Raw genomic sequence first — 144179 nt, 5'->3', positions numbered from 1 at the left:
TGCAAATGTGTGTGTTTTGCAAACTCCATATGAAATAGATGAATGTGTTTATTTTTTCTTGGGGTAAATACAGAGTGTTGTGTTTGAAGATCTGCAATTGACCCATAAACTGGCCACCATGTGTACATTTTCATTTAACTCCCTCCACATCATCACTACGCCTTGGTTCTTTGTTTTCTGAGAACAGCTGCTGCTGGAAACACTGGAGATGGAAGTGGAATTTTGCTTTTCTGTGGATTTGTCAGTATAAATGACACTTTTTATGTTACAAATATCAGGAGTTGTTCTGTGTGGGGCCCAGGTTAGCGATGTAGTCACGGTGGTTTAGGTTGTCACGGGGTTTGGGTCTGAGGACGGAACCGAGTCACTGCGGGTCCTCACAAGTATAGTACTGCAAACTTACTGGTGTGTTAGTGTGTATTCCCTCAAGCCACTGTTGTGTATATCGGTGTGCGCTGCTGCTGCTGCTGGTGTGTGTGTGTGTGTGTGTGTGTGTGTGTGCAGGTAAAGAGGCTCCCTAAGGGTTTGTATGTGCTCTGGTCTTTCATGTTTGGCACATTTGTCATCCCATTCCAAATACGGAATTCTCACACACACACACACACACACACACACACACACACACAAACTGAGAGACTCAAACTGAGGAAGCTTGTTATTCCTCTGCTCTCTTACTCCCAATACACCAGTAATGCAACCCTCTCCTCCCTTCTACATCTCTCCCTGCTCCCTTAAGGTATCACTCTGTTTCTCTTCTTCCTCCTGCACCTCCCCCCCCTCCTCCTCCTCCCTCGCCTCCACCCCGCTCCTCTCCCTCGGTCCCACTGCACAACAAGCCTTCACCTTCTCCCACGCTTTCCTATCCAGTCCCGAAACTCGCTGATTCTCTTTTTCCTCCCGTCTCCAGCTCGCTTCCACTGCGCAGCACCGACACCTCTAACCTCAACAGCATCCCTCTCCCGTGGTCTCTCCATCCCTCCTGCATGCTGTGGGCCTCCCTTCATTCCTTTCACCCTTTCACCATCTCCGTCTCCACTTCACGCTCACTCCTTTCGCAAAAAAAAGCACAAGTTTGGGGTTTTAAAATGTACAAATGCATTCACAGTGCACGTGTTGGTGTGCACAGCTCTCGCATTTGCTTTGGGTCAATCCCTCAGGAAACATAGTGTGTGAGTGAGAACAACATGTTCCCCAAAACACATGTGTACTGTGCAGCGCGTGTATGTACACGTCGTGCTTTTTGCCTCACACGTTTGGAGCTTGAGGAAGCGGCTTGTCTCAAAACGGCCAGCAAATAGTTGAAGTTGCTTCTTATTTCAGATTTTAAAAAGGTATTCACGTCCAGTTGTTGCACCTTCTCTTCTCTCTCTACTGATGGATGAATGTCTATTTCTCCATTGCATATTACTAACTCTGCTTCCTCCCTGGAGACCTTGTGACTTCACATCTCATAGGATCCATTTGAACCTGACTGGGTCTGATGCCATGGTCCTGCTGATGCCCCGCCCACTCCTCCTTTCTACCTCTATCTGCCTGATGAATCATGGAGGTCTGGATCCATGCCTACTACCAACTATTCATACACTCTGTCATACTCATTGAATGTGTTGTTAGTCTGTAATGATTCCTTCTGGTCACATGACATATATTCTTCTGTCCATCCTGGAGAGGGGTCCTCCTCTGTTGCTCTCCTGAAGGTTTCTTCACTTTTTCTATTTCTTGGGAGTTTCCCAGCTGATCCGATGTGAGGTCCTGGGTCAGGGATGTTATATGTAAAGCCCTCTGAGGAAAATTATTTGATGTTGGGCTATATACAAAAAACTGAATTTAATTGAAATTGAATTGTTCCAGATTTGGCGCTGAATTAAAATATATATATATTTGCAAGAATGCCTTTTTTCCACCATCGGAAGGCGGCGATCACTTCTGTTGTCCTCTACATCCTCTGAACTCCTTACAGGTCTCTACGCTCACCTGCACAGGACCGCTTGCTTCTCGCCTCTCACTGCATCTGAGTACAATGGAGCGATTGCATGTCTGTAAAGGGCAGACTCGTGGGTATTATTAGTCACATGTGTTGAGGTCAGAGGTTCAGGGACCCCCGTTTTGTACGGCCGTGCCAGTTTTTCCCGTGACAATTTATTTTGCATTATTTAGCCCCCCCAAAGATGGTGCTAATGCCTGCTTAGGTCATCTACTTTCATATGATACTTTCTTCATTCTGGATTTAAGACTGAGCCTCTCAAAGACAGTAATGGTGGTCGTGGGTCTCAGAAGGTTTTTGAAGACTTATTTGCTATGTTTTTTTAAAGGTCATTCTTGAACAGAAGTTGACAAAACAATCGCGAGGCCCTGGTACTTCCCTTTGTATACAAGTCTTCATCTGCAGGTCAGGTTTGCAGTTGTTACAGTCAAAGCTCCACAACGGGGGAGTAAGTGGACCTGCAGTCGAGATTGTTCTGTCAGTGGATGTTTCCAAGGTCAAGGTGGAACTCCATGTTGTTTGTTCGCTGGACAAATCTTGTAACTAATATATTCCAGGCCTTTCAATGCTTTTCCAAATTTACTGAGGAAAAGAAAAAATAACTTTGAGTGTGAAAAATCAAACACAAAGGTGAATGGAAAGTAAATACTACAACATATATGTCACACATTGTCCAATAAGGGTTCTGAAAAGGTTCAACGCTGTAGGCTAAACATTAAAATATATATATTTTTAATGGTCAGGGAATTGGTTTTCTCAAATATTTGACGTTGAGAAATGTGTCCGTCTTACTAATGAGGTGCAAACAAAACTTTCTATTTCCGTTAACAAACAGTTAATTACATATAGTGCTGCACCTCTTTGTGTGAGTACTGGTCAGCAGTGGGCTGTCTTGGCTTGAGCCTTTAGGTGTCGTTACTGACTTAATACACGACTGCATTGTCTTTTCAATATGGGATTTTTATTTTCTTGTCACGCCCGGTCATGGATGGTGATCAAACTAATTTAGGTGTTTTGGTGCATTTTGAGACTGGATGTATGTGTTTTATTTTTTTCTGAAACCAGTGGAACAACATCCTGTAAGAATATAGGACATTTGAAGTAATTCATGTCTGTATATAACACTCGAAGAGTAACACTTCATTCTTAACGTACAAGAATGTGTTTCAGAACCAGGAACTGTCCATGTTCCCGACAGGCTGAAGTGATCATCAGCTAACTAAAGCATTCGTTAACAGCTCGCCCTTTATTTTCATTGAACGTTATTCTTTGATTCTAAAGCAACATAACTATAATGCAATATGAACTTGTTTCACAAAGAAAATTAATCACTTGTGAGATCATTTGTTCTGGCAAGCTAATTATTCATAAAGCAAAAGAATAACCGCAGATATCTGCAAAAAATGTCTCAATAATGCTGGACATCCAACTTCAATAACTTTTCTTCTTCTTCTTCTTCTTCTTCTTCTTCTTCTTCTTCTTCTTCCTCCTCTTCCTCTTTTCTCTGTATCGGTACACTCAAAGAAATGACTCATTGGATGAACTCAATTAAATTGTTGGCAGGTTTTCCATCCAATAATTATATGCAACTCCAACTCAAATTTAGCACATCAGTGCAATACAATGTAATTAAGTTAGTCCAACTCATTTGAATCAAATACTTCTAAAATAAAATAACGATATTCATTAAATTAAATTAATTTGTGTTTGTCCAACTCAAAATATAAACTAACTAAGAAAATATGCAAACTCCACACAGAAGGAACGCCCCAACTGGGAATTGAACCCACAGACCTCTGGCTTTGAGGTGACAGTGCTAGCCACTACACCACCGTACAGCCCTGAAAATGTCTTCAACTCATGTAAACAACTGATTTTCAGCTGGCGCATGCGCAAAGGGTAGTCCTCAATGAAACACATTTATTTTGAGTTGATATGCACACCATCTAACCTAAATAAATCTAATAAATGAAAGAATTCATACATTTTGTGTTCCACCCATTAAATATAAATATCTATTTTTGTAATTGATTTATTTAAATGTATCAAACAATATTTAAATGTGTCACCTCGAAGAAGGGCTTGAATCGTTTTTGTGAGTGTAACCTAAATAAATCTAATAAATGAAAGTATTCATACATTTTGTGTTACACCCATTCAAAATAAATATCTTCGTTTTGTAATTGATTTATTTAAATGTATCAAACAATATTTAAATGTGTCACCTCTAAGAAGGGCTTGAATCGTTTTTTTGAGTGTAGTTGCGTGTTGTCAAATCAGTGGTTATGTGTTCTAAATGTGCTTTCTGTTTTGGTGTCACTTTACATGCGGTTTATTAAATGTCATGCGCATTTGGTTCGGGTGGAATAAAACATTGGCGGGAAACAGGAATTGACCAAATACCCGTAAAGTGACAGCAAAGTCGCAAAGCAAAGCAAGACAAGTGTTCGCGAAGCTAACGTTAAATGCTAAAGGTTAGGTTCTTTATCCCCTTGACGAAGGGAGCCTAAAGTTACCCCCCATGACCAGTCGGCCTAAGTCAACTTAACTTGGAGGAAAATCCAACAGAATTGTTTTACTGCGTGCTAACGTTAAGTTAGCTAGCTTACTTTTGAGGCTGACAAGGACTTTGAATAAGTCCGTTAGGTTATTATCAAAAAGCTTTGGTTCATCTTTCATTCACTATCACTATCATTCACCTTTCAAAATCACTATCAACATTGTGTCTTTGCCATCAAGCAATTAAAGCTAGTTTTAAGGTTTAAGCACATTTTTGCTATACAAGGTTTATGCTAGCTAGTTTTCATTTTACGGTTTCGGCTAGTTTTTACTTTAAGGTTGAAGCTAGTTTTTACAGACACATAAATGTTACAATGAAGACAATAAAGTTGCCATTAGTTGATGTACACCTGCACAACACCAATTGTCACTAAGAAAAATGAACTTGATAGCACAACCTTTGTTTGTAAAAAAAACTATTAAACATTTTTTTTTTATTAAAGAAACCTGCATTTAAAAACTGGTAAAATAACTACATGTCTTACTATACACTTTTTGACACAGGTGTGAGAGCTTTTTAATGCATTAAATCTTGGTCAAATTAATTAAATGAGAAAATATATTCCCAAAAATTCCGAAGTGGTATAAACTATGGACTTTTCTGCAGCCATTTTTTTACCTAGACTGATTCACAATATTTTTCACATCCAGTCAACACAGTTCTGCTGTATCAGTGAGTATCTGTATCTGGTTCTATGCTGATACATGAGTGTGTATCATAATACATAACTGCTTAAATATTGATTTTCGGCTAGTATTCCGAATGTGTGACGAATCCTTAAATTACAGGTGTTTCCCTTATTCATGCACATTTCTCCCCTTTTGTTTATTTGTTTAAGGGTGTGGGGTAAATTAATCGCGCTTGATTGGCATTAACATAGCCAAATAAGAATTTGAAATTGCTAATATTAAACGGCCCGAAGGCATCTGTGTCCCAACCCACCAGAGTACTTATCATGCCTTCCTCAACGGCCTGGCAGCATCGCTGCAGAGAGCGGCTTGTTGGTTCTGTAAAACACCAGTGCATAGCGTATGCCATCTGATTTGTTTATGGTTCTAGGGAGGATCCAAACAATGTGCCTCATAAACATGTTTACATAATTGGAGAGGCACAGCATAGGCCCATCCTTAACATCTTATTATTCTGAATGTTTTTTGTGAGTATGAGAATTTATTTGAAGATGTTATTGCTTGAGCATATGAGAAGTCCCCCAATATTCTCCTTTTATAGGGTGGCTGCTGCCTTGTTTAGCTGAACCCCCCCCCCCCCACCCCCCGCTGGCGGAAAATAAATGAATTAGCACCTCTTGTCCGGTAAGAAATGCATCTAATTTATAATCTAATTATGATGATGTCTCAGGGATTAAATTAGCATTCGGTGTGTTTGCATATTTGGGTAAATATGGAAATCATCACGTTGTTATTGGCATTCTCATTCTCAAGAGTGCGCACGAATGTCACCCCTCTTTATGGTTCCGACATGATGATATTGTAAATACTGTCTCCTGTTTGGGAGCGCTGCATCACCAGTAGTGCTCATCACTGAACACATGGCCACAAAACTCCCCTGTTTTTAATACCCATTCATCTTCTGTGCTCTTAATTCTGGTGCTCAGCCAGCCCTGAAGCCTGGGATGGGGGGGGGGGGGGGGGTACAAGTGTTAATTAAAAGTGAGCTATTGCGATCAGCCGGAGATTTCCTTCAAGTTTGCATCCTGCATCTCTTTCAGCTCTCTGAATGATCACAGGCCAAATAATGTGCACTGAACCACGCACGGGGCTTTTTTTTTTAAAGGCACATGTGTGTCTCTCCCATTTGAAATGAATGCACTGCACATGTTCCACAAGCCCCCCCCCCCTCCCCCACCCTCCTCAATTCCCCCTCTCTCTTTCCCTCCTCTTCCCTCCCTCCATCTATACCCGGGCCCGTGGGAAGAACTGACTCTGGGAGCAGACAGTCTGCAGCCCTGAATAAATGTATAAGAGGGAGAAGGGGAAGGGAGGGCAGGCAGAGAGAGAGAGAGAGGGGAAGAGAGAGAGAAAGAGAGAGAGAGAACTATTGAGTGTTGCAGAAGGACATACACGCAGTGTCCAGAGAGCAAGAGATACCCAGACAGAGGGAGAACGAAACACACAAACACACACAGAGAAAGAGAGGGAGATAGAGAAGGAAGAAACCAGTTCAGCTCATAGGGCTGAGAAAGAAGAGAAAGAAGAGAGAGAAAGCATTTTAGCTTCCTTCAACCGTCTCTCCCTCGCCTCCCAGCACAAACACATGCTCTGCACGCTCACAGACTCCCACACACATACACGCACGCACACACACGCACACACACGCACACACAGGCACACTTGCTTTAGGGTATACCAGTCAGCTGTGGCAGTCCTCTCCTTTGTTGTTTTTGCTTGTGGTTGGTCTCAAAGGCGGCGCGTGCCGGTATCGCCGCGGTGGGTGCGTGTGTGTGTATATGTATGTGTGCCGAGTCTGCGAGGCGGCGTGTGAAGGATGCCACTAGCGTTACCGAGGTAAGTCAGTTCCTTCCCTCTGTCCCTTTTTTTTCCTTCCTATCTCTGCCCCTCTCTTTTTATCTATCTTTCTCTGCGCGTTTCTTTCCGTTCCTCCTCTCTGATCTGCTCTCTCTCCATCTCGCCCGGGATGCTCGCCTCCCTCCATGCACACCCGCTATGCACTCTCTATTTCTCTATCACTCCCTCTGTGCGCGCTCTCTCTCTCTCTTTCTCTCTGCCTCAGTGTCTTTCTCGCTCTGCGTTCCAACGTCTCCTCCCGACTGCTCTCGCCATCCCTGCTTCCCTGGCCTGTTTCCACTCTCTCTCTCTCTCTCTCTCCAGGCTGCGCCTCATTGGTGTGTCCTGATTCCCATTTTCCATTAGGCTCGGGGCCCATTGGTCGCCTGCCTTTCCAACCATTATCTCTCCTCCTCCACCCCCCCCCCCCTCTGTCATCCTTTCTCCCTATCGCTCTCCCTCCTTCCCTCATTCCCAGTCATCTCTCTCAAGTCGTAAAAATGATTTGCATGCAGGAGGAGAGCAGAAGTTTGCAGTGAGCACGCAAAGTGAATTGGGAGAGTGTAAGGGAGAGAAGGAAAAGGAAAAGGCTGAAAAAGGACAGGAAGCGCGTTCTGGAGAGCGGAAAGAAAGTTTAAAGAGAAGACTGCAGTTGGTAGGTAACTTCTTCTTGTTTGGGGAATCTGCTGCTTTTGCGTTGGTGAATTTGTTGAATATATATGGTACAATCTACAATTTTGCAAAGAACAAATGTGAGTAGAATGATCAAAATATGTGTAAACTGAGATGGATCAACAACATGTGATTTTTAATTCTACACAGTTTGTTGTCTTATTGTTCAGATAGGTGGAGTCATGGGATGTGGTGTCACTGAGGTGATGTGGTTACCTTGTTGTCCCAGTCCAGTTGCTCTTGGTCTTATATTGCTTTTTAGCTCTCAAGATTGCCACAGGAAATTAACAACGTCTCCACTTTGATTCCACGAAGAGGTAGAAGTGAGAACACATTAAAAAGTTTGCGCTTTAAGTTTTGCGCTGGTGTTTTGTCGATTATGCCGCACTGCAAACTTCAGCTGTGTTGGGGAAGAAGATAGTTTTCTAAAGGCAGTTGTCGTCCATTTATATTTGTATAGACGTCGAAGCAGTGTATTGTTGTTATTTAATATTGTCGTAAAATATTTGTATTTAATTTAGTTGTTCCTGAAGTTCTTCAATCCTTTGCTAAACATCGTTGTGTCTCATGTTGTGTGTTGTGGGTCTGAGCTCTAGGAGGTAGAGAGGAAGAGGCTGTGACTGTGGGAACAAGAGATGGAGACGGGAAGGACTCAGGGAGGGAAGAGAGAGAATTTGAAGTTGGAAGAGAGCTTGAGTTCCCAACTTCAAATACAGTAAACTCTCTGGTGTAGCTGCATGCATACAAACAATCTCTCTCTCTCCCTCTCTCTCTCTCTCTCACACACACACACACAACAGTCCCACCGATCAATATTTAATCTAACGCACTGTATATTTCTTTCTGATTGGCGTGTAAGAAAACAAAATGCAGATGTTGTTGTGCTCCCGTGGGTGGCATATACTGTACACACACACACACACACACACACACACACACACACACACACACACACACACACACACACACACACACACACACAGCAGAAAGCAGATGCGCTGCAACGTGTTTCCTCCCGTCAAGACAAACAAAGCTCTCACACAAAGTGATCTACTTGTGTCTGCTCTCCGTTGCCCAACGCGTGGCACAATGAATGTTTTGCATGTAAACAAACGATGGAGACATTGTTTGGTGACATGTGGGGATACTGTGAGGGGATTGTGCGTTCCCCACGCCAGGAGGAGATTCATTTATTTATTTTTTAGGATAAGAAATCAACCCGCAGGATGCCGGCATGGTAAAAGTATTTTTAGCAAAATATAGATTTCTTAGCATCTGAGTGAGAAGCTGGTGAACACTGCAGCCTCTCACGCTTCCCACCGTGTAGTCAATGTTTAAAAAAACAGTTTTTTCATGAAGCAGTAAAATACTTTTTAATCACTTTTATTGAGGACAGTGTCCTTCTGTGTGTGTGAGTTTTCTGCCACTTTGTTGAGGCCACTCGGCACCAGGTGAATGATGCTCTTTGGGAGTTTCCTTTCACAGGAAGAGCAAGGGAACATCTTGCTTGTTAGGTGGTGAGGGGACTCGTGTGTGTGTGTGTGTGTGTGTGTGTGTGTACCGGCCACCGTGGTGCCTGATGTGCTTTGCTGAGCGAGCCGAGGACAGGGGGACTGAATGTGATTAAATTATAGAGGGAAAGCACGCCACTCGAGGTCTCGCTGCGATCAACATTGCGGGAACCACTCTCTCCCCCCTTCTCTCCTTCTCATCTTTTCTCTCTCGCTCTGTCGCTCTGTTCTCTCTCTCTCTGGTGTGAAAGTAAAAAGAAGCCGACCCCTCGTGAGCACAACGGTCTAGTCGAAGCTGAAGGGGCGAAAGGAAATTGGGTGTTGATGGGATGCTGCATATGGACTGTAATGCCGTAAGACTGGTGGTGTATTTAGTATTTACTGTGATATGTGACAGTTGAGCTCAGTCAGTGAGTCTCCAGTGAGTCCTTGTTGTTACATATTATACATCATTATTGTGTCTAAATCCAGGATTTGAATGTGGCAAAAAACCTGCTAAATCCAGGGGTCTAATGGATGGACTGTGTGTGTGTGTGTGTGTGTGTCTTTACTCCAGCCTTACTGTATGAGCCGCAGAAAGCCTCCTGGGGATCCCCTGGGGTGGGGGTGGGGGTGGGGGCAGCCATGTGCTAATATTAGCCTCCATATTGAGTGGCCGGGTCATGTCAAGCGGTGTGCTGAGCATGTCTGAGCCTGACACTGACATAGCATGACTCAGCATTCACGTTAGACCCGTCTGTGTGCGTCTGCTGCTGTGGTCACTGGTGGAGATACTGGTGCATTGGGGAGAAGCTCCCAGTAGATGGTGCTTCCTCTCGCTCCACCACCCCAGGAGCGCGTCACCCTCGCTCGCTCTCCCCGCGGTGAAGGCGAACAGGACCGCCCTCTCACATCACCTGCCCTTGACGCCCTAGACTGTGGCGCACACCCACAGTATATTTGCCCACGCCGTGGAGGCCGTCTGCTCCTTCTTCTTACTATGAATCATAGAAAAAAATAGAAACGGAGAAATCATTTTAAGCAGCTGTGGCTGTTTGAAACATTTCTTCTGAAACATTTCTTCCAGAGTTGTACATATCCCCTTTTCTTACGTGTGCCAAGGCCAGACGGGTCGGCCTGCGGCGATGTCGTGAACGTGCATCCTCGGGTTTCGGTGTGAAGACGCCACGCGGGGAATCAATGCGTCCCTCCAATCAGCCTCCCCGTGACGCGGAGAGGGGATTGATCTATTCGGGCAGACACAACGTCAATACTGACGTCTACTCAGTGTAAGATGTAGCTGCTCCATGTGTCCTTCACACAGGCAGCGCTGCTACGGGCCATTTATTATCGCTCATCACTCGGAAAACAAAATTACAGATTTTATATTTTGGAACACCTGTATGTGATGACTTAAATATCTGACTCGACGGGGTGAAACAAGACGAAATACAGAGGGAGACATTGCAGCTTCAAACATTATTACTTCAGCACCTAGGGGAGATGGGGTTAAGATGGAGTTTAAGGACATGCCAGTTTCAATCTCATATGTAGAAGGATGTGCTTGTATAATTGCTTACGTAATTGGTAGCTGTCATGTCACCACTGGATTTTTTTTACTTCCGGCCAAAGCAGTAATATTGCATGTGACAGGTGACCACCCAAGCCTGGTTGTTCACCCCTCTTGTAAGATAGGCTCACAGAGACAATCTCAGTGTGGGTATCCCTCCAGGGATAGCACGGATGCCCCCCACCACACACACTCCCACTCACACGCACACACACACCTGTGTCTTTCCTCGGGGAAAACATGATCTATCTCCTGGCGGGTAGGCCAATTAAAAACCAATCAGCCTGCTCGGAGCGCGCTGGTAATGGGAAAGCCACGGCAATGGAGGAAGTGGGGCTGATTAATGGACATTTTCACCTTGTGGCATAACAGCCTCCCCACAGGCATCCATCACCCCGGGAGACAGCGCTCACCTACGCCTCAGGCCCCCCCACACCTATCCAGCACTGTCGGACGTACTGTGAAAGTTGCAAATGTCCGAGCATATTATGATGATCACAAAGTGCCACGCTGGGTTTTTAGTATTGGCAGGCCTGACCTCAAGGCCACTGGGATCATTTGTTGAAAGGCGTCGTCCTGCCTAGTGTACTTTGCCGTCTATCTTTTCACGGGTAGACATTAGAGGCCATTTCAGATGGAGGATGTGCTGATCAAAATACTCATTTGAATGCTCCTCATAGTAATCATAGCTAAACCTCTGCACGTGCACAGGCGTTTGGAGTGGGTGTTTGCAGCCTCTCATTTTATCATTTTACTATATCATTTATATATATATAATAAAATGCTAATAATTTTATTTTAAATAAATATATTTCATTATAGAATAATAATAATTGTATTATAAAATTATTATTTTATTATTTTATATATATATACAGTACATATAAATATATATATACATATATATATATGTATATAAAATAATGAAATAATAATGTTATTATTATAATTATAATATAGTTATTTAGCTATTATTTAGTTTTTTATATATTAATATATTTAAAATGAAATGAATAAAATAAATAAAATAAATAAAATGAATAAAATAAATAAAATAAATAAAATGAATGAAATAAATAAAATAAATAAAATAAATAAAATAAATAAAATAAATAAAATAAATAAAATAAATAAAATAAATAAAATAAATTAAATAAAACAAAATAAATAAAATTAATGAAATAAATAAATGTGTTTGTTTTGTTCGGCTAAAGCCGGACATTCTCACACGGATGCAGACACGTTTAAAAAAAAAAGGTATAACAGTGGTGTTGAGTCTCGCTAAGGAGGAGTGTGGTGGGGGGGTGGGGGGAGTATGTCTGTCTTCCCCTCAGGTGCCATTGTGAGGCAATGAGCATTCCAAAGAAAAGTATTAAAACAGCGCCAGCGAGATTCGTTCCATTTCAGGAGCCGCCGTGACCTACTTCACACAGCCAGGCAGCGAGCTGTAAATAAGGATTTTCATAACCCGGTTTGGCCTTTTTCCCCATTAGAGGCACAACTGTGCCTTGAAGAATGTCCCCGAAAAGCCCAGAAGCAGCTGTTTGGTTTGCTCCGCCGGCGCTATGATCAAAGCACTGACCTTGAGACTGCTCGTGTTGTTGTCGTCATGCGATTACAATTAGTTTTAGTGCTGCTGCATTTAGTGCAAGCCGAAGGTTGTGCACGCAGAGCGTGACGGGAAGGTGCGCGAGCAGGGAACTCAATCTCTTGTGGCCCAACGTTAAAGCTTTTGTTCTCGACATCCAGACCTCCCCTGACACCCTTCACACACACACACACACACACACACACACACACACACACACACACACACACACACACACACACCGTCCAGGAGGAAGACTTTTCACACACCATCACTCTAGCTAAGTTCAGTAAGCTAAAGCTCACATCCATCGAGCTGCAGCTGAACGCTGACTGAAGCTCAATGATGTGCACAACCCGCCTGATACATTACGATGTGGACATGAGGTATCATTTGATTTCTCTAAGCAAACAGAATTCTGTTGAAATGTGAAAATCATCAATGACTCAAAGTTCAAGAGATATATTTTGTCTGTCACACTTTGATTTAGATATGACTTTAATATGGCCAACTTTCCTTTGTTTTATACGACTGTAAGAAGAAATTCACTTGTTGTCAAGTCAAAAAGGGAGATTTTATTTTCAAGGTCCGCCCGCTCATTTATGTATCACCTCTTTCAATCGAATCAACTGCAAAATTCACACCTGTTGACATTTTCTCCCTCTTAACAATGGCAAAATGAATCAGAAGAACAAAACGTTGCAGTCCCAACAACACCCGCCTCCTCGGTGATGACGCTGAGATACATTGGGTCAAAGAGACAAAGAGTTTGTCACTATGAAAATCTTCCCAGCGCCGTTTCAGAGGACTCCGGCTCATCAAAGACCAGCAGCTAGGAAGAGAGGGAATAACAGAAAGAAAAGGAGAGGAGGTCTACTAAGCCAGTTCAGGGGGAAATGGTGTGATATTGGAAAATGATTACCAAACATGCATCCATTATTCAACAGGGCAATCAGGGAGGGCACAATCTTCTTATTTATGCTAGCTCTGTAAATCAGATTTGTCGCTTTTGATCACTCTAAAAATCTTCCGGTCGCATGCCGGCAATATTGGGGGAATATTACACTGTCTAATGGGTAATTGATGACGGCATGTGACACCGGCCCAGTTGAACGAGCGGGGAGGATTGTGTGTATTGTGTGTAGCGTTGTATTCAGCATGTCTCCTTATGCACGAGCTGCATCCTGGTTCCTGCACGGCATCATGAACTATGCTCTGCAGACTAAAGAGGGCATTTGCTTCTACCTGGGGGCTGTGGCCGACATGTCGGACCTTTCATATTTGACGACAAGGAGATCTTGGCATACTCAGCACTTTATTTTCCTGGACACTTTAACCTGCTGGAAATTCACTTTGGTCACTGCCTTGTGTATATATTTTGTATCCTCTATAGTATTTTAGTATTTGTATTTAGTATTTAGTGTTGTTATTGTGTTTTGTGTTTTATTTGTATCTTTTATTTGTATTAATGCTTTAATGTGCACCTGCTGCTGTGATCCTGAATTGTCCCCACTGTGGGAATAATAAAGGAATATCTAATCTAATCTAAATATCCCGATATTACACGCTCTTCTTGCTAATTTAATAGATGAATATAGTCTATATGTAATAACCACGTGGCCTTTATGATATCTTGACATATGATTTGATCCCAATGTGATTGTGTTGAAGGAACATTCATTGCCTTGATACCTGGCTCCGCTCCATAGACTCTGGTGCAATGGTGGTTTCAGATGTTCTTCAGAATTGGTGGATTTGGAGCTCGTCGTAGTTAATTGTTGTGTAGAGTAAATAGTGATACTTGTTACCTGGAGAGGTTGGACGGAGAAATGCATTCCTCAGAAAACCTGTAGCACATCATAACGTCCGCCTGTCATGCTACGCTACAGGTATGCTGAACATTAATGATCGTAACAGTGAATGAAGAGGAACATTTCATAAATCCTTTGAATGCATAGTGCAGACCCTTCTCTGCTTCGGTCTGAAATGGATTTTTTCTATTGTAGCTTAACCGGAGGAGCAGTAGGGGGCGGGGCTTAACGACGGGTCAATTAAAATGGAAATAAATACAGCTGGTGTGAATGAGGCCAAGCAGAAATCTGTGTGTGTGTGTGTGTGTGTGTGAATAAATGTGTTTCTTTGGTTTGTCTGTACGTGTGTGTGTGTGTGTGTGTGTGTGTGTGTGTGTGTGATGGGCTGATGCCTCGACGTCGCTGTTGGGAGGCAGGCAGGCAGACATGATGTGCTCTGCGAGGGTGGCCTGACCTCTGCCTGCAGCTCCGCTTCACGGGACAGCAGCAAATAAGAGGTGTCATCGGCTGACAGCGGCACAGCCCCTCTTTAGGACTGACGGCTCATCGAGCGCACACAAACACACACACACGCGCACACACACACATAAATGCGTCGATGCGGGCAGGACTAGTGTGCGTTTAAGCAACAGTTTGAATGTAAACAGTCTTGGATGCATCAATATGACACACGCAAACACAGCGCAGATCAATAATTTGAGTTACACGAACATGCAGCTTTTGTTTGGGAAACTATGATTTGGATTCAGATTTGATCAAAAACTCCGATGCAGAAAGTCTGGAGTCAGACAACAATCCGGTGTCAGAATGATGCTTTGAATTGGAGGCCATTTTGGTTGTAGATAATCTGTCTTTCTGTCATGTACATTTTAATCAAATCAATAATTCTTTACAATTTATAGCTTGATGTACGGAAATAAATATGTTGAAACACAGTAAATGAAGCTTTTGATTTCTCTTTAAACTGTTAACTAAGACTATAGGGGGGGGGGGGAGACTATAAGGTGGTGCACAGTTCTCTACAATGAAGTTGCAGGGTGTGTGTGTGTGTGTGTGTGTGTTTGTGTGCGAGTGTGTTAGACGGCGCCCCTCAAACTTGTGAAAATTCACCTGCTATACCTGGAGGCCTCCTCAGACAAGGCCCCCTGAAACCGCTGACAATCACCTCAGGGCCTTTCTACCTCCTAACTCCACCCAACACCCACACACACACACACACACACAGTTGTAGTCGCGCCGTCTCTCCTCATGTAACCTCAGCCTATCTGTCCTTCCTCGCTCTCCCTCTGTCATCCCCTTATCTCCTTACCTAGGCCTGTCCCCCTCCTCCGCCCGTCTGTAGAAGAGACGTTGAAATCAGTCGATGTCAGTTGACACTTCACATTCTCATTCCAGCCCAAAGCGTGACTGTTTGGAGGGAGTGTCAAAAAGTGGTGCTGTGTGCACGGAGGGGTGGATGTACCTGGTTGCAACAGTTCAGATACAAATGGCTGCCGCCCGCTGTGAGGATCCTGCAGCGTTGAATGTCTGTTCTACTTCCCTTCTCTCATCCCCCTGTACCCTCCCTCTACTGTTTCACTCCGGTCCTGACTGCGGTGCAACTCTGTGTCATTGTTCTACCGGCCTCTGGAACAGGATCTCCTCTCCTGGTGGATGATTTGTGCAAATGGATTGGATGCCACATTTGCTGTTAACAAGGAGAAAGCCATAATTTCTTATCCCCACTTTCTCCTCATCAATTGCGCCCCATGCATAATCAGCATCGGCCTACAGAAAAGAGAAAGCCCGGTGCTCTGCGATGGAATGCAGGAGGAATTTGAAGCGGTGCTCTGGTTCTTGCCGTGTTAAGCTCCCCGCATCTTGTTCCTTTTTACTACAAATGTCTGCACCCCCCTTACCCTAAATAAATGTTGCGACACATTTGAGCTCCTCAGTCTTCGCCTCCCCCGAAAAGAAGGCACTGACTGCCCTGCTCTTGTAAATGACCTAATTTCCCTGCTCGGCCCCGGCGTTTTTCTGATGTGCGCTGTTCCAAAATAGCTTGGCTACAGCAAAAAAGTGTGGCAAACTCATTTCCATCTTGCATAACAGGGACCAAACACCCCTCCCCCCCCCCCCCCTCACGCCCCCACCCCCCCCCTTCCTAAGCTCATTGGCGAGATGGCACATACACTCTCTCACGAGCTGAATGTCAGCTTCCCACCTCAAGATTGTGATATTATGCATTTCACTAAATCATTTTGTAACCCAGTTCGTTCTGCACGCGGTTTCTGACTTGATAGATCAAGCTAATAGATATTATAAATATATATATATATATATATATATATATATATATACATACTGTATATGTGCTTAGTCCAGAATACAAAGTATGCGGTTTCTGACTTGATAGATCAAGCTAATATATATTATATATATATAATATACATACATACTGTATATGTGCTTAGTCCAGAATACAAAGTATGCGGTTTCTGACTTGATAGATCAAGCTAATATATATAATATATATATAATATATATACATACTGTATATGTGCTTAGTCCAGAATACAAAGTAAAGGATGGATAACGATACGCGGTTGCACTGCAGAGATGGCAAATCAAAATCAAAAGACTTCTCAAAGGAAAAAGGGCAACTCATTCTGAGGCCTAGCGTGTGATCTATATTTCATATCATAACAATATCAAAATAAGTGTTCATATGTTTTAGAAAGCCCATTACGTATATATATATATACGTAATATATATATATATATATGAAAACTGTAGTGCGATCCTTGAGCGGTTTCTTTTCAGTAAATGGTTGGATGTACAGCAGACATTCACATAGTCACGTGAGTTTGATTTTATTCTACTCCCTGCCACTGAATTGGCTTTGGATGTAGGTAATGAGGACGAGAGGGTGGAGGCAGAGGAATCATTATTTTACCCACGGCCGGGGTCTCTTTTTAATGGGGACTGTAGGGCTCCTTCACACAACTAATGTGGAGAAATGGAAACAGATGGAAGGCATGATTATTTGATCTGCAAAGAGCTCTTGGTGGGCTTTGTAGTAACTGGACGAGACTGTTTAGAGGCGCGAGAGAGAGAGAGTTTGTGTTCTGGGGGAAGTGCGTGAGCGTGCCTGGGTGTGTGGCGGCTGTTGTTTGTTTGCGTGTGGAAGGCCTCGCACGCACGTGTGAGTGCGCTCGTCCATCTGTTGTGGTGCTCGAATGCGTCGCACGCGCCTGCGCGCTCCTCTTACAATCAGATTATTTGTTTCACGGAACAAACATATGGCCTTCTAATTAGGATTGAGCAATGAGCAACGATACAGATAGAAGATGAGTACGTGCAGCGTGTGCAGGCCTCTCGGTTCCGTGTGAGTGCTGCTTTGCTACCCTAGTTGGAGTGTTTCAAAAGTGTGTTGTTGGCGTGTCATATAGTTCAATGATATTGGTGATAAAGCACCAAAACAATGGTAAGTAGAAAAATGTATGTTTGACTTTGGGGCAAGCTGTCCCTTTAATTTGCCGAGCTCTGTACCTGCAGCAGCAACAAGGCTGATGTGTGTGTGAAGAGATCTCATTCTGAAATGTTCATTCACAGAGTGCAGGTCTCATCTACTCCACACAAGCTGTGTCCATATATAATACAGTATATACTGTATGTATATATATACATATATAAATGTATATATACTGTATATATACTGTATATATATATATCTATTCATTTATTCATATAAATATATATTTATATATTTACATCCTTAAATATATATATATATATATGTGTATTCATTCATATACATATATATTTATATATAGATTTATCCTTAAATATATTTATATGTATATAGTTATTCATATATAGAGATTTCTATTTATATATATATCCTTCAATATATTATTTATATGCTGTATATATATATATATATATATATATTTATTCATATATATTTATGTACAGATGTATGCTTATGAATATTTATACATATACATGTATATATATATAGATATATACTGTATGTATACATACATATATATCCATCCATCCATTATCAATACCGCTTTATCCTCATTAGGGTGCTGGAGCCGACCCCAGCTGACATTGGGCGAAGGCAGGGGACACCCTGGACAGGCCGCCAGTCCATCTCAGGGCACATACAGAGACAGACAACCATTCACTCTCACATTCACACCTATGGGCAATTTAGAGATCAATTAACCTGACTGCATGTCTTTGGACTGTGGGAGGAAGCCGGAGAACCCGGAGGGAACCCACGCTGCCACGGGGAGAACATGCAAACTCCACACAGAAGGACCGCCCAGACCCGGAATTGAACCCACAGCCCTCTTGCTGTGAGGCGACAGTGCTAGCCATATATATATATATATATATATATATTCATATACATATATGTATATCCATACATGTACAGTATTTACTGTAGCTGTGCATGTATGTAAAGTGTCTTGTTTTTAGGGTTTTTTACGCAAAAAGAGCACACCAATTGGCAGAAATATGCAAACACAGATCAAACATAGAGAAGCATAATATGCTTTGTGTGTGGGCTGTACAATATATAAGCATATTATGGTTCTATATTGTACAGCCCACACACTGTGGAGGGAGAATCAGGCTCTGTGTTATTCTATTGATCTTACTGCAATGCCGGAGATGTCTCCATGCTCTCTGCACAGTACTCACAGCTGCAGCAGTTCTCACATAGATCAGCCCTGTGTGGCTCGGCCTGACACACCAACATCAAACTACTGTATGTATGCAGATAGAGAGCCACGGACACACACGCTTAGACGGCGCTTAAAACTATACACCAGAACATATTCTGTGAATATCTATGGCCATGGTGTATATTTTCTTACATTGTTTTATATATATATATATTGTATATATATATTGTATGTATATACATATATATATATATTGTCTCAAAAAAGTGTATATTTTATTACATTGTTTTATATATATATATATTGTCATGATGTATATTCTATTACATTGTTTTATATATATATTGTTAATACTTTCTTCTTTTTTGTGTGTGGATATTGTATAGTTTATTCTCATTCTTATTCTTTTTTTAGTCTGCTACTGCTGTCGGGTGTTTTGCACATAAGAATTTCACAAACCGATTATACTTGTATAAAAGGGGATGTGACAATAAAAACTTGAAACTTGAAACTTGAAAAGGGACACACACGCATTCATTCTGACAAAACATACAGCCTCTCACTTTAACCCTACACACACACAGTCACGGAATGGGTTACATTATCAAATGTGGTTCCCTGTCAGGCAGAGGGCTTGCGGGATGTGTGTGTGTGTGTGTGTATGTGTGTGTGTGTGTGTGTGACTGGCGGGCCACACCTGTCAACAGTACTCCATGGGCTGGGTGCTGATGATGTCTGACAGCCTGGCTACCATGGCAGGCTGTGTGTGTGTGTGTGTGTGTGTGTGTTCCGTGACCGTTTGGATGAGTCATTGTTATGCCCCCACTGCTATTTTCCCCCAGAGGACCCTCTAGTGTCTGACTGGTGGTTTTTAGTGTATTTGTTTGTGTGTTTGTGGTTTTTGTCTGGCCGTGAGCTGAGACCCTATTAACAGCTGGCCTCTTACTCACACGGTAAACAAACACGTTGAACCAAACATACACTTTTTAGTGATCTAGTGAAGTGGTGTTTGCACACCCAACACGTTCGTATCTGCTTTAATATTGGAAATACCTTCATTTATTTACCTTTTAAATGGGGCTATACTGCCACTTCACATCGTGTAGAAAGTGACGACTTTCTGGATGGCGACTGGACGCCATTCTTCAATCATGGCCGCCATAGAGCCGGCATTATGAAGCAGCTGTACCCTCCAGTGCCTCTCAGCAGCACATGCATTTTGGCTGAAATATTCATCCCCGGCTCCAAGCCCCGTTACCTTGCATGTATAATTACCGGATGTGCTGCCTGCCGCTGATAACTCTCCCAAACAATGTTTGAAGGGGGAAGGCGGGCGATGAATTCCCAATGAAGTGTGAAAAAGACTGATTAAAATTGCCGTGGTCAAAAGCCAGCGCACCAGTGTGTTCTGCTCTCGCGGACATGGGGAGATGGGGAGACAGGCTCTGCAGGCGAGATAGCTATTTTTTTTTCTCTTCTCTCTATACTGTGCTTGGGATTGGTTTTTGGTTTCTATTTCGGTCCACAGTGGAAATTATATTGGCAGATATTTTTGCGTTTTGGCTGAGCTCGTCGTAATTTAAAACGGTGGTGCGATCCGTGAGCGGTTCCTATTCAGTCAATGGTTGGATGTACAGCAGACATTCACATAGTCACGTGAGTCTGATTTTATTCTTTTAAAAATAACATAAAGGTAAAAAACCCACCTCTGGTGCTAAAATCAAACATTCATTGTTTGGGGGGACAATTTTCCTGCCAACCTTGAATCCCTCTAACACAGGGGTCAGGAACCTTTTTGACTGGGAGAGCCATAAAAACCAAATATTTCTAAATATATTTAATTGAGAGCCATATAGTATTTAACATAGAGACAGAAGTGACATGCTGCTGGTTAGATACGATCAATAACAGACGGCTGTTTAGTTTAATAAAAGAACAAAGACGTGCTCTTTAAGAAAAGGGACCTTAAATTACTTCTGCTGAAATCTGGCGCGATAGAGAATTCTTTTTTTTTTCAACTCAAAATTGTCTGGGAGCCATATGCCGTCACCGGAAGAGCCATATAAAGAGCCAGATATGGCTCGCGAGCCATAGGTTCCCGACCCCTGCTCTAACACAATCGCTTCATGATCCCCAAGAGAAGTGTGACTGTGTGTACAGGCTGCATGTGTGCTGCATGACGTTAGTGTCATTAATGTGAAGTTAGCTTCCGTGCCCCGTCATACAAACCAGAGCTGACCAAGATATCAAGCTTTTTAGATTGTGGATGTCGAAGTTTCTTCCTAGTTTTATTAAGGGCCGCATTACAGTCAAGCCACTGTGCAGCCGTTTTATTATCTCTCTCTACCCATTAAGTCATTACATCCACAATACTGATGATTATTCATTATGAATCCAATTTTGGGAAACATTTCATAAAATCACCACTGATGCGATATTGAAATGTAAAATGTGGCTGTCTTGTATTTCCTCCACAGCGCCCAGCCCTAAAAACGAACTGTACATACTGTATATGTGCGCCGTGTGGCTGTATCCCGGAGCCCAGGCGCCCGGAGCCGATTTGCAGAGGGGAGGGTGGGAGGGATGGCGTCTCTTTTTTTCGAGGCGTGTGGGCGTCGAGCTCAGGGCACTAATTACAGCTCCGGCTCCCACCGCCTGCCTCTGCATCTCCCTCAGCCCCCATGTTTGGGTGCATCTTCCCGAGCAGAGGCAGACGATACGCTGCTCCTGTCTCCGGAGCGCCGGTCTCACGAGGGCTCCACCTCAGCACCGAGCGCGGCTGTGTCTGATTAGCCCGCTTAAATGAGATCCCCAGCTAGCCGGCTATATTGTCATTCTCTTTGTTGACAGTTATGAGATGGGTTGCCAGACAGCCACTCGGCACATTTAGCTTGTTAGCTTGATCAGGAGATTTATGCATCATGTCTTAGGCATATAACAAATCTGAAGGGACCTCATTTGGGCTACTCCAGCTGAGTAAGTAGTTAGCCAGCTAGCTATGCGCCGCAGGGCTAACAAGCCTCCGACTAAAATAAAGAGGGCCTTTTAAAAAAACAGTTCTTCCTTTCTTTTCTTGTACACTGATACAGTTCAATATGGTGGTTATTAGTGAGCTCGCTGAGATTCAAACCCTTTGCTCCCGAGAAAGGACGGCAGTTGTCTTTCATCTCATTTCAGAGGGAGAGCGAGAGAGAGTATAGGAGCAAGAGATGGAGATGGATGCCTATGGTGGGGGGTTGGTATTTTCTTTCTTTTTTGCCAGCAGCAGATGCCAGGCACAGTGGCTTCAACCGGGCACACTTTTAGAAAACACACCGCAGCTGCCTTCTCTGCATCTGGGCAACGAATAGAAAAGAGGGCGGGAGGAGAGAGGAGTGAGAAGCAGAAAAGAACAAGGAAATAAGAATTAGAGAGAGAGAGAGAGGAGAAGACACACAATGTAGGGAGAAGCAGTGGGAACACGAGGGTAGAAGAAGGAGGAGAGAAGGGAAGAAACAAAGGCTGACACAGATAACATCTATCAGCGCAGCAGAAACATGGGCCGGGTTTACCATTATAAATAGAGAGATGCCCCCCCCACCCACACACACACACACCTCATCCCCAGTTTAGTATTCCCTTCCAAAAAACTGGGAACCACTAACTGGGCCAATCCACAACGGGGATTAGCCATCTAGCTGCAGAGGCATTTAAATGTGCTCATAGCAAACTCTGCGCTTTATGTGGGAGTGACTGTAAACACCAACACATACCGAGGTGTCGCAAAGAAGAAAGACACACAGACACACACACAGTGTGTTCTCCTTTGTTTTTACTGCTTTTTAAGGGGTGTCATACAGAATATTGATAATATAAAGAAGACAGGTTACACATTAGTCATGTAATGCGATGGAATGTTCTCGTGAAAACAATCAGGACACTACGCAGAAACAAAGAAAAAAAGAAGAAAAAAAGAATATCAAATAAGCCAAAAGATTTTATTTAAAAAATCACCAAGGGATTTCTTTTGAGGAACAGTTATGAATAAAAAAATGATAAATGTCCAAAGAGATGAATGCTATATATTACACATTAGAAAGGTTGTGGATGTATTCAGTGTAATGACTGTACGGTATACAGCTGTGCATGTGCTCGATGCCCAGGGGACACAGCACAGAGTCGCTCATTTGAAAGCGTCCTATTTAGCTTTGGGGTATGCAAAACAGGGCTAGATTAATATATTCCTCTCTCTCTCTCTCCCTCCCCCCCACCTGTGGACAGTGGTGCAGGGCAGAATTCAGCGTTACAGAAAAAGGGAATTACACACCATTATTATTTGTACAATATGTATAATTTCAAAGACCCTCGCGCCACAGCGTTTCTCTCCACTCTCCCGCTCCCCGTTCCTTTTGTTCTTCCTCTATTAGAGTCACCCTTGACTGCCGAGCGAGCGCGCAGCCTCTCGTCGAGAGGAGCCAGTCAAACGCTCTCTCTTGCTCTCCCGTGGAGACGAGAATGGGAGTGAGACAGACAGAAAGGGTATTGTGAGAAAGAGAGAGGAGAGAGAAATTCAGAAAATGTCTCCTTGGAGCCACAAAACGAGCGCTGGACGAGACGGGAAGGGTGTTAGAGGGGAGTTGGCTGTGGATGACTCAGCGTCTGAAGACGGGGGAGAGCTCTGGGGGCATCTGGTTTGGAAAGACAGAGAATGGAATGGATGGACAAGGAGGACAGCCATTGTGGCGCGTCGTCCCTTGAGATGTGTCCGTGGAAGGATTCCTGTGGTCAAATCTTTTCACTGCTGTTTGTAAAAAACAAAAGATATTTCTTATTTTCCCCTTTCTTTCATCACGTTACTTTTGTGCTTAACTAACGCCACCGTATACGTAAGTTAGCGCAAACCTCCAGTTTGGCTGAGTGAAGATGCGGAAGGGCCGTAGAACTGCTGTCCACCAGGGGGCGACTCCTCTGGTTGTGTAGAAGTCTATGAGAACATGACTCTACTTCTCTCTTGATTTATTCCCTCAGTAAACATTGTGAACATGAGTCTATGGTCCCACTCTCTAGTTTCAAGTCTTCATCTATACAGCATTATGTTCATTTAGTAAATGATGGTCCATTTAGAGTCAAACAGACCATAATACTTAAGGGCGGAGCTACCGTGTGATTTACAGCTCTCTACCAGAGCCGAATACTTCGTCCCTCCTCCACATTACAAATATGGTGACCTCCGAAATCTCCAAACTGGAGGCTTCCGAACGTCACGATGACTACGTCTATGATGAGACCCCATGAAAAACTAATCATTCAGAATGAATACAGGAATAGATCCAGCAAATACTGCAGAAGCTTCTGGTGATAGTGTGGTGCAAGATTAAACATCAAAAACGAATCACCAGCCAACAATTCCTTTGTTAATATGGAGAGATTCATCGTGCCGACTGGGAGACGAGCTGGCCCCCCGACACCTTCGCCTCTCTCTCAAAAGGAACGCAGCGCTGCCTTCTATAGAACCGGGTTCGGGGTTCATGTTCACCGTCTCACAACGCACCTCGGCACAGACGCAGACAGACAAATAAACAGATGAGAGGCAGATGGACAGGCAGACAGGTAAACACTCAGACAGACGGGCAGGCAAACAAGCGAAGACACACACACAGATGACGAATCGACGGGCAGATAGTTGGGCAGATTGGCAGCACGGCTGACAGCCTGGCCGCTTTCCTGCAGAGAGGTACTGGCCAGGAAGAGTGGCTGGCAGGCAGACAGGCAGATGGACAGGCAGGCAGGCAGACAGGCAGATGGACAGGCAGGCAGGCAGACAGGCAGATGGACAGGCAGGCAGCAGACAGACAGGAGGACCGGAGGAAAAATAGACAGAGAGACAGGCACGCAGAAACAGGCGGGCATAGAGGTTGCCAGACAGACATGCACCGTTGGTAGCGGGACAGGCAGTTGGCGAAGGAAAGAGACATGGGGACGGCGAGCGCCTCTGGCAGAGAGGGGGAGCGAGAGAGAGAGAGAGAGAGAGAGAGAGATGGAGGGATGAGGTTAGTGCACGGCTGGCTGGCTGGCTGACTGTTGATCTGAGGCACTGGGCTGGCAGAAGAGGGTCCTCTGGGAGCGAGCAGCGCCACGCAGTCTCCGTTTGCATTCCCCCCCGAGAGCTCCACCCACCGCTCCATCCCTCCACCATCCCACCACCCCCACACCCCCAGCTAGACGGGCCTATGAGGGGACAGACATTCAGTGAACAGTGGCACAGAGAGCTGAACCGAGGCCACATTTGGAGCACAAATGTCATTCAGTAATATTTGGGAGCACGCAATGACATCATCAGGACTTCATGTAGGGGGACATGTAATGTTAATTGTGCCTCCCGTCTAAAGATAATATGGGAATATATAAACAGTTCCTTTGATCATAGTATTTCTTAAATTGCAGAAATGGCCGACTTCTAAAACGAGCTTCCCTCATCCGTGTGTCATATGTGTGTGTGTGTGTGTGTGTGTGTGTGTGTGTGTGTGCGTGTGTACATCATGTTCACGTTTATCATTCTGTTAGTTAAAAGGCTTTTTCCAGAACAACTGATCATCGGCGTTATCAACACGCAGTGCTTTACTATTTTAAAAAGCAGCGTGTCCTCTGAGATATCCTGATCATATTTCCAGCGGTGTGAATGCATAACCGCATACCGTCGGAAAGTCTTCGCTGCCACGGGGAAAGTCTCTGGTTGGCAAAAAAAAAAAAAGCCTGCAGAGGTTTTTCCAGGACGCAGACGAAACGTTAGAGTGTTATGGTTGTCTTGACTTACCCCGTGTTTGGACAGTTGAAATATTGGATCAGCGCGTCGATATGTGATTGTAGGTGCTGAGGATGTTTTTTTATGGCTTTCTCTGGGCTGGAGTTACACAAGGTTACTGTTACAGCCGTGCAGGGGAGTGGGAATCTATATGTGCATGTGTGTGTGTGTGTGTGTGTGTATGTGTGTGTATTTGTGTGTGCGTCTTGCTGCAGGGTGCAAAGCTGCTCTAAATGTCCATCTGCCGAGTTCACAATCCACCTGAGCCCACTCGCGCATGCGCACACACACACACACACACATGCAGTTGCACCCATTCCCCGATACACACATTTGCACCACAGGCACATGCATGAGACATAAACTACCCCAGAACCTCAAACATTCAGTCCATACCTTTTGAGACGGTTGAAATTGGCCCATGGTCACCTGGATCTTTTCCTACCCGCTGCTCTGAAGATGGCAAGGTCGAGTTCTCCAGTGTGACCTGCAGCACACCGGTGGTTCAAGGTCGGCTGTTGGGACACGGTGTCTCTGTGTTGAATTATTATTATATTATGTAATATTCAGTCAAAGGAAGGGTCGCTGTGTGACTCCCGTCATTCAGTGCTGCGAGACAGATGAGGTACTATAGCTTTTTAAAAAATGTCTCATTCATTTTCACATTCAAATATCTGTGTGTTTCTATTTGATTTGTTACCCATGTGTTCCTATAGATTTCTTATGTTCATGCGCAGTCCTTTTGTCTCGGCTCCATTCGGACCCACGCGTCTTAATTCCCGCCTTGCATTTGTATAAAAACATCCCACCTTTCCTCGAGCTGCCACCTTGATGTAGCGACAACGTGCGGCGTGATATCAACATAACAAGTTTTCTGACGAGAATCCACAAAAAATGCACATATTTCACAACAGGTGTCACGAGAAGTACGGGGGGGGGGGGTTGGAAAAGCCCCTGAACACAGTGTATGCCTGTGTGTAGGTTGACATACACACACACACACACACACATAGTTTGTGTGAGCAGATTATTGTTTTTTCCACCTTGTGCTTCAGTGTGGGCAACGTGTGCCTGGCACAGCGAGCGCCAAGATGATCATTATCGAAACAAGCTTATGACTCGAGGTTGCTGGTACGACTCCGGCGCACGAAGCGCATGTTTCACATAGGCACGGTACAATCTTTGAGTTCTCTTGATTGGGATGAAGGTGAGGAGTGTGTGCGCGGTTAAATACATAAATGTCGCCGTGCTCATTTATTCAGAGCCAGCCAATCAGGAGACGTTTCTACAGCAGGTGTGTGACAATGTGCACGTAGATTAAAACCATTTTATTCCCCTTGGATGGTAAGATGTGCTCCTGGAGGTCTGTTGATACACATTATTTACACCTTATGGGACACTTTGACTGGAAGTCTTTGAAAGGCTCACGATGTGACCATTTGAAGTGACTCTTTTAGCGTCGGCCATGAACAGAGCACGTCGAGACTACAGGCAGCGGACATGTTGACTCGGGAGGACACGAGTTCTTCATCACGTCAACACGTTCTGTTCTATTCAAGTTTCCCAGCGTTATGAAGTGTGGCGGTGAGCCAGGACCCTGAAACTGAAGCAGATGAATGGAATTCTGAAATATATTCACATTGTTATTTTAATTCAAAAACACTGTCAGAGTCCAATACGTGTTAAATGGTTTTTTTAGACGGCTTGAGAGGGCAACAGGATCGGGGCACCGGAGTATCAAACTGTGATGCTATCTGGAACCAACCAAACATGTCCATACAGCCCTCAAGGATATTAAAGTGGTGTTGTCCATTCCGAATAAATCTTTGAAGAAGATTGAATCTCTGCATTGAAGAGAGAAAAGTGTTTATTTGCTCTGCAGTTCAATAATTTTGTTGGTCTTCCTCCTGATAATATTTTCACATCTGGGCCTACGAAGCTGACGTGGAATGTCTTCTCAGATTGTGAGCAAACACTGACAACAAAGCATTGTTTGGTATCTGCACCTAAACTCGGGTTCACGTTGGCAAAAGCAAAAGGATGTGATGCCAATACAGGGGAAACAGGAAGTGAGAGAGAAACACAGGAGACAGAAATAAAGGAATTCCCAAACAGATGATCCATTAATGGAACTGTGGCTATAAAGGGGGGACGTGTATTCACATCTGTGCGAGGAGCTGCTCGGAAAGCACACCAAAGCTGTTGTATTTCAGTCCAATGACCGTCAGCTTATGACGCCGCATACTAAACCGCAGCAGGAGACAGTCCTGAATGATAACACATAGGACTGAACCGGGGACTCATTTGTCGGGGCGCGTGGAGCGACTGCCTGAACGCCTCAGACGGGGCAGCGGGTGGAAATGCTCTCATGGCTTTTCGGTGGGGGGGGGGGAGCTGTTTTTGAATTACGGCAGAATTCACTCAATCAGAAACAAATTCTGTCTTGTGTCGTTCCAACGCCTCTGACTCCCCCTCTGGAAATATCGGTTCCGGTTCGGAGACAACGTTCCTATTCGGCCCTATTAGGGTGCTACTGTTGGTGCCACAGGACATGCAGTGACTGTGTAGAGCCTTGTTAGTGACCAATGTGTATGTGTGGGAAACACAACACACACACACACACGATATGCATGTGTGTGTGTTTGAGATGGATGTAATCAGGGGGAGGGGGTATTTAGTGTTTTTATATTACAATCTGTACACATACGACATCCCTGTCCCAGGACCTCACATCGCATCACGAAAAACTCCCGAAAAAATAGAAAAAAACCTTCACAGGGGAAAAAGTGAAGAACCCTTCAGGAGAGCAACAGAGGAGGATCCCTCTCTCCAGGATGGACAGAAGAATAGATGTCATGTGACCGGAAGAACAATAGATGTCATGTGACCAGAACAGCGGCGTTACAGAGTTACATAAACACATTCAATGAGTATGACAGAGTGTATGACTGTGTGTGTTACAGAGAGGGAGAAAGAGAGAGAGACAGAAGTGTACAGTGGAGGGGGGGGTTGTTCTCTCTCTCTTTCTGGCTAGCTCGCCTGCGGTTATTCAATGAGTGTGTGTGTGTGTGTGTGTATATGCCCCCCCATGAGCTTGCCCAAGTGTGTGTATATTTCTGAATGTAAATGTGTGCTGTGCCTTGTGTGTGTGTGTGTGTGTGTGTGTGTGTGTGCACTGAAGTGCCTATGCTGAGATACATCATGCTAAGCTGGGGGTAACTTTGTGTATGTGTGTGCGTGTGTGTGTGTGTGTGTGTGTGTGTGTGTGTGAGTGTGTGTGCCTGCCTGGTGTCATCTCAGGGTAAAGCCTCGGGACATATAGGGTCATGTGACAGACAGCCCTATTTATCTGCAGACTGCATCATTGGTATTCTGGGTAGACACTGGCAGCCAAGCGGGGGGGGGGGGGGGGGGGGGGAGAAGCGTGCGTGTGTGTGTGTGAAAGAGAGAGAGAGGGAGAGAAAGAGGGGGATTTTGTGGAAAGAGAACCAGAGAAGAAAAATGGAGACGAGAACAATAGAGCTCATCAGTGCATTGAGACCTGGGTGCAATCAGCACACACACACACACACACACACACACACACACACACACACACACATACTTGTGTTTTTCTACACTGACCTGTGCACGACTGCACACGCACATCAACCATCATCATTCAGTCTTTTTTTTTACGCACGCATGCACACACACATCCTGTCAACACACACACACACACACACACACACACAGGGCAATGACCTTGCCCATTCAGAAAGGATGATCTGATATGAATAAGGAGAAGGACGATGCCACGAGGACTAAATATTGGAGAATGTCACCCAGCAGCAACACAAAGGAGTGATTTCATTAGCCGAGCGCTGCGAGCAGCTCAGCTCCTCGTAGCTGAGGGTTGAACTCCCATCTGATTTGCTCAAAGGCAGCAAACCTTCAAAGGCACCTCGCTACCCGTTTCACTGCAAAGGCTGTCCAGGCCTTCGCTGTAAATAAGCCGCCAGCCTTCATCTTCGGTATCATTCCACCAATCACACGCCCAGGATCCCAAATCATCCGCCAGCAAAGCAATGTGATTGGTTCATATCATGTTGTTTTGATTGTTCAGTCTGAAGAGTTGTTTATGGACACATGTGCCCCTTGATTAAACATTTCACATGCGCTAACAAAACACATCTCTGGTTCAGTGAATGTGAACTTGCTTTCCAAAGAAATACGATGACCAGCTGTAATACATTCAGGCGATAAGGGGTTAAACCGGCAGAGATCAGGGCGAAAAACATCGAGATGCGCCGCAGCAAGAGAGACTTTATGTCTCCACGTCATTTTGTTGTTTTCTTGATGCGTTTTTAAAATCCCACGAGTGGTAAATACCAAAAGAAAGCGTCTAAGTGAAGTCAAAAGCTCTCCGTTCAACAGAGCGGCGTATTAGATTGAATGTTACAAGTAGGCTACAATTATCTGAACAATACCAACACTCAAGCTTTTGTGGAAGACATTCTGAAACATTTATGTGGCGCCTATAATAAAACCTGCTGCCTCCCACCTATGGGTCTGGATGAATGGTAAGAGCCTACTGGGGGGTCAGGGCCTGATGCCATGCATCAAACCCCAATTATAGGCCAGTAATGTCCCTTCAGCACATTATTTTGGTCACGATTGTTTAATAATCAATAATAAGGCTTCTCAACGAATAATATTCTTGGGATGTGTTTAAGACCTGCAGGTTCATCATCATGTTTAGTATTCAGTATATGTTGGATGCGTCGTGTCTTAAAGTCCCAGCGTTCAGTATTCTGAAGCTCGGCGACTGAGCTGCAGCGGTCATCGCTCGGACGCCACCGGTTTTCCAGTTTGTCTTTTTCTTATTGTCAAAGCTCTGAAAACCTTTTTCCTGCTTCGACAACAAACGTCCAATCTAAATGTGTGTCCCTCCAGACAGCTGCCGCTCGCGCTCTATTGAGCCAAAGAACTCAGACACTTTTTTTTCCTTCATATTCTCTCCCTTATAATTTGTCATCCACACAGACGCAAGAGGAGCGCTCCCACCTCCACGGCCCCGACATGCTGAGAGCTTATATGGAGCGTCTGGGAAGGCGGCTGCCTGTGGCGTCACGGGTGGTGTAGCTTCCTATAGGCGGAGGCTATTTCAGACTGTCTCTCTCCTCAACCTTGATGTTCTATAGCTGCTGGGGATGAGACACTTTTAAGGGCGTAAATCCTCTCTCTCTCTCTCGCTCTCTGCAATGTTGTTTCCTTCACTCGCTATCTGTCTGTGCTGAGAGGTGATTGGAGTCTTCCCAGTCTGATAATGGGCACTCAGACACACACACACACACACACACACACACACACACACACACACACACACACACACACACACACACACACACACACACACACACACACACCTTTTTACAGCCACAGAGCAGAGAGAGAGAGAGGGAGACTCATCAAGTAATTAAGGCCCTGGCCCTCCCTTGGAAATTAAAGGAATGGCCCTTTGCTCTCCCCTCTTTCTCTCCCTCTCGTTCTCTCCATCTTCCTCCTCCCGCTGGGCTGATTGCTGTCTGGCTTCTCTCTCTCCTCACCTGAGTGTTCCAGTCTCACTCCCAGGCAGCCAACCCATATAGTGCATTGTGCCGGTGATTACCCCGCCGTGGGTAATTGCGGCGGTGGTTTTCGCTCAATGTAACCCCCCCCCCCCCCACAGGCACACACACGTCTGTAAAGACTGGGGGGGAGGCCCCTCCCTTGAGAGCGCAAAGAGGCGCGTTGTGTGTGTGCTTTTAGCTTTTTGTGTGTCTTATTGTGGGGGGGGGGGGGGCTCATAATAGTGAACGGTATTGGACGTGTTCATGTGTGCGTTTGCATTTATACTTCTTGCTTTATTTTTCTCGTGCCGTGAGCAGTCCTCTTCTGTGTTTTGTGTCTTGGGAGCCGCGTCCTTGAAGAGGAGGAGACAGCGGGTCAGACGAGGGCTTTTACCTCAGCTCACTCTTCCTCTTATGATGGGAGCAGGAGGGCCGCAATGAGCCGGTCCACCTCGCCGCCGCCGCCGCTCTCACCCGTGGACCTGGGAAAGAATTCTAGACATAACAGGCAGATTATTGGTGTAACAAGAAGCACCCAGCAGCGAGAATGTGATACGTGTTGATTTAATAGAGAGCGCTCTGCGGTCGGCTCCGTGTCCTGCTTTGCCTGAGTCTGCTGGCTGGAGCAGCATCCAGCCTCACAGCATCCAGCCTCACAGCATCCAGCCTCACAGCATCCAGCCCCACAGCATCCAGCCTCACAGCATCCAGCCTCACAGCATCCAGCCTCACAGCATCCAGCCTCACAGCATCCAGCCTCACAGCATCCAGCCCCACAGCATCCAGCCTCACAGCATCCAGCCTCACAGCATCCAGCCTCACAGCATCCAGCCTCACAGCATCCAGCCTCACAGCATCCAGCCTCACAGCATCCAGCCTCACAGCATCCAGCCTCACAGCATCCAGCCTCACAGCATCCAGCCTCACCGCATCCAGCCTCACAGCATCCAGCCTCACTGCATCCAGCCTCACAGCATCCAGCCTCACTGCATCCAGCCTCACAGCATCCAGCCTCACTGCATCCAGCCTCACAGCATCCAGCCTCACAGCATCCAGCCTCACAGCATCCAGCCTCACAGCATCCAGCCTCACCGCATCCAGCCTCACAGCATCCAGCCTCACAGCATCCAGCCTCACAGCATCCAGCCTCACAGCATCCAGCCTCACAGCATCCAGCCTCACAGCATCCAGCCTCACAGCATCCAGCCTCACAGCATCCAGCCTCACAGCATCCAGCCTCACAGCATCCAGCCTCACAGCATCCAGCCTCACAGCATCCAGCCTCACAGCATCCAGCCTCACAGCATCCAGCCTCACCGCATCCAGCCTCACAGCATCCAGCCTCACAGCATCCAGCCTCACAGCATCCAGCCTCACAGCATCCAGCCTCACAGCATCCAGCCTCACAGCATCCAGCCTCACCGCATCCAGCCTCACAGCATCCAGCCTCACAGCATCCAGCCTCACCGCATCCAGCCTCACAGCATCCAGCCTCACAGCATCCAGCCTCACAGCATCCAGCCTCACAGCATCCAGCCTCACAGCATCCAGCCTCACAGCATCCAGCCTCACAGCATCCAGCCTCACAGCATCCAGCCTCACAGCATCCAGCCTCACAGCATCCAGCCTCACAGCATCCAGCCTCACAGCATCCAGCCTCACAGCATCCAGCCTCACAGCATCCAGCCTCACAGCATCCAGCCTCACAGCATCCAGCCTCACAGCATCCAGCCTCACAGCATCCAGCCTCACAGCATCCAGCCTCACAGCATCCAGGCCCACAGCATCCAGCCTCACAGCATCCAGCCTCACCGCATCCAGCCTCACAGCATCCAGCCTCACAGCATCCAGGCTCACAGCATCCAGCCTCACAGCATCCAGCCTCACAGCATCCAGCCTCACAGCATCCAGCCTCACAGCATCCAGCCTCACAGCATCCAGCCTCACAGCATCCAGGCCCACAGCATCCAGCCTCACAGCATCCAGCCTCACAGCATCCAGCCTCACAGCATCCAGCCTCACAGCATCCAGCCTCACAGCATCCAGCCTCACTGCATCCAGCCTCACAGCATCCAGCCTCACAGCATCCAGCCTCACTGCATCCAGCCTCACAGCATCCAGCCTCACAGCATCCAGCCTCACAGCATCCAGCCTCACAGCATCCAGCCTCACTGCATCCAGCCTCACAGCATCCAGCCTCACAGCATCCAGCCTCACAGCATCCAGCCTCACAGCATCCAGCCTCACAGCATCCAGCCTCACCGCATCCAGCCTCACAGCATCCAGCCTCACAGCATCCAGCCTCACCGCATCCAGCCTCACAGCATCCAGCCTCACATCATCCAGCCCCACAGCATCCAGCCTCACAGCATCCAGCCTCACAACATCCAGCCTCACAGCATCCAGCCTCACAGCATCCAGCCTCACAGCATCCAGCCTCACAGCATCCAGCCTCACCGCATCCAGCCTCACAGCATCCAGCCTCACCGCATCCAGCCTCACAGCATCCAGCCTCACAGCATCCAGCCTCACTGCATCCAGCCTCACAGCATCCAGCCTCACAGCATCCAGGCCCACAGCATCCAGCCTCACAGCATCCAGCCTCACAGCATCCAGCCTCACAGCATCCAGCCTCACAGCATCCAGCCTCACAGCATCCAGCCTCAGCATCCAGCCTCAGCATCCAGCCTCACAGCATCCAGCCTCACAGCATCCAGCCTCACAGCATCCAGCCTCACAGCATCCAGCCTCACAGCATCCAGCCTCACAGCATCCAGCCTCACAGCATCCAGCCTCACAGCATCCAGCCTCACAGCATCCAGCCCCACAGCATCCAGCCTCACAGCATCCAGCCTCACAGCATCCAGCCTCACAGCATCCAGCCTCACAGCATCCAGCCTCACAGCATCCAGCCTCACAGCATCCAGCCTCACAGCATCCAGCCTCACAGCATCCAGCCTCACAGCATCCAGCCTCACAGCATCCAGCCTCACAGCATCCAGCCTCACAGCATCCAGGCCCACAGCATCCAGCCTCACAGCATCCAGCCTCACAGCATCCAGCCCCACAGCATCCAGACTCACAGCATCCAGCCTCACAGCATCCAGGCCCACAGCATCCAGCCTCACCGCATCCAGCCCCACAGCATCCAGCCTCACAGCATCCAGCCTCAACGCATCCAGCCTCACAGCATCCAGCCTCACAGCATCCAGCCTCACCGCATCCAGCCTCACAGCATCCAGCCTCACAGCATCCAGCCTCACAGCATCCAGGCCCACAGCATCCAGCCTCACAGCATCCAGCCTCACAGCATCCAGCCTCACCGCATCCAGCCTCACAGCATCCAGCCTCACAGCATCCAGCCTCACCGCATCCAGCCTCACAGCATCCAGCCTCACCGCATCCAGCCTCACAGCATCCAGCCTCACAGCATCCAGGCCCACAGCATCCAGCCCCACAGCATCCAGCCTCACAGCATCCAGCCTCACAGCATCCAGCCTCACAGCATCCAGCCCCACAGCATCCAGCCTCACAGCATCCAGTCCCACAGCATCCAGACTCACAGCATCCAGCCTCACAGCATCCAGGCCCACAGCATCCAGCCTCACCGCATCCAGCCTCACCGCATCCAGCCCCACAGCATCCAGCCTCACAGCATCCAGCCTCACCGCATCCAGCCTCACAGCATCCAGCCCCACAGCATCCAGCCTCACAGCATCCAGCCTCACCGCATCCAGCCTCACAGCATCCAGGCCCACAGCATCCAGCCTCACAGCATCCAGCCTCACAGCATCCAGCCTCACCGCATCCAGCCTCACAGCATCCAGACTCACTGCATCCAGCCTCACAGCATCCAGCCTCACTGCATCCAGCCTCACAGCATCCAGCCTCACAACATCCAGCCTCACAGCATCCAGCCTCACAGCATCTAGCCCCACAGCATCCAGCCCCACATCATCCAGCCTCACTGCATCCAGCCTCACAGCATCCAGCCTCACTGCATCCAGCCTCACAGCATCCAGCCTCACAGCATCCAGCCCCACAGCATCCAGCCCCACAGGCCTCAATGAGATTAGAGGGAATAGAGATGATATCTGGATGACAGTAGACGGTGTGACCAAAACTAAAAGGAAGGAAGGAAGCCCGCCCAGTCCACATGGTCACTGAATTACTTAAGGTTGACATCTGCAAACATAAATAATAACCACACATTGATCTTGAACCTCAAGTTTATTGTTCAGCATATTTAAAATAAGTAGCATCCAGCTTTTCTTTATTTTTGTAATCAATTGTGGAATTGATTGGCTTATTTCCCTCCTAATTTGTTTTATTTTGTATGTTCTTTGGACAGTGACAAGTTTAGTATTCAATGTGTGTGTATATGTACACTCCCGTACCGTTCAAAAGTTTGGGGTCACTTAGAAATGTCTTTATTTTTCAAAGAAAAGCACTGTTTTTTTCAATAAAGATTACATTAATCAAAAATACACACTATACATTGTTAATGTGGTAAATGACTATTCTAGGTGGAAGTGTCTGGTTTCTAATGAAATATCTCCATAGGTGTCTAGAGGCCCATTTCCATCAACTATCACTCCAGTGTTCTAATGGTACATTGTGTTTGCTAATCGCCTTAGAAGACTAATATCTGATTAGAAAACCCTTGTGCAATTATGTTAGCACAGCTGAAAACAGTTATGCTGGTGATATAAGATATACAACTGGCCTTCCTTTGAGCTTGAAGTTTGAAGAACAAAATTAATACTTCAAATATTAATCATTATTTCTAACCTTGTCAATGTCTTGACTATATTTTCTATTCAATTTTCAATTCATTTGATAAATAAAAGTGAGTTTTCATGGAAGACACAAAATTGTCTGGATGACCCCAAACTTTTGAACGGTAGTGTATATATATATACGTATGTATATGTCAAAGCCTTCGCCCAATGTCAGCTGGGATCGCCTCCAGCGCCCCGCGACCCTAATGAGGATAAGCGGTATGGATAATGGAATGGAATGTATATATATATATATATATATATATATGTGTATATATATGTATGTGTTCAACATCAGACAAAGGGGGACTTGATGTACTTGCCTCATAATTTGATGAGCAGATATTTTTTTATGGTGGTATTTAAATCATTTTGGATACAGACGCCACCAATAGACATTGTGTTGAATATTGTGTTGAATATTGAATAAATAAACAAAATATTAACAAATTAACAAATTGATATAAATTAAATAATTTAAATAAATAACTTATTTAAAAATAAGAAGTTTATTTCGGTCAAGATGGCAGTTTCCTTAATTACTTTCTTATTGCACTTTTTTATTGACACCGCTTCTCATGTCAGCGAAGTTGAAATGTGCCAGACGCTGAACACCACTAACCTGCCACGCAAGATGACTTAAACCTCCTAAGAAGCCGTCATTGGACACTGTTTGGCTAAGCGACAGGCTGGAAATCCTGAGCAGGTGATTGGATGAAGCATCCGTCAATCAAATTCTGAACAAAAACACATTTTTAATTGAATAAAAAAGCTGTCTGTGTTGTTCTTAGTTTTCTTTCTGTTATGGGAGCGTCCACGCTCGCCTCTCAAGGAGGAGCCATTGTTGTTCAGAACGAACTAAGCCACGCCCCTAGCTGCCAGCGGCTCGTCGCAGGGTGCTGATTGGTCCGTATTACTTGGAGCACGACGAGATGGATTTTCGTGCGATCTCGTGTTCCTGCAATTCTCTACGTGATCTCGCACGACTCCAGATTTCCAGATTATGAGGTGAAAGTATCAATATAAAGTATTTCCCCTGCTTTCTGTTGTCTTGTTTTCTCTACTCACAAGAGGAGTTGTTGGAGGATAAAAAGAAATCACTGCAATATTAAAGTAGGGTCATGGGATTCCTTCCTCTGGTTTCTGCTTCATCACTGTGTTGACAGTGTGGTCAGTGTGACGCCTCAGTGGGATTTAGAGGGTTAGGGTGGTTTAGTTCAGGGATACAGTGGATCAAGTCTTTTTCTAAACTGAAACCCTTTTGAATGACTCACCTCTGTGCTCTGTGGGTATGAGCAGGACTCTGAGACACTGAGCAGACTGCCAACAGCTAAAATAACAAAACAACATCGTCAAGACGGCTCCAACGGACAACGGAAGACCACTCCCGTCGCATTAGACCGGATTTGGGTCAAAAAGATCTCTTTAAGGAAAAAAGCGGAGCGGTGTGCTGTCTTCTTCTCTGTTATCTTAAGTCTGTGTTTGCAGCGCAGCCCCGCGGAGGCATCGATTCCCACAGAACCGTTCCAGGAGGAATAGATGCTGCTGCCAGCTGGCTTCATAATCACACCAGTCTCCTGTTGTCTGATATCAGGCGAGCTAACGAACACACCGTCAACTCCGCGGTTCCATCACTCCCCTCCTCTCACCTCGACGTTTGTTTTTTCCCTGAAAAGCTGAATTTTGGTTGTAAATATTTCATTTACTTTCATAAAGAATGTGTGGTTTTGTGTGGGTCTTTAAGGTGCTCGTTCCCACCTCGGTCTGACATCCATCAAACACACGGAGCAGCACCGGGGCATCCGGGCCCAGAAATTATAGTCGCTACTTCACCTCCATAGTGTGTGTGTGCCTGTGTGTGTGTGTGTGTGTGTGTGTGTGTGTGTGTGTGTGTGTATGTGTATGTGTGTCCACGAGGCTATGAAGAGACACGGAAAAGAACACAGGATATGGAACAGAGAGAGGGAGAGAGCAATAGAGAGTGAGATTCCATCTCCTCTTTGCCTGTATACATATCGGTTAGAATGTAGGTCAGGCAGCCCCAGTCACTCTCAGAGCCTGGGAGAAAGAGATTGCTCTGTGTGTGTGTGTGTGTGTGTGTGTACACACCACCATGAATAAAGCATGTGTCTTTCTTGTAATATGTGCTCATTTGTGTGTGTCCTTTATCCTCATGCGCCATATGTGTGTGTCGTTCTTTGTGTGTTTTGTGTGCGTGTGTGTGTGTGTGTGAGCCTAAAACACCTGCCAGGACAGTAAGTGTCCTAAAAAGTGTAAGTAAGAATGTCACAGTGGACGTCCCCGCCCGTGTGGCCCCCAGCAGCTGGTCATCCACGGACGCAGGACATGGTCCCCAAAACCATTCTCAAAAGGACTGCCGGAGAGACGAACACGTGGATTGGGATGGGGGAGATATGCAGCTGTGATTGGATCACAGAAATACGATGATTTGCATAACGTGCGTCGGGCCATAAGAAGACTTCCCCCAGGAGAATAAAAATAATCGCCCGCGATCCTCTGAAGTGTGGAAGCATCTTAGACCGAGACCCAACAACGCTCAGTAAACTCTGCCCATCGCAGCACGACCGCAAACGCGCCGACACGTGTGAACGGGAGAAGTGTGTGTGTGTGTGTTCTGATACAGGTGTGGGAAAGATTCCCTGTATGGACGTCACTCTAAACCCGTTACTTAAATGTTTCTTCATCAATACCTGCGCCACTGCTGTCATCATAATCGATGAACTCGTGAAACATTTTGTTAGGTTTGTCAATAAAAACAATAATTGTTGGTATCAGTGCTTCACTGAGAAGACAACTACGAGTCTACGGTTATATATTCTACCTTTTAACAAACGTCGAATATAAAACAGCTTTATAACAGCTTTATAACAGGGGACACTCGTGTCCATGAATCCTGTGAATAAGACTTGAGATTGTATGTGTGTGTGCGTGTGTGTGTGTTTGTGTGTGTGTGTTTGTGTGCGTGTGTCTGTGTGTGCGTGCATGTGTGTGTGTGTGCGAGCATGCGTGTGTGTGTGCGTGCGTGCGTGTGTGAGTGCATGCGTGTGTGTGTTCGTGTGTGCCTTCCTGTGGTTGAAGCCCCGCCTCCTCCCTGCCTGTCACTGTCCTTGGTGCTGAAACCAGCAGACAGCTCCTCTTCTCTCTGGCTGTGACGCTGCATCGTTGGATTGAATCGTCGTCTGTTGTCTAGTTGGACTCGAGCCATCTGTCTTTTTTGGTCTTTCTCTGATACACAAAGATGTGTGTGTGTGTGTGTGTGTGTGTGTGGGGGTGGATGTGGGCTGTGTTCTGATAGAGACTCAGAGCTGTGATTTGTCATCACAGCCTCCACATGAAGGACTTCATCAGTGGACAGATCCATCACTTGATTACAAAGACCAGTTGGTCAGGGAGGTGTGTGTGTCTGTGTGTGTGTGTGTGTCTGTGTGTGTTTGCTGCGTGTGTGAGTGTGATATGGGGTGAAAGCAGATGGAATTGTCACACTTTGCAAGAAAACATCCAACCTAATTGGATTTTTTTGTTAATGCAGTGAGAAATAATGAGTGGGTGCTCCTCTACCACCGGAGACCGGTATACTGTTATTTGATAGTGCAAACTACCTCTTCCCTGAGCACTTTAACTTTGTTTTACTGCCATTTTAATTTATTTATCCTGTATTATAATGCTACAGGGGTTTACCGGCGGCTGTAATCAAATACAAACCGGCTTTCGACGCCGATTTTCAAAGACATAAATGACAGCGGGGCCTCTGCCGTAAAACAAAACAAATACATATAGTTTTGAGTGGCCTGTGTTTGCGCCCTTACAACTCGCCAAGTATGAACTTGGCTCTGCTTCAGAGTCACACTACAAAGGGAGTGGACATAAACAAAAACAAACAAAAAAAGGTGTGTGTGTGGGGGGGGGGGGGGGGATATAGGTGTGTTTGATGAAGGTAAAAAATAATAAATAAAGACTCCCTGTCGGTTCAAAATGAATTCTGCTCGTAACAAGCAGCGCTTCTTTTTTTTTACAACAGGCACTCCCTAGGAGCCTATGGCTGTGTTCTTCCTGAAGGACCAGCGATTGTTTTTGATTTAAGCTGCTTTGATATAGGTGGGGAATAGCTGTGTGTGTGTGTGTGTGTGTGTGTGTGTGTGTGTGTGTGTGTGTGTGTGTGTGTGTGTGTGTGTGTGTGTGCGTGCGTGTTATGGGCCGTCTGCTCGGCTCCCTGTGGGGGCCTTCACTCTTTCTGACGGTCCCTACACACCAGCAGCACCTCATCTGTTCCGTCCCGTACGCTCTCTCAATTAGCAGCAACGACGTACACAGGCAGCGTGTTCATCCACACCTCCGCCTCTCTTCTCTTTCCCATCTCCATCACGTCCCGTGTCTTAGTTATTCATGTGTTTTAGTAGGACGTCGACCCCTGTACTCCCTCCGCTCCCCCCCCCACCCCCTGATCCTCTCCTCCTCCTCTTAACTTGGCAAAGGGTGGAGAGCCGAGGAGAGAAATCATGGAGGCAGGCACGGATCATTAGCTATATTTGTCCCCACTTCCTGCAGAAGATGATGGATCTGGCTAATTACCCCATGTTGCCAAGCCCATCGCGCCCGACAAGCGGCCGCCACCGTGGCGGAAGTCGGTGTGCGCTTGGCGCCAAGCGTAGCCCGATGCTCTGCGCCTCCTCCTTTGTCAAAAGGAGAGGAGAGGCATCTCAGATCTTGTCGTGCGTGCGAGAGTGATTGTTCTGGCAAAAAAAATATTTTCTTAATGACTCACACTTTTCCATCTTCTCTCCTCCTTCTTCTTCTTCTTCTTCCCCTCTACGTAGAGAGATGAGTCTGGAGGAGACGCGGTGAGCTCCCGCTGAGCGTCGGCAGAGCCCCGTGGAAGCAGAGGGCCGGAGCGGAGAGCTGTCTCGACCCCGAACACTTTCAGGTAGCGCAGCGCGCGCCCTTGTTCTGGTCGCGGCGTGTCAGAGACATCCTGTTGCCACATTAAACATTATATGTTCTTTCAATAAACATATTTATACACAGCAACAACAGCAGCGCTGTGAGACGAAAGCTTTGTCCAGCTGTTTACTGACGTCATGTTTAATGAAGAGAGAGAGATACACCAGGCATCTTCTTTGTGTTATATACATGCCGTTTAGACAATTTCGAAAGTATGTTGAAAGTATGTTTATAAATGTCACGAGAATTCACAGCTAGAAAATAGGAGCTAAACTATGCTAACAATGCTAGCTCTCGTGGCAAAGCTATCCTTGTGCCTCATTGCTTTGTGTTATCTCTTTGTTTGGTCTGTTCCAGTCTTACAACGATCAATCTTGTCGAAAACAGACAACACGGCTCAGCTAAAATAGTTTAAATTTACAGTAAAGTAACAACATAAGTGATTCAAACGATAGTTTCTAGTCTTCTTCACTTTCAATAACACATTTTCGCTGCTCCTGAATTTCCTCTTGGGTGTTGATGTCTGTCAATATCGCTTATTTTGAAAATACGGATCCGTATCAGACCAGCGAGGAGGGCAATACGTGGCTGGCATGACCTTCCATAAGCCAATCAGGCGAGGACAGCTTCACTAGTGTATTGCTGCTTATGCTTCAACTCTGTCACAAAACATTTTTGGCAATGGGTGCCCTTTTTTTTGGGTTTGAGCACCTGCCCCTCAAAATGTCTGTGCACGTGCCTGATGTGCCTGATATGCTGCAACAGAATATTAGAATTGAAACAGGACAGAATGTTTGAAGAAGAAGTTTTCAATCAAGAAGCCTCTTTCCCACTGGACAGAAACTCTACTAACACCCGCTTTGGTGGGAAAGCTTACAATCTGCATTCATTCCCCCAAATGACAAATGACAAGTGGCCAGAGTCACACAGCCATGGACGGAAACACGACACACAGGTGGACGATCCCTTCTCCGGCACAGCGCTATGTGATCCACTTTGAAGTGAATATTTATTCACTGAAATTAACGTGGATTTGGACAGTTTATTATTAATTTTTTTAAATAACGAAAAATATATAATTATTAGGTTCACCAAAAAACTCGTCTAAATATCAATTGAAATATCAATTCACAGAGTTCAATGTGAGCCTCAGCGGTCACTTCTTGTCAACGACTGAACTGTAAATCGCACTTTGTTCAAAGTCGACAGAAACCGCCCAAGAAATTAATTTTCATATGTTCAATTCAATTAAGTTCATTTTGTATAGCCCTATATCACAAATTACAAATTTGCCTCGGAGGGATTTACAATCTGTACACATACGACATCGCTGACCTCTGACCTCACATCGGATTAGGTACAACTCAAAAGAAATATAAAAAACCTTTTTACGGGGAAAAAAGTGAAGAAACCTTTAGGAGAGCAAGAGAGGAGGATCCCTCTCCAGGATGGACAGAAGAATAGATGTCATGTGACCAGAAGGAATCATTACAGAGTTACAACACATTCAATGAGTATGTCAGAGGTTATGAATAGTTGGTAGTCGGCATGGACCACGATCCAGACCTCCATGATCCATCAGGCAGATGGAGGCAGAGAGGAGGAGTGGGCGGGGAGCAGCAGGGCCATGGCATCAGACCCAGCCAGGTCCAATGAACCCTATGAGACGTGAAGTCACAAGGACTCCAGAGAGGAAGCAGAGTTAGTAATGTGTGATGGAGAGATGAACATTCATCCATAAGTAGAGAGAGAAGAGGAGAGAGGTGCTCAGTGTATCCTAAAACGTCCCCCAGCAGCCTATATATGTCAATGACTGAACCAGCAACAGATATGAAACAAAGTAACCACCGTAACCTTTCCACAGTTTTTACTAGCGCTGATTTGACATCCCCGGCGTGGGCCGTGATGCACCAGAATATGAAAAGTAAAGGATTACTCTTCTCCCGCGTTTAGAAAAGACACAAATTCGGGCTAATTTATGAGGAAAGAGTTATGCAAGTTTATCTGACCTGGGACGGAAAAATATAATGCAAGGAACAAATCTTCCATTTTCAATCTGAAATTGTTGAAATGACAAGAGACTTCGTAAAGGCCCTCAATCATTTGAACCTCTTTTGTGTGCCAAGTTTCAAATATAGATCCCCTTCAGCCTGAAAGTTTTGATATTAATTATTGGCAGAGGCCCAGATGAAAAGTTTTCCCGAACTGCATGTTCAGTGGAACGGGATCAATTCTTTAATCTGTTGTGATCGCGTTGTATTGACCCTTTGACTGAACTATTAGATTTTAGAAAAGCACCTTGTGGCAGAAGCCAATACAAACCAGTTTTTTGACACAACAGCTCACTTCCTGTGTGGCAGGTTAATTAATTCTGCTCCCCACGCAACCGACGCAGCACGAAGCAGCTTCCCGAGATGGAGATGAAAGGCAATAAATACAAATAGAATCAAGATTTTTACGAAGAGAAGGGTACCAGAACATGATCCACTCACGGTGTGTAACCATCGTTTAGGTAACACACACACACACACACACACACACACACACGCACACAAACTTGCCGTCCTCGCTGCGATCTCTGGACTGGCTGATGATCTCCGGCTATCAACTCTCTCTCTCTCTCTCTCTCTAACCCATGTTTAGAGCCGTCGCCCACCAGAGCCATTCTCCACACAAGTTAGGAATCACTCTCTGGATTTTAAGCCTCTCCCTCGCCCCCCCCCCCCCCCACACACACACACACACACACACACACCTCCCCCCTCTCCCTCTCCGCCGCCCTCCGTGTTAATTCAGATGCTTTTTAGCATCCGTCGGGTGTGTTTACTGTCACGAGATGATGCGCGGCATGAATACATATTCGCAAGGGAAATTTGATAAAACCAAAGTGCAATTTTGGTGCCCCCCCCCCCCACCACACTGTACAGAATACTACATATAATTCAATTCAGTTCAATTCAGTTTATTTGTATAGCCCATTTTCACAAATTACAAATTTGTCTCTGACTGCTTTACAATCTGCACACATAGACATCCCTGCCCCAAAACCTCACATCGGATCAGGAAAAACTCCCAAATAACCCTTCAGGGGGAAAAAAGGGAAGAAAACTACAGGAGAGCAACAGAGGAGGATCCCTCTCCAGGATGGACAGAACAATAGATGTCATGTGTACAGAAGGAATCATTATGCACAAATTAAAATAGAGTAACAACACAATTTAATGTATATATGTGTGTAATCTGTACAATATAATGTGTGTGTGTGTGCTTGTGCATGTGTGCGTGTGTGTGTTTTGTGTGTGTGTGTGTGTGCATGTGTGTGTGTATTTGATTGTATATGTGTGTGTGCATGTGTGTGCGTTTGTGCGTGTGTGTTGTGTGCATTTGTGCTTGTGTGTGTGTGCATGTTGTGTGTATGATATTGTGTGTGTGTGTGTGAGTGTGCATGTATTTGTGTATGTGTGTGTGTGCGTGCATGTGTGTGTAGGTGTGTATTTGTGTGTGCACGTGCATTTGTGTGTCTGTGTGTGTGGGTGTGTGGGTGTGCGCGTGTGAGGGTTTGTGCATGTCTGTGCGTGCGTGTACATGTGTGTGTGTGTGTGTGTGTGTGGGTGTGTGCGTGTGTGTTGTGGCGCCATATGCCTGAAACGCATTCTCCCCAAACTTCAAGGTGAAAACAAAGGGAAACTGATAACGATGTGAATTGTTGTGACAGATGTCTGCGCCCCCCCCCCCTTCCCCCTCCACCCCTCCCCTCCACCCACCCGCCCCCACCCACCAACAAGCTCCACCATGATACACGCGTAACGCTCGTCTTGGTGCGCGTAACAATAATCGGCGCGTCTCTTATCATGTTTCATTCCCGGTGATCCACGATCAAACACGAGCCGCCTCTCCTCATTCCTCTCTGTGTGTAGTGATGAAGACGATGAAGACTCCTCTTCGGGCGCATGGACACTTACATGTATAAGGAAGAGAATCTACATATGTGCTTCTGACTGTAATCCAGACTACCAACACAAACACCAACCCTGTTGCTGTTCCCAATGAGCTTGTTCATCTCCCCGTCATACGCACGTGTTCTCACAGGGCGCCGCATCTCCTCAGAGAATCCCTTTTGGGTCTGTTGGCCCGTTGCATTTGAAATGGGATGCGGCCTTTTCACTTCTGCAGACCTTGTGTGTCCTGGAAGTGGAATCCTCACACAATGTGCTCAACGTGGATTCAAATTCACGGATGCAAATGACCCAACACGGCGAGATCTTCTGTCGCAAACATTTAGAGGCGATGAATGTTTTTTACCTTATTGCCCAACGGCTCTTTGAATTATGCCAACTGAATCCCAGTGGAGGTCACGTGTGAATGAAGTGGTGAATTACATCACAAGTTAAGCACGTCCACCTCGCTCGAGCACTCTTAGCTTCAGGTTTGTACCACAAGACAATACATGGAAATGTGCCTTGTCTTTTTGGTAGGATTTACTAACTATTGCCAGGAATTATGATTATATTTAGGTGACAGATCACAATTAAAAATAAAAGTTGAAACAAGAATGACGCATTCAAACATTTTCTTGTGAAAAGTAATTGACCTCCAAATGAGAAAGATAATCCACTGGGTTTTAAATACATCATTTATTGTATGAAATAACAGATTTTTGTCAACACCCAAAAAAATTATATTCTTTCTGAATATTCTTTCTGAACCAAATATGGAGCTATATGGTTTTCTCTGACAGCAGCACATTTAATCATTCCTGTCGTGTCGGCCTCATCATACACGCCCGCTGCTTCCCGGCCAACCCAAACTGTTGGCGCTCGGCTCAACGTGACTCCGTGGTTATTCATCCAATCCCATAATGACATTGATCCGAAGGTCTAATTGAGACGCGGAGATGCATAGAAGAAGACGGCCTCCTCCTCCTAATCCTCAATAAGCGGGCTAACCTTCATTACTGCCGTGACATTTTCCCGTGAGGTGCTGAGCGGGAGACGGACGATGAGGCCTCTCCGGCATATATGGAAAGACGCCTCTCGGGGTCCAGCGCTCACCAGGAGCCTTGAGGCTGGAGGTCCCCACTTTCACCTATTGTCACACACAGAGAAAAAGTAAAGGTGCCATCTGGAACCGAAAATGGTTCTTCAGAGTGATGCCAGAGAAGAACCATTTTTGGTTCCACAAAGAACCTTTCAAACCAGAGTTCTTTAAAGAACCATTTCCATAAATAGTTCGTCAAATAACCTGTAAATGTGTCTTAAAAAACCTTTCAAAGCAGGGTTCTTTAAAAAACATTTCCTTAAATAGTTCTTCAAAGAACCTATAAAGGTGTCTTAAAAGAAAAAATGGTTCATGATGGTTCTTCGTAGAACCACAAAGCCTTTTAAATAACCATAATTGTTCTCTTTGTACCTTAGTCCTTGGAGTAGATGTTTCTTTTAACATCATTCCGGCAGGTTGAGACTATATACAATTTTCAATATTTAATTTGTAAATATAAAATGTGTATTAATATATGTACTAGGAATGAAAAACCTTGGGAGTCCAGTTTTTATACTCATCCCTTTGTTTGATCTGCTGTGCTCCAGATGTTTCTCCACAGGATATGCATTAATGATGTTAGTTGTAGATCTAGAATACAAATTATATCACCAAAAAAAGTATTTATTTCCAAACAAATGCTGGTGCTGCTGTAGGAAAAGTGTTTTATTTTATTTCTCACAGCAGGAAAAGAAATGGGAGGAACAATGGCCTCCACGGCTTAGCAGAGAAAGAAAAGAGCGCCATACAGAACGGTTTAAATTCATGAAATCAAAATGGAATAGAACATCGAGCCCACGGACTGACGGAGTGATCTCTGGGTACTTCAGTGCAGAAAAAGCAGCAATGAAGAGAAGGAGAGGAAAGTGTTAAATCTCAAAGCGTAGATGATGTGTTTTTAAGCTGGCTGCGGCGTGAGGAACACAGACGGCTACAGCGGGGTGCATCACAAGTCCACTGGCTGTGAGGAGATCTATGGATGGGAAATGGTTTCCGTCCCACTTTAAAGTGGATTGCACATGTTGAATGGAAGCTCTCGCTCTGTTCCAGAGGAGCTTTGATAAATGAGAGGGGGTCGTCTTTACTCTCATAAACTTCACTTAAAATCAAGGTTATACACTCGGCTGGAGTAATTCATTGTTGTTTCCCTTTATTCCTTCTTTTGTGTCCTGAAGAAAGGTTTTTTTTGCATTGCCATGGTAACCACAGTTACATCATATGTACAATATATAGATATAAAGATATAGATATAAATATAAATATAGATATCTATATATATATACTGTATATCGATATCTAAATAAATACTACATATATATACTTTATATATATATGGTACATAGATATATATACAGTATATATATATGTTGATATATATATATATAAAGTATATATATATATATCTTCAGTATATATATACATCTGTATATACTGTGTATACAGTTTATATATATATTTATATATATATACTTTATATATATTTATATATATACAGTATATATATATATATTCAGTATATATATATACATCTATATAAATACTGTATATATTGTTTATATAGTTTGGATTGCCCTTCCCAAAATGCCGTAGGACGTTCCCTTCCTGCGACGCCAATACGATTTACAAGGTCTTCCTCCCTTTCATCATTTTATTTTTCTCTCGTTGAAACATTTATGGGCCTTCATAAAGAAACACACCATTAGGGCTGAGGGGCTCCACAGTACAGTAAGTGTGGTGTTAATAAATCACGTTTAATAAAAAGAGACATCCAAACCCCCCCGTCATAGTCCAAAGCCATGCAGGCATGAATATTTAGGGGCAACCTGGAAATAATAGAGTAACGTTCAGGCACCCTCGACAATTTATGATGTGTTGTTGTCGGGACGGGCCTACCTTTGGAGGTAGAGAGAGAGAGGTAGAGAAACAGAGAGAGACAGAAGATGATGCTTATAATATATAAATAAACTTTACTTCCTTTACTTGAACCATGCACCTGCAGTGCGTGTGTGAAACGACCAATGGAGGGTTAACACACATTCATGAATGAGGGCATTAGCGGACGGACCGATGGATGGAGAGAATAATGACTGACAAGTACAGTACATGTTATGCATCATTTCAATATGGCAATTTATGAAGATGGAATAAATTATGTTGCAACACATTCTTACTCCCACCTTGTCAAAACACTGCTGCTGCCCCCCTGGAGTCAGTTATGGACACTCTAGGGGGGCGTGTCTGACTATAGGGGGCGTGTCTGACTATAGGGAGCATGCCTGACTGTAGGGGGGTGTGTCTGATTCCGCTTGTCGGGCACACATTGCCATTGGTAAATGTACTTAGATCGTAAAATCACCGTGCTCAGTGCGTAACTAACCTTCGTAAAATATGGTATTAATGTAACAATGAAGGTAGAAATTGTTGCAGAATGTGGCAAAGCCTTCAGGGGGTGGGGGGGGGGGGGGGGTATGAGAGAGAACCAACATCAAGTAATATAAGTTTAACGACCCCGAGATATAGTTTGAGAATTGTAAAGGACACAGATTCATTAGCTACGTGTTTAGTAAAATGAACCAAAATCATCTTTAAGAAAAGTTCTCATGGGTGAAGCTCTTATGGTTATGTAATGAATTGTCTCTATCAAATGACCAAGAAATGCCAAAATAAGTCATCTTAAGCGCAAAAGATAGAAAATATTTCTCTTTGTTCTGATAATAAACTAATTATTCTATCTACGCCAATAATGAGTCTTTGCATAATTTCTATTAGTTTTGCAAAATACTGAAATACTGTGTCCACCTTTCCCATTTTAAACAGCTCTAAACTAAATATTGACTTTTGATTGAAGACCTGCGTTTGTATAGGAGCACTTATGGTCCGTGGTTACAGCTCATGAAGCGTTGCCTCAGTGTTCCAGACGTCAGGTGTGAGTCGTGTTTGACAAACAGAGGCAACGATTATGGATTTGAAGGAACACAAATCCAAATTAATGCTAATTTCTCCTGGCTGTCTGTCGTGGTGTCTAACAGCTCGTTTGTTCCTCCTCTGCAGATGGAGGTGGATGCAGACGATAAGCGCCATCGAACACGCTCCAAAGGTATGTGCACACACACACACACACACACACAGCAGCAGCAGCAGCACTGTCATTCAGGGTGACCTTCACCCCAACACAAACACACATGCACAGACACAAGCACACCCACTGTACACACACTTTACACACACCGCTGCACAAATCCCAGACTGTCACACTTGAGTTGCCTCTTTTCACTGCTCTCTCTCTCTCTCTCTCTCTCTCTCTCTCTCTCTCTCTCTCTATTTGGATATAACTTGCAGAAACAGAAGTCCACATTTTAAACTGTTCAAAATGAAACATCTGCCATGGTGACATCTGATCCTGCAGAACGATACAAAGTGCAGAACAACAAACAACAGGTAGCGCTCAGTCTCAGCTGATCAACCTGTGACACCTTTTAACTGTTTACTGTTTGTGCCTCCGGGTTAGCGGTGGCCACACGCATTATGGTTTGTATGTCCACATACATATAGAAATACATATACTTACATAAATATATACATACATACACATACATACATAAATACATGCAGACATACATAAATACATACACATACATACATACATAATTAGATACATACATCAATACATACATAACCACATACATACATACATAATTATATACATATATACATACATAAATACATACATCAATAGATACATACACACATAAATACATACATAAATACATACATACATAAATACATACACAAATACATACATATATACATACATATATACATACATAAATACATACATATATACATACATATATACATACACACATACATATATACATACATAAATACATACATACATACATATATACATACATAAATACATACATACATAAATACATATTTATGTCCGTCTGTCCGTCCGGTCCATACTCGAGGAAGAACTGCAGAGGTCAAAGGTGACTGCGACCTCACCACTGGGTTAGGCTTTCTCTTGACATTGAAACACAGCAGTAACACACAGAGGTCTGGACTGGAGTCACCGTGACTCACAACTTCACTTCAAAGGAGACCGTTGTAATTATCAGAGAAATACTCTTTGATTCAGAAGAAATGAAGACAAATCCAACCTTGTATGAAGTGTTTTTGTATTATTCTATTTAGTTGAATGAATATCAATAATTAAATTGACTGTTGTGCTTTTTAAACTGATTAGAGGACTTAGCTAGACTGAAACCTGGTGGGAGGGGGACTTGACTCTGGACTTGATGGCCTGGGACTTGACCATGGAAAAAAGGACTTGGGACGTTTACTTGATGCTTGGACCAAATGAATCGAGTCACATGTCAAAGCCCAAAACCTTCACATGCTCTCGCTTTCAGTCAGTTCCGCACTGGATATTAGAAGGAGAACATTAGGGTTTTTTTAGCTTTTAGAGACATTTGATGACACCTAAAACTAAAAGAAAGAGCGAAAAGGTTCAAGTGTCTTCATCGCACTCAGCCCCCCTCCACCCCATCCTCCTTGTCGGTCCTCTCTCTTTCAAAGCATCTAAATGGAGGACCCGTTCTTTATCAGAGGACCCTCTTGATGCATATTTAATTCCCTTCGACTGCAGAAAGTGTTGAACATCTTTGACTGAGCGTAGAACGAGGTGGCCACCGTTACTCCGACATTGCGTGGATCGAGCTCTGCGTGGCGGCGGCCAGGACCACGAGGCCCTCTTTGATTGATCCAAACATATATTTTATATAGCCCAATATCACAACTTACGAATGTGCCTCAATGGGCTTTACATGCTGTACACGTTCAACATCGCTGACCTTTGACCTCACATCGGATCAGGAAAAACTCCTGAGAAATAGAATAAAACCTTTCAGGGGTAAAAAAGTGAAGAAACCGTTTAGGAGAGCAACAGAGGAGGATCCCTCTCTAGTTTGGACAGAAGCAATAGATGTCATGTGACCAGAAGGAATCATTACACAGTTACAACACATTCAATGAGTATGACAGACTCGACTCACCGGTTCCTCTGCTTGTCGGCCAACGCGTGGCCGGGGGACCGGCACCGCCATCATCTTCTGGGTCCACTGGACGTTTGTCTTTCAAAAGGACTAATATCACACAACTGACACCGCAAATATTTGTATCAACCAATCAAGTGGTTTGGATTGGACACTTTATAAACGTACACTTTAGTGTAGTACAGCTCGCGGAGGCTCCAGTAGTCCAAACTGAAACGGCTAACTTTATTATACCCTCAACCTTGACAAAGGTAGCGCAGACCAGATTAACTCTTTCCATTCATACCTTTCACAATAAAAGCCTGAAATGTATACACTGTAACTGTTTACCAGAGGGAGTTAGGGCACTCATAAAATATCTTACAGTAGTTGAGCTCAGACAGAGTGTCAGACGCTGGTAGTTGGTTTTCTGCCTGTAAAACGTTGTAATTATCATCGCTGTCAGCTCTGATGCGAAACATTTATCGACGGGAATTTCCAAATTTTGTGTTGTTCTTCACGTCACATGAAAAGTCTTCAGCTCACCAGGGTATAAAAGCTGCAGAAGAACATGTAACAGTTTGTGGAAACAAAACAAAGAGCATAAAAAGAACAACAATCAACTAGAAAACATCGTAGACTGGTAAAAAGAAAATGACAAATATTATACGATTTCACAAACAATATTTAAAAGAAAACTGCAACAATATATACACTGCTAGTCCTTTTCAGTAAAGTAATCCAGGTGGATTTAGACAGTTACAAAATGAACATACTAATAATTTCTTTTTTTTCCGTAGCAGTCAATCCTCTAATCGCCTAACAATCCATGAACACTGAAAAAAACATGAACACAAATAGTGTATCAGCATTTGTTTGATAAACATTGTTCAGATTATGGTTACACACGATAGTGAGAATAAATTTATAAAAGAAATGCAAAATGCAGGCAGGATCTCTTTTCTTTTATAGTCATCAACAGAAGGCAAAGATATCTTCTCAATTTAACATATGTATTGTTTGTCACATAAAAACACTCCATTTCTACATCTGACTGAGTTTAAAGTGTTCCACCGGAATACTTTATTTTATGGTAAACCTACACAGATCCATAAATCTCAGCAGGTTCCTTTTCATGTGTTATACAAAGAGCCTCTGGATTAAGCATGCACAGGTTAGTTTCATAATCTCTCTCTCTCTCTCTCTCTCTCTCTCTGTCTGACTGTCTCGCTCTCGCTCTTTTTCTCTTTCTCTGCCACTGTCTTTCTCTCATAGTGCCTGTGGATCCAGCATTAACACAGCTGTTCAGGTCAGTGGGATCGAAAAAGTGACACACAATCACACACACGCACACAGACACACACACCTACACACACACACACACACACTACAGTAGCCTGTGGTCTTAGTTGTGAGGTAGAGACAGTCAAACGGTTCCTTCCACCTGCCCTGAATGTCGGCAGCAAGTGAGCCCTGACTCTCTCTCTCTCTCTCCCTATCTCGCTCTCTCTACCTCTCCTATCTCTACCTCTCTCTTCCTCGCTCTACCTCTCCTCTCTCTACCTCTCTCTACCTCTCTCTCCCTCTCACTCTCTCTACCTCTCTCTCCCTCTCTCTCTCTCCTTCAATGTTACAACAGACGATATCAGCAAAAAAGAAACAAAACGCACGATTCTTCCCGTTAGTTGTTAGATGAAATATTAAAATCAGAGAGTTTTCTCATCGTTTAGCCGTCCAACTAGACAAGCTAAATAATTCAGTTTTTTGTCTTGTGTCTTTGATGATATTTAGCGTGATGGACCATTATCAATTCATTAGCCATGCAGCACAACACTGTCTCCGCCTTTAGCCTTGGGGTTCTCGTTGAGAGGGTGTTTTGAAGAGGTATTGTCATTTTTTGAAGGAACGCACCGACTTGAGTGTTTAAGCTGAATTTTCACCTTTCTACGGAATCATACACTGTAAAATGTAATAGTAAAGTTTAGTTAAAAAAATTAGTGAGCTTTACTCATTTCTGCTTACTTTGTTGACCTTACTTTAAGAAACTTAGTAAAGAACACTTTTTGGTGAGTAAAGTTATTAAACTTATTATCTCAAGTAAGCTTTACTTTAAAAAAATGAGTGAGGCGGACTCGGAAGAAACTCGGGCGCACTCGGCAGCACTCGGCTCGAATACGCATGTGCAGTCGACCACTGAAGACGTTCTTTGCTCGAGACGGATTGGCGGCAGCGAGAAGGCAGTGCAGGTGTGCGAGTTACTTTCAGGTAAGTTTCAGCATCTCAATAACGTTTTGCCGTTCATGTCCGAAGTAAACATCGTCGTATCTTCGCCATATTGTTCATATGTATATTCGTAGTTGAATGTTAACTTTACGAAGCGTTTAATGTAAGCTAGCTAGACCGTCAAAACAAACGAGTCACAATGTTAATGGCGGACATCGTCGTGGCTGTCTCACTCGTGTGCATTAACGCAGCACTACGGGAGTCACACAACGCTACTGTCACTGAGTTAAGAGTGAATGCAATGTCAGGTTGAATGTAACTATAATGTAATGGTACTACTTTATAGACATGTGGAGTGATACGAAGGCATGTGTGAGCAGAGGGGGGGCGTGTACAGTCGTCAGTCCGCTCTTGGAGTTACCCGAATCCAGTCAGTCACGGTGTTATGTATGGTTAAGCTAATAAAGATACTTGGAGATACAACGGGCTCAAAACCCTATTATTCCATAACACTACAGTAACGAGGAATAATTCAACCACAACCGTATGATGGAGAACTTCTCGGCCACAGCGAATGTGGTACAACGTTTTTTTATTTTTTACTTGAACATCATTTCTTATTTTGTGATATTTAATGGAAATGACATCCATTATAACCAATAGCAAGTTTGAAACTAACCTCCCTGCCAACCTCCCTACAGACTATTTATGACTTCAATCTATCTATCTATCTATATCTAGGATAAGCATTTGTAATCATATTTGTCTGTGAAATCTTCCATTAAACTGATGGCTTTTAGCCGTAAAATGCATCTTGACGAGGAGTTATTTGCAGTTTGACTAATTGCTTTTGTTGTTTCTTTTGTAGGCTTTGAAAAACCTGGCAATGAATTGTAAGTATTGCTTATTTTCTTCTACACACTACTGCATAACACATGGAAGCGTTGCCAGATTGAGTCCATGTCTTCAGAGTGTCTCCTGTGACGACCATGAAGGAACGATGAGGGGAGCTGATGTAATCTGTTCAATCTAGAAGCCACTAGTTTTCTGCCCAGTGTGATGTAGTATGTTGTAATGTGTTTACTGTAGGTCTAATATGACTACATCTTAATTTATTTCTCTTTCCGTTAGATTCTGGCTGAGTTCTGTCGCTTATCAAGCAAAAATCTGAGTTGCAATCAGAGTTCTTCAAAGATCTCGACAAATATACTCCTCGCTTCCTGGAGAAGTTCAAAACCCAGAGGGGGAAAGTGTCGGACAGAAACTTGAATATCTGCAACAAGTCACACCTGGGGTAAGTTTCTCAAGCAGTCATTTTTCTTTATGTGGTTAATAAAGTAGTGTCACAGCATTGCATGCAGAGCTGTCAAATGATTGTCCTTTAACACTTGTGAATTGTGTGTGTTTAAAATGTTTTTTTAGAGTACAGATGTGACTGGGAGGTGAACAGCAGTCCTCCGTAGCTCTCCCTTCATCCTTGGAGATGACAACGCAGACTTCTTCAAGAATTTGTAAGTAGACTTTAGTCAAAATTATTTAATTCCACACCACAGGATGCCCAATCTATCTCATGTGTTCTGCCTGTTAATCTTTTGTTATTGGCTACTTCTCTTCCAATCAGTGCTTCTACTTTTTGATTCACTTATCCCTGATTGGGGCCCTTTAGTGGGATCTCCGTCTTTCCAGTCAGGTCCAGTTGCAGCTCTCTAGTCGCCCATTCAAAACCCAAAGGCCTTCAAAATAAAAATTACAAATCATATCACACCTAAATGGGCATCTGTACACCTTCACATGTCTGCATGATGGTAGAGGGGTTCTACTAATATCTCCTGTTACCAAAAATGGGTTTTCACTTGTAACATTATCGCTATTTCTTTGTTGCTTTTGGGCAATATGCTCGCTCTCCTGCCACAGGAGGTTCAGGAGCAGCCAATATGATGCAGGTGTGACGGCTGAAGATGGTAGGTACCTGTTCAGCCTCCTGTGGTAGGAGCACATTTCCCAGAAGCAGCAGTGACAAAGAAATGTGGATGTTTACCACGAATATGGTTGGTTGCCCACGTATTAAATGTTGGTGATTCTTTATTGAAGGTGTGAGTTTAGGATGGCATGAAGCTTCGACTTGACCCTATGGAAACACAGCAGATGCCACCAAAGGGTCCTGATCGGGGCGTGTTGTGATGCAACTGCATCGACCTGTTCTCAGGCCCTTCTACATTCTGTTTTTTACATTTGCTCTATTATTGTTGTTCCATTCAAATATCCCTATTTGTAAATATGATAATTCATATTCTTTATTATTAGCTTTTGCAATCATTCAGTGAATCACATGATCAATGAATTAATCATCGCACTCACTCCTGAGAATCTTTCACTTGATTATCTAATAATATCAGAATCCAGGTAACCATTGTGTGTTCTACCATAGAAATGCAATGTGAAATTTGACATGTAATTGTGTTTTTTATGCTGCTCTTGTTATTAGGACTCTGATGACCTTCTGGACGTGTCCCACGCCTCCATTGGGACCCTGACAGTGCTGAAGACATCGTGGCCTCCTCACTCGCTGAACCTGGAGTCTACAGCTACTGCCATCGTTTTGGGATCAACAGTCGTGATGGGTGACCGTGATAATCTTCCCCGTGCCGTGTGGCTACTCTTCGGACTTATTTACCCCTGAATTCGGAGTATCCTCAACGAGTGAGGAACACCTTCTGAATTTATTCATAGAGTGCTTCTCACTTGGACCAAAAACCCGAAAATACAATCACTCAAAAATCTACTGATGCCATAAGGGACTGTGTTCATGATGTGCAGTCAGGCCCGAGAACTTCACCCTTCTATCTCCAATTGAACTCTTTTCTAGAAAATGTCTGTTTTTGTTGTTTTTCTGTCGTGAAATTTAGCAAATGCCGAAAACGCTGTGTTCATCATATTTCTGCGTTACAAAACCTAATCTGGCAACATGTTCAGCGTTTTAAGCACGTTGTTTGAGTTTTAAAACATGTGTTTTTCTTCTAAATAAACGTTGTCTTCCATTGTAACTGTTCTCCTTCTTTTGTTTCAACAACTTACAGTTTTTAGTTCAGCTTACTTGATCATTTTAAGGCAATCGGTTTCCTCACTATTTCTAAGTAATGGGATCTCATTGACTAGTAAAGTTAACTAGTTCTTATTAGTACTGTTTACTTAATATAACTTGGATCTTTTAAGTTGTCTTTTAAGTTAACCTAGTAACTAATAATTGTTAAGTTAACTATACTAATGTTTACTGCAATTACATGAGTTGCCTAAACTTAGTTTCTTTTAGCTTTAAGAACTTAAAATTATTGAGCTACTTTACTTAGAAATGTTGAGGCAATCGGTTTCCTCACCTTTTTCAAGTAAAGTCAACTTATTACATACTTAAAGATTTTTAAGTTACCTTCACTCGTATCTTTTAAGTTGTCTGAACTGACATATTATGAGTTGACTTAACTTATGTTTACTCCAATTACATCAGTTGCCGAAACTCATTTATTTTTAGTTTTAAGAACTTAAAATTATTGAGCTACTTTACTTAGACATTTTGAGGCAATCGGTTTCCTCACCTTTTTCAAGTAAAGTCAACTTATTACATTTTACAGTGTATCGAGATGAAATCATATATTGAGACAACGTGATGCGCCATTACGTTGTTTGAATTGATCATAACAAGTCCGCTCAGATGTCTCAGAACATCTGAAATGACTGAATTCACATGCATGTACACAAAGTCAGTGTGTAGCTCTCAATATGAATATATGATATGGATTTTTCTTTTCCCTTTAAATTTACTTGAACCTAAAATGTAGATTTTGAGAAATGACGCAGTACTTTTTATTAAGTCACACAAGAGTATTCAAGATAGACTTTGCCGTGTGGTTATTTCATATCGACTGTTTTTATTGACATACCAGAAAGCATTACCTATACAATAAAGACATAAATACATTATTATTTTAATACGTTTTTTTTAGCATGAACTCCAACATGGAGTCAGGCCTCACTGGTTCCAGTGTTGTGTGGGTTCAGATAGAATCCTCCATTGAGTTGTGTCAGTGTGCAGTTATAAGATGTGCGTTGGGTGAAAGTAACGAGACGTATGCTTCATTATGACCGGCATGTACTGGGAAAGGTGTTGTGTAGGGCGAGGTTTGGACCCAAACGCAGCAGGCAGAGTTTCAAAATAAAAAGGTTTTTTTTAATTGTTCACTGAGCAGAACAGGGCTCTCAAGTCTCACGCATTGAGCGTGAGACTCACGCATTTCGGTCTTATCTCACGCACTCCCGCCACACATCGAATTCCTCACGCTGAAAAAACCTCTCGGCTATTTAATGGTTGAATGCAGGGGTGCTCAATACGCCGATCGATTGTTCCACTGCAGAGCTCCGACGCCGGTCTGCGCGCATTGGGATGGAGCAAAAAAATAGTCACTACAGCTGGGCCACACGGAGAATATCCAATATCATGCTATTCGTGTCTATTGATGCTTTCACGAAATATTTACACAAAGAGATGTTTGATAAATAATCCTCGGTAATGAGGATTTAATAACTAAATGGATTAAGGCAAATAATAGAACAGCTAACAGACTGGAATGACCCCATCACTTGATTGTAACGCAGCCTTTAACACTTGAAACACTTAATTCAATCTCATATCACGATATCGCTATATTGCTAAACTTTGTCACACAATAATAGTGTGTAATACAGTTTCAGGCCTTTAACTTATCAAGGATAAAAGCTGAGTAGTCTGGGGCTATTTCCTGGAAGCAATCCTGCTCAACAGAAAATATGTGTTTGTCTATTTCTGTGTTTGTAAGAAACAGTATCTGGTTCTCCTGCATCCGTGCACAATGCTGAGGGTCTTCTCGACTGAGGGGGGTCGAAACGATGCACAACCCCCAAGTCCATCAGAAATAGCCATCCCAGAAGCCCCGGCAGCCCTAATGGAGCCCTCACACTGGCTTATTGACTTATGTTCCACAGCCTCTTGGGAGGAAGAGGAGCCCAAAGGATCTCACTGCAGTTCATTAATGTTAGCCACTCAGTCCGGTTGCACTTCTGAATTTTTACACACACACACACACACACACACACACACACACACACACACACACATACATATATATATATTTTTGTAAAAATTATTATTTGGTGTACACCGTATATAACCTGGATCCAGCGGTGGCTGTGTCCGTGTCCTCTGCTTGTCTTTGCCAGTTGTTTCCACCCCAGCTATGTGTGTGTTTTTCACTTCGTCCTTGGCCGTGCGGCAGGGGGCGGTTAAGATAAGGGTTCCTGCCTACCTATTTATCAATACAATATTATTCCACCTGGAAGATTACTGTGTAGCCTTTAGCTGATATTCATGGATAGTACAAGGTGTACTCTCCCTCCTCAGTCTCCTCAATCCTTCATCCCGCTCCAATGTCTCTGCCTCCCCTTTCCCCCATTTTCCATCGTTCTCGCCTCCCTCTCTCTCTCTCCCTCCCCCCCTCTCACTCTGCTGCCGCCTGAAGATAGTAATTAATCAGGGGATCGATTTGAAGCCTATCTCCAGGCCGAAGCGTCTATAATGTCGATGATGCCGCTCGATTGGCCCACACACACACCCCCCCGGAGAGCTGACGGTCTTCAGGACGAACACGCTTGACTTTGCATGCGGCGGCCCAGTCGGTGTCAGATGGGGCGCCGCCGCCATGTGATGTGCGCGCGTGTTTTTAATGTACTCGGCCTACTCTTGTGCAGCCGTGTAACGCGCGTGGGTGTCGGGAGTGACGGAGTGAATGAGAGTCTCAGTACTCTGCTGGAGGAAGGTGGACAAGCTGTGATAGGTTATAGGTTCTTAGCTTCTCCGTTCAGGGATCTGTGAGAGACAGGTGTGTGATGGTCAAGCAAAAGCATTCTTCATGCATGATGAGTGGATGTCATTTTTTGGAGATTAGACAGAAGGGTGGTTTTTCTAGTTCTTCCTATTAATGTATCTGAAGCTGTCATTTGAAGGTTTTTCTTTGGGCTGGATTCACACACACACATGGACACACTGTGGAGGCAACTTAGCACTGTCGCTATGGTTATGGTGAGAGTGTACATTATTTATGTATTTATTTATGTCACTATCACAACGCGGCGACAGATATTGCAATACTTTCATTCGTGAAAGTGTTGCAATCATTGGTAAACGTGCAGCATTACAAATTCTGTGTCTAAAAAAGCTAAATACTGTGTTACAGTTTGTCTCCATTGTGTACAGACAAATAAATGGAACTACGCATACACAAATATCATGTCAGTAAGGAAACTGAAGCACAGATACTTTGTTTTCACTTGGAATCTTGGAATCAATCAGGACTGAAAACTTAACGATTACCACTTCAAGAACCTTTTCATGTAAAAAGAAAAACAGCGGCGGGCACGTTCAGAGCGGCGTGACTCGTGGACTCCAGGGGAGTGAAGAAGAGTTCGGTATAGTTAGAGCATGCAGCATCCAACAGCTAAAGTGAAGCGCAGTCAATGAGCCGCGGCCTGTAAAGACCCGCTGCAGACCACACGCTCCACCCCCCTGCACAGAGAAGCTTTTATTCAAAGCTTATCGATGTTAAGCGTGTCCCATTTCCAAATGAGGGGGACTACGTGGATCCCGAGATTCTTTTCTTTCTGGAGGTGCAGGTTTGACGACGTGAGGGCAGAAGCACTTTAGAGGTGGCGTCCACGCGTCATCAGAGCTGCGTCTGCGTCACGAAAGCAGACACGCGGGATATAAAAAACGTGGAAGGTAAAGGCGACCGCTCTCCTTTCAAAGCACCAATGAACTGGTTGAATTTCTTTTATGAAAAAGAAAAAAGAAAATAAATGAAGATAGCTTTAACAGGGAGGACCCCCGTCTCAATAAAGCTCATCGTGGTTTTCATACGCAACGGTGGGGTGGGGGAGGGGCTGTGCTAGACCGAGAGCTCGCAGCATAAACATTCCCCTCCACATCTCTTTTTTTGTGTCATTTGCATATTTACAGTCTGCCATGCTAATCGTGTTTATCGGGGTGTATAAGCGCTGCGCATGAGCTCAATAGGGGAGGAGAGCTTTGTGCCAGAGACTGCATGGTAGAGGCACTGAGATCCCCCACCCCTACCCTCCCCCACCATTTCTGGAAATAGATGTCTCCTCCTGCAGTAATCCAATTTCAAAAAGACAAAAAAGAGCCATCTTATGTAACTGGGACAGCACGGGATTTTGCTAATTATTGTGTTAATGCACAGCGAAGAATTCCCCTGATTTTGAACCACGGCCACGATTTGTGTAGATACTTTTGTGCAGTTGCACTTCTTACACTATTGCATCATCAGAGAGCACTGAATGCATCATTATGCAAGCTGAGGGATGTCTGGCTGGCGGGAATATACGGTATTTGTCCACTTGACTGCACAAACTCTGAAAAAAAGAAGAAAGAAAAAAACCCGAGAAATAAAATGACACCAGATGTAAAAAGCTATCAATATGTAAAGGTGTTGGAGGTTGGTGTCTCAGTGCCTGAGGCTGGCTTCGCAAAGGTAAACTATTCACTCCCTTATTTGCATTAATCAAAAAACGTCTTAGGAAACCAAATCCAGATTTGCACGATTTCACCTTGAGCAAGCGCCGTTCGTTGTCGGCCCCGGTGTGCTTTTTTGCACTGAAGTGTTGAGAACAGTTAAGTAAGGTGGATGACAGCTAAAGCCCCTCATTTTTTTGTCAGAGTCCCGCTTTCACACAAAAGACATACGGTTGAGCTCTCGTCGCCGACCGGCCGGACGAGAGAGGCGTCGCGTCAGAGCTGAAACACGGCCGAACAGGAAGCCATCGACTTCATGAAACACCTTCATTATTCAACAGAAATGTGGAATGTGACGTGAGCGTGTTGGTGAATCCTTTGGTGTCGCTCCCAATCGCACACACACACACACACACACACTGCCCCCCCCCCCCCCCATTCCCTTTGTCTCAGCTACATTGAACACTTGCTCTCCCGTGGTGCTCTCCCTCATCCGTATTACTGGCCATTCTCCTCAGTGGTAGAATGAGTGAGATCGTTCCATGTTATAATTACTTGCCCTTGTCTACTCGAGGTCGAGCCCCCCCTCCCCCAACCCCCCCCCCCCCCCCTGCAGAGCCTGTATGCCCACTGGTCTGAGCGCCTGCAGCCATTCTGCCGACTGGCCGCTGGCATATCGATCTGGCCAGCACGAGAACCAAAAGTGTCTTTTCGCTCGGCGTCTATGTCTAATACGACACACACAGACACACACACACACATTAACCAACCGTGCATGGCAAATAATTAAAGACGTCTAATAGAAACATGAGGATATCAGTTCATCGGCACGCCTGAGACTCCTTCCTATCTCACTCACGCCTCTCTTCCTTCCTCTTCTGCTCCTTCTTCCTGCCTCTTTTCAGATCCCCTTTCCGCACTAACACGCCTTCTCTCCCTTCCTTGCTCCTTCCCTTCCTTGCTCCTTCCTTCCTTCCTTCCTCTTCCTCCCTACTCCTCCCATCTCTCTCGGCTGTCTCTGGCAGCGCTAATTCCCTCTTCAGATGGTGCGGCGGCTCATTTGCATACTTATCAAAGTGTTTGGGCTATCCGACAGAAGCTGTAGGAAGGTTGGGTCATTAATATGTTAATTACCCCCACCTTCCTTTTTTTCTTCTCCCCACTAGCCTTTAGACGGCGGCACACCATCCACGGCGCCACATCCTCTCTCCGCTTCACGCGCAGCTTTTGAATGTTTCAATACCCTCAGAGGCCCTGCAATGCCATAAGACTCTGTAGACACTCACCCAAGGGGGTGAGGTTGGGTTTCTATACTGTCTGTGTATTTGCATGTGTGTGTGTGTGTGTGTGTGTGTGTATGTGTGTGCGTGAGTGTGGCGCATAATAGACCAACGACATGTCCGCTGTTGCGGATTAACAGCACTTTATCACATGATCGTTGGACATTTTAAAACAAGAGTATGATCTGGTTGCTCCCTTGACCGTTTGCTAAACCCCTCCTCCGATCTGTGTCCAATTACAGCCGTAGCAGCTGAAACTAAACCAGACAGCAACTCTGGTTGTATAGAAGTCTATGATGTATTTCCTTTACACACTGAATCATAGTGAGAGTGAACATTTGTGAGGATAAAACTGTGTTCCTCCACTGTTAGCCCGTCTAACTAACACACTAGCTTCGTTAGTAGTTGTGTGTTAATGCTACTTCAACAGCCAGCAGGTATATTAATAGCTTCCGTCCAGCAAACCCAGTCAAAGTTACACGAGACGTTCCTTGAGCCCTCTCGCCATGTTTTTCTGTGTACTGTACAAAAGAAAAAATATTTGTAGCACAAGGACGAATTAGTGCTGCACTGCAATGCAACTGTAATGCTATTGGTCGGTGTTCTACATGGATTAACTGGTCCATATTCAAGGTTCTCATTTTAAAGGTGTAATATATGTGATTGGGAGCATTTCTATTGCCTCAACGTCTCTCAATATGTCGCTGGTTTGATGCTCTGAATTCTGGAGACGTCATGGAGCTAATGTTAGCTTAATCAGCTGATACAATCTGCCACTTTGAGCCGTGAAAGAACCAAAATGTTGGCAGGCAAAGCAACTGTAACTAAAGGTGTGTGTGTGTGTGTGTGGGGGGGGGGGGGTAGGACCTTATCTAAATCCATATTTCCATGAGACAATTGCACTAATCTACATCCTGCATCAGTTACAGGTTATGTCGCCTTTAACCACCGCTATAAGGAACGATCTCCCCACCAGATGTCCAGGACTACAGTGCACTTCATCTGCATACTGTACGGGACGCTGCTCCCAGGTCAGCTAAAGTAACACAATCACAATTGCTGTCCTTCATGAAGGTTGCCGGGTCAGTGGTGAAGTCTGCGTGGGACATATTGTTAACTCTGATTTATCGGCCCAGGAACAAAGAAAGGTTGATGGGGCATTAATGTGTGGGCTCGCTTGGCGTTGCATTGGAGATTCATCAACGTTGATACAGGTGATTGACTCAGGTGCCTACAAAAGCAGCAGTGGCTGACATTAATTAGAAACGGCATGAGAAGTTGTAAGCAAACGGGGTCTTGGGAATCGATGCCCTTGATCATCTTTGTGGTGTGAATTTGCTTTATGGGAATGCCCAAATCCACAGAATGTATTCAGTAAAAGCAGAAACAGGTAAGTGGTTCCTGAAATGAAAAGGGAAACAGGAAAATGAATCAACATGTTATGTAACCAGGGGACTTTCAATAATTTAACGAGGACAGCGAAGGCAGAGGAACTGCTAGCACCAGTTTAGCTTGAAGCTTTTCAAGGACTCTAACAAAAAAAGAAAATCGTGACAGGCACTGTGTTAATGTTGGGTTGATGTTCCTTTCATCAGATCATTTCAAATGTATTTGATAGTGGAGAGAGCCGTGTGGTGAGCCATCGGGTCAGGACAGCAGAGTTACGGCAGGTTAGGGAGTCGAGCTTTGATAACCATGGAAAAAGGAATTTTTGAATGAAAAAATGAATATGCCAATCGAAAGGGGGTAGAGGACTGAGGATGGAAGTAAAGGAAAGGCAAAGAGATTAGACGAGACGAAAGGTGAAATGAGGGGAGCCCTCACTCTGTCCTTAGCAACAATAATAGCCTCACAAATCTACCTGGCCTTGTCTCTGAAATACATATTTTTCTCAGTGCCAAAGCAAGAGGGTGTATTCAATCCAACCCACGCCGGGCAGACTTAACAATTACTCTCACTTTGGCTGCATGGGAGAAATGATTGACAGATTGTATCCGCGGTGTCTGGGGGGGCAGCCACGCCCCTCCTGACAAAGGCAGAAATTAGAGAACAGTGGGAGCTAAATTACACCTTAGCAGAGACCTCTGGCAGGAGGACAGGGAGGGAAGCTGATGATGAATGGGAAAAGGATCGAAACAGAAAGGTTGAGGGCTGAGTCGCGTGGGAGCGCGGAGACGATTGGAGGAATGGCTCGGAAATACATTTGTAGCCCCGTGCACGCACACAATCAAACACACTCACACACACACACACATACTGGTAGACACACAAGCATGCACAGCGAGGTAATGGGTCTGCAGTACTATTGGAGTGTAAAGGGAGAGACACTTAATTGCCGTCTCTACAGTTGGGATGCTATGTACTCCCTTTCACACACACACACACACACACACACACACACAGCCATCTCTGCTCTCTCTACGATGTCATGCTCTCAAAGCACTCAGACAGATAGGAGAGCAGCAAGCAACCAACAGAGTGGCACAATGAGTCTCATGGTAGAGCTCATTGGTTTGAACACATTGTGAGGCGAAGAAATAACCGACGGGCAACATCTACTGTGGTCACTATAGAAACCGGTTTCTTATCGGCCCACATTACTTTGTCATATGCTATATTTTGGTCACTGTCAACAAATGTCGTTAATAAGGACCAAAACCAGCAATGCAGTCTTCGCCTCACACAACGATTTGCATGATATCTAATGCAAAGTTATTTTGTCCAGCAGCTCGATCTCCTCCTCAAGCTTTGTCCAGACCGCTGGGCGCTGTAGCGTTTGATATTAGACATACGTACGTCATTCCCTGGCACGACGAACTCGTGCAGGATTTACTGTGGCGAGTATAAACTACGCTGGACACACACTTTGTAGCTGGGTGCTCCGTCACCTGACTTCCTTTTAGGTTTAATCAACACAACAAGTTGGTCAGGTTTAGGCAACACAATTACTTTCAAGGTTCAAGGTTTTTTATTTGCCATTTGTGCCTAGACCAATGGTCCAGACACATTGGAATTGTTTTACAGGGCTCTCCGAGTCAACAGAGGTACAAACACACTATAATAATAATAAGAAGAAGAAGAAGAAAAAATATAAAAAATATAAAAAACACACTGTACATAAGGTGGTAGTTTTTAAAAACAGGTTATCAACATAATAAAGGAGAGGGCAGAGGTTAATACATAAATAAATAGGCTAGTGCTGAGTGCTGTTTCTAGCTTGTGAGAAGAAAGAGGGGAAAGGGGACAGTTATATGGGGATATTGCACATTTCGAGAAGTGGGGGAAGGTTATGAGGGGATACTTGGTAAGGTTCAGGCGACAACACTACTTGGTTAGGTTTAGTCAACAAAACTTTAAGAAAATACAGAATCAGATACATACACAAAGTACAAGTGTGTTGACAGGGGTTTTGTAAAACATTAAAATTGTGTTCCATTTTCACTTCTGTTGGGAGACAGCTCCATGTTTTTGCTCCTTGAACAGAGAAAACTGATTGTCCCAATGAGGTCTTGTGCAATACTGAGGCCCGTGTGTTCACGGTACTGGAAACATGTATGACTGTACATATCAGGACCAGTATAAATGTGAACTCAAGTAGTCTTATGAGTATAACTTCCCTAATCTTAATAATCTTTTGTCCGACTTATTTAGAGAAAGCGACATCCTGGGAGTCGATACAGAATGCAGTAGAGTTCCTTGTCGTGCAGGGCGTTGCTGCTGCTGCTGCTGCTGCTGCCAAGCCCCTTGCGGCTGCTGTCTGATGGTCCGCTAAGTGTTTGCCGCTAAGACGGATGAGGAGCTGTTTACCTCTATCTGGGTAGAGTGCTGCCAGCCTGGCTTCAAGGGGCCTCGACTGGATCAGGGCCTCCAGGAGAGGCTCTTCACCTGGAGCGAGAGAGAGAGAGAGAGAGAGGCAAAGGGCGGCACTCTGACACACACATTCACACATACATTCACACCTACATAGGGTCGCTCAATGCCAACCGACACAATTGTAGACATGCAAGTCTCACATACACACACACACACACACAACCTACTTCACATGTAGAGCAGCGTTCCCAGCTGAGTACCTCTCTTCAACATGGCAATTTCAGATCCAGCTAAAGTACACAGGGGGTCATGCTGGTCTCACAACGAGGTGGGGCGGGGGGATGTGTGTGTGTGTGTGTGGGGGGGGGGGGGGGTGGGGATGTTGAATGGCAGAATGGCCTCACTACAGCCCTTGATACTGATCCGGCAAAATCCAACTCATCTATTTCAATAGCCCTCTGTCGTTCAAGCTCGTGCGTGCTCATACAGAGGGCACTATATTGCAGAATATTAACACAATCTAGCTGGATTGTTGCCGTTGTGTATCTGATGCGGGACATGTTGAGGGTGGACGTACTTCCTGTGAGCGATGGGACACACATGCACAAGGAAACATGTCGTTGTTCGTACACACACGGCACCATCCGATAGTGATGTTTTGGCTGACATTTAGTTTCTAGGTTGCACAAGATGCTCCTATAAATGAATCATGAGGAAATCTGTGAGGTGTGAATAATAGATAGGAGGAGAAGCAACAACAAAAAACAACAACAAAAGAAACAAAGGAGCTCTGTGATTATTTGTTAATAAGACACTCTGGAGCATCACTAACTAGATCTCATTACCACAATACATGCTGGCATGCATATGTGCACACAGCCACACACACACACACACACACACACACACACACATGCGAAACACATGCAGAATTCTCTCATCCTGCATGACTATTTTTACCTGTGAAGCCTGTCGTTGCCTAGCGCTCTGTAATTACATACACCAGCGAATGATTAGACGCAATGATGGATGGGTTAACACCGTCACCCCGGGACGCCTCGGCGCAAAACTAATTATGTGACCCGTACATGTGTCATATGCCCGATGTGCGCGATAGCCCTCTCAGCCCGCTGCCATGACGGTGGGACGAGTGCGATAAAGGTGCGCAACGTGTTCCCCTTAATCAACAGATAAAAGATGATGAAGTGACTCCGCCATTAATTAATGGATCTTTGGAGCTCCGCGGCATCTTAAATACACACTGCTAGAACACCGTTCAATTCAATTCAGTTTATTTTGTATAGCCCAATATTACAAATTACAAATTAGCCTCAGAGGGCTTTACTGTCTGTACACATACGACATCCCTGTCCCAGGACCTCACATAGGGATCAGGAAAAACTCCCAAGAAATAGAAAAAACTCTTCACAGGGGAAAAAAATTAAGAAACCTTCAGGAGAGCAACAGAGGAGGATCCCTCTCCAGGATGGGTACAAGCAATAGATGTCATGTGACCAGAAGGAATCATTACAGAGTTACAACACATTCAATGAGTTTGACAGAGTGTATGAAAAGTCGGTAGTCTGCATGGACCACGATCCAGACCTCCATGAACCATCAGGCAGGAGAGGAGGAGAGGAGGAGTGGGCGGGGCATCAACAGGGCCATGGTATCAGACCCAGCCAGGTCCAATGGACCCTATGACACGTGAAGTCAAAAGGACTCCGGGGAGGAAGCAGAGTTAATAATGTGTGATGGAGAGATGAAAATGCATCCATAAGTAGAGAGAGAAGAAGAGAGAGGTGCTCAGTGTATCCTAAAACGTCCCCCAGCAGCCTGTAACCAGCTAGGTGACCTTGCTTCAGCCCTAACTATAAGACTATCAAGAGGAAAGTCTTCAGTCTACTCTACATGAGGTGACTGTGTCTGCCTCCAGGACTGAAGGTGGAAGCTGGTTCCATAAAAGAGGAGCTTGATAACTGAAGGCTCTGGCTCCCATTCTACTTTTTAAGACTCTAGGAACTACAAGTAGTCCCGCATTTAGTGAGCGTAGCTCTCTAGTGGGGCAATATGGTACAACAAGCTCCTTAAGATATGATGGTGCATCACCAATCAAGGCTTTGTAGGTTAAGAGAAGAGTTTTAAATGTGATTCATTAGCTCTTTCATGGCGTTTGGTTTTTGAGTTGGCATATTTCAATTTAAATTGCTTGTTTCTCTCAACAACCCAAAAAATATACGCAAAACCATTTTTAAATTTCCCTCAGCAACAAAGATCTGCTTTCCATCATTTTGTTTGCTTGTATCTTGTTTCTGGACCCATAATCAATGCCGTGATTCCATCATCATCCCCCCATGAAATCACTGTCAAAAATGCTTTTCATATATATATATATATATATTTGCTGTTTTTCTTTGCGCCAGCCAGAACAGATGCTGACATGGATTTTTCCGTCACATATAGAAAGAAAGTTTTCAGACTCTGAGTCTCTGCATAGACAAGTGTTGGCATTATTCGGATCAGGCGCGCTTGTCTGCTTCTACATGCATGTAGCGTGTGTGTGTGTGTGTGTGTGTCTGTCTGTGTGTGTCTGTGTGTGTGTGTGTGTGTGTCTGTCTGTGTCTGTGTGTGTGCGTTTGTGATTGCCACGGCTGCAGCTGGGGCTGTGGGCTGAGTAATTGCCTGTCTTGGTCGGGGAGCGCGCGGCAGCGAGCTAGAAGTCAAGTGCTCTCTTCCTGCTTGTAGACCTCATTTGGATTCCACATCGCTAGCTAGCAAGCTAACGGCAGCTTTGGGCCTGTATTATTCATAGCTTGACAGATAGCGCTCACTAAAAGCATTGGAAGCAGGCCAGGTGGTGATGGAGCGACGTTGGGGGGGGAGCACCGCACACTCAGGAGAAGAAGATACAAAATTAATGATAGAATGGATTGGAAAAGAGAATATAGACACAGAGGAGGTGAAGAGAAGGCCGAGGGTGAAGAGAAATTATCAGAAGGCCGCACAGCGGTTCAGGACTACAAGACGTCAAAAGGACTACAAGGTGGCGAAGCATGGCTGACGTGAGGACGAAGATGGAGTGCGGGCGAGCGAGCGAACCACGCCGGGGGTTGGGAAGCAACAGCAGTGGCGGAAACGAGAGCGAGCGGGTGAAAGTGTTTCAAACGGAGCGCAGAGAGAGAGGTCTAGAAAAAGAAGAAGAAGAAGAAGAAGAGGCAGCCATCCGCCCCCGCCAAGCTCAGCAACCCCTCTTCTGCCTCCATGTGCGCAACCAGATAAGGTCGCATTAATCAAAATCTGCCACTTCCCCTTCCAAAAAAAAAAACTGCCAGCCATGCCATCAGCCCCCCTCTGTGAAGTATCTGTCACCGGAAAAGAAAAAGGGAAATTTCCATATTTAATGGGGAAGCTTTATATCACCAAAAAGCCAGTGTGGACTGAGGATGAGAAGAAAGAGCGTCGTCGGGTTAGATCTGTCAGCTCTGTCATTAGCGCGCTCGCTTCAGACGGCGTGCGGAGCCCCGGGTTCATTTCAGTTTGGCTCCGGCACCATTGTTATCATTTTTCAGCAGTACGGTGAAGCCGGGCTGACATTGTACTCGCCTTGTCTGCGTGTAATAATGGTTTATTATATATCAATCCATAATATCTATCAATTCTCTTTGCCGTCGTTCTCCGCACATGAAAGAGTAATTATTTTCCGTCTACAGTGGCACGCACACGCTTCCCTCGTCATGCCTTCCTCGATGCCGTTTGTTTTTGTTTTTTCACCCCTTTGTAATCCTTCCCCCCCATATTATGACACGCCTGCAGACCACCTTTCCGCTGGTACCCGTTGTCAGATATGAACAGGTGGTGTTTACGCCTTTCTTTTTTCATCCACCTATTTTTTTCCCTCCTTATTTTTTTGATAACCGCCTCCCAGAGGAAAGACATCAAAGGGAATAACAGATCATTTGCGGTGAGAGTGCCAGGGGGGCGGGTCGTATGCATGAAGGTGGAGGGGAGGTGGTGGGGTTTGGGTGATGGGGTCGGGCAGCTGCTTAGGGGCCAGCTCCAGGCCGGGCATCATTCTGACCTCTAACCCCTGACTCCCCCCCCCCCCCCACAAGCCCTCCACAGATCCCCGACCTCCCCTCGGCCAGCCCTCCCCTCAGAGCAGCTGCCAACTAAATTACATCAGTGTCAAAGAAGCCCCTCCCACCCCCCACCCCGCGTATCTGCTGGGTGAACATGACGCAGAGCGGGAATCACAGTGTAACACAGGAAGGGCAGACACTCTGAGATGCACCGGGGGCATTGCTTTTTTATTTATTTAGTTGTTTCTGTCATGAGTACCTTCACACGGAACGGGAATATATTACAAGATTGGTGAAGTTGAGTTTTCATAAACCAATCACATTGTGCCAAACAGATATATTTAATAATTTAATACAATGACATGGAGACTTTGTAGTTCAAACAAGGATGGTCAACTGTATAACTCCAAAACCAGATCCACTCCTCATATTCTTACCTTTCACAATAAAAGCCCAAGACATATATGATGGGGGACTCATATTCACTCAGGGCTTTACGCTGAAAGGGAACTCAAGGAAACAGCTTAGCGTGACTCTAGGCCAGTTCAACACACTCTCAGATGATTGGCATTTGAGGGTCAGGAGGATCCCGTCAGTTGGCCCTCCAACCTCTTATTAAAAATTTAAAATGAGATTGCACCGCTGCTGGTTTGAATAGTTTTGAAAGAATATTCGCACCGCCTTCAGCCTGCCACAATGACTGTAAAGGGTACGGGTGGGGATATTCAAACATTTTTGTTTTAGTGAACAAATCCCATGAAAAGTCCGACACAATGTGTTATTGTGTCTCCCAAAAACCCCACTCCCACTCCCCCAGCTGTCTGCGGCTCACCACCTCAAACCCACTGCTTGCTACTGAAGACGTACATCTTTCAAATTGTGCACAACTCACTAAAAAACATGTGGGTATGGTGTACTGTACTTTTTGGCATTATGTTACTGAACAAGAACAAAGGGATAAAATATCTGCCGTGCACGTGTTTGTGTTCAGCAACATGTCGCCCCGTGAAACAGAGTGTGTCTCTAATGTGTTTTTAATAGTTTCTGGACCACAATGGAGCTCTCTGGCAGAGGAAGATGATGCATCAGGCTTTGGCTACAGATGCCATTCGTAACCGGATTCAATTCCAGCTCCCCAACCCGTGTTGCACTGGTCCCAGTCTGCCACCAAACTTCATCTGGCCTATAAACATATATATATATATATATATATATATATATATATATATATATATATATATATATATATATATATATATATATACAGGACTGTCTCAGAAAATTAGAATATTGTGATAAAGTTCTTTATTTTCTGTAATGCAATTAATAACAAAAAAGTCATGCATTCTGGATTCATTACAAATCAACTGAAATATTGCAAGCCTTTTATTCTTTAATATTGCTGATTATGGCTTACAGCTTAAGAAAACTCAAATATCCTATCTCTAAATATTAGAATATCATGAAAAAGTATACTAGTAGGGTATTAAACAAATCACTTGAATCGTCTAATTAACTCGAAACACCTGGAAACACATTTTCAAATGTTTGATTTTGTTTTGCTGTTATAAATCTTTTTTTTTACTTGGTCTGAGGAAATATTCAAATTTTATGAGATAGGATTTTAGAGTTTTCTTAAGCTGTAAGCCATAATCAGCAATATTAAAAGAATAAAAGGCTTGCAATATTTCAGTTGATTTGTAATGAATCCAGAATGCAATTTTGTTTTTTTAATTGCATTACAGAAAATAAAGAACTTTATCACAATATTCTAATTTTCTGAGACAGTCCTGTATACCGTGCTAAATGCCACCCATAAAACCTTTTTATTTATTTATAAAAAGGTCCAATACATTGTAGGATTTGGAATTTTCATGGGATTTGACAACAATAAGAAACATATAGGATATCTAGAGTGTTACATTTGTGCTGTTCAGTTTGAGATAATTCAAGTGACTTTGTCGATCAGCAGAGAAACCACTCATCATGTTTCAAGAAGAAATGCTAAATGTTATATAAAGCAAATTATTAGGTTCTGGACTGGTGGTCGACATACCAAACATTTCAAGACTTTAAGAAAATAGTTTTCAACATCTCCAGTTTCTTTTCTCCTCGTTCAATCGGACAAACGTTGAACAGAATAATCGCCTATGAAAAGACTAAATGAAGGAAAGGACATATGGTTTCATTCACACACACACACACACACACACACACACACACACACACACACACACACACACACACACACACACACACACACACACACACACACACACACACACACACACACACACACACACATAGGGACAAACTGGAGGGAATCAGTCCTCCAAAATGGCTCCTAGGCTGGCAACTAACTAGCTGGCCCCTGTGTGTGTGTGTGTGTGTGTGTGTCTCTCTGCGTTGTGGTGATTGATTGAAGTCATTACACCGGTGGAGAGACTCCTTACCTGGCTAATCCAGGAGTGAATTTAGCTGGAGCATGACAGATAGCCGCATTACACCCCCAGAATATGCTGCAGGATGAGCTGCTCAGGACCTCCACTGCCAAATTATGCAGAATGACGTGTAAGATACACATTTCAATATTTTACCAGATCCATCTTTAAAACCTTGAGCCCAGGGTTGCACTCAATTCTGGGAGCAGAAATGCTTCATAAGTTCACATTTTAAAACTAGACATTGGGTTTTCAGAGTACAGAGTAAATACTTATCATGTAAAATGTATTTTAATATATATATATATACTTTATATACTATATAATATATGTAATATATATATAACATATTAAAACAAATTGTATATATGTATATATTGTTCTCTTGCATCAAGACAGAAATATCAATCTAAAGGTCTATATATATATAATATATGTATATAATATATATATATACTATATAATATATATATGTATATATATTTATATATATATTATATACACATATAATATATATATATTATATATATAATATACATATTAATATTATATATATATATGTATACATAATATATATATATATATATATATATATATATAATATATAAATAATATAAATATGTATATTATATACAGTCGTATGCAAAAGTTTAGGCACCCCTCTGAGGCTGCATGATAATTTACTCTGTCTTCACCAAAAAAAGATCACAGTTGTGTAATATTCATTTTCTAGTTAACACTGAGTGCTGGGGTGTTTCCCAGACAAAGATATTTAGTGTATCAGTATTTAGTTGTGTGCAATTAAATCAAATGTGAAAAATAGGCTGTGCAAAAGTTTGGGCACCCTTATCATTTTGTTGATTTGAATACCTGTACCTACTAAATCGCTGATTAACTGCAACACATAATTAGTCTGATTAACTCGTTAAGCCTTCAATTCCATAGAAAGGTGCATCCAATCATTAGAAAAGGTATTTAAGGTAGCCAATTGCGAGTTGTGCTTCTCTTTGATTCTCCTCTGAACAGTGGCAACATGGGGGCATCAAAACAGCTCTCGGATGATCTAAAAACAAAGATTGTCCAGCAGTATGGTTTAGGGAAGGCTACAAAAAGTTATCCCGGAGGTTTCAGCTATCAGTTTCCACTGTGAGGAATGTTATTAAGAAATGGAAGGCAACAGGCACAGTTCTTGTTAAGGCCAGAAGTGGCAGGCCAAGAAAAATATCGGAGAGGCAAAGGCGAAGAATGGTCAGAATGGTCAAGGACAACCCTCAGACCACCTCCAAAGACCTGCAAGGTCATCTTGCTGCAGATGGTGTCACTGTGCATTGCTCCACCATTCAGCGCACATTGCACAGAGAACAGCTGTATGGGAGAGTGATGCGGAAGAAGCCTTTTCTGCACACACGCCACAAACAGGCTCGCTTGAGGTATGCAAAACTACATTTGAACAAGCCAGGCTCATTTTGGAACAAAGTGCTGTGGACTGATGAGACAAAGCTACAGCTCTTTGGTCACAACAAGAGGCGTTACGCATGGAGGCAAAAGAACACAGCAGTCCTAGAGAAACACTCGCTGCCCACAGTAACATTTGGTGGGGGGTCCATCATGCTGTGGGGCTGTGTGGCTAGTGCAGGTACTGGGAATCTAGTTAAAGTTGAGGGTCGCATGGATTCAACTCAGTACCAGCAAATTCTTGACAATAATGTTCTAGAATCTGTAGCAAAGCTGAAGTTACGGCGGACTTGGGTGTTCCAGCAGGACAACGACCCGAAACATCGCTCCAAATCCACTAAGGCATTTATGCAGAGGAACAACTACAATGTTCTGGAATGGCCATCCCAGTCGCCAGACTTGAATATAATTGAAAATATATGGGGTGACTTGAAGCGGGCTGTCCACGCTAGGCACCCATCAAACCTGACTGAACTGGAGATGTATTGTAAGGAAGAATGGTCCAAAATACCTTCATCCAGAATTCAGACACTCATCAGAGGCTTTAAGAAGCGTCTCGAGGCTGTTATTTTTGCAAAAGGAGGCTCTACTAAATATTAATGTGATTTTTCTGTTGGGGTGCCCAAATTTATGCACCTGTCTAATTCTCTTATGATGCATATGGCATATTTTCTGTTTCTCAAATAAACCTTATTTCACTGCTAAAATATCACTGTGTCCATGAAGTATTATATATATGACAAAGAAGTTCCTGATCCAAATGCCCAACAATTTATAAATGAAAGTAATGGAGATTATCAGGGGTGCCCAAACCTTTGCATACGACTGTATATATATATATAATATGCGTATATAATATACATATAAATATATATATACATATATATATTATATAGTATATATATATATATATATTATATACATATATTATATATATATAGATCTTTAGATTGATATTTCTGTCTTGATGCAAGAGAACAACGACAAGAAATTCCCAAAAAATCAAACCCACGTGCCTGAATAATGTGCCAATGAATCTTCTGTCAAACGTCCCCTTGATTAATCGTTTCAGCCCCCCAGAATTTCCCAAAGTTATGCCGATAAAGCTCCAAATGTCCTCCGTCCGTCCTCTCGTCCCTCAGGGATCCCCAGAAGAGAGTTATCAGATGCAGACCATAGGGAGGTGATGGGGAACCGGTGATGTGGAACCGTTGATGGGGAACCGTTGATGGGGAACCGGTGATGGGGGACTAGTCCAGGAGCCGGAGCGGCAAACAGGCCTGAACGGCGTGTCTGCCAGGTACCAATGGCCCTTTTCAACACCTCGCCACGAGACCCGGCGTCTGGGACATCGTCTTGTCAAGAAACGACGGAATTCGGGACGTGAAATATTCAACTGACACGTGGACAATATCCACGTAAACGTCTTGTATTGTTGAGACTTGAGCGTGTAAATCCTACCGGACGTGTTAGCGCCACACATGTTTGTAATGAGGATTACTTCCACTCTACAACCACAGGGCTCTCAAGTCTCACGCATTGAGCGTGAGACTCACGCATTTCGGTCTTAACTCACGCACTCCCGCCACACATCGTATTTCTCACGCTGAAAAAAACTCTCGGCTATTTAATGCTTGAATGCAGGGGTGCTCAATACGCCGATCGATAGGTCGATCGCGGTCGCTGCAGAGCTCCGACGCCGGTCTGCGCGCATCGGGACGGAGCAAAAAAATAGTCACTAGCACCCCCCCCCCCCCATCAACAACTCTTCTCGGCTCGATGCCGGCGCGCGCATCGCAGCGTTGCGCGCACAGTTGAGCATCAGGTGCTGATGGAAATGTCACGCTTGCCTGTCTTCAAAACTTGAGAACCCTGCAACCATGAAGTACTTGATGAGTTTTTAACACAAACTGATGTGTGTTTCTACTTGTGTGTGTGTGTGTGTGTGTGTGTGTGTTTATGCATGTGTGCGTGTGTCTGTGTGTGTGTGTGTGCGGCAGCTGATATGGGAGCGAGAGCCGGAGATGACAGAACACGCCCCAAATTGCCGCGTCTGCTATGCGCTGAGCCTTCTGCACCAAGACACCGTCTTTTGTTCTCCCTCTGCTAGTGGGAGAGCCTGACAGCTCTGAAATGATCCTCTCTCTTTCTCTCACACACACATACACACACCGACACATACACACAGACACACGCACACACACATGCTCGCACACATACAAACATACACACATCCCTCCTCTTTCTTTTTAACTACTCTTCTATATTTCCCCCAATGTACAAATATGACATATACACATGTATATATACATATATATATACATATATTTTTATATATGTCTGTCTGGCTTCCCATAGCCTCCCCCCCCCCCCCCCCCCACCCACCTCCCTCTTTCTCTCTCATCTCCTCCTCGCTGGCTCTTTGCTGTGAGGCGAATCCCTCATGGATCTGGAGGGTATCACCATGGAGACGGGGCTCTGCCACACGTGTCTATAGATCCTCCTGCTGGAACAACAGAGGTGGTGCACACACACACACACACTCCAACCAGCTCTGTGTGGATAGCCGAGCGGCGACAACAATGATGTTGAGGGAGGGAGATGGTAGAGTGAGTGAGAGAGAGAGAGAGAGAGAGAGCAAATGGGGAAAGTTGGTGTAAGAAATGACGGAGAGCAGGTGAGGTTATGGGGTTATGAGGTTATGAAGGGTGAGAAGATGAGAGGGAAGTGTGGGGGGGGGACACATGGTGAAAATGCCTGGAGACGGGAAGAGGTGATGGGCAGAGAAGAGAGGCAGAGGAGAGAGGCAGAGGAGAGAGGCAGAGAAGAGAGGCAGAGGAGAGAGGCAGAGAAGAGAGGCAGAGAAGAGAGGCAGAGGAGAGAGGCAGAGAAGAGAGGCAGAGGAGAGAGGCAGAGGAGAGAGGCAGAGAGGAGAGGCAGAGAAGATGTTGTGCACCGACAGATATGCTAGAGAGGTTCATGTCATTTATGTTCGCTTTCTCTCATTCCAGGCTTCCTGATTGTTTTCACCTGTCATCACACCTGTCTCCTATGCTCATCAGTGTCAGCCCCGCCCCTGATTGGTCCCACCTGTGTCTTGTTACCATGTGCTTAAATTCCCCTGTCTCCCAGTGTTCCTTGTCAGTTCGTCTGGTCTTTTGCCATGATCAGGTCGGGTTATGTTGTGCTCTGGAAAAGTTTTTGATCCCTCACTACGTGAGCGCTTTCATTTTGTTCACTGCAGAACCGAAAAATAAAGTACTTACAAATACTTTATCTCTGTCTCCCGGGTCGTGCAATTGGGTCCTACTTCCTAAGTGTCTGAGCTCGTAACAGAACGAACTGACCACATTATGGACCTAGCCGACCCAAGAACGCTTCACGCCGCTCTGTCGGTACAGGGCGTGACGATTTTTCATCACGAGGAAAAACTGGACAAAGTCAGCCGGGAAATACAAGAGCTGAGAGGACGCCAGGCCGGGTTCAGGAAGAATTATCTACACAGTTGTAACAACTGGTTGCCCAAATGAATAATTTTTCACTCATCAACAGACTGCTCCTCCGGTGACGTCATCCACAGCTGAGAATTTGCCTGTCAATACTCCAGCTGACGACCCAGGTCAGGCTGTTTCCTCCGCGTTACGGCTGGCTCTTCCGGAGAGATTTTCCGGAGACTCTTCGAATTGCAGAGCCTTTCTGGTACAGTGTGATCTGCATTTTCAACACAACCCAGCAGCGTTTTTATCTGAGCATGGTAAAGTGGCGTTTATTGTGTCTCATTTAACGGGAAGAGCTGCAGCCTGGGCTACTGCAGAATGGTCTAGAGACACCGAACTATGTTACTCATTAGCCGATTTCATAGAGACTATGAGGCGCATTTTTGACCACTCATCGCCTGCTACGGAGGCCAGCAGAAGACTGTTTCAAATCGCCAGCTCAACCGTCAGGTGGTTGATTATGCCATCGAGTTTCGTACAGCAGCAGCGGACAGCGGATGGAATGTTCCGGCTCTTCGTGACGCCTTCATGACAGGACTGAACCGATAAAGGACCAGCTGGCTCCACTGGAGACACCCGGGATCTGAATCCCTCATCGCTGTGGCCATCCGGATCGATAACCGTCTTCGAAAGAGAGAGGAGCGTCGACGCAACCGAGATGTTATTCCCAGCTTCCAGAATTCGCCTCGGAGGGTCGCGCCGCCAGCGGAGGATTTCAGCTCATGTTACCGGACCATCAGAGGACTACACTTCCGAATGACTCGGTGAACCCATGCAGCTTGGAAGAACCAGGCTTTCTCTGGAGGAGAGGCAGCGCCGTCACGGAGGGTTGCTGTTTTACTGCGGCCAGCCGGGTCATCAACTCGCTTCATGCCTGGGAAAGATCGTGCTCACCAGTCAAAAGGAGGGCGCTGGTGAGCAAGTTTCCCGCAGACTTCCCTCCTCGACCTGTTACTCAGGTAGACATTTGTATTAACAATCAGACCATTGACCAGGGTGTGTTAATAGATTCAGGGGCTGACGAAAGCCTTATAGACTGGGGCCTAGTCAAACAGCTAAAAATAAAACTGTCCCGCTTATCTCATCCTGTTAGTGCCAGTGCCTTAGACGGCCGCTTGTTGTTCACAGTTACCCATTGCACTGAGCCCATACGGATTACTATAAATAAGGACCATACCGAGAGCATGCAATTTCATATTTTTGAGTCGACTCAGCACCCGATTATTTTGGGGTTTCTGGCTGAAGATCCACAATCCTCACATAGACTGGCCTTCAGGGAAAGTTAAGGAATGGAGAGGATTGTAAGGGCAGGTGTAAACTTTCGCAACCTGTTAATGCACCAACAGACTCTAGTAGGATCATTATAGATCACCCTGACTATCCTGATCTACACAAGGTACCTTCCAAAATGGCTCCTAGGCTGGCAACTAACTAGCTGGCCCCTGTGTGTGTGTGTGTGTGTGTGTGTGTGTCTCTCTGCGTTGTGGTGATTGATTGAAGTCATTACACCGGTGGAGAGACTCCTTACCTGGCTAATCCAGGAGTGAATTTAGCTGGAGCATGACAGATAGCCGCATTACACCCCCAGAATATGCTGCAGGATGAGCTGCTCAGGACCTCCACTGCCAAATTATGCAGAATGACGTGTAAGATACACATTTCAATATTTTACCAGATCCATCTTTAAAACCTTGAGCCCAGGGTTGCACTCAATTCTGGGAGCAGAAATGCTTCATAAGTTCACATTTTAAAACTAGACATTGGGTTTTCAGAGTACAGAGTAAATACTTATCATGTAAAATGTATTTTAATATATATATATATACTTTATATACTATATAATATATGTAATATATATATAACATATTAAAACAAATTGTATATATGTATATATTGTTCTCTTGCATCAAGACAGAAATATCAATCTAAAGGTCTATATATATATAATATATGTATATAATATATATATATACTATATAATATATATATGTATATATATTTATATATATATTATATACACATATAATATATATATATATATATAAAATATACATATGATATATATATATATATTATACATAATATATATATATATATACTAGTATATATATATAATATATAAATAATATAAATATGTATGATATACAGTCGTATGCAAAGTTTAGGCACCCTCTGAGGCTGCATGATAATTTACTCTGTCTTCACCAAAAAGATCACAGTTGTGTAATATTCATTTCTAGTTAACACTGAGTGCTGGGGTGTTTTCAGACAAAGATATTTAGTGTAGCAGTATTTAGGTTGTGCAATTAAATCAAATGTGAAAAATAGGCTGTGCAAAGTTTGGGCACCCTTATCATTTTGTTGATTTGAATACCTGTACCACAAAGCTGATTTTAAATGCAACACAACCTCAGTCTGATTAACTTATGCCATTTAATTTCGTAGAAGGGGCGGACAAACATTAGAAAGGTATTTAGGTGCAATTGCACTTGTGCTGCTTTGATTCCTCTAAAGGGAACCCTGGGGCTCCAAAACACCCGGGATCTAAAACAAAGATTGTCCAGCAGATGTTAGACCGCTCGAAAAGTACCCGGAGGTTTCAGCAACCGAGATTCCTTCGGATCCTATTAGAAATCGGAGGACGGCACAGTTCTGTAAGGCCAGTGGAGCCAACAAAGACGGAAGCAAGGCGAAGAATGGTGAAAGTCAAGGCAACACAGACCACTTTCTGGACGAAGGCACTTGCTCAGAGGGTTGCTGTTTATGCCGCCAGTCGGGTCATCAACTCGCTTCATGCCGGAAAGGATCGTGCTCGAAGAAGCCGTTGGCAGCCAAATCAGACTCCTTGGTCAACCTGTTACTCAGGTAGACATTTGTATTAACTATCAGACCATTGACCAGGGTGTGTTAATAGACTCAGGGGCTGACGAAAGCCTTATAGACTGGGGCCTAGTCAAACAGCTAAAATAAACTGTCCCTTCTCATCCTGTTAGTGCCAGTGCCTTAGGGCCGCTTGTTGTTCGGTTACCCATTGCACTGAGCCCATACGGATTACTATAAATAAGGGCCATGGACAATGCAATTTCATAATTTTGCAATAATGTTCCGAATCTGTAGCAAAGCTGAAGTAGGCATGGTCTCCAGACTGGCCTTCAGGAAAGTTAAGGAAAGGGAGGATTGTAGGCAGGTGAAACTGCAACCTGTTAATGCACCAACAGACTCTAGTAGGATCATTATAGATCACCCTGACTATCCTGATCTACACAAGGTACCTTCCTGTTACCATGATTTACAAGAAGCGTTTAACAAGTCTAAAGCCTTGTCGCTACCTCCTCACCGATATTTTGACTGTCCCATTGATCTCTTACCTGGCGCCCCCATTCCCAAGGGGGGACTTTACTCGATTTCGAGACCTGAGAGAACAGCAATGGATGAATACATCTCCTCTTCACTCAAATCAGGGATTATCCGTCCTTCATCGTCTCCAGCCGGAGCGGCATTCTTTTTTGTGGGAAAGAAAGACGGGTCTCTGAGACCTTGCATAGACTACAGTCCACTAAATGACATTACGGTGAAGAACCGCTATCCTCTGCCACTCATGTCATCTGCTTTTGAACTGCTTCATACGGCAAGATATTCACCAAGTTGGATTTAATAAATATACACTTGGTTAGAATAAAACAAGGGATGAGTGGAAGACTGGATTCAACACTCAGAATGGTCACTATGAGTACTTGGTAATGCCTTTTGATTGATATTTGCCTGTGTTTCAACATTTTGTGAAATTCCCAAAATTAATTCCAGTCTGAAATTGCAATGAACTTCTAAGATTTTCCCCGATAAATCGTTTCAGCCCCCAATTTCCCAAGTTAGCGAAACTCCATGGATAATCAGCTATATGTCAAGGCAGAGAAGTGCGAGTTCCACACAGAAGAGGTGTCTTTCTTAGGATACATAGTCTCACCTAATCATATCCAAATGGATCCTTGAAGGTCACTTGTGGGGAAGTGGCCAGGCACATCCAGGAAAGGTTAGCAGTTCCTAGGATTTGCTAACTTCTATAGGAAGTTTATTAGAATTTCATCGTTGCTGCTCCTCTGCATGTTCTGACTTCTCCTAAGGTTCCTTCAAGTGGACCCCCAGGCGGATCTTGCTTTCAAACTTCTCAGAGATAGATTCACATCAGCTCCCATACTCACCATTCCAGATCCCCAGCGCCAGTTTATGGTCGAGGTGGATGCTTCCAATGAGGGAATTGGAGGAGTACTGTCTCAACGTTCTGCAGAAGACAACAAGATGCATCCATGTGCTTACCTGTCGCGGAAGTTGACAACGGCAGAGCGGAATTATGACGTGGGAAACAAGGAATTGTTAGCTGTAAAAGCTGCCCTCGAGGAATGGAGACACTGGCTGAGGGTGCAGAGCAACCGTTTTAGTCTGGACAGATCACAAGAATCTAGAATATATAAGAAAGGCTAAGCGTCTCAACTCCCGTCAGGCCAGGTGGACACTTTTCTTTAGTAGATTCAACTTCACACTCTCTTTTCGTCCCGGTCTCAGAATCAAAACCCGATGCTTTGTCTCGTCTTTCGATCCCGAACCACTTGCGGTGAGCCCAAGACCATCCTTCCACTTAACCGGGTGATCGGAGCCTTTTCCTGGCAAGTGGAGTCAGGCGTTAAAGAGGCAAATGTCATGAATCCAGCGCCTAGCGAGTGTCCCAACAATCTGCTGTTTGTTCCTGAGGCTCTTCACCCAAGGTCATCCACTGGGCTCACTCATCTGTGCTTTCGTGCCATCCGGGAGTAGCAAGAACAATGTTCAGGATTCAACAACGTTTCTGGTGGCCATCCATGAAGAAAAATGTGGCCGAGTATGTAGCGGCTTGTCCGTGTGTGCGTGTAATAAGACCTCATCTCAAGTTAAGATGGGCTTGCTCCAGCCGCTGCCGATTCCCCATCGTCCTTGGTCACACATTTCGATGGATTTTGTGACAGGATTTCCTCATCCAGAGGCAAGACTACGGTTCTAACAGTGGTTGATCGATTTTCAAAGATGGCTCACTTCATCCCATTGACCAAGCTTCCTCTGCCAAAGTCACCGCAGAGGTCATGATGAATCACGTATTCAGGATCCATGGATTCCCTAATGACATTGTTTCCGACAGGGGTCCACAATTCATTTCCGCCTTCTGGAAAGAGTTTTGTCGACTCATAGGTGCCACCGTCAGCCTGTCATCAGGATATCACCCGCAGTCAAATGGACAGTCGGGCGTCTGAACCAAGAACTAGAGACTACGCCGTTGTCTCGCTCCCGAACCAGACCACCTGGGTGACCACCTCACATGGGTCGAGGTTGCCCACAATACCCTTCCTGCGCCACAGGTCTCTCTCCATTCCATTGTGTCAATGGTTTCCAGCCTCCACTTTTCCTAACAACGAGGAAGAGGTGATGGTTCCATCGGCACATGCCATGATCAGACGTTGTCGCAGAGTTTGGGCTGGTGCTCGCCAGTCTCTTCTCCAGTTCAGCTCGGATGAAGGCTGTTGCGGACGTTCATCGCAGGGTCGCTCCTCCTACAGTCCAGGCCAAAGGTTTGGCTCTCTACCAAAGACTTACCACTCCATGTCGCCTCAAAGAAACTGGCTCGAGATTTGTGGGTCCGTTTCCAGTGTCCAGAGTCATCAACCCGGCGTCGGTCGCTTGCAACTCCCAGGACCTTGAGAGTGCACCCAACGTTTCACGTTAGTAAATCAAGCGTGTGTGAGAGCACACTTGTTCCCGCCTCAAGCCCCTCCACCGCCCCAGTTCTTTGAAGGGGTGACGTTTACAAGGTCCGTAAGCTACTGGAGGTCCGTAATAGGGAGGGCAAGCAATTCCTGGTAGACTGGAAGGGTTACGGTCCTGAGGCTAGAAGCTGGATAGCTGCTTCATTTATCGAGACAAGACTCTTATCCACGACTTTTACAATCAGCCTGGGCCATCAGGAGTTGGCCCTAGAGGGTACTGTTGTGCACCGACAGATATGCTAGAGAGGTTCATGTCATTTATGTTCGCTTTCTCTCATTCCAGGCTTCCTGATTGTTTTCACCTGTCATCACACCTGTCTCCTATGCTCATCAGTGTCAGCCCCCCTGATTGGTCCCACCTGTGTCTTGTTACCATGTGCTTAAATTCCCTGTCTCCCAGTGTTCCTTGTCAGTCGTCTGGTCTTTTGCCATGATCAGGTCGGGTTATGTTGTGCTCTTGAAAAGTTTTGATCCTCACTACGTGAGCGCTTTCATTTGTTCACTGCAGAACCGAAAAATAAAGTACTTACAAATACTTTATCTCTGTCTCCGGTCGTGCAATTGGGTCCTACTTCCTAAGTGTCCCGGGAGAGAAAGGCAGAGGAGAGAGGCAGATAACAGACAGGCAAGAGAGAATGTTCTAGAATCTGTAGCAAAGCTGAAGTTACGGCGGACTTGGGTGTTCCAGCAGGACAACGACCCGAAACATCGCTCCAAATCCACTAAGGCATTTATGCAGAGGAACAACTACAATGTTCTGGAATGGCCATCCCAGTCGCCAGACTTGAATATAATTGGAAATATGGGTGACTTGAAGCGGGCTGTCCACGCTAGGCACCCATCAAACCTGACTGAACTGGAGATGTATTGTAAGGAAGAATGGTCCAAAATACCTTCATCCAGAATTCAGACACTCATCAGAGGCTTTAAGAAGCGTCTCGAGGCTGTTATTTTTGCAAAAGGAGGCTCTACTAAATATTAATGTGATTTTTCTGTTGGGGTGCCCAAATTTATGCACCTGTCTAATTCTCTTATGATGCATATGGCATATTTTCTGTTTCTCAAATAAACCTTATTTCACTGCTAAAATATCACTGTGTCCATGAAGTATTATATATATGACAAAGAAGTTCCTGATCCAAATGCCCAACAATTTATAAATGAAAGTAATGGAGATTATCAGGGGTGCCCAAACTTTTGCATACGACTGTATATATATATATAATATGCGTATATAATATACATATAAATATATATATACATATATATATTATATAGTATATATATATATATTATATACATATATTATATATATATAGATCTTTAGATTGATATTTCTGTCTTGATGCAAGAGAACAACGACAAGAAATTCCCAAAAAATCAAACCCACGTGCCTGAATAATGTGCCAATGAATCTTCTGTCAAACGTCCCCTTGATTAATCGTTTCAGCCCCCCAGAATTTCCCAAAGTTATGCCGATAAAGCTCCAAATGTCCTCCGTCCGTCCTCTCGTCCCTCAGGGATCCCCAGAAGAGAGTTATCAGATGCAGACCATAGGGAGGTGATGGGGAACCGGTGATGTGGAACCGTTGATGGGGAACCATTGATGGGGAACCGGTGATGGGGGACTAGTCCAGGAGCCGGAGCGGCAAACAGGCCTGAACGGCGTGTCTGCCAGGTACCAATGGCCCTTTTCAACACCTCGCCACGAGACCCGGCGTCTGGGACATCGTCTTGTCAAGAAACGACGGAATTCGGGACGTGAAATATTCAACTGACACGTGGACAATATCCACGTAAACGTCTTGTATTGTTGAGACTTGAGCGTTTAAATCCTACCGGACGTGTTAGCGCCACACACATGTTTGTAATGAGGATTACTTCCACTCTACAACCACAGGGCTCTCAAGTCTCACGCATTGAGCGTGAGACTCACGCATTTCGGTCTTAACTCACGCACTCCCGCCACACATCGTATTTCTCACGCTGAAAAAAACTCTCGGCTATTTAATGCTTGAATGCAGGGGTGCTCAATACGCCGATCGATAGGTCGATCGCGGTCGCTGCAGAGCTCCGACGCCGGTCTGCGCGCATCGGGACGGAGCAACAAAATATTCACTAGCACCCCCCCCCCCCATCAACAACTCTTCTCGGCTCGATGCCGGCGCGCGCATCGCAGCGTTGCGCGCACAGTTGAGCATCAGGTGCTGATGGAAATGTCACGCTTGCCTGTCTTCAAAACTTGAGAACCCTGCAACCATGAAGTACTTGATGAGTTTTTAACGCAAACTGATGTGTGTTTCTACTTGTGTGTGTGTGTGTGTGTGTGTGTGTTTATGCATGTGTGCGTGTGTCTGTGTGTGTGTGTGTGCGGCAGCTGATATGGGAGCGAGAGCCGGAGATGACAGAAAACGCCCCAAATTGCCGCGTCTGCTATGCGCTGAGCCTTCTGCACCAAGACACCGTCTTTTGTTCTCCCTCTGCTAGTGGGAGAGCCTGACAGCTCTGAAATGATCCTCTCTCCTCTTTCTCTCTCACACACACATACACACACCGACACATACACACAGACACACGCACACACACACATGCTCGCACACATACAAACATACACACACATCCCTCCTCTTTCTTTTTAACTACTCTTCTATATTTCCCCCAATGTACAAATATGACATATACACATGTATATATACATATATATATACATATATTTTTATATATGTCTGTCTGGCTTCCCATAGCCTCCCCACCCACCTCCTCTTTCTCTCTCATCTCCTCGCTGGCTCTTTGCTGTGAGGCGAATCCCTCATGGATCTGGAGGGTATCACCATGGAGACGGGGCTCTGCCACACGTGTCTATAGATCCTCCTGCTGGGGGGGGGGGGGGGGGGTGTACAGCAAGAGGTGGTGCACACACACACACACACACTCCAACCAGCTCTGTGTGGATAGCCGAGCGGCGACAACAATGATGTTGAGGGAGGGAGATGGTAGAGTGAGTGAGAGAGAGAGAGAGAGAGAGAGCAAATGGGGAAAGTTGGTGTAAGAAATGACGGAGAGCAGGTGAGGTTATGGGGTTATGAGGTTATGAAGGGTGAGAAGATGAGAGGGAAGTGTGGGGGGGGGACACATGGTGAAAATGCCTGGAGACGGGAAGAGGTGATGGGCAGAGAAGAGAGGCAGAGAGAGAGGCAGAGGAGAGGCAGAGAAGAGAGGCAGAGGAGAGAGGAGAGAGGCAGAGAAGAGAGAGGCAGAGAAGAGAGGCAGAGGAGAGAGGCAGAGAAGAGGCAGAGAGAGAGAGAGAGGCAGAGGAGAGGCAGAGAAGAGAGGCAGAGGAGAGGAGCAGAGGAGAGAGGCAGAGGAGAGAGGCAGAGGAGAGAGGCAGAGGAGGCAGAGGAGAGAGCAGAGAGGCAGAGGCAGAGAGAGGCAGAGGAGAGAGGCAGAGGAGAGAGGCAGAGAAGAGAGGCAGAGGAGAGAGGCAGAGGAGAGAGGCAGAGGAGAGAGGCAGAGAAGAGAGGCAGAGGAGAGAGGCAGAGAGGAGAGGCAGAGGAGAGAGGCAGAGAAGAGGCAGAGAGGCAGAGGAGAGAGGCAGAAGAGAGGCAGAGGAGAGAGGCAGAGGAGAGAGAGGCAGAGAAGAGGCAGAGGAGAGAGGTAGAGGAGAGAGGCAGAGGAGAGAGGCAGAGAAGAGAGGCAGAGGAGAGAGGCAGAGAAGAGAGGCAGAGGAGAGAGGCAGAGGAGAGAGGTAGAGGAGAGAGGCAGAGGAGAGAGGCAGAGGAGAGAGGCAGAGGAGAGGCAGAGGAGAGAGGCAGAGCGGCCTCATGCGGGTGTCAGGGAGACAAATAGCGCGTGACGCTAATGACCGGCTGAAGCTGCTGCCCCCGCTGAGAGCAGCCGCTAATAAAGGCTCCGAGGAGCGCCGTGGCATCCCAGCAGTCAGCCCCCCCCCCCCGTTACGTTTTCAGAACTTCTTCTTCTTTTTTCCTGCATTAAAGGGGCCACTTGTTCACACTGTAATATAATTTGTTCCATCTCATATTGGCGGGGATGCCCACTCCATAAAATATGAAGTGGTCTTTTTGTGATCTGAAGCTCTCTCTCTTTGATTGCTGCCTCTTGTATGTGTGGGGTGGGGGTGTGTGTGTGTGTGTGTGTGTGGGGGGGGGGGGGGGGGGGGTCGGCTTGGACTAGAATATCCAGTTGGAGGTCTTTTCTTCTTTTTCTGTTAAAGCCACCTACTTATTTCTGGAATTTTAATTGCCGAGCACAGCGAGTGGGGATGTGTCGCCTGTTGATGACAAATGTTGCAGTCTGGGTCGCATGGCGACAGAGAGCCAGGAAACACGAGCTGTGTGTGTGGGGGGGGGAGCGCAGACTCACCTCTCGTGGTGTCACGAGCGCGTCAGAACGCCTCTCCACACGCACGCCATCCAGAGTCGGTCTCACAAAGCGGCTCCGCGGGACCTTTTTGGGCTCAGTCGGTTCTAGCAGCGCGTTCCCCCTCCGCCTCTTTGTTTGTAACAATCCTGACCCGAGTTAATGAAGAGCACTTGACTCCTTTTAAAGATGCACTGAATAACTAAAGAAGAACACGGACCAGCGTCTGTAACTTGGCTCGTGTTGCAAAGCAATTATAGGATTCAACAACCAGAGTGATCTTCAGGTGAAGTCACGTTGACGCGCTGCTTTGAGACTGGATAGAGGTGGAGAGGCTGAGTGTGTGTGGGTGTGGGTGTGGGTGTGGGGGGGGGGGAGCAGTCTGTGTGCCATTCCCACACAGCTCCTCCTCTCTCTCTCTCTCTCTCTCTCTCTCTCCAGCCTCCTCTCCTGCCAGCCTGCCTGGCTTGGCAGCCGCTAACCTGCTGGGACCGGCCCCCTTGATTTATTTGGAGAGGGCCTTGGTACGGAGGGGGCCCAGGATGAGTGGCATTTTAATGTGCTTTTGAGATGTTTGGTCACAAGCACTATTGATCACAGACCCTTTTCCCACAGACCCCTCACACTGCCCTGGGGGGGGGGGGGGGGGAGATCCGGCTGTCAGGGAGGGAATGAGTTTCCATGTGGGCTTAGATTAATGAAATGAGGCCTCTGGCTGCTGGGGAGGGGGGTGCAGGGTCAGACCATTAAGGGATCCCCAGGCTTGGTGAGATTGAGCCTGCCAGCTGACTGTACCCTGACTGACTGATGGACGTCTGGGACTAAGGGGAGAGGGATAGAGACAGAGAGAGCGAGAGAGAGAGAGAGAGAGAGAGAGGGAGGGGTGGATAGAATATTGGACTGTGGGACACACCGACATGGAAAACCTTTTTAGCTGCAATCCACCACCCTACACCACCTCACCACACCTCTGCAACGGGCCTCTTCCAAAGCAGCTCACGTCCACTTACACCTAGTGTTCTCGTAGCCTCACACTCGTTCACATCGGGGCTCTCGATAAGTAACGCAGAGGTTGTAAAAATAGGAGCCGGGTGATATGTCATGGCGCGTTTAGCTCTCTTTACGCTCCACCTGGACACGAGGTTGATTTGATGGCCACAACACTCAGCGGAACTCATCATCATTCCTGACCTGTGCGTTGTGCTTTTTTTTCTTTATGATCCAGAAATGCACCATGCAGCAAGCAGCAGAACACGTCCCCAAAGTCACACACATGCAGTTTACACTAGGGGGGGCGGGGGGGGGGCAGGTAGCAGCTCGCGGGCTCTCTGAGGTTTGATGAGTGAAATGGATTAAGCCCCTGTGATCAATAGCCTGAGCGAATACACAGATTATCAGATTATCAGATTAGGATCTGTCCCCCTGCTGCCGAGGGGAGAACACCGAATACATTACCAACCCGAGGTGCCTCGGACCAGATTCAATTAATCGGGGCTACAGGTTGTCTTCTTCTCCCTCTCACTCAATTCCAGCGGAGCAGCTGTGGACCCCGTCAGAACCAGAATAAGGGCATAGGCATATCGTGTTTGTGGAGCACGCACATTTTTTACTTTTTGCCCGGAGAACAAATTGATGTTGCCTGAATATAAATGAATGTGAAAATAAAAGCTTTGTTTGCTCGAGAGACTGCGGCGGTGGTTGTTATCCCTTTGTAACTGCTTTCCCGACGAAATGGAGCATTTTAGTATAATTGCCCAATAGTTAGTACATGTCTAATTAAGGTTGGTTAAGCAAACTTTCATATTTCTCCCAGCAGAAGAACTTAAGAGGCGTTGCTTTCCTCGCGGTAAGAAGCCTCTTGTGCCATTGCTGCTTTATAGCTCGCAAAGCACCTGAGCACAGAGGCCTGGCTGCAAACGAGCGTTAGCATTCGTAGCCAGGTGAGGCTAACGGCTGCCCTCTTATCTCTCCTCTGCAGAGTTTACGGCTGCCCCCGGGCCACGAGGAGAAGGAGTCTAGACATACAGACCCTGGACACCTCCCCCAAGAGGAGCACCTACATAGATGACATGGACAACTCCACCATGGAGGAGTGCTACGAGACCGACGGCACCGAGGAGATGGACGACCGGGAGCAAGAGGAGGAGGAAGGAGCAGTAGAGGAGGAAGAGGAGGGGGAGGGAGAAGTGGAGGAGGGAGAAGTGGAGGAGGTGGAGGGCTACATGGACTACAACGTAGAGCAAATGGAGCACGAAGAACAGAGGGGGGACGGAGAGGCCGAGGATCAGGAGGAGGAGGAGGATGTGGAGGTGGAGCAAGAAGAGGAGGAAGAGGGTGATGACGAGAGGTTGCAGGAGGCGGAGGACGCGGTAGAGGAAGTGGACTATGAAGAGGAGGACGAGGACGAAGAGGAGGAGGATGAGGAGGAGGAGGAGGAAGAAGAAGAAGACGAAGAAGAAGAAGAAGAAGAAGGGGAGCAGAGTCAAGGGCAAGGTGAGATCCCGTTGTCATCATATTACTGAAACACATCAGAAACACACACACACACACACACACACACTTACTGTAAATATTGTGTTGTTTTTGTTTTTATTGTGTGTGTTTGTGTTGCTTGTTGCCCTTGCACATTCCTCATGAGCATTTTCACTTCATTTGCACACCCTGTGTGTGTATGTGACAAATAAAACATCTTGAATCTTGAATCTTGAATCTTGATATGTTTAATGTGCAACTCGTACACCAGAGAAACTTTTTAGAATTCTAAATGAATAGTCCGACATCAGATGTCCCAAGAGAACATCCCAAAACACTCTCAAGTCCACGTGGGGAATATAGGGCGACAGCCAGCAGCTCGTTAGCTTAGCTTAGCACAAATACTGGAAACAAAGGGAAACAGCTGACACAAAAACAAAGTGTAAAAAACAATAATTTGTTTAATTTGGGGTCATGTGCAGGACTATTTCTTGGCTCAGTTGCCAGCGAGACAGGAGACACTCCAGAGAAGTTACTGGGTCCAAGAAACACAAAACCACCTGTACAATTATTGTTTTTACATGTAGGTTGTTGTACACATTAAAGGAATAGTGTGGAGGATTTCAGGGGACATAATATTAATAACAATGTTTCCATTAAATAACTATCAATGAAGAACCGTGTTAGCTTCAAATGAGCTCTCCAGGTCTTCTTCACAGTGTCTTGGAAAGGGAGGAATCAGTGGGGGAGCAATCTGCCACCTGACCACTAGATGTCACTGAATCCTCCGCAGTGTGCCTTTAAACAAAGCAGTAAGTGAGCTTGAGAAGAGCTATTAACCATAAAAACATTAGGCTACTGTCGGCTTATCTCCTCCAGAAAGAAAATGGCAATATTTCCAAAAATGTAGAACAAGTCCTATCAACATTTCTTTGTCTTTTTAATTATACAAGCATTTATGTTCTCCAGTCCAACATTTGCATATCCGTGGTTTTCATTTCCATATTAGATTGGCTGACTGAAGAAGGTTGCACTGATTGTGTTTTGCATTGGAATGATACCAAGGACCTGAAACCAGTGCGGCTGAAGCCATACGATGTATCATTCCTATAGTGATTGCTTATTTCTTTAATATGCTCTTATATACATTCATTTATTTGCTTATTTGACTTGTATACATACTTATTGTCAAAGCCTTTACTGTACTGCTGCTTTAGGCTGAACCCAACGGAAACTGGTTGGGAGGTGCAGGGGTGACAAATTGTGTGCTATTTTATGGATTTTTTATGTTTAGTGCATTCATTTCCAGAGAAATGATCTAAATGGATGGCTAAAAACAGCAGGATCCTCCTTGGCAATTATTTCCCACTGAAATGCTTTAGCATTCTCTAGAAGAGTCTTGCCAGAAACATCAGAGCCATTAGTGCTAAAACTGAGCCATGATTATTTAACAACAGAAAGATTAATCAGGAAAAGAACAAAAAGAATCTTCAGTTGCCTGTCCCTTGATGGATGTTCAATCTTAAGAGTATAAGAGATGCTGACTTTCAAAGTTCACAGTACATTTTACAGTGCTAAAATAACACTTAAAGAGTTAAATGTGACACTATTGCTGAGTATGGTCCCGATCAGAATTTAAGTTAAATTAACTCTTGCCCAAGTGTTGAAGTTTTAGAGTAAAATTTACTCTAAATAGAGTAAACATTTAACACTACCTAACACTGTATAGTGTTAATCAAATGTAACACTCAGCCAGTGAACATATGGTCCCTTATCTTTAGAGTGTTAAAGTAACACAGAACATAGTGTTAACATTACAGAGTTAACGCAACTCTGGTAAGAGTTATTATTCTACACTGAGAAGTGTTCATTTTACACTAGTGGATTGTCAAATGTAAATTGACACACAGACTAGTGTTAATCAAAATAAACAGTGTAATGTTATCACTCTGTTTAGAGTTAGATGTCATTTAGCTGAGGCGACTTACAATCATGTTACATTCATACACCGTAGACCACATGTGTCCAACTCGCGGCCCGCGAATGAATTATCTTTGGCCCGCATGATAAAATCTATTTACTATTAGAGCTGGCCCACCGGTATATCGCACGCACCACCATAATACTACAAATCCCACAATGCACTGACCGTGTGTCGGCACGTCAATCGCGGGCCCACGAATGCGTGCCTCACAGTCTGTATTACACACCACTTCTGTCAACTTTCAACTATCCCTCTCCCCAAAAAATGGCTAAATGAAAGGTGGAATTTGAAAACAGGAGTTTAAGACAGGTGGAGGCTGTACAACATAAGGGCGCGATCACACCAGACGAGACTTTTAAATACGCAACCGCTCCAAAACCGCCTTGGCAAAAACGCGCCAGGCAAAACAGCGCGTTGGAGTCGTGTTTCGAATTAGAATTATAAAACTCTTCGTAATTAATTACCGCTAATGCGAGTGTCTCGTCGGGAAAACAGGCGGGCCTAAAAACGCTAGAAAAACGCACCGCGCGGCATTTGAAAGTCATTCACACGCCAATTTGCTGATTTTGAAGCCCAAAAAAACAGGTTTGAACTGCTCAGTAATCCATTTGCAGCTGAAATGGAAAACGCACCATCAAACCTCCACATGGAGCTGATGGAGCTTATAAGGAAGTTCTGAAACTGGGCAAAACGTCACTTCCGGTCAAGTATTTAAACAAGTATTTTCACAATAAAAGTCCCGTCTTGTTGTTGTCCTCAATAAAGTCACTTTCACGGGCTTCGACCGGCTTCGACAATCTGAAATACTAACAGAGTTTTTCCTGATCCGATGTGAGGTTTTGGGGCAGGGATGTCTATGTGTACAGATTGTAAAGCACTCCGAGACAAATTTGTAATTTGTGAAATTGGGCTATACAAATAAACTGAATTGAATTGAATTAACATACAGTCACTCTTATGCAACATACATTAATTCTTGCCATTTACATTTGCATAGAGTAAACATTACCCCTATGCTTCATAATACATTAATAACAATATCAATATTCTCCCTAATATTTCCTATTATAATATCTTTCTATCTGTATTAATTTAAAGCATAAGATCTCTGCACATGTTATCAAAATACACTATTACAACCTAACAAGCTCAAATGCAGTGACAGGCTGAAGGCAACATATGAGTCTGTGGGCTGCAGTTTCCACGTTTATCCCCGACACAACGCCCCAGCTGCCTCCCAGGCTGCTCACACCTCTCTACGTGTGGCAGCACCGTTGTGAACAACTGTTCACTTTGATGAAGATCAACACAACTTCACACAGGACTCGTCTGACTGATGAGCACCTTCACTCAATCCTGAGGGTTTCCTCAGCTGAGAGCCTGACCCCAGGCATGATGAACTTGTATCCAAGATGAGACACCAAGTGTCTGGCTCAGACCAGTGAGCATCAGAGAGCAGCAAACGGTGCTTTGACGCATTTTCAATTTTTCATTTTTTGCATTTTCTTTCTCTTGCTACTGCAGGACATTTGATATTTCTTTGAAGTAAATTATTTTTGGCTGTTTGCCTGTAAGAAAATGTTTTATATATTTACACCCCTGCAGTAGATAGAGAGACAGAAAGTAACTCTGGGTTAAGGACACATCGACTAGGGTGGGGTTTGAACCCCTTCGTTGAGTCAGACCTGCTAACCACTGACCACTGACCCATAGTGGCTCTTGAACACCCTGTAGATAGGCATGGACGGATTAAGAAACCACGGGCCCCTGGGCCTGGACGTGTCAAGCCCCCCCCCCCCCCCCCGCGCAAAAAAATTAAAATAAATAAATAATAATAATAATAATAATTTAAACATCGCTAACAAAACAGTCCGTATGGAACAACGATACCGGAGCTGAGCAGACAACATAATGCGAATTATATGACCATGACATGAATGACTTAAGCCTAGCATATACCGGCTATGGCGCATCGTGTCATATCTAGGGTTGGGTACCGGAAACCGGTGCCAATGTGGTACCGGTTCCAATACAACCGGTATTACCCGGACCGAAACGCAACGCACATTTCGGTGCTTCTTTCCGGTGCCTGAGCCGATTGAAATTGAAAAAAACTATTGTTGTGAACTTCTCTGGTGACTCCGCCCTGTCAGCAGGTTACGAGCCTCTCATATTTAAGTTTGACAGCGGAGGCATGCGCCGTGTGTGACGGCGTGAGCCCGTGTGGAGCACACCAGCGTCAGGCTGGGCGCGATGGGGAGACCGTCACCGGTCCCCCTGAACACGTGGAGACCGATTATGACGAGCAGCCTTAACTCAGATTAGTACCGTATCGTTGATTGCAAGTCTTGCATTCATAAAAGTAGCCCAAGAAATAATAAATTAGCCATTATAACCATGTTTAAGCTAGCTCGTAGCTAGTGCTAGCTACGAGCTACGAGCGTGACAGTCTGCTAGCAGATGTGTTGATGTCCAGCGATCCCGGCTGTATACCCGGTGTTACCGGGAATATAATGACGGAGGAATAAAGACCGTGGGGCGTCACTTTGTTTCAGTGGACCTCTCGCTGTCAGAAGCAAAACTTTATTTGTCACGTGTCATCTTCAGTACCTCTGATTGGTTGTTCTCTTTGCCCATCAAAACAGTGACAGGATTAACCCTATAAAGTCTGCACATGACAATACATATCACATCATATAATGGAGAACATATATTGTGTATGTTAACAGTCTGATATCCGTTGTTTGTCAGTGCTCCATGATAACGGCTTCTACAGGGAATGTGGCCAAAGAGGTTTTTAATGTCCTCATTGTGCGTTTAAAAAAAAAAGTATCGGTTCAGGCACCGTTTAGGCACCGGTATCATTTTAAAAGTACCGGTTTAGCACCGGTATCGGAAAAAACCTAAACGATACCCATCCCTAGTCATATCATCATATCAATACAAAGTTAATAAAAGCGACTTCACGCATAGGCTCTGGCTTAGGGGCCCCCTGAGCTCATGGGCCCCTGGTGCCGGTAGGCTCGTTCGGTAATCTATCCCTCAATAGGACTATTGGGGCCCTGTTACTGACATGAATGACTTAAGCCCAGCATATACCGGCATACGGCGCATCGTATCATATCAATACAATGTTAATAACAGCGACGTCACGCGCGGAGGCTCAGGCCCAGGGGCCCCCTGAGCTCATGGGCCCCTGGTGCCGGTAGGCTCGTTCGGTAATCCATCCCTGAGTAGAACTATTGGGGCCCTGTTACTGACATGAATGACTTAAGCCTAGCATATACCGGCATACGGCGCATCGTGTCATATCATCATATTCATATCAATACAATGTTAATAACAGCGACGTCACGCGCGGAGGCTCAGGCCCAGGGGCCCCCTGAGCTCATGGGACCCTGGGCCTGGGCCCGGTAGGCCCGTTGGTTAATCCATCCCTGTAGATAGGGACCATATCTTTAACGGCTGAGTATTACCGTACTCTTCAATTTTACTGTGAAGCTTTTGACTCGGTTACATTTGATACAACAAAGTGATTTAGAGAAACTTACTGCAGTCTTTCCCGAATTAAAACGCGCACGCGATGAAACTCAATTTGAAAGGGGAAGGATGGGGCGGAGCTTCCCAGAGTAACAGTGAACGTTGTCATCACTATGGTTTTTACTTGCTCTCGTTGTAATGACTCTGAGAGAGTCAATTCACTTTAACACTGAATTTTTAACACTGGGGAATTTACTCTGAAAAATTACACCAACACTGGGGGCTATTTACTCTTGCTAGTGTTGTAATAACTCTGAAAGAGTTAATATACTTTGGCACTGGATTTTGAACACTGGGGAATTTACTGTGTATTTCATTAATCCTGCCTTTCCCAAAGACCTGACACTCAAATACCATCCAGATCTGATCTGGAGTCGTTGTGTCCCCCCCCCCCCCCCCCCATCCCAACTTGCCCAAGACCAGATTTGGCAGGTTTCTCTCCAGCAGATTCTGCTTTGCACCCCCACATCACGATTGGACCTGACAGTGCCTTCAAATCCAATTAGGAGTGAGGCTCTGAGAGAGGAGCGTGTGAATCCTGGTTGGCGCGCGGCTCTCCCCACCCAAAGTGTTGATGTGGCATCTCAGCAGCCACGCTCCTATTTATTTATTTATTTTCCTCCCAGAATGTGATTCTTCACAGAGGCATGGTGTTCGTTAGAGCTCACGGCCAAGGCCCCGCCTCTCAACACACAGACAGTGGACTGTTGCCACCTCGGGTAGCAGATGATCACTGCGTTGCTTGGGACATTTTTACGAGGCGAGTCACGCTGGAGTTTTACATTTGCAATAGTTTAAACACAAACATTTGCACACAAAACCACACTGATTTTTTACATTTTGTCTTTGTATTCATTCATGTATCCCCCCCAAAAAGGGTTGCAACACTTGTGTTCTGTTTAACAAGTCAGCGAGTATCTCTCATGTGGTAATGTCCAGTCGGATCTATAGCACACATGGTACGTGGTTTATTCCCCCCCCCCCCAAAAGCTTGCTTTTAGGACTCTCTCTCTCTCTCTCTCTCTGCGGCCGAGTCATCTACCATCATTACAGCTGTTGTCCGAATATTCCTTGTTCAGCTCCTTCACCAGATGTGTGAATTTTCATATTCGAGCGTCCACTTTTATTTGTACAATTCCAATATATATTAGAATGAAGAACATCCGTTGACTGTGTGGTGGGACTGAAGTCATCGATCCCGATCCATGCATGAATCGATTACCCGTCCTCGCCTCCTTTAATCGGCCCCCGTATTATCTGAGGATGGCAGGAAAAGCGCTCCGTATGCATCATTACCATGTTCCCCATTGGCCCCGAGACAACAGGTGTACCGGATGGTCGCCGGGCAGATTCCAATCTCCTAAATGTAATAGAGATGACATTCCGGAGCTTCTCTGTGTTTCTCAGCGGCACGTGCACATGCTCAGGGCAGGTCCGTGTCTCTGTTCCCTCCTTAATCTATTTCGCTTCCTTTGTGTATACCTTGATTGCTCCTCGAGCTGCTTTCCTGTGCCCTGTTTCATGCCGTCAAAAATTAAACCCGCGGTGCAGGAGGGTTGATGTTAGAAGAAGATTATGTCAAAATATGTGCCCGGTCGTGACTGCTCCCTCTTCCCGCTCTAAAGCCCTCACTCACCCCCCAAGCACCAATTTTGTGTTGCTCTCATTATATTGGAGTGTTTGTTAGTGTGTGTGTGTGTGTGTGTGTGTTTGTGTGTGAGTATATAGTCTGATAATAGTCTGATTTGTTTACAGACTTTTGTTCTGATGAATACAGTCAAGTTCATATGAGAGTATGTGAGCCAGGTGATAATTAATTATTTCATCACTGAGAAATAACACTGTTTTTATTAGTTTGGGGGGGGGGGGGGGCTCTCTGCAGGAATGTAAGTGGCAAATGTGACGCCAACGAGAGCGATGTGCTCTTGGCGGCTGAGGGCATGAATGTGAAAGGAGAGATTGGAAGTGCTCCAGGAGCGAGCGCTTGAAATTACTGACAGAAGAGGTTCAGTAACCTTTTGCAGCCCGTCAGAACTAATTAGGCAGTGAAAGGAATTCTAAAGATCCTGATGATTGAATACAAAAAGAGGAACTTTACCAGCAAAACCATGAAAAGCTACCGAATGGGGTTCATCCGGTTGCAGATGGAACACAATATTACTCAGTGCGTTTACATGATGGTATAATTTGAATCTTGCTTTAGTCGGACTATGCTATCTTTTGGGGGATCTGCTGTTATCCCAATATACATGGCAGTGAGTAATTCGAATCATTGGCCGAAAGCATGTTATATCCGATACGATAGGCAGCGCTGTTTTCATTACAACTCGTGGTGATACAGCCATTTCCGCTTGACCTCTTCACCACTACCAACAACAACCAACAACAACAACATCAACATTTCGAGAAAGATGGCGAACAGAGAGCAAGGCGAAGCTACATCCCTCTACTATTCTTGCATGATGTTAATAGTGACATTATCGTCTCTTTCGACTCTTTCGACTTCCGGGTCACGACATGGGAGGCAGGAGGGCGGCGGGATCTCAAGCATGCGCAAAGATGCAAAGTCCAGTTCCTAATCCAATTCACCGTTACATGCCGCGATAGTCGAATTATCAACCGGATCGGATCGAGTTATCCAGGGGTGTTAATCGGATCGTAGTCAGACCGCACATAGTCGAACAAAGGTGTTTACATGAAACGGATCATTCGATTTCAGTCCGACTAAGCCAGTTATTCGAATGCATGTAAACACGGTCACTGTTTTTTATTTTTTTTATCACTTTTTGAATGTTATCTAATTTAGAACTATTTACAGAATTGTTTCCGTAATTTAACTATAAAGCAAATGACATGTCTGTGTCCGTCTGCAATTATCACTGCATCATTATTTGTATTAATTAAGATTACATTAGATATTTGGATATCTTTTTCTATAGACGTCCAGGAAATAAGTGCAAAAGAAGGACTAAAATATATAGCCCCTGGTTTCATAGATTACCATTTATCAGAGCATCTTTCTCTGGAACTAGCGCTATATTTAACTTCCTGTGCTGATTCACAATTCAGAACACAAGCTGCTGTTAAGACTCTCAAAGTAAATTATTAGGGGATGCAAAGAGTTCCTTATCCAATTTAGATGGACCAAGCCCAGAAATCTGATTTACCATTAAAATAGAATGACGGAAATGAAATTACAAGACGTTTGTTCTCTCTCTCCAACAGAGGACATTCAGAAGATTAGCAGTGGGAGGAGGGGAGGCGGCGGCGCCAAATCTGGCCCCGCGACGGAGAAGGACAACAACAACAACGAGGAGTACGAGAACTACGATGAACTCGTGGCCAAGTCGCTCCTCAACCTGGGCAAGATCGCAGAGGACGCCGCCAATCGAGCCATGACGGCCTCGGAGATGAACAGCAACTCCTCGAACAGCGCAGAGGAAGAGGACGAGGACGAAGAAGAGGACGAGGAGGACGAAGAGGAGGAGGAGGAAGAGGAGGATGAAGAAGAGGGAGCAGAAACACAGAGGAGGGATCTGAGTTTGGACATTGACAGCGATGTGGTCCGGGAGACGGTGGACTCCCTTAAACTTCTGGCACAAGGCCACGGCACAGTATTGTCTGACAATTTAGACGGACAGGAGTTTGGGGACGGCCAGAACGAATGTGGTCACAGCGCACACGGTGGGAATGGACAAGTTAAGATCAACAGTCATGGACAAATCGAAAACAGCGACGAAGAAGTGTGTCTGAGCAGTCTGGAGTGCCTACGGAACCAATGCTTCGACTTGGCTCGCAAGCTCAGCGAAACCAAGTCCACCGACCGAAATGGGCCGTCCCAGCAAAACCATTTCTCATGCGGGGATCCCAATCAACAGGCCCAGCACCACGGCTACGGGGAATTCCACCACAGCCAAGACAGGAACTATTCCGACATGGACAATCTCATGAAGCTGGAGGAGCAGCTGAGCCCGCGCTCCAAGGCCTTTGCCAGTTGCGCACAGGACAACAACCGCTACCACAGCAACCTGCGGGACTTCGACGAGGACACGGCCTCCGTGACGTCGGACCGATCGGAAGAAGTGTTCGACATGACGAAGGGCAACCTGTCCCTGTTGGAGAAAGCCATTGCACTAGAGTCGGAACGCGCCAAGGCCATGCGGGACAAAATGGCCGCCGAGGCCGCCAGGAGAGACGGGGTGAGGTATAGCCACGAAGACCATGGCCCGCGGCATGGCTACGGCGTGGAGCGTAAAGCCCGGCTTCCTGACGGCATGAAGAAGCCGTTCTACCATAAAGGTGAGTCATTCTGTCCGATGCTGACCACTAGAAGCCACAACGATACAGAGGTAGACATCGTAACTCATCTAACACGCTCAGATAAAAATGTTTGTCTGCTACCATTTGGCTGCGTCCTATCTAGTGGAGACTAGACAGCCCATGTGCATTCTGGGAACCCCCGGACAAGCTTTTTTCAGCCAATTTGGAAATTCGCATCTCGGTAGCAGCGGGAGCGGCTTATGTTGTTAAAATAGGCCGGCATGGAAACATCAGAGGGTAGACTTGTCAGGCATAAGTAATGGCAATCTGCACGGCCAGTTAGGACCGCACATCTCATCCCCTGCGATGCAGCTTGGGGTAAAACCTATTTATAAACCTGCGCCAGCACTCGGGAGAGGAAGCTACAAAACGGAGGCCTCTTGGATTCATTCTGCCGGGATCAGGGGAGCTTTCGGCCCGTGTTTGAGTCAATTAGGACCCACCGTTCACATTGATACTGGCGGTTATCAAATAAAAGGACAAATATCTAAGGCCAATCATAAAGTAGAAGGCGGTTTCCCATCTGTGGTCACTGTTACACAGTGTGCTGGGTGTCTGCTTGACATTGCATTGGCATTTACAATAGTTTGATTTTCAAGCTACCTGGTTTAACTCCTAATTATTCCTTTCATCATATCCTAAGCTGCAACAATATTCCGACTGTTAGGTTAAATCATTTCCCCCCCGACCCCGTAAAGGAAGCTATCAGATGGGACCAACAAATTAGAGCATGCTAATTCACAGCAGGGTTGTATAACGCCGTAAATGCCACACAACTCACAGCAGGTATATATATATTGCAACTTAAATGTCACACAAATGTTAATTTTGGAAAGCCCATCCACGGCCCCTGCGTCTGGCTTGTGTTGGAATAATAAGAGGACGCGGAGGACAGTTGTGTCACGATAACATCTTCCCTCCCCCCCGGAGAGATAGAGGCAGACACTCGTGGACCAGAGTTCCTGTGTGATTCATAAAACAGAGCACGGAGAGGAAGGGGGAGGAGGGGGAGGGGGGAGAAGAGAGAGAGAAGAGCCCTGCGCCTTTCCAGAGGCACGAGGCTCAGATGAAAATTGAACAGTATCAAAATGACCGATAACGAACGGCAGGCCGACTGACTGCACATTAATTATCCGGAGATGTTATGGTAATGGGGGGCCATTTGCTATGCAGAGCGCAGACCGTCCCCCCACAATCAATACCCCCTCCCGCTTTCTAACCACGCTCTCTCCTGCGATGGGAGCGCGGCGGGCAGAACACGCGGACGGGCCCTCGCGCAAAAATGGGAGATGGGCAAGAATTATTCCCAACACGCTGTTCAAATGCCGACAGACGTTGTAATAATCTGTCCCCCCCCCAAAAAAAGAAGCCATTATGAAGATGCCGCACGCTTTCATGCCGACCACGTTCTTTTTATCAATATCAATCAGAGGAACGGAGCAGCATTGGACCAAACTCATATGCCCCCATAACGCGACATAGATAGACGACAGCCGGGGAGGATAATGAGGTACTTTCGTTTCCTGATGGATGAGACATGGGGTTTCATTCGGTGACTCACTTGTTAATGTATGAGTAGGCGTGCTCCACGCCTCCTTTACAGTTTTGTAGGCTTTTTTTTTCAACCCTCCCACCTCTTTCACTTGATTTTTCGTTTAAAATGTAAACTGCATGTTGACTGTAAGAAGGACCTTCGACCTTGTCGGTCGGACGAAGGGTTTCAAAGGCGGACGGTTACGTTGGCAGAAACAACTGTAACTGTATCTGATCGGGGCTTCGAAGAAATCAGAGAGCCAGCTTTTGGGAAGGGAAAGACGATCCTCTCTCTCTTTCTCTCTGTGTGTGTGTGTGTGTGTGTGTGTGTCTGTGTGTGTGAGCGTGCTTTTTGGAACCCTCATTGCATCAAGAGATCTGTCAGCGAGCCGATTATTATCTCTGTCTTCTCTCCATCACTTCAGATAAGCTTATAAGCAATAAATAATGCCCTTTGAGTGAGAAATAAGAGCCACTTAATATTCAATCGCTTTTGTTTGCAGACAGTCAAGTGTGTGTCTAAACGGATGGTCGTCACGTGCAACAGACAGAAAGGTTATTCAATGTCTTGAATCACACACAACATTGCTAGAGACCATATACTCAATCATGCACTAAACAGAGCACTGCCTTATCTAATAATTCATATTTTGTTCAAAATAAGATTTTTAGAAGTGAAAAATATGACCCATTTAATTGCCATCAATTCCAGACAAGCAGACATAAATAAATAACAAACTACACATGTTCAACTGAGCTCTCCACATAATGTATATCTGTATCCTGATGTCATAGCTGCTGAGCCTCTACAGTGGGGGGTCACATGCGGTCACACAGGAAGCAAATACCGCACTGGCAAAACAATTTGGATCAAGGTATATTTCTCTGAACTTTCGCTCCAATAAAGACATCAGCCAATCACGTTTAGTGGGACGGACAAATGTAAAGCGTAACACTTTATTACGTCTTTTAATCTAACAGATGCAGCGCAGAGCAGATCTACTCCTTCAGTTCTTACCTTTCACAATAAAAGCCCTAGATATGACTGTTTCCCATGAGAGAACTTAAAGGGTACCTGTAGTGCAAAACAACAACGTGCTACATCCATTCGGCGCATCAAATAAATCATATTTACCCCGCCGCTATTGTCAACAAGTCACGCATAGCCCGAGGATTTACATTTCTTTGTCAACATTCCGAGTCCGTGAACGCTTCAGGGCGCAGCCATTTTGCTAGTTATTTACTCATGTCAAAGCGAACTATGACGTTGAGTCGTTGAAAGGAATTCAGCCAATCCGGAGTATGCAGGCAAATGTTAGGCCTCTCGCTTATGGAAGAATAAAGGTGAATATATTCAGAATATTAGTAATAATCACACCAACTCTGGTGATCGCAAATTAGCCTACATGAAACAACTGGCAAACTTACCGATTTGACAGTTCTCCTCGGTGCAGGCCCCCGAACATGTCGGCCGATCATTGCATCAATGAAAGACATCTCCAGCGCTGGCTTATGCGCGATGTAGCTATCAAGCTCACTCTTTTGTGTGAAGCAGATGAGGTCTAATGACACTATATCATCGGACATAAGTTCGTGCTCTTTACAACAAATGCACTCTATGTCTGTTTTTTGTGGCACACATTTCCCACAACTGCACCAAACGTCCGCCGACTTGCGTGCACGGTCCGCACGGTGAAGCATCTGGACCGGCGGTCCTTCGGCATCAACTTCATCAGAATCATCGCTATCATCGCTGTCACAATTCACTAAATGGGGATAGTCTGCTTTTAAAGGTTCAAACAAGTATCCAGTTGCTGAATCAGACAATCTTTCATCGTCCATATTATCAATCTCTCAGCATTTGTTTGCGAGCGCTCGACGTTGTTTATATTGGTATCTGAACACATCCGCTGTGGCTGGCTGTCGATCTCTCAACGATTTGACGTCACACCACCCGCGACATATTCAAGCTCCAGTGCAATGTCGCATGTCGGAGTTGAGGACTTTGAACAGCCTAAACTACGTATTGTTATTGAATACTGGACCGTCAGTGCATGAATAACCTTTAGAAACACATTATCTTTTGATCTGGCTACATATTCGCTTTCACTACAGGTACCCTTTAAATTCAGTCAAACTCAAAAATAAACAGCTCACAGTGGGTTAAACTAACAATTTAATCTCAGACAGTCTGTAAGAGGACTGGTAGTTAATCCTATTCACACCTTTTATCAAAAGAATATATTATTTCGCCGCTGCTTGTATAAATAGTTTCGCAGACGAGTATTTTGTCATCATATTTTCATCATATGTGTGTCGTGTGAGTGTAAAGGCCTTCATTCACCGATGCCACTGTAACTCCCTTGTGGCTAACACGCCATGGGGAGCTCTGATGTCACGGGGCTGCCACAGTGCGGTCACGGGGGCCGTTGGCCATGTGTGACTTGTGTCACGTGTGATCATCGAGACCCTTCTCTGCCCTCAGACGCCTCGCGCGCCGACAAGAAGGAGAGTCGGTGTCCGACGCCGGGCTGCGACGGCACGGGTCACGTCACGGGCCTGTACCCCCACCACCGGAGCCTGTCCGGCTGTCCGCACAAAGACCGGGTGCCACCAGAAAGTAAGCGACGCGGCCAAAAGCCTCCATGTTTCTTTGATGTGCGGGGAAATCAGGCATGTTTTACAGCGATCCCCGCTGCGTGTCCGGCTCGGTGTGTGTGCTCTGTGCGACTGTGTTTGATATTTCAGGGGTGGAGGGGGAGAGGGGGGGGTCACAGCTGCACTTCTCTTGTGACCTTTTGCATGGGGGCTGTGGTTTTGCTTGCGGATTGCCTGTCTCGTGTGTCGTGGTGATGAGTTGGGAAGTGAGCCATGTATCCCATTCATTTGTAATGTTGATTGGACCTGAACATTTATTTTTTTACGCCCTCAACCCGACGGTGCTCGTCGACCTTGATAACACCGAGCCAGCCACAGCCGCCCGTGACATAAAGCCCATTAATTGACTTGTAGTCCCTGGTAAATTAAGTCCTGTTGAATAGCTGTATCATATTATATCTCCGAGCCACAGATCAAGTGAAGTGGCAATAAACATTAGCCGTGGAATGACGAGGGAGTGTTTCCCTTTCCACATTCCACCCCGGCTTTTTAGTCTCGTTCACCTCGTGCTAACTTCTCAATAAAAGCGCATTTACACGTTTCATTGACCGCGACGTGAAAATCAAGTTATGATCGGTCGGGACCCGGGCCGCAATCAAAATAAAAGATTTTAATAATGGCAAAGAAATTAGCCGACATTAAAGCCTGGCTTGTTAAAGTCCAGCAGTGTTGCAGACGACTCGTGTTCTAACCCGAGGTGTGCTTTTCTCCCAGAAATGTGAAATGGCTCAGAGCAGTTGACCTTGACCGAGGTCGAGAGCCCCAAAATGGAATTTGGAATGGGCTTGAATTGATTGTCACTGGATATTTTGGAATACGATGTCTCTGTTCCTCCTCCTATGCCTCAATTGTGTTGATGGCGCTGACTTTTGGGGGGAAATGATACCACCAATACTGCACAGGATGCTTTGTATCACACAGAGTTCTCCTCTGGATCTCTGCGGCGTCATCTTCAGTCCTTCAGAAGGACACTTGAGAGGGAAACACACACACACATACGCAGACACACACACTCTCACTGTTAAAAGGTGAGCTGCTTTGGGTGGCTTGAGTTAGGCCACTGCATCACCAGCCAGCCTCCTGTCGATATGTGGTCAATAGTCTCATACTAAGTCTTTGTTTCACACAAGCAGCTGCCGGTAAGGCGGAGAGGTTCCTGCTTACATTTTAGATTTTTTTCCAACTGTATAAATATGCAGTTGTAGACCAAATAAAGAAAAGTACAGAATGGGTGGTTAGAGTAAAACGTGGCATGCAGTTAACATAACAGCATTCATAACTTAGTTTGAATGGAAACTAGTATCGTGGTGTTGAGTCTCAGATCAGACCAGCAGGACAAAAACAATCAGCCAATATAACTTTTTGAAAGATTCCCGATCACATCGTCGATGAGCCGTAGCAACAGATCCAGATTGTTTGGGTTGATGTTTTGTTGGCATTCAAGGTGCTCGACTACTTTTTTAATTTCGCCAATTTTTCAATTCAATTCAGTTTATTTTGTATAGCCCCATATCACAAATTACAAGTTTGCCACCATCTGGAGAAATCATTTCAACTGTCCCGAAGACAGAGTAAACCATCAAAAATTCCAAATGTTATTCTTGTACTTTGTGACAGATTGTCATCGTGCTTATTTGCATAAAAACTCAATTCAGATTATTATAAAATAAAACATTGTATTTGTATTGATAAAAACAATTCTTGACATGAGTAGTTTTATTGTTGTATTATAAGGTCCTTCGAGGTAGTGTTAGGAGATTAACAGCTCATAATTCATCTCTAATATCTATTCATGTTGTGAAAGCATCTCATTTAAACAACTGGATCTATTCTCACCAAAAACAACATTTCACAATTCATCAAAATCACATTGAACGCATCACGATAGCGTTATAATTAAAAGTTTTCACAAAGTTCGAAAAGTAACTCAAAGTAACTGTGGTCTGTTACACCTCAGTAGTGGGTGTCAGAATGAGTTTTTAATTGTGTGGATAAGAACTCTTCTCAGAAAGGAAAAAGACACACAGATTTCTCAAAATGATGAACAATTCAAATTTTTGGTTTTATTTTAATGAATTGAGGCACTCTATTATATGTTCTTTTTATACAACAAGAAGAAGAATATTAATAGATAACTTCATAAGCATGTTTAACCATGCAATTTGTACATTAGTATTGGGGACCCATTCAAATGACCACCTGTGGGTCGTTACATTGAAAACCCATCGGCATCGCCGGGCAAGTCTCTCCTCTATTAACACGTTTGCTGTACTGAATGGACAATGTGTTATTAATGCAGTGGCTTTATGTAATTGGCAAATCACACAGTGCAACCAGACCGTTCCTTGGGAAATGTGGAAACGACGATTAAATTATATCTTAAATTCATTTATTCCCATTCCTGTTTGCTCGTTGTGGCTCTTTTCTGTGCCATGCTAAAATATAAATTGGCTTCACGTGGGACTCTTTGTTTTTCCTTGTCTTTTAAAAAGTGAATTACCTTTGTACCAAGCGAGGCACCTGGAGCCACATCGTACCCCGACAGCTCCGCCCGTGCCCGCCGCTTTCCTCGCCTCGCTATACGTGGGTCTTTGCAGAGGACGGGGCAAACCTGCGATATATGCATAATGTATTGGCTCGTGGCATGTCGGGGTGGCAGGCTTTTGTCCAATTACCTGCACCGAATGGCAATTAGCATGTGAGGGAAGGAGGATGATGAGGGGTTAAAGTTTAAGGGGGGTGATAATGATGAAACCAGAGCCGATGGGGGCTTGGCCCCGTGCGCGCCGCTGATTTGGAGACGATCCCTGGCCCCGGCGCCCGCGGTGCTCCAACGGGCTCCTTCTCGGACATCCATAGATCATTAATCTAATTGGCTGGTTGCCGAGGGGATCGGAGACAGTTATGGACTGTTTTAATGGTAAATGGTATTGAAGACGGCGCTATCTGCCCCAATAACGGACGGCTGTTAACCGAGCTCAGTCTATCAAGGAGCTGTATTCCATGCTCCCTCCATTGATTTCAAGGCCGGTGTTTTGCATGATTGCTAACCGTTGGCCGCTCCGCTCTCTGCATGCCCAAAATCCCCCCCCCCCCCCCCCCATCTCCGTCTCGTGCCTTGTTCAACTCAAATGACATCTTTTAATTCATGACTGTCCCCATTCCTTGAATACTAATTTGAATAGACCGGATAAGTGGAAGGAATATGGTGGGGGGGGAACCTTTCCTGCCCCCCCCCCCCCTCTCCACACTAGCCTTCATTAAAAAGAAGAAGGGGTCATTTGGGTTCACACAGGCTCATTTCTTAATGATGTTTATAATGCCAAAGCTCCTCACATACTAATAGAGCTTGTGCGTGATTGTGAAAGGGGCTCTTAACCTTCCCTTGTCTTTCACTCCTGTCTCCTTGTCTGCGTGAAGTCGTGGCTATGTATGAGAATGTTCTTAAGTGTCCCACGCCTGGCTGCACCGGACGCGGCCATGTCAATAGCAACAGAAACTCCCACAGAAGGTAAGTGACAGCCTGCCGTGTATGGCACTGTCCATGTTGCACCCTTCTCTTTTTCTTTTTTTTCACCGTGGGATTTTTTGTACTTTAAATTTTTTTAATGTAATTTGTTTTCCCTCACATCATCTTTCTGTTTAATTATTGTCTAAAACCATTCTTCTTCTTTTTTTATACTTACATTTCTTTCGGTGTGTGGACAAGTCTCGCTTCTTATGTCGGTGGAGGAAGGGAATAATTAAAGTCGTTCAGCTGCTTAACAATCCCCACGGTGTCACCGAGACTGATTAGAATGCAGCAATTCACACCACGCGCAGCATAAATCATTTATCAACTGTGGAAAAAAGAAAGAAAGCGGCATCCATCAGGTGCAGGTTTTGAGCGAGGGAGAGAGTGAGAGAGAGAGAGTGAAATGGAAATAGAAGAGGGGGATGGTGGTGCGAGGTGACAGTGAGAGAGGAGTGTCACCCCCGCAGCAGATGCTCAGGGAGTCGGGTGCACAGCAGCAGCCATTAGCACCTCTCTGCCTCAGCCGGGGTGACAGGAGAAGGTGGCGACCCCGGGACGACCGGGACGCCTCTGTGCCGCCACCAAATAGCACGTGGTCACGCACGGTAAACTTTCACCTTTACTTGAAGAGAAGAGCCGATATATATATATATATATATATATATATATATATAAATACGCCTCTTCGTATGCCACTGCTTCACAACTCCAATACACGCTCTCGCACCTGCACACAGTCACCCACGTGTGATGATGATGATGATGATGATGATGATGACTGGTGTTCACGAGCACGGCTCGGCGCTGCCTCGGGGGCCATTGTCAGAGATCATTGTTTCAGCCGCCTCGATGGCGTTGACAGGCCGGATGGAGAATGATCGAGGTTAAGGATAACAACGTGAACTTGTGTCACTTCTGGTCAGTTCATTGTCATGAGGAGGTTTAACAGCCAGGGAACACGCTGTAGGTGTGTGTGTGAGTGTGTGTGCGTGAGTGTGTGTTTGTGTGTGTGCTTGGGTGCGTGTGTGCGCATGCGTGTACACGTGTGTCTGTTTAAGTGTGTATGTGAGTGTGTGTGCGTGAGTGTGTGTGTGTGTGTGCATGTGTGTGTTTGTAAGTGTGTGTGCCTGTGCGTGTGTGTGCGTGTGTGTGTGTCTGTTTTGTGCGTCCATGTGTGTGTGTTTGAGAGAAAGGAATACTCTTTTTCTTTTTCTTTTTTCTTTTTTTCAACAGTCACATTGTGAAGTGCATTTGTCCATGTGGGAATATCTACTCAGAGAATTACTTTGAGCCGTTCGACCAGAAACATGCAAGCTGTCGCCGATTGCGTTATTATTTCCAAGCATTAAAAGTACGGTGGCCGACGAGGGCGTGTGCGCTGCAGCGGCCCGGAAACAACGTTCCCATTGGAGGAGGAGACGCGCTGCAGCCTCAAAAACACACAAAACTAGTGCAGCACTTAAACGTGCTGCAACATGAAAATAAGAAAGACAAGACAACAGCAGCACGGCGCTGATACAGAAACAACGTCACAAACGCACGCCACCGGAGGTCCCTATTTATTTCTTTACTCCGAAGTCTTTTCCATGGCCTTTGTAAAAGGTCAAAGGTCAGCGCTCCCCCTTGAGGTCTGGACTGGATATAAGGCGCTCTGCTGCTCCTTTTGTTTTGTGGGGAGGGTTGTGCATTACCAGCGTGTTTGATGTTACAGTTTTTTTCGTTTGCTAAACGACAGTGGGCACAACTGGAGTCACATGTGCAAAACTCTAACTACAGTCTGCACAGCAGCAACAGTTCATGTGGACCACTCTAGTTTGTTTTTTTTTGCTTTGACACAGTTTTCAAAACTCTAACACTTATCCCATGACTTTAACCACAACCTGCACAACACTGAGGATCTACAGCACTTTGTTCAAATGCTAACACACTGCTGTCAACACTGTGAACCACACATTCAAAACGGAATAGAGTTCAGCTTGTGCCTTTCAAACACTGCTGATTGCAATTTCAGCTGAAAGCAGGTGTCTTGTTTTAGACTTGTTAGTGAACACACACACATATATATATATATATATTACAGTATATATAGGTAGAGCTCAGAAAGACTGATTTTGGAAATGGAACAAGAAGAAATAGGTTCGTGGAGAGGAGAAGGCAGGGAGAGGGGATGCGTGGAGGAAGACAAAGAGCTGTTATTCCAGATGAAATAAGGGCTCCACTTATAGACCATGTAATGTCGTGAACCATGGTCTCTCATTGAGAGAGGCAGGGTTGGGTGCAACAAAGTGTTTGGTCACCACCCACATGACCAAATGTCTCTTTTGAAGCCATGCGTGCCGCGGATGTGAGGACGAGGTCAGAGGACTGCCAGGATGGATCAGCCCTCCAGAAGGTTCTTCCCAGGTGGCAAGAGAGAACATGAGATGTGATGTTGATGACAACATGTACTGATGACTAGAGAGGGCAGGGATTAGCCTCAATTATTTGTTTGAATTACAGTATGTACTTTTAGTTTCTTTTTTTTTCTCATTCCCTGTAATTGTAAATTACTACAGACTATTGAAGCAAACTGCTAATTTTCATTTACCTTAAAGAATTGTTATGTTCTAAAATTTAATAAATCATGTGAAGAAATCACTCTTTTCTTTGAAGAAAATATTACTTTGTTTGAAGTCACTGAAATTGTTCAAACTGTAAAGATGAAAAGTTAGTATTTTCTGTATTGGTGTTGATCTCGTGTTTTTACTCTCCGTGTGTTCTGAGTGACAGTGTGTGTTTTCTCAGTGAGGGTTGTTCATAGTGTTTGGCTGCACTGAGCGTGATTTGAATCATGTGTTAAGAGTTGTGTTGCTTGGAATGAGTTTTGCAGGTGATGTGAACTGTTTAGCTCAGGTGACTGTTGGTAGTGCAGACTGTGGTTAGAGTTTTGCACATGTGACTCAGTTTGCCCGCGCTGTCGCTACAATCGAAAAAACAGTTGTGCCCGCTGTCGTTTAGCAATCGAAAAAAACTGTAATGCATTTATTTATTGTGGCTTCCTGCAGCCCCTTTTCCATTATTGTATTTGTTTTCTTTTTTTCATCTCTTTATTAATATTTTAAAGTGTGTTTCTTCTCATGCAAATCATGTTGGATGCAGTGCGTTAGCATACAAGTGATGGAAATGAGCCGTTCTAAATTTTAAGCGAGTACTTTCCAAACAAGTCATGGTAATATATATTTATTTTAGTTAAAACTTGATTTAACCAGGTGAAACCCATTGAGATTAAAAATCTCTTTTTCGAGGTTGACCTGGACAAGATAGGCAGCGACACAGGAAACACACAGTTACAAACAGAAAACACAGAACAAGACAAGTTAAAAAGAAACTACAAGTTAAGAGATAAGTGACATAACAGAGTTAATTTACCAAACATTTACATTGTTGGGAACCTGCTTCCATTTATTTTATTTTATATTTAAAAGTATCAGTTCTATATATTTATATATGTATATATACTGTATATATATATATATATATATATATATATGAGAAAAAGGGCTTTTGTGTACTCTGCACCCTCATCCTGGAACATGTTCCAGAATAATTTAAAACTCTAAGAACTGATACTTTATATATATATATATATATATAGATATAAATCTACCGGTGACCTCGGCTGACGAGCACTTGTAGCAGTATGTGCGTACCATGTGACAGCAAGGGGTTGGTTCCGGTCTGCAACTCAAAGGTCTTTTTTCTTCCAGTCTGTCGGGATGTCCCCTCGCTGCAGCCGAGAAGCTGGCCAAAGCCCAGGAGAAGCACCAGGGCTGCGATGTCCCCAAGTCCAACCAGGCCTCTGACCGAGTCTTAAGGTAGTCTTCACCTTTCACTCTCGTACACACATCACGCATGACGACTCTCTGCCACGATATGGCATGTAATGTTTCATTCTTACAGCTTTCAGGGCATCGTGACTGTGCAAGGTGTTCAAATAGGTTTAGTGCACCTGTGATCAGGATGTGATGTCTCGCTCCGTTTCTTGTGTTCAGCCATTGAGATTCTTCAGGTCTTGTGTTTTATGTTTATGTTTTATGTTTATGTTCCCCCGTCCTGCGAGAATACTTCCAAGAGGCTGCACGTTGTTTCCCTGCTCACTATTGAAGGCAGATCGTTTTATTAGATTTGAATGAAATTGGCCTCATTTATCACAAGCGAAGGAGGAGAGCCTTTTTTTTCTCAACGAGAGCTGCTTTGATTGTCATGAAAACGCAGCGATGAAAAAGTCATAACTAATTGTACATTTGATATTCATATTCAACTGGACATCATCAGCACTCGATCATGCATTTCCTTTTCGTTCCTGGTCTTAGATTGAGGACATAAATGCGTATCAGATGATGAAAGCCCATCAGAAGTATGCAAGTGTAATGAAAGGAATGGGGGGGAATTCATTTGGACTGTTTTGTATTGACGAGGAATGCAAAACACTTGTAGCTATTTTTATAAAGCAAGAGGAAGAAAACATCTGCGCTCTACTGTACCATCTCCCAGCATCATCCTCCATGTTGTAACCCTGGAGTATCGCAGGCTGCCTCTTCCCCTTTTGCCTCTGCCACATTCCCCCAGGGCAATATTGAGTGCCTCGGTTCAACTTCCACCCCCTGGTCATTTATTTTCCAGGCCTATGTGCTTTGTCAAACAACTGGACTATCCACAGTATGGTGACAAGAACAATGTTTCCACCAGCACGCCCCGCTCCAACTTGGCCAAGGAGCTGGAGAAGTACTCCAAGACCAGCTTCGACTACAGCGCCTTCGACGGCAGCAACAGCCACCAGGCGTACGGCAAACGGGCCATCGCACCCAAAGTCCACGGGCAGAGAGACTCCTCCCCCAAAGGACACGACGGTACTATTTCCTGTTCTTCCATTGAGTTCCTGTTAACATTATGAAGATTCCTTTGGGCCGCATCAACCAAACACATTTCAGGGTCTCGAAGAATCTGTTGTGGAATCCTTCGATGTACTGAATGCCAAATCTTATCGGCCATTTTTTGCACGAGTATTTAGTGTTTAATGCATGTAATGCTGCGTTCACACCAAAAGTGTTAGAGGGGGCGGGGCTTATCTCCCCGGCTTTACTCCGTGGAAACCGTTAACATATCCGCCATCCACCACAGACGAACTAACCACTGCTTCTAGTTCTGTTTATACTTTCGCAACTCGGCGTCGGGATTGTTTTTCTTGCCGAGCAATTCGCGCCGAACGCGGCGGCCGGCGAAGATTTTCGTCTAACGCAACCATTCGCATCTGGACGTTGACTTTGCATGGGATCTACTCGCGCGAAAATTTCCCAACACTTTTGGTGTGAACGCAGCATAACAATTCTTCTTCTTCTTCTTCTTCTTCTTTTTCTTCTTCTTCTTCTTCTTCTTGAATTAGTATCTTTCAGAAATCCTAAAATGTGGGCAGTAGTTAAATGGAAATGCATAAACTCGCTTCCTTCGGGGTAATCTGATGGGGAAACCCAGCTCAGCTCAATGTGCTCACCTTTATGAAGCCACGCGGCCCTCTTTTCATTTCCAATGTCTGTCTCCGCAGCCAAGCGCTACTGCAAGACCTCCAGCTCGGCCAGCAGCACCACCAGCACCTACGCCCCCAGCAGCAGCAGCAGCAGCCTGAGCTGCAGAGGAGGAGGAGGAGGGGGCCCGGAAGGCGGCCGGGGGGGCGGGGGCAGCAGCGCCAGCAGCACTTGCAGCAAGAGCAGCTTCGACTACAGCCACGACATGGAGGCCGCCCACATGGCGGCCACGGCCATCCTCAACCTGTCCACGCGCTGCCGGGAGATGCCCCACGGGATGGCGGGGAAGCCCCAGGACCTGTGCTCGCAGGTAGGCTCACTTCATATCTACCTCCTGTCCACCGAAAGGTCACACTTTATTAGGACCATCATGACTTAATGTGAGATTTACACCTAATCGTCATCATGCTCCATCATCATTAGTTACACATATGTTTAAAATGTTATTTTATCACTAGTTTGTGGCATGAAATCATTTGTTTGTGAATTGTATATTGTAAGTAACTTAAGTTAAATATTTGTCAATGATTACCAAATAATTTGTAAAACTTCTATAAGCATTAAATAGTCACAGTATTAACTATTTAAATAGCATTATATAATGTTCATAGATTGCAATACAAAATATGAATGAACCATTCTACAAAGTATTATTATATATTCTAATCAGTTGCAACTTGGTGAAAGCATCCAGTTAATGTTTATAGACAGTTTACAACCATCAACAATTTCTTAAAGATTTACGAATCTTTTTCTTATCATGTAAAGTGTGAAATAACATAAGCCATAGCTATACTAATAAGTACACATTATAAATGGTGGTTTCATTGTTTGTCGCCAGTTAAATAACTGTGATCACTCGTATTAACGGTGGTTATAAAGCAATGTTACACACATAAAGCAATGTTACACACATGTCCTGATGCGGCCTCACGTGACTCGTACATATTCTCCTGGTAAGACCCCGGCCTCCCGCTGCAGCCACCAGAATCCACTGACACATTATCTCTGTGCTTCCTCCATTACACTCATGCTGGCGCTGGGAACTGACAACGTTGGGGAGATTTCACACACACACACATTCCATTAGAGATCCGGGGGCTGTGTCTTACACTCGGGGGCTCGCCAGGGCCTCTTTTTTTATTATTTTATTTTCCATCTGGGGATCAGATAGGAGCCGGACGAGGCGCCGCTTGACACGGTCGTGAGCCCAGCGTGTCATTTCTGAGCAGATAAGGTGACGGTGTTTCCATATTATCTGAGGCCAGATGCTGAGAGAGAGAGAGGGAGAGAGAGAGAGAGAGAGAGAGAGGGAGAGAGAGAGAGACAGCAAATCGGGGAGGTTGGTGCAAGAAATGACGGCGAGCAGGTGAGGTTATGACGGGTGAGAATCTGAGAGGGGGGGGGGGGCATGATGTGAGAATGCCTGGAGATGGGAAGAGAGCCCAGCGGAGGGCAAGTGCCGGCTTATTATTGCCAATGTTGACAGCAGAGACTTCCAGTTAATGAGAGTCAGGAGAGAGAAGAAAAAAAGCTATAAGCAAAAGGGAAACTAAATGAAGTTGGCGGGAACAAACGCCGAAAGCAGTCCGGACTTCCTGGTGTCCCTCTGCTGCTTCGGGGCCAGGCGGGCAGGATGCTCTCAGGGCCGCATGGGGGAGACGGGAAGACTTCAGAGGTTTCTTTTTTCCTTCTTCTTCTTCCTCTTTCATCTCCACAACTCACCTCGTGGCACACGCCGTTCCTTTCTCCGTCTTTATGAAAACCTCACACTCTCACATCTTCGCGCCTCCTTGGTTTTTTCTCGTCGCCTGTTCCTTTGTCTTCTTCGCCTGCACGTCGAATTTATTCAACCCAAAGTGTCATTTTCTCCTCTCAACGTCTGAGATAGTTTCATTTGAATAAATGCTCATTGCACCGCCTGGCTCCCAAAACCAAAAATCCTGTTCTAGAACGTCACACTTTTCAAGTATTATATTTATCAGTTACATTTGCAAATATTTATGATTCACTTTTCAAAAACCACGTGAAGCACTCGGCATAAATCAGATCCACCTCACAGCACTTATTTAAAGAAAGAATATGTCACTATTTCCCAAAACAAGTTGAGTTTTCATCAAAGCTGAATTATGACTAGTGTGTTAACTGGATTCCCAATTCATCTGAGTACACAAGTCCAACTTGCCCCAAATAACGATATTGCTTGACGAAAATAAAAAAAGTGATACAAAATAGGAGAGAGATGCAAATATATATAAATATTTATGGAATGGAAGGACATACTTGGCATTTCAGCCACCGCACTAAGTTGGTTTAAATCCTATTTATCAGATCGGTCTCAGTTTGTATTTGTAAACGATGACGCCTCGATAACCACCAACGTTAGTCATGGAGTTCCACAAGGTTCTGTGCTTGGACCCATTTTATTTACCTTATACATGATTACTTTGGGCAATATTATCAGGAAACACTCCATAAACTTTCATTGTTTTGCAGATGATACTCAATTATATCAGTGGCGGGCCGTGGGCCTGGGGCCTGGGCCTTCAGTGAGGTCCTACACAGTCCCACCCGAATTAATCCACCTCTTATTACTATCATTATGATGCCATGGCTCTTGACCAGGGCTCAATACGTCGATCACGGCGTAGTATTGGTAGATCGCATGACATTAAAAAAAATTGGCCCGCCCCCGTCATTTTCTCTATAGCACGTCTTTGTTCATTTATTAAACTAAACAGCCGTCTGATGTTGATCGTATCTACACAACAGCATGTCATTTCTCTCGGCTCTCCGTCTCGCCCGCTGCAGAATGCGCGCATCGGGACGGAGAAAAAGAAGAAAAAAGTCACTTGCACTCGTTTGTTCACTAAACAGGGCATTGTCGCACCCAAAGCAGATTTCAAGTATATGCTCGACCAAATCGACATCTTCTCCTCCTTCCGCCATTGTGGGTTGAAAAAACAGCTTTGTAGTCCGCGAATTAATTCCTTTATCAAATTCAGTTTCCTAGTTCTGAGGTTTTACATCTACCTGCCCATAGGACCCGCCTCTCAATATTGGTAATCCAATCAAAAGACATGCAGCACTCCGCCTGCTAGCTGGCTCCTGTGCCGCTTCCGGGGCCTTCGAGAAGGCCTAGAGGAGCCAACTCTAAAGCTGATTGGTTGACACAACATCGTCATTCCCATTCACTTGAAGCTACCAGCGCCTTCAATGTTGATTCTGAAGGCCTAAGGGCAGATGTTAGCCCCCTGGCAACACACGATGGCTGAATATGATTGGATAAAAGATCTAACATAAAGACCAGCCCTCCAAATCTCAACCTGGCGCTGGCAGCAGCGCAACCAAGAGGAACGCTATGAAATTAAGAGAATAACTCTTACTCTGGGAAATAATTGAATACATATTTGTGGGGAAATATATTTAGAAAAAAATATATATTCTGATGATGTTTAGGCCAGCAGAGAAGGCCTTGCTGGCCCTGACGGCCCGCCACTGAATTATATCTATCTATCAAACCAGAAGACACCAACCAGCTCACTAAACCTCAAGCATGTCTGAAAGACATAAGAACATGGATGACATGCAACTTCCTGATGTTAAGACAAAACTGAAGCTTTTTTACTCGGTATCTGAAGCCTCCCGCCTGGAGCGCCGGCCTCCTGTCATGGCGCTGCTGATGTACCTCGGGATGTTGTATATGTACAGATTGTAAAGCCCACTGTGGCAAAATTAGTACTGTGTCATATTGGGCTATATTAAATAAACCGAATTGAATTGAATTGAAGACACTCACCAGGATCGAGACAGGAACGTTGAGAATAGCTGTGATTCAAATGCTGATGCATACGATAGCAAGTGTTTTTTGATGCTGGAGGACGGTACAGTCGACATACTGTCTGTTCAATGCGTCACAGTGTACAGACTGTAAAGCCCACTGTGGCAAATTCGTAATTTGTGATATTGGGCTTTATCAAATATACTGCATTGAGTTTAATACTGTTGTGGTATCCATAATATAGGCGGACAGCTTTCCTGCTGGAGTTAGGGCTACCGAGATGATATTCAATTATTCAATATTACTAACTTTAAGAAATATGCGGGAGTCCACCAATAACCAGCTCAAGTATACGCCACTATGTCCTTAACTCTGTCCTTTGTCCAATGGTCTAACAACTACAATCATATTTGTTGGTGTTTAGTCTTTTAAAAACTATCATTTCTACTGTGGTCAACAAGCAGAAATGGAGGCAAGAAGCTGTATGAAAGGGGAGGCAGCACCATGGGTTACATTTATATAACCACAAGGACACTAAATGAGATGTATACAAGCATGTTGTTGTTGTTGTTTGATACGTTACAACAATGCAGTGAAGCACAGAGAAAGAGATGGAATGATATTGAACTATACACCGTCTGTTAAAGGAAGTTGATTATTCAGTTATGACATAACACCAATATGGCGTTGAATGGTAATGTGGTCGTTGGGCCCCATCCTTCTTTGACTCCACTGCCTCATTGTTTTGCCAAGTTCTGTAAAAATGGAAATACAAATCAGTCAGGACATTTATATTACATCAAAGGTCAAGGTAATATTACATTATTGGATTTTATTACATTTTAAGGAAGTAACTAGCCACCTAATTGACTTCCTGTTCCAGTGGTAACAACATTATGCCATGTCATGGAAAATATAAGAACTCCTTGAAGAAAAGTGCAACGTTTTAAAACCCTTAATAGAAGCTGTTATTTGTTATTGAGCAACGCTGGCGCAGTAATAAATCCCAAACAGACTTCACTCAAAGACACACACAGGCCTCCATGAAATAGAGAAACTTCTCAAGAATGCTTGACGAGAAGGGAGTCACCAGTGAGCCGGCGGAGTGACCTCTCACGCTCTGGCAACGGAGGTCACGGGGGTCACGGGAGAGGCCAGCGCTAGAAGGGGCAGTCTCTCTTCACACACTGTCCTCGTTAATTGGAGACGAAGGGGCTGGCCCCCCTTAATTGGACGGTGACACACAATACGTGCTGGGTGCTAGTGAGAATGTGCTCACCTGTGTGCGCGCATCACGGCTGAGCGATGCGCTCGCCACTCGCTGTGAGCGCTGCGCATGCAGACAGCATTTAACGGAGCGGAGCAGCGCGTGCGCGCTGATCGCTCTTTTAATGAAGTATCGCTACTAAAAATATGCTAAATCACATCGTTTTTAACGTACGGGTACTTTGTTAGTATCGATACACCGTGCAGCGTGACAGCAGCAGATGTAGCGGACTAACATTCAAGCTAACCTAACTTCCCAAACGCTGTGGACATCTGAACGCTGATTGGCCGAGACGCGACACGTCCCATCAAATATGTTCTATTGCGAAGAGCACCACTCCACATTTTTTCCGCGTCTCACTGCAATCTCAACGGCAGCGGGCCAGGTGAAAAAAAAAAAATCGGAACGCGTCTCTGGTATTGTTCAGGGGGCCGGTCCAAATGGGGAGGCGGGCCGTAGTTTGGGGACCACTTGGTCTAGACGGTTGCTATTGTAAAAGTTCAGCCTTATAGTGACCGAGCTGTCTCCATTTGTCTCGCATAGTTCCCAACTTACTTTATCCTATTTTTTATTATTTAAAGATATTTTTTCTTCGCTAATAACCCAGCAGTCATATTGTTTACTCCCCCCCCCCCATCTACATTCTCTATATGCGTTTAAGTCGATGTGCGTCACAGAGGTTTTGGCTTCAGACACCAGGAGAATCCACCCCTAGGGACACTGTCGGCTGGAATCAGCATTCGAGCGGGCTTTCCTTCTTGTGAAAGGAGGAGGAGGAGGAGATGGGGAGGATAGGGAGTCAGATAGAGGCATGTTGATGAGAGTCGGGACACAAACATGCACACATCAACCAAAAAAAAACAAGCCTTCTAAGGCCACGAGGCCGGGTGTCCATGAGAGAAGCTCCAGACGCCTCCACCAGGGGGCCAAAGCCCAGGCTCTCCTGAGGTGGCCCACTTAGTTCCACCGCACAGTATCGCTGCCTCTATTTTTGGGACTGCAGCAATCAGTCTCGTTGCAGCCACTGCTGCTCGTCTCTGCTCTCAACGCCACCCTCTAACCCTCAACCCCGGCCCCCCTGTGATGTCCTCTCACATCAGGCTCACACACACACAGACATGCACATAAGATAAGATAAGATAAGATATATAAGATAAGATATATACTTTTATTAATCCCCAAGGGGAAATTAGTTCTCTGCATTTAACCCATCCTTAGTTATTAAGGAGCAGTGGGCTGCAATGATGCGCCCGGGAAGCAACTGGGGGTTCAGTGCCTTGCTTAAGGACACTTCGACTGCTTACTATGGGGAGAGCCGGGATCGAACCGACAACCTTAGGGTTGCAGGACGACCCCCTTACCCCACTGAGCTACAGCCGCCCCCACATGCACACACGCACACTTCTAACTGCACAGAATAGTGGGATGGAAAGAAACGAGAGAGAGAGAGAGAGAGAGAGAGAGAGAGAGAGAGAGAGAGAGAGAGAGGTTCACAGCGACATGCGCTCGTTCACTGATGAGCCGCTCTTCTTGTGTGAGTGTCACACCACATCGCCACGTGTCGAATGTTTCAACCCAGACTGACAAGTAAATGTTCTCCGCTACAGCTTTACAACACACAGAAAAATAATGGTTCTTAAATGGTTCTTTAAAAAGCTTTGTGGTTCTACGAAGATCCATCACCTACTGAAGAACCATGCTTTCATTTGAGACACCTTTATAGGTTCTTTGAAGAACTCTTTAAGGAAATGGTTCTTCAAAGAACCCTGGTTTGAAAGGTTCTTTGTGGAACCAAAAAAGGTTCTTCATGGCATCACCCTGAAGAACCTTTTTCCGTTCCAGATGGCACCTTACATTTATCTGTGTGCAGCCTCTGATGCTAGAATATGAATTTGACTGCTATAATCAGAAACTCTCGCCTCTCTTTCATCCCACTTTCCAGAGCCCGGGTCAAGACGTCGATGAGAACGGGACGTTGGACCTGAGTATGAGCAAGCGTCTGTGCAGCGGCGGCGGAGGAGGGGACTCGGTGCTCACCCCTCTGGAGCCCATGTCCCCCCAGAGGCAGGCCGCCCTGCTGGGCTCCCGCTGCTACGGCATGGGGGACGCCGCCGACTGCTGGGACCTCCCAGTAGACTACACCAAGATCAAACACATCGACGAGGACGAGAAAGAGGTGAAGGGGGGAGCGACCAGGAGGATGTTGGGAATACACTCATGTCTGGTTCACACGTATTTATGTTATGTTCAGTCGGTATCTTTCAAATATAGGGGGCGTTTCAAGGTTGAGTCGCCTTGAATCGAATTCTGCTACTTGAAGCAGAACACATTTAGTTATCACTCGTATGCATAACAATGTTTCATTTTTGACCATAAGACTCTCACATATTGACTTTACTTGTAGTCACATGACATATATCCTTCTGTCCATCCTGGAGAGGGATCCTCCTCTGCTGCTATGCTGAAGGTTTCTTGCCTGTAAAAGTTTTTTCCCTGATCCGATGTGAGGTCAAAAGTCAGGGATGCCGTATGTGTACAGATTGTAAAGCCCGCTATGGAAAATTCAGAATGTGTGATATTGGGCTGTATAAAATAAACTGAATTGAAGACAATCACCAGGGTCGAGACCGAAACGTTGAACATGACGCAAATGCTGCTCATAAAGCAGTAGTCTTGATCGCGTGTGGTTTGTGATGGACTGGTAGGCGGTACAGTCGGCGTATGTCTTGTTCAATGCGTCTCAGCCCAAATGGTTTCCCTCCGAGCCGTTGATTCAACATTTGCATTGCCGTCTTGATTGTCTTCCAGGTTTGGCACCTCCGTGTCTCGTGCGCCGTTTTGGAATCGTTAGAAAGTCGTATGCGAGGGAAACCTAATGAATCTGCATGTTAATTGATGTCAGCATTGCCATGCACAGAGGTATCCGCTCTGTTTGCATCATGCCGGCTTTCTGTTTTTACATTTCCGCTCCTCTCCAAAAAAATGAATTATGCAAAGTAGCACCTTGGGAGGGAATCGGAATAGCTCATCTCATCAAAGAACTGCTGGAAATCAATGCAGCACTGCTGGGTGCGCCTGCACACACAGACACACACACAGACACACACACACACACACACACACACACACACACACACACGCATCCCTGTCGGTGTATGTGCAGGATGTGAATATTTATGTGCGAGCGTGTGTGTCTGTGCCCAGGTCTCTTTGGGAGTGCGTCTGCGTGGATGTGCGAGCTCCATCCCCAGCCTATGTATGCACATGTCGTCCTCCTTCCTGTCTGCCTCTCAGCCTGCGCTCCCTTTAATTGGAGGCGCTCGCTGGCTGACCCAGCATCACACGCTCGGAGACAGCTTGAGCGCCGGATAATTTGGGCTGGATGTAGGCCCGTCTCCTTATGGGCATTACTGTACGTACACTGTGAGCGCGAAAGAAAAGAATCAGGATTTTTTGGGGGTATTTTTTATTTTATTTTTTGTGCATAGGCAGCCGCCTTGCCCCAGCTTGCAAGCACTGCAGACAAAGCACAGCCTGGCACGGAACGGCATGGCTCGGCTGGGCCAGCAGCGCTCTGACGCTGCGCTGCAGTGCCATCTAGCAGGCTGGCGAGAGCACAGCAGGTCGACTCTTCTTGAATGATCTGTTCTCGCACACAAGGCAGAACATGTGCAAACCGCACACACACACTGACACACACACATGTTTGGCTCTGAGTCATTATTTCCTCAGGGGATCTATTTTCTTGCTCTGTTAGACTGACAGGTGAGGCTCAATCGTCACACAGGCTCAACCATTAGCATTGAAGTTGACAAGACTCTGGTGTGTATGTGTGTGTGTTTGTGTGTGTGTGTGTGTGTGCTGTTCTCTCGTTATGAGTTTCATCATGTGCCGGTTAATGAAATCCTTTCTAACTGACAGCGGAGCGCGTGTGTTGTTTAATAACTGCACACGAGCATGATTTTATGAATGTGTAACGATGGAGCGAGAGACTCAAATGAATCCATCTTCATCTATCGTCATCCCTCTCTTCCCCTTCCCCTCGTCTCTTCTCAGCCGGACGACCTGGACCCCTTCCACGACCTGCTGGACGAGCGCTCCTACACCGCTGACATCAACATGCCCAGCCCCAAGCCCAAGTACGCCCACTGCAAGGAGAGCAAGAAGGACCTGATCACGTAAGAGCCCTCCTCCAAACGGCCCCCCGCTGTTCCTCCCATCCACTTGACCACACTCCCCCCCGCCCCCCCTCATCGTATTTCTTTCTCTTGTTTTCATCCTTTCTCTTTGCTCCATCTGGAACCAAAAATGGTCCTTCAGAGTGATGCCATAGAAGAACCATTTCTGGTTCCACAAAAGAACTTTCAAACCAGGGTTTAAAGAACCATTTCCTTAAAGAGTTCATTAAATAACCTATAAAGGTGTCTCAAAGAACCTTTAGAAAATGGTTCTTTAAGGCACCATTTTCGGTTCCACAAAAAACTTTCAAACCAGGGTTCTGTAAAGAACCATTTCCTTATAGTTCTTCAAAGAACTTATAATAATGCCTCAAAAGAAAGAATGGTTCTTCAGAAGGCGATGACTCTACGTAGAACCACAAAGCCTTTTAAAGAACCATTTAAGAACCATTATTTTTCTGTGTGCCCTGCTCTCTCTCCCTCCTCACCATCCGGTGCTGCTGGCCTTGCTCCATGACTTTTTATTTCACCGCTTTATCCATTTGTCCACACCAATCTCAGGGTTGGCACATTCCTCTGATGACAGTCGTCCCCTCTTTTGATGCCTCATCCTTCTAAGACACAACACTAGGTGACCAGAGTAGCTGATCTCAGTGAACCGTGATTACGATCACAGACAGTGGAGCTAAACTGGAAACAATGAAAAACAATCAATCTCCCCCTCCCACCTTTTTCTAACATGTTCACATTTCCTCCTCCTTCCCTTTGGGCTTGTCAATCTGTCTATTTTCCCGGTGGCAGATGTCCCACATCGGGGTTTGATGGAAGTGGTCACTCGACGAGCAATTTGGCCTCATGTCGAAGGTCTTCCTTTTCTCCTGGTGGATTTATCGTTTTCAGCTTACCTCGACTGGGCTGTCAAACACCTGGCGGCAGAGTGTCTCTCTCTCTCTCTCTCTCTCTCTCTTTGACTATTGGGGACTTGACATGCCGACTCAAGGGCATCAAATCAGACAAAATTAATTAAAGACTGGCCGCATGCTCGTTTTTTAGGCTAAACCTTGTGGATGAAGTTATTTCTCAATGGGCCGGCCGTAAAGCCCTCAAAGCCGATGTTATTCGGTCCTCCGGACCCTTCCCACAATGCAATGCAGACTAAGCATTTGCCATTTAGAGTTGCCACATGCCGTGTGTGGTGAGTTTGCGAGGGCTGCAGTCTGGAGGCGGACGCGGCTGCACGTACATCAGATTTCCGCTCAAAACACACTTGCGGTTCCAGCTAAGTTGTAGTCTTTGAACACAACCCCATATGTTAATCCATGATGTTTTATTCACTCCCGTCCCGTTTGAAGTTAGACTGCAGAGCCCAATGCGAGAAAAAACAAGACTTCCTTGTTGTTGCATATGAATTAAAATACTCAGAGGGTTAACTTATTTAAATCAGCTCCCTGCACTTGCATCATGGCTTCTTTTTTTAAATTGAATTTGTTTGCATTTCCTGGTTGATGCTTTATGTATGCATGTGTTTTTTAAAGGTCTGAGTGTGGTCTCAGAGATTACTTTGTGACTAATGCCCCACTGGTTGTATTTCTCAGTCTCTCAGGTTGTCCTTTAGCTGATAAAAGCATTCGAAGTATGCTGGCCAACAACGCACAAGAGCTCAAGTAAGGCGTGAGATGATTCACTGATAATATGTTTGATTTGTGTGTCTCGCTCATCCTGCCAAGGTCCGGCTTATTAGAGTTAGTGCACAGAGCGTCAGGTGAGCATAGTCGGCTGCTCAGACATGGAGCTTCAGTTCACAGCTGATGTAGTCAACAAAGCCCTTAAAAAGAACCAAACTACTGATCCTTCCAGCAAGTACCGATATGCAGGGTTCGTACGGTCATGGAAAACCTGGAAACGTCATGGATTTTAAAATGGTTATTTTCAGGTCTGGAAAAGTCCCAAAATGTTTGGAAAAGTCATGGAAATGTGTTATATTCAAACATTTATTTGAATATGTATTTTTCTCATTCATTTGTCATTTAAGGTATACTCCTGTATACACCGAGATTTCATATGATGATTGGTCATGGAAATTTATTTTAAAATCATGGGAAAATCCTGGAAATCCATTGGTCAACATGTTTATGGACCCTGGATATTTACATATATATATATATACATATATAAATATACTGTATATATGTATATATATACGCTATTTGGATAGACACCAGACACAGGACCCCTTTACGATTGTCATATATCCCTAGTGAAGCAAACATCATCCTCAGGATGCTCCCTCCACCTTTGCTGTAGACCCTGAGCCCTTTTTGTGTTTTCTGCCCCAGGTGCCCGACACCAGGGTGCGACGGTTCGGGACATATCACTGGCAACTACGCCTCACACAGAAGGTATAAAAAAAAAAACCACAAACCGGGGTTGCCTCGCATACATCCTAAATGTAAACAAACACACAGACACGCTTCCGCTCTGTAACATAGACAAACATGTATCATTTATCTGCAGTCTCTCTGGGTGTCCGCGGGCCAGGAAAAGTGGGATAAAGATCGTCCACAGCAAAGAGAACAAGGAGGACCAGGAGCCAATCAGGTACGGCGCAGCCACTGGTCATCAGTCTCCTGTCGCCCTTTCAAACCCTTTACTTTGCATAGCCCATGAGAAATAAACAAAAAACATGACTTCCCCTCTGTTGTTTTAAAATGACACAAGTAAGCTGTGTGAAGGGGAAACCAAAGAGCCCGGCGCTGTTGTTTTTGTTTCCCAATCAGCGCGTTTGCCATTGGACCGGGCAGGATTAAATCATTCCAAAATCATTCCAAAATCATTGGCTCTGTTGAGAGCACCGTGCCGTGAAAGACAAGTTTCAAGAAACATCAGAGCCTTTCTTCCTTCTTTCCTTTTTCCCGTTCTTCCTTCTTTCCCTTTTCCCTTTATTCCTTGCTTGGAAGAAAAAGAAACAAAAAAAGAAACAAAAAATTAAGGAAAGAAAAACAGAAAAAAGGAAGGAAGGAAGGAAGGATAAAAGGGGGGGGGGGGCTCTGCGGTTTCTGGTGAACTCCCGCAGACACACCAGTAAGGAGAGACGGAGAGAGAGAGAGTTAGACGGAGAGAGAGAGAGAGAGATTGATCGGACGCTCCCTAAATCCCATGATGGGCGTCTCAGGCCTGCAGCCGCATTGATTTCTCCGCTGGTGCAGAGCACAAATACCCAGCCGGTCTCGCCATGGTCATTCTGTAGCACGGCGTGGACGCCGCCCCCTTTCACTGGGCTCCCTGGTCATTCTGTAGCACGCCGTGGACCCCGCCCCGTGTCACTGGGCTCCCTGGTCATTCTGTAGCACGCCGTGGACCCCGCCCCCTTTCACTGGGCTCCCTGGTCATTCTGTAGCACGCCGTGGACCCCGCCCCGTGTCACTGGGCTCCCTGGTCATTCTGTAGCACGCCGTGGACCCCGCCCCCTTTCACTGGGCTCCCTGGTCATTCTGTAGCACGCCGTGGACCCCGCCCCGTGTCACTGGGCTCCCTGGTCATTCTGTAGCACGCCGTGGACCCCGCCCCGTGTCACTGGGCTCCCTGGTCATTCTGTAGCACGCCGTGGAACCGCCCCTTCACTGGGCTCCCTGGTCATTCTGTAGCACGCCGTGGACCCCGCCCCGTGTCACTGGGCTCCCTGGTCATTCTGTAGCACGCCGTGGACCCCGCCCCCTTTCACTGGGCTCCCTGGTCATTCTGTAGCACGCCGTGGACCCCGCCCCGTGTCACTGGGCTCCCTGGTCATTCTGTAGCACGCCGTGGACCCCGCCCCGTGTCACTGGGCTCCCTGGTCATTCTGTAGCACGCCGTGGACCCCGCCCCCTTTCACTGGGCTCCCTGGTCATTCTGTAGCACGCCGTGGACCCCGCCCCGTGTCACTGGGCTCCCTGGTCATTCTGTAGCACGCCGTGGACCCCGCCCCGTGTCACTGGGCTCCCTGGTCATTCTGTAGCACGCCGTGGACCCCGCCCCCTTTCACTGGGCTCCCTGGTCATTCTGTAGCACGCCGTGGACCCCGCCCCGTGTCACTGGGCTCCCTGGTCATTCTGTAGCACGCCGTGGACCCCGCCCCCTGTCACTGGGCTCCCTGGTCATTCTGTAGCACGCCGTGGACCCCGCCCCGTGTCACTGGGCTCCCTGGTCATTCTGTAGCACGCCGTGGACCCCGCCCCCTGTCACTGGGCTCCCTGGTCATTCTGTAGCACGCCGTGGACCCCGCCCCCTGTCACTGGGCTCCGTGGTCATTCCTCGCTATATTTAGAATATTTTCACTGCATCACCTTTTTAATGGGAACTAGCTTTGCTCTCAACAAAGCCACCAGAAATAAACTGTAATGTCTCGATCCATGAGTTAGTTATCAGTTAGTGAGTGAGTGAGTTATTGAGTTAGTAAATTAGTGAGTTAGTGAGTATGTGAGTTAGTGAGTTAGTTAGTTATTAGTTAGAGAGTGAGTAAGTTAGTTAGTTATAATGATCCTACTAGAGTCTGTTGGTGCATTAACAGGTTGCGAAGTTTACACCTGCCCTTACAATCCTCTCCCCATTCCTTAACTTTCCTGAAGGCCAGTCTATGTGAGGATTGTGGATCTTCAGCCAAGGAAACCCCAAAATAATCGGGTGCTGAGTCGACTCAAAATATGAAATTGCATGCTCTCGGTATGGTCCTTATTTATAGTAATCCGTATGGGCTCAGTGCAATGGGTAACTGTGAACAACAAGCGGCCGTCTAAGGCACTGGCACTAATAGCTTGAGATAGCCGGTCAGTTTTTACTTTTAGCTGCTTGACTAGGCCCCAGTCTATAAGGCTTCGTCAGCCCTGAGTCTATTAACACCCCTGGTCAATGGTCTGATTGTTAATACAAATGTCTACCTGAGTAACAGGTCGAGGAGGGAAGTCTGCGGAAACTTGCTCACCAGCGCCTCCTTTGACTGGTGAGCACGATCTTTTCCCGGGCATGGCGAGTTGATGACCGCTGGCGCAGTAGAAACAGCAACCTCCCGTAGGCGCTGCCTCTCCTCCAGAGAAAGCCTGGTTCTTCCAAGCTGCATGGGTTCACGGAGTCATTCGAGTGTAGTCCTCTGATGGTCCGGTAACATGAGCTGGAAATCCTCCGCTGGCGCGACCCTCCAGGCGAATTCTGGAAGCTGGGAATAACATCTCGGTTGCGTCGGCGCTCCTCTCTCTTTCGAAGACGGTTATCGATCCGGATGGCCACAGCGATGAGGATTCCAGATCCCGGGTGTCTCCAGTGGAGCCAGCTGGTCCTTTATCGGTTCGAAAGTCCTGTCATGAAGGCGTCACGAAGAGCGGAACATTCCATCCGCTGTCCGCTGCTGCTGTACGAAACTCGATGGCATAATCAACCACCTGGCGGTTGAGCTGGCGTATTTGAAACAGTCTTCTGCTGGCCTCCGTAGCAGGCGATGAGTGGTCAAAATGCGCCTCATAGTCTCTATGAAATCGGCCAATGAGTAACATAGTTCGGTGTCTCTAGACCATTCTGCAGTAGCCCAGGCTGCAGCTCTTCCCGTTAAATGAGACACAATAAGCGCCACTTTACCATGCTCAGATAAAAGCTGCTGGGTTGTGTTGAAAATGCAGATCACACTGTACCAGAATGGCCCTGCAATTGAAGAGTCTCCGGAAAATCTCTCCGAAGAGCCAGCCGTAACGGGAGGAAAAAGCCTGACCTGGGTCGTCAGCTGGAGTATTGACAGGCAAATTCTCAGCTGTGGATGACGTCACCGGAGGAGCAGTCTGTTGATGAGTGAAAAAATTATTCATTTGGGCAACCAGTTGTTGCATCTGTGTAGATAATTCTTCCTGAACCGCCTGGCGTCCTCTCAGCTCTTGTATTTCCGGCTGACTTTGTCCAGTTTTTCCTCGTGATGAAAAATCGTCACGCCCTGTACCGACAGAGCGGCGTGAAGCGTTCTTGGGTCAGCTGGGTCCATAATGTGGTCAGTTCGTTCTGTTACGATCTCAGACACTTAGGAAGTAGGACCCAATTGCACGACCGGAGACAGAGATAAAGTATTTGTAAGTACTTTATTTTTCGGTTCTGCCGTGAACAAAATGAAAGCGCTCACGTAGTGAGGGATCAAAAACTTTTCAAGAGCACAACCTAACCCGACCTGATCATGGCAAAAGACCAGACGAACTGACAAGGAACACTGGGAGACAGGGGAATTTAAGCACATGGTAACAAGACACAGGTGGGACCAATCAGGGGCGGGGCTGACACTGATGAGCATAGGAGACAGGTGTGATGACAGGTGAAAACAATCAGGAAGCCTGGAATGAGAGAAAGCGAACATAAATGACATGAACCTCTCTAGCATATCTGTCGGTGCACAACACAGGGTTCTGTAAAGAACCATTTCCTTATAGTTCTTCAAAGAACTTATAATAATGCCTCAAAAGAAAGAATGGTTCTTCAGAAGGCGATGACTCTACGTAGAACCACAAAGCCTTTTAAAGAACCATTTAAGAACCATTATTTTTCTGTGTGCCCTGCTCTCTCTCCCTCCTCACCATCCGGTGCTGCTGGCCTTGCTCCATGACTTTTTATTTCACCGCTTTCATTTGTCCATTTGTCACACCAATCTCAGGGTTGGCACATTCCTCTGATGACAGTCGTCCCCTCTTTTGATGCCTCATCCTTCTAAGACACAACACTAGGTGACCAGAGTAGCTGATCTCAGTGAACCGTGATTACGATCACAGACAGTGGAGCTAAACTGGAAACAATGAAAAACAATCAATCTCCCCCTCCCACCTTTTTCTAACATGTTCACATTTCCTCCTCCTTCCCTTTGGGCTTGTCAATCTGTCTATTTTCCCGGTGGCAGATGTCCCACATCGGGGTTTGATGGAAGTGGTCACTCGACGAGCAATTTGGCCTCATGTCGAAGGTCTTCCTTTTCTCCTGGTGGATTTATCGTTTTCAGCTTACCTCGACTGGGCTGTCAAACACCTGGCGGCAGAGTGTCTCTCTCTCTCTCTCTCTCTCTTTGACTATTGGGGACTTGACATGCCGACTCAAGGGCATCAAATCAGACAAAATTAATTAAAGACTGGCCGCATGCTCGTTTTTTAGGCTAAACCTTGTGGATGAAGTTATTTCTCAATGGGCCGGCCGTAAAGCCCTCAAAGCCGATGTTATTCGGTCCTCCGGACCCTTCCCACAATGCAATGCAGACTAAGCATTTGCCATTTAGAGTTGCCACATGCCGTGTGTGGTGAGTTTGCGAGGGCTGCAGTCTGGAGGCGGACGCTGCATCGCATCAGATTTCCGCTCAAAACACACTTGCGGTTCCAGCTAAGTTGTAGTCTTTGAACACAACCCCATATGTTAATCCATGATGTTTTATTCACTCCCGTCCCGTTTGAAGTTAGACTGCAGAGCCCAATGCGAAAAAACAAGACTTCCTTGTTGTTGCATATGAATTAAAATACTCAGAGGGTTAACTTATTTAAATCAGCTCCTGCACTTGCATCATGGCTTCTTTTTAAATTGAATTTGTTTGCATTTCCTGGTTGATGCTTTATGTATGCATGTGTTTTTAAAGGTCTGAGTGTGGTCTCAGAGATTACTGTGACTAATGCCCCACTGGTTGTATTTCTCAGTCTCTCAGGTTGTCCTTTAGCTGATAAAAGCATTAGTATGCTGGCCAACAACGCACAAGAGCTCAAGTAAGGCGTGAGATGATTCACTGATAATATGTTTGATTTGTGTGTCTCGCTCATCCTGCCAAGGTCCGGCTTATTAGAGTTAGTGCACAGCGTCAGGTGAGCATAGTCGGCTGCTCAGACATGGAGCTTCAGTTCACAGCTGATGTAGTCAACAAAGCCCTTAAAAAGAACCAAACTACTGATCCTTCCAGCAAGTACCGATATGCAGGGTTCGTACGGTCATGGAAAACTTGGAAACGTCATGGATTTTAAAATGGTTATTTTCAGGTCTGGAAAAGTCCCAAAATGTTTGGAAAAGTCATGGAAATGTGTTATATTCAAACATTTATTTGAATATGTATTTTTCTCATTCATTTGTCATTTAAGGTATACTCCTGTATACACGAGATTTCATATGATGATTGGTCATGGAAATTTATTTTAAAATCATGGGAAAATCCTGGAAATCCATTGGTCAACATGTTTATGGACCCTGGATATTTACATATATATATATACATATATAAATATACTGTATATATGTATATATATACGCTATTTGGATAGACACCAGACACAGGACCCCTTTACGATTGTCATATATCCCTAGTGAAGCAAACATCATCCTCAGGATGCTCCCTCCACCTTTGCTGTAGACCCTGAGCCCTTTTTGTTTTCTGCCCCAGGTGCCCGACACCAGGGTGCGACGGTTCGGGACATATCACTGGCAACTACGCCTCACACAGAAGGTATAAAAAAAAAAACCACAACCACCGGGTTGCTCGCATCCACTAAATAAAACAAAACACACAACAGACACGCCGCCTTGTAAACATAGACAACATGTATCATTTATCTGCAGTCTCTGGGTGTGTCCCCAGAAAAGTGGGATAAAGATCGTCCACAGCAAAGAGAACAAGGAGGACCAGGAGCCAATCAGGTAGGCGCAGCCACTGGTCATCAGTCTCTGTCGCCTTTCAAACCCTTTACTTTGCATAGCCCATGAGAAATAAACAAAAACATGACTTCCCTCTGTTTAAAATGACACAAGTAAGCTGTGTGAAGGAAACCAAAGAGCCCGGCGCTGGGTTTTGTTTCCCAATCAGCGCTTGCCATTGGACCGGCAGGATTTAATCATTCCAAATCATTCCAAAAAATCATTGGCTCTGTTGAGAGCACCGTGCCGTGAAGAACAAGTTTCAAGAAACATCAAGCCTTTCTTCCTTCTTTTCCTTTTTCCCGTTCTTCCTTCTCCTTTTCCTTTTCCCTTTATTCCTTGCTTGGAAGAAAAGAAACAAAAAGAAACGAAAAATTAAGGAAAGAAAAAGGAAAAAGGAAGGAAGGAAGGAAGGATAAAAGGGGGCTCTGCGGTTTCTAGTGAACTCCCGCAGACACAGTAAGGAGAGAGAGAGAGAGAGAGAGAGAGAGAGAGAGAGAGAGAGATTGATCGGACGCTCCCTAAAGCCTGCAGCCGCATTGATTCCGCTGGTGCAGGCACAAATACCCACCGGGTCTATGCATGGTCATTCTGTAGCACGTGTGACGCCACTTTTGCAGCCCACTGGGCTCCTGGTCATTCTGTAGCACGCCGTGGACCCCGCCCTGTCACTGGGCTCCCTGGTCATTCTGTAGCACGCCGTGGACCCGCCCCTTCACTGGGCTCCCTGGTCATTCTGTAGCACGCTGGACCCCGCCCGTGTCACTGGGCTCCTGGTCATTCTAGCACGCCGTGGACCCGCCCCTTTCACTGGGCTCCTGGTCATTCTGTAGCACGCCGTGGACCCCGCCCGTGTCACTGGGCTCCTGGTCATTCTGTAGCACGCCGTGGACCCCGCCTCGTGTCACTGGGCTCCTGGTCATTCTGTAGCACGCCGTGGACCCCGCCCCTGTCACTGGGCTCCTGGTCATTCTGTAGCACGTGGACCCCGCCCCTGTCACTGGGCTCCCTGGTCATTCTGTAGCACGCCGTGGACCCGCCCCTTTCACTGGGCTCCTGGTCATTCTGTAGCACGCGTGGACCCGCCCGTGTCACTGGGCTCCTGGTCATTCTGTAGCACGCGTGGACCCCGCCCCTGTCACTGGGCTCCTGGTCATTCTGTAGCACGTGGACCCCGCCCCTGTCACTGGGCTCCGTGGTCATTCCTCGCTATATTTAGAATATTTTCACTGCATCACCTTTTTAATGGGAACTAGCTTTGCTCTCAACAAAGCCACCAGAAATAAACTGTAATGTCTCGATCCATGAGTTAGTTATCAGTTAGTGAGTGAGTGAGTTATTGAGTTAGTAAATTAGTGAGTTAGTGAGTATGTGAGTTAGTGAGTTAGTTAGTTATTAGTTAGAGAGTGAGTAAGTTAGTTAGTTATTAGTTAGTAAGTGAGTGAGTTAGTTAGTTAGTGAATGAGTGAGTTCGTTAGTTAATAGTTTGGGAGTGAGTTAGTTAGTTACTTAGTTCGTTAATTAGTGAGTTAGTTAGTGAGTGAGTTTGTTACTTAGTGAGTTAGTTACTTAGTGAATTAGTTACTTAGTGAGTTAGTTTGTGAGTTAGTTACTTAGTGAGTTAGTTAGTGAGTTAGTTAGTGATTGAGTGAGTTTGTTACTTAGTGAGTTAGTTACTTTGTGAGTTAGTTAGTGATTGAGTGAGTTTTGTTACTTGGTGAGTTAGTTACTTAGTGAGTTAGTTAGTGAGTTAGTTAGTGATTGAGTGAGTTTTGTTACTTAGTGAGTTAGTTACTTTGTGAGTTAGTTAGTTCGTTAGTAAGTGAGTGAGTGAGTTAGTTAGTGAGTTAGTGAGTTAATTAGTTAGTTAGTTATTGTTATTGTGGGACTTTGGTGAATCCAAACTGACCCTTTAAAGCACCAAGGCCACAGCTGTAACCTAAAGTCTCAACAGACTCTGGTATCTTTGAAGAGCGTCGTGACTTCACGATGCCTCCGGTTGGCTTCGTTGTTGTGAGCACGTTCTACATGCTCACTGTATTATCTAGAGTCACAGGGTCAGGATTTCTGGAAAGAGACATATTGCTTTTGAGTGTTTTTACTGTTTTTGGTGCTTGAGTACCACAAGCTGAATGTCATACAGTCCCTGTTATATTGGGAAGCAGGCAGACATCCTCGACTGCCGATATCTAGTATGATAAATGTCACTACAGGTAAGAGGGGAAAATATGTATTTGAGATTTAGCGGTGGACTGTACCCTGAAGGTCTTGGAGCTCAGGTGGATGGATTAGTCAAACAGATTCCTCAGAGTCTTGATCCACCTTTCCGAGAGTAAAGGTCTCATATAGTGCGGCACACAGCAGGGCACGCGATAACCCCTGTGTGTCTCTTTGCAGTCCAAAAACCACAAAGCTGAACTAAAACCAGCTGCTATTCGGAGACAGACTTGATACTCTCACAACTGTAGCAAGCGCCACCCCATAATCCATTTTGGGAGCTGTGACATTTGGAATAATTTACTGCCTCATTGCATCTGATTAGCACTGGTGCCCTGTCAGCATTCCCACACTGTGATAAGGCTGCCACTGGGACAGCTTTAAATAAGTATCTTTGTTTATATCAGAGCAGTGGAGATAGAGGGGAAACAGAAAAAAATGATGTTGGCTCATACAGTGTGTGGTGTTTTAGTACTCAGGAGGCAGACACACTGTAGTGTACACCAGAGAGCCAGTAGCAGAGACTCAGCAGGTCAAAAAACAGGATGACGTCTCCAATACGATGAAAACATGATGGCGTCAACTTTGAATATGTGAGCAAATGAAGGTCACGGTTGAATGGATGTGTGACAATAAATGAGCCAAACTGTTGAGTGAGAACACTCTCCTCCACTTTGTCGCCCCAAGGTGTCCGGTGCCGGGGTGTGATGGACAGGGCCACGTGACGGGGAAGTACGCGTCTCACAGAAGTGCATCGGGGTGCCCAATAGCAGCCAAGAGGCAAAAGGACGGCTACCTAAACGGCATCCAGTTCACGTGGAAGTCCGGAAAGACGGAGGGCATGTCCTGCCCCACGCCGGGCTGCGACGGCTCGGGTCACGTCAGCGGCAGCTTCCTGACACATCGGAGGTGGGTCAAGTGCAACATGTCATCATAATTGAAGAGTTGGCTTTCCATTACATTTGTTTTTTTTACCAGAACATATTGTGTGAATCCTTGAGATGATTAGTTAGGGGTGTCGCAATGCACATGATATTGAAGATAACATTTCATATTTAAAGTTACTACAAGAAACCTTCTGTTTGTGTTGTTTTTGGCGGTCCCTGTGGACCGAAGCGGTATTGCTTACCAGCACCTCCATACACTCATACTTCTTTATTCTTCTTTTCTCTAATTATTGCAGTGTCGTTTTTTTTGGCAACGGTTATTGTGTCGTGATATTTTTTGTTTTTGTGACAGCCTTGTTTCCAGCCTTTTTGCTAAGCTAAGCTATTGCTACATATTTACCGTACAGACATAAAAGCAGTTAGTGGAACTTTGCAATGTTTCCCTAAATGAGTGTATCACATACTGAGTCAGTGCTTCTCCTTGTCGCTGCCTGCAGTCTGTCCGGTTGTCCACGTGCCACCTCGGCCATGAGGAAAGCCAGGCTCTCCGGGGTGGAAATGCTAACAATAAAGCAGCAGCACGGCGGCAACGGTAACGACAACTACCGCTCACCCACACAACACAGCCAATCAGGGATGGATGTAGAACAACTCAGGAAGCCAACTTGATCTGAGCGAAGGCTGATGTTGGAAATAAGTGGTCAATAATGAAGACCAGGGGCTTAGACATGGAATATCTGAAGTAGAATATTTGTCTGTGTGATTGCTGAGTCAGTTCTATTCAATTCAGTTCATCTTGTATAGCCCAGAATCACACATTACAAACTCCCCTCAGAGGGTTTTACAATCGGTACACATACGACATCCCTGACCTTTGACCTCACATCGGATCAGGAAAAACTCCCAAAAAACAGAAAAAAACATTTCAGGTGGAAAAAAGGGAAGAAACCTTCAGGAGAGCAACAGAGGAGGATCCCTCTCCAGGATGGACAGGTGCAATAGATGTAATGTGTACAGAATGAACAGCATTACAGAGTTACAACACATTCAATGAATATGACAGAAATGTATGAATAATGAGTAATAGTCATGGACCACGATCCACATAACCACGATCCATGTAGTCAGAAGGAGGGGCATCAGGGCCATGGCCGTTCAGTTGTATTGAGCAGCGCAGACAGTCACACTGTGTACTCTCACTCAGCTTATATGTCACATTGTGCCTGTTGTAATTACTCGAATCCAACACAAAGACTGTTATCTAGTTTGTGCCTGAGGCCTTGCAGTAATGTGTTTCTGCCGCTGCTCCCCTGCAGGACTGGAGCACGAAGAGGACATCAAACAGCTGGATGAAGAAATCAAAGATTTAAGTGAATCAAACTCACAGGTGGAATCAGACATGATCAAACTCAGAACACAGGTAAGTCCCGTCTACTACGCTCCCCGGCCTGTGTGTTTCTGTACAACACAGCACCATACTGTAACATCCTGTGACCCCCCCAGATCACAACAATGGAGTCCAGCCTGAAGTCCATAGAGGAGGAAAACAAGGTGATTGAACAGCAAAATTAATCTCTCCTGCATGAGCTGGCCAACCTCAGCCAGTCACTGATTAACAGTTTAGCTAATGTCCTGCTCCCTCACATGGTAAGGGCCAACGGGAACGGCAGGCCGCTTCAAGTTGCAGAGCATAGCCGACCGCAGCATCTATTATTTGTGCATTTAACCGCAGCCGATTGTGCATGCCTTGTCTACCATGTGGAGCATAGCTTGTCTTTCCAAACAGTGAGGGGGAGTTGTGAGGTTTGATAGGTTAGGTGAAACAAAAGTGTTCTTTTAGAACGATATTGTGATTAAAGTGGATAGCAAAGTGCTCGACTGATTTTTGGTTGGATTGTATCCATGAACTTCTGACACTGTCTTTTGTCGTCTATCATTCTGTCTTTTTTGTTTTGGCTCTTGCAGAAGAAAAAGAAAAGTATCACATTCTGTTGTTTCATAGTAGTCACACCCTCACTCTGCCATTCTGTAATCATGGGTCAGCAAGTTCATTTGACCTCTGTATTCTGACACCATGGTCTGTCCTTCTTCGTCTCCATCCGTGTCCAGCTTCTATTTCTCTGTTCATTTGAAGTCTTCTGTATATCAAATACTGCCCTCTAGTGTTTCAATGTAAGAAAAAAGAGTTCAGCTTCTCAAATCAAATTAATAGAAATGTGTCCCTCCTCTGCCTCCGTAGAAACCACTGGCGCACAAAGAGCCTCCTCTGAGGAACAACAGTTGCTTACAGCTGCACCAGCAAGTAAGGCAATGACTTCACTTCCCCCATAAACGTTGTCCTTATTACATTCCTAATACATTTCAGGACACATCTAGACTATAGGAAGGTTTTCAGACTCTTAAAGGGTAACTTTGGTACTTTTCAACCAGAATGTTCACATCTTTTTGTGTCCTTGAGTGACTTACAGTGACAAGCATGTCAGCCATTGGTCCAGTATTGATGGAGAGCCACTGTGTGATCACTTCAGTTGACGTTCACTGTAACCGCCTGACTTTATGGAAATAGTCTCGCTAGGGGAAAGGTTAGATGTGCAGTTGAAACATGTCAGTGTTCTCTGTCATGGCAGCATATCGAGACGACACCCCGACATCTAACTCTTAAAAGTGGCAACCGGGCATCGACTCCCGGTGGCCGGGACTGAAAATACTATGCAGTTATAATGTAAATAAATAATTTTTCAGATGATAAAAACAATTGATGCCACTGATGGAAACCAAAGACCGAGAATCGGTTCCAAATGGCAACTTGGTAACCCTTATGGGTGCCCATATTTATTTAAGCCAGAGTATAGGGATGGAGAGTGGAGGAGGAGCGAGAGGCTCAACAGGCAGAGGGTGAACCAGGAGGCCGGTGGTGACTCTGTGCACCACAGAAGAAGAAAACCAGATTCAGATCTCACGAAAGTTGTCCTTGAGTGGGGGGATAACATCTTGAGCGAATACAAGCACCTTTAGGTGATATAGTAACGTCACATTACTGCTTTCTACCCTAAATACCTGAGCAAGTTCAAGGACTGTTTGTTCCTGTTAGACACAGGAACATGAGAGAACAGGGTCCCGTTTGGGAAGTAAACGCACCTTTTAAATCCTCTAACAGCCTCCGTGTTGTGTCTTTGGTCCTACAGGAGCCGATAAGTGAGCAGAACTTTGATACCTACGTCACCACCCTCTCGGATATGTACTCGAACCAGGACCAGTACCAGAGCCCAGAGAACAAAGTCCTGTTGGAGAACATCAAGCAGGCTGTTCAAGGGATTCAAGTGTAGCCGGTCAGCAAAGACATGTGGTCCCCCAGCAGGTGTGGGCCACAAATCAAATCCACATACACACAGGCAGTGATGGCTTGGTATTATATAGTGTTATATATTCTAAATTATGCTCTCTCAACAAAAAAACTAAACAAGAGGTGCGATGCTGAGAAAAAGACCTCCAGAGGATTTCTTTCTTTCCTTTTGCTTTGAGGAAGAACACAAAAAGAGTCGGCGGCAAAATAGTTTTTCGAGGACATTCACATTTTGTACGTTTTCATATGAGCTGACATTGTGTCATGTAATGTTTATATCTGCTCGTGTATGCACATTTTTAGTGTATATTTCTGAACAGTAAGCTAATGATAATGGGATGTGAGATCTTTTTATGGCTTGACGGCGAAGCATTTTAAATGAAGAAAAAACAAAAACTGGACAGTGAAATAAAAATGAAAAAAGACTACAAGCAAGGAGGAAGCTACTTATTTTCCCTCCTCACTGGATGATTTTGGACTGCGATTTTCAATGTTTTCTTTTCTTCTACTTCTTCTTCTTCTTCTTCTTCTTCTTCTTCTTCTTCTTCTTGCGTGTAGATTGTCCAAGAGCAAGAACTAGTTTGCAAATCGCTTTATTTTCTGACAATGCTTAAGAAACGTTTGTGTTTTTGTTTTGATGAAGAACACAAAAAAGAAAAAAAGAAGGAAAAAAAAGACGTGTAGCTGTAGGTGGGGGCATTTTAAAACTGGTGCTGTAAATGAATCCGGAGAAGAAACTGACCTGATGTATGTATGAATGTATGTATGAATAGTTCTATTGTAAACATCATTACACGGAAACCCGATGGTGGAAAATCCCATGATCCCAGGAGAGCCAATTCCTTCCTAGAGGAACCCATGTGTGCAGCGCATGTTCACGTGCTCATCCGAAGCTAAGCTCAAACAGAAGGACGTGTTAAGACAATGACCACATTCTAGCCTTCCGGTGTCAAATCTGCACAATTTGGAGACTCGCGTTGCTCGGATAAAGAAACGTCTCAGCAATATAAAACCTAAATCAGTCGTGTATCGTAGGTACGGAATGCAATCTGCAAAGGATAATAGAAAAAAGAGAAGAAAAAAAAGGTTGGGTATATGCAATTCCTTGTTTATAAGCATAGCGGGGTAACGTGAATCTTTTTAATATAGTAATATGTAAAATATTGATTTTTATACAAATCTTTTAAAAAAAAAAAATCTTTTAAAAAAAGGAGGGAACCTGGACATTGAGTTTTAGAAGGGAAAAGTATATGAGTTCCACTTTTTTTGTCTGTACGATTTTGCACAGGGACACCTTCGTTTCCATGTTCTGATGTTCTCACAGAAGCTGAAAGCAGTGCCCAAGAGCCTAAACGGAGGGTTTCAGAGGGTTTTGTAAAGAGTATTTATAAGAGTATGACAGCGGGACTTACAGGGTCACTGTCCCCACTTATGTGCCAGTAGACTATTTGCACTTGTCCTTGAAGATATTACCCTTGCGTACGGCGGCGTGCAATTTTTTTTCCAGACGACCTCTTTGGCACACGATTGGAGCAACCAACTGCTGGGAGCCACTGCAGGCATGGATATAGTACCACCGAGAGAGAGAGACAGGGACTTGGAATCGAGAGAGGAAGGATGATTATCACCACAGCAGTGATATACTGTCGGCTATTATCAAGTGTAAAAACATTGTACTTTCATTTTTTTGCGTATGTTTTAAGGACGATGAAGTTATCTCCCCAGCAGCACTTTATATCTAATCACTGTACAAAGGATTAAATAGTCAATCAGTTCAAGGTTTTTGAAAAGAAAAAAGAGAAGAGGAAAAAAGAAGCTGAAGAGATGGTGAGACGAGACCTTGGAGGGGTGATGCGATCCAGACCGCGTGCGCCCCTCCGTTCTGTTGTTCAAGTCACTAGCGATCATGTTCAGAATTGCCTTTTTCCCGAGAACTAATGCAAAAGGTGCTTGTCGTTCACCTGATTGAATCTCATCTATTGTACTTTACTGTCCTCCTTTCGGGACTCTTACTACCCATCATCCATGACTGCATACGCCTTTTTCCACAGCATCGTGTCTGCAGCTTTTTTGCCAATATCGTAACGCTTCGGTAGATAAATAGCTAGTACCAGTTTTTTTAATTGATTCTCATTATCAGTAAAAAGGGAAAAATGGATTTCAAAGCACAAACCGGCTGCTCATCTGATGTTGGTACGTAAATAACAAATCTGAATAGAGTTATCTGTGACTATCTATAGGGAACACAAACAGGTTGTCACATAGTTAGGAAGCTGACTTTTCATATGAATTATTGTGAAGTCATCAAGAGTTTTATTATTTAATTTGAGCCGATTCATTCTGAAGGTTGTTTTTTCAGTGGCCATCAACAAAGACAGGATTTTGTATAAACTATTGTGCTCTCTGTGGAACTGAAGTTTGATTTATTTTTGTACTACACAGCATGGATTTGTTGACATTTTAATTTTGCTATAAATGTGTGAGATCACAAGTTGCTGTGATATTTCATTTATAAATTGTGAACTTTGTACAATTTTTGTCATGCTGGATGTTGACACATCTTACTCTGAATAAAGTTTAAAACAAATTTAAAAAGGTCTTGCCAGAGATTTGTATAATAATTTATTCTGTGTCCATTACAGGTTGGTGCTGCGGAGCCCCATCTTCATATCCATTCTTAAACAGTATATGGCCCAGTATCATAAACCACACGTGTGCCATAAATATTGACTGTTAACGTGCTAACAGTACCGTGAGCAGCTCATGTGGCGCAGCTGTCTAAACGATTACAACGACTCGCTGTTCGTCACCGTGCATAAACAATGAAACTACGCTCCCTGAGAGAAGAGGATTGACTGACATTACTTGTCAACTTGTCTTTGACGGTTGAATCATGTGAAATCGCTTTGCATAGTTTGTTCTCTAAAGCTGATGCGCTTGCTCACTTGTGATTCAACGCAAGCTAGGTGCAACGGTTTCAATTGTGTTGGGCATTGCACCGAGAGTTGGTTGATAATGAACGGTAAACAGTGTATGGTAGCCCAAAAACACCGGCTAACGGTACTTTTTTAAATGTTCTATCTTGAAAATGGCCCATGATGTGACTGACGTGCCATGTTTAACTTTCGTAGCGTTAGCTCACAGCGTGATTAGCATCGTGGTCTAAAGAATGAAATCCCTCGACTAACTATATATGTAGGTACACTGTAACGTTTAGTCTCCATTGGTCTGCAGGCTCTTGTTTGTTCCTGATGTTCTGGCACCAAAGATAATATATTTAATTTGAGGATTAATTCCTGGTGAATGACGTGACACCTGTCAGTCCCATGAGTTAGATCTCTGGAAAATGATCTCCAGAAAAAAGAGCCCTGTCAAGTTCAGACCACTTTTCTTCTGTGGCTGGCTCTTTAAAAATCAAAATAATTGCCAAAATAAGCTCCTTTTAATGGGACAATTAAAGATGGCGACCACGTCCCCTCCTGTTCTCCCATTATCTGTTCCTTCTCTCTCCCATTCCAAAGCATGCCTCCTCCTGAAACAGTACTCTCTCGGAAGTGGAGGGATGAACAAAAGACAGAGGAGGAACATGGACCTCATGCCGTGTGCTCTGCGAGAGCGGTGCGACATAAGCAAAGATGCTCTGCAGCCGATCAAACCACGGATGATGCAGTTATGCCGTATGACCTTTAACCATCAGGCCCCTGGTGCAGCCCTATTGTTGTGCTCACACTTGGATTAATTAATAGACAGTGGTGGTATGGAAGAAAATCTACTTGATTTACTGGAGTGTTCCCCTTTTATGGAGATTTGTACTTCACACCATCTCACAGCTAAGTACTGTCTCTTTGTAAACATTAGACAGCAGACATTCCCTCTTTGATATGTTTCTCTGTGTGATAATTTTTAGTTGTTGTCCTTGTTTTGTGTCTCTGTGTGCTCATATTGCATCTCATTGTCGTTGCGTTTTGTTTCTTTGTGGTTGTTTTACTCTTTTTCATAGTCATATGAGTATTATTGGTCTCTGTGGTCTCTTTGCACCTGTTTTGTACCTTTTAAGAGTTATTTTTGTCTCTTTTTATTCCTTTTGAGTTTCTTTGTAGTTATTGTGTCTCCTTGTCATCGTGTTGTGTGTCCTTGTGGTTATTTAGCTCCCTTTTAAAGTAGTGAGTCTTGCTTTGTGTCTTTGCAGCTGTGTTGCATCTTGTTGTAGTAGTTTGGTGTCTTTGTAGTATTTTTGTGTCTCTTCATAGTTTTCTTATCTCTTTGTAATTGTTTGGTCACTTTGTAGTAGTCATGTGTCTCATTGTAGTTTTTTTGTATAACTTTGTAGTTGTTTGGTGTCTTTGTAGTTATTTGGTCTCTTTGTAGTTAGTTGGCTCTTTGGAGTAGGCATGTGTTTGTTTGAAGTTGTTGAGTATCTTTGTAGTATTTATGTGTCTCTTCATATGTTGTTGTATCTCTTTAGTTATTTAGTCACTTTGTAGTAGTCATGTGTCTTTCTGTAGTTGTTTGATATCTCTTTGTAGTTGTTTTGTGTCTCTTTGTAGTTATTTGGTCTCTTTGTAGTAGTCATGTGTTTGTTTGTACTTGTTTTATCTGTAGGTTGTTGTTCTCTTTGTAGTATTTCTGTTTCTCTTCGTAGTTGTTTTGTATCTGTTGGTCGATCACCTAGCCACAGCTCTCACATCCACAAATGACACATACACAATAATAGATGGTAAATGTTTGAATGTCAATATTTGTCAGTTAATCATCGTGACCTTGCCAGGACACGTCTGATCTGATCTTGCTAACCTGGTTCTATTTTTCCTGTCCTCCTCCTTGGAGGCCACTGTTCATAAACAAGTGTGCAGAAAGCTGAATGTTTTGAACTAGCAAGGCAAATGGTGTTATATTGTTTCACATGAGCCTCCGGGGCTACATCTGACAACTCAGCCTGTCTGGAGTAGACATGATTTGTAACCCATCAGTAATTCATGAAGCGGATTTCCTGCTTGATGTGGAACAGCTTTGAGAGTACTGTGGATCATTTATTAGCTTGAAAAGAGGCTTGCAATATAACCATGGATGCTAAATAGCCTTGGGTTTGGATTTAGATTAACTCTACAAGTAATAGGAGTGGATGAAGAGCAATAAGGGGCCTCCGTGATAATGAAATGCACATTGGTAGAATAGAATATGTCCACTATGCTCACTGTAAATAAAATACCACAGTCTATAGAATAGTCTGAAACAATGATTTCCCTTTATACAGTATCTGTACTTCCAGTCTGTGGAAATGCAAATAGCAATGGGACAGCATTGTTAGCAGTGGAAATGCTAACAATGGCACAGCAGCATGCCAGCAACAGCCACAATTACCTCTCTCAGCCTACACAATACAACAACCAACATCGACGTGGATACGGATTTGAGTTCCAATTTGGATAGAATGGACCAATCACAAGGAGCAAACTACTAGCCTAATTATAGGTTGTAAGTCAAATATTCTGATGAGGGGTTCCATAATGTGAACCAGGGCTGACTTTCACTCAATGATCGGCATGTGTGATGTAAATGAGATAGTCATAGAGCCTTTATTCAGTGGAACAGCTATTACCAGTTTTTCAATTATGTCATTTTCTATTTTTTTAATGTTATTTTTCGGTATTTACATCACAATATATATTTTTTAAACATAAAAGGGCACATTTTATTTAATTATTGAATTCATTTTAAACGATGCTACGTCCTCATTTAGTGTGGAGTTACAATAATAAAAACAGGCCTGTTATCGCTGAACGTGTTGTGTCTACATTTACCGGCAGATGGCAGCAAACCCACACTATTAACCTGACAACCTTGTGGCACATTGATGACGCATGTGTGGGCCACATAGTCTCGTGTTGGTTGACAGGCTTCATGCAAAACTGTATGTATGTTAGCAATACTGGCATGTCAACTGATTTAGACGTATTTAATTGTAGTTACATAGCATAAAGGCCTTTATGATACATGCATGGTTCCTGTTCTCGCTTCTGATTGGTGCGCCAGAGCCAACATACTGTACAAGGGCCGACTTAACTCTGCACACCTGTGATTCATTATCAATTAGCACACTGATGGAACCCGTGAATTGGCCTATAGATGAGAGAGAGAGAGGGAGAGGGAGAGAGGGAGAGAGGTAGGCCAATTACATTGTAAGTTATACAATAACAAATACATATATATTAGATATAAGCTAGCACTAGTGTTAATGCAGAGGACATTTAAGTGCTAACATAGTGTGGACTCCGTTATTTACAATAATGTGTAGGTTTGCTTAAACGTAACTTTTACTTATTACCGCTGTCACTTATCATGCTCGCTAACATGTAATAACCACCAGATGAGCTTCGAGGCCTGAGCTTCGGGGATGGAATTCATTTACTCAAGTTAATTCTACTTTGTTGTTGAAATATTTAACGTGTGTCTATTTGACGAACGTTAAACTCCACAAGGCTAGACCAGCATTGCTCAAGGCTACATTAATACAGTAACACGCACATAGACCTAAGCCCGTCCATTATCGATACCAACACATTTGACTTCTGTGGTAGGCCTACTCACTAAGGTTGTGAACGCGGTACTTTGCGAATGGTAATAATGGTAGTAATGTTTTTACACTTGTACGTGTCTGAATATCCCACCTGTAGCTACATGGTCGGGAG

At 45.0% G+C, this 144179-nt stretch overlaps 1 protein-coding gene and 1 long non-coding RNA gene across 5 annotated transcripts; both read left to right on the top strand.

The window, feature by feature from the left end:
* The first annotated feature begins 47613 nt into the window (after positions 1-47613).
* Positions 47614-140088, top strand: myt1lb (myelin transcription factor 1-like, b). The gene is made up of 23 exons (XM_056426714.1): positions 47614-47618; positions 49439-49470; positions 52347-52380; positions 89559-89736; positions 89857-90073; positions 98838-99010; positions 99062-99875; positions 103915-104049; positions 107508-107598; positions 111348-111455; positions 112264-112490; positions 113183-113472; positions 120153-120386; positions 122267-122388; positions 123984-124052; positions 124725-124787; positions 124903-124986; positions 133948-134169; positions 134645-134739; positions 135464-135567; positions 135651-135698; positions 136387-136449; positions 137333-140088. The coding sequence occupies exons 1-23, from the start codon at positions 47614-47616 to the stop codon at positions 137471-137473; spliced, it is 3549 nt and encodes a 1182-aa protein (XP_056282689.1). The 3' UTR covers positions 137474-140088.
* LOC130201523 (uncharacterized) lies at positions 53260-56338 on the top strand. 4 transcript variants are annotated; one of them, XR_008833200.1, is made up of 6 exons: positions 53260-53336; positions 54163-54187; positions 54426-54588; positions 54717-54805; positions 55209-55255; positions 55386-55773. It is a non-coding gene; the product is annotated as an uncharacterized LOC130201523 (long non-coding RNA). The 4 variants fall into 4 exon arrangements; XR_008833197.1 differs by lacking the exons at positions 55209-55255; positions 55386-55773 and adding an exon at positions 55780-56338; XR_008833198.1 differs by lacking the exon at positions 55209-55255.
* Positions 140089-144179: the final 4091 nt, after the last annotated feature.

The sequence above is a fragment of the Pseudoliparis swirei genome, chromosome 11 (genome assembly GCF_029220125.1).
Source record: "Pseudoliparis swirei isolate HS2019 ecotype Mariana Trench chromosome 11, NWPU_hadal_v1, whole genome shotgun sequence".
In the NCBI taxonomy this organism is placed as follows: Eukaryota; Metazoa; Chordata; class Actinopteri; order Perciformes; family Liparidae; genus Pseudoliparis; species Pseudoliparis swirei.
This window is presented reverse-complemented; position numbering and strand designations above follow the sequence as displayed.

Excerpts from the sequence above, each read along its gene's own strand:
- myt1lb (XM_056426714.1), top strand. Across the intron at positions 113,473-120,152 it reads CCCAGGACCTGTGCTCGCAG|AGCCCGGGTCAAGACGTCGA; the intron begins GTAGGCTCACTT and ends CCCACTTTCCAG. Across the intron at positions 135,699-136,386 it reads CCATAGAGGAGGAAAACAAG|AAACCACTGGCGCACAAAGA; the intron begins GTGATTGAACAG and ends CTGCCTCCGTAG.